The sequence below is a fragment of the Gymnogyps californianus genome, unplaced genomic scaffold, assembly GCF_018139145.2.
Source record: "Gymnogyps californianus isolate 813 unplaced genomic scaffold, ASM1813914v2 HiC_scaffold_51, whole genome shotgun sequence".
Classification (NCBI taxonomy): Eukaryota; Metazoa; Chordata; class Aves; order Accipitriformes; family Cathartidae; genus Gymnogyps; species Gymnogyps californianus.
The window spans coordinates 275,078-414,848 of NW_026114411.1; the positions used below are offsets into that span (position 1 = coordinate 275,078).

Consider the following 139,771-nt stretch of genomic DNA (forward strand, 5'->3'; position numbering starts at 1 on the left):
ACTTTGAAACAGACTCAGCAGTATTGTGGAGTTAAGTTACCCTTTAACGAACGGTCTCATTAGAATACTTAGAATCACACCCACAAACCTAGAAGCCCCTTCCTCACAGAAGCCCCTTCCTCTCTGAGCATGCATGGTAGAAAAAGGAAACTCTGTACCTTTAAATGAAACCGAGGACTACCGGGACCAATAAGAATCTTGAAAGATTACATGTAAACAGTATTGTCCTGATAACAAATGGTCAAACAGTATAAAAATGTCCACCGTGTGTTAACCGGGTGTGCTAGCTTTGTGGAATTACCACCTAGCACCCATCTTTGTGCAGACATGAAATAAATATCTCGGCTCTGTGTGTGAGATTGGATTATTGCACACCGGGTAAAAGAACCCCGATTTTGGGACAACAGTTTTGGCGACCCAGATGGGACGGCCATAAGGCCTTGCCTGGATCGTCTTGCCATCCCCGACAGCGGACCGGACGGGACAGAGCTCCAGCGCGCACCAACCTGTTGATCGGGGACTCCTCTGGATTCTCTCCAAAGTCGGGGCGACAAGCAACTCAAAGGTGCAACGCCGACCAGAGATATTTGTATCAGGGTGAAAGGGGGATGAATCTTTGGATTGGTGAGTATAAAATTTAATTACAAATTCAATTGCTCCCGCAGAAGGTTAAGGGTAAAGTCGCACATAGACGCTCGACAAAGGTTGACCGGGGGGGCCAGAGCCGAGCGCGCATAAAGTCGCCAGTGGGGCGCATAGTCACACATAGACGTTCGGCAAGGATTGCCTTAATTGACCAGTGGGGTCAGAACTGAGTGCGCATACTGACCAAGGGGGTCAGAGGGGTAATTACTGACCAAGGGAGTCAAAGCCGGCAAATAGGTAATTCGGTTAAAATGGGATCAAGCCAATCCACGATTCCTCCCTGTAGCCCTTTGGGGTGTATTTTGAAAAATTGGAATAAGTTTGGGGGAGATCCAATGACTAAAGATAAAATGAAAAGATACTGTAATCAATGGTGGCTGAATTATAAATTGGGTTATGATGAGGTCTGGCCAGAAAATGGATCGGTAAACTATAATACTATATTACTATTGATGTTGTTTTGCCATCGGATGGGGAAATGGGACGAAGTACCTTATGTTGATGCCTTTATGATTTTGTACAGAAAACCTGATATTCGGGAAAAATGTAAGCTAAAGACTGACCCAGTGATGTATACAGCTTCTGAGAAAAAAAAGGAGAGTGGTTGTTGCATAGGCTGTGATGATAGAAAGATTGCAGGGGGAGAAGAGCAGGAGGATGTGCAACTGTTAGTCCCGACAGCCCCACCTCCATACAAAAATAGTGCCGGACAATCACCAATCGATCCTAATTTACAATCGGGCAATGAGAATTTTAGCCCCATTTCCAGTTGGACTAGGGGGCACGCTCAACCAGTTGTACAGGCTCCCCTGAGACAGGCTGTGGGGTTAGAGGACAACCCGTATTTGTACATGTCCCTTTTACAACATCAGATTTGTTGAATTGGAAACAGTCAGTAGGATCGTACCATGATAATGTGGAAGGAATGCATTGGCTGTTAGAAACAATTATGTTAACCTATAACCCGAATTGGGGAGATATACAAGCTATATTGAATACTTTCTTTACGACTGAAGAAAGATGAATGGTGTTGGAAAAGGCAAAAGAGGAAGGGGAAAGAAAGAATGCAAATGGGAATGTAGATGACTACATGCCCAAAATAGATCCTGATTGGGATCCTAATAGAGGAGTGGGAAGAACAATGTTAAAGCAATATCAGCAATTGATTTTATATGGGGTACACCATGGGGTTCCAAAACCTAAAAATGTGTCTAAGTTGTATGAGGTTAGACAGGAATTAGAAGAGAACCCCTCAGCTTTCTATGAAAGATTGTGTGAGATGGCCCGTAAATGGACTGATCTGGACCCAGAAGAGGAAGCTAATAGAAAAATGTTTAATGTTATTTATAGGGCAATCTGCCCCAGATATCAGAAAAAAGTTACAGCGGGTAGACGGCACCCGAGGAATGTCCATATCTCAATTGATAGAAATAGCATACAAGGTATATAATAATAGGGATGAAAAGGAAAAAAGAGAAAGACTCAAAGACAGACAAAGAGGAATAAGACTACAAGCCTCGTTATTGGCAGCAGCAATTACTGAAGGCACTAACAAGAATAAGGGACGAGGTCAGAACAGAGGTAAAGGAAGAGGCGGATGGACCGGAAGAGGACGGGGACGAAGAACTAGTTCCTTAAATCGTACCCCATTAGGCCCTGATCAGTGTGCCTATTGCAAAAAGGAAGGGCATTGGAAAAATGAATGTCCACAAAGGGAACAAATCGGTGACCCTAGGAAAGGGGGGTCAGAGCCGGACACCAACCTGATTATGCTAGAAACCTCTGATACTGAATGAAGGGGACCAGGGGAGAATATTAAAATTTCCCCAGCCGATCCCCTGGTTCCAGTAAAGCTGGGGAATGAGATTATAGATTTTTTAGTAGATAGTGGGGCCACTCACTCAGTAGTTACTAGTTGTAAGGGACCATTGAGTAAAACACAGGTGTCAGTTGTTGGGGCCACGGGAAAGCAAACTTTGAGGCCGTTTTTAAAACCTATGGAATGTAGAATCAGAAATACTAAATTAACTCATGAATTCTTATATATGCCAGAATGTCCCCTCCCGTTGTTGGGATGTGACTTGTTATGCAAACTTAGAGCCCAACTGACTTTCTCTGATAAGTCTATCCAGTTGCATGTACCTGAAGAGACAGCATGGAAGGCCCAGCTGTGTTTGTTCTCTGACGAATCAATACGACTATGAGAACCGGAGGAAATTGGGAAAACTAAAAGACACCAATACATACTAAGGCAGATGGACGAGTTGAAAACAAGGTGGCTATTCCTGAAGAAATTTTAGACGCAGTAATACCAACAGTATGGGATTCGAATAAACCTGGACGAGTGAAAAATGTTACTCCGGTAAGGGTTGAACTAAAACCAGGAGTCCAGCCGGTAAGGAAAAAACAATACCCTTTGAAATTAGAAGCCAAAAAGGGCCTAGAACCATTAATTAATTCTTTTGTACAGTATGGACTGCTACGAGAATGCCAATCAGAGTATAATACTCCAATTTTACCAGTTAGAAAACCTCGAACTCAGGAGTATCGGTTGGTGCAGGATTTAAGAGAGGTTAATAAAATTATGGCTGACGTGCATCCGGTAGTACCTAACCCATATACTTTATTATCTATGATACCTGAGACTTGTATATATTTTACAGTATTGGATTTAAAAGATGCTTTCTTCTGCATCCCTGTGGAAAGAGAAAGTCAGAAGATATTTGCTTTTGAGTGGGAAAACCCTACTACTGGGAGGAAAACACAACTTTGCTGGACAGTGTTACCACAAGGATTCAAGAATAGTCCAACCTTATTTGGTAATGTACTTGCTAAAGAGTTGGAAAAATGGCAAGGTAAGAACCCTTCCATTACTTTGCTTCAATATATAGATGACATTTTACTTGGGGCAGAGACTGAAGAAGGATGCAAGTCCTTGACTATAGATTTACTGAATTTTTTAGGATTATCTGGATACCGGCTATCAAAGAAGAAAGCACAATTAGTGCAAACTGCAGTAACGTACCTGGGATTTGAGATATCTCAAGGGACTAGAAAACTAGGGATGGAAAGAAAAGAAGCTATTTGTCAGATAGCTCCACCGAAATCCAAAAGAGAACTATGAGGGTTCTTAGGAATGGCCGGCTGGTGTAGACTGGATACCAAATTTCAGTTTACTTGCTAAACCATTATATGCGGCCATTAAAGGACCTGGGGAAATCCTGGAATGGACTCCAGAATGCCATGCAGGATTTGATGCTATAAAGGAGGAATTGATGAGAGCTCCAGCTTTAGGTTTGCCCAATCTGAGCAAACCCTTTGCTTTGTACGTGCATGAGAGAAAACAAGTGGCACTAGGAGTTCTGACCCAAACTTTGGGAAATTGGAAAAGACCCGTGGCATATTTTTCTAAACAGCTAGATGAAGTAAGCAAAGGATGGCCTGCGTGCCTGAGGGCAGTAGCAGCAGTAGTGTTGCTGGTGAAAGAAGCCCGAAAGCTGACTTTAGGGCAGCCAGCCACAGTATTGGTACCACACGCAGTGATGGCTGTGCTTGAACAAAAGGGACATCATTGGATCTCTCCTAGCAGATGAGCCCAGTATCAGGCGACATTAATTGAACAAGATGATGTTACCCTCAAAGTGACCACAACTTTAAACCCGGCTACCCTATTACCAGCAAATGAAGAAGGAATACTAGAACATGATTGTTGACATGTTATAGAACAAGTGTATTCCAGCCAACCCGATCTGAAAGATGAACCTTTAACTAACCCCGAACTCGAACTTTACACAGATGGGAGCAGTTTTATGATAAACGGGGAACGAAGGGCTGGATACGCAGTGGTAACTCCATGGGAGGAAATCGAGGCCCAAACGTTGCCGCCCAATACTTCCGCCCAAAAGGCTGAAATTGTAGCACTGACCCGTGCCTTACAGCTGTCAGGAGGGAAAAGAGTAAATATATATATGGACTCTAAATATGCGTTCAAAGTAGTTCATGCTCATGGAGCCATTTGAAAAGTACGTTTGTAGGAAACTATACTCGGTGTCATCGTACTGTCGATGTATTAGCCCCTGTTGTAAAAGGAGAAGTTTCCTCTTGGCCAGTCCCAGAAGGTCAAAGATGGTTCTGGATTTGCGGAAAGAGGGAAAAAAAGCTTCTCCCCAAAAGATGGTCGGGGATTTGTACCCTGGGAGCAGTGGTCCCAAATATAACAGTGGTGGATCAAAACGATTCAGGCTGGGTGCGAACTTATTTACGAAGACATAAGCGAGGCCATAATCCTTTAATAGACAGACCAACAGCATTTCATTCATTTGCCAGATGGTTTTTACCTTGGTTAGGAGTTAGCGAATTAGAAAAAGCAATAGTAAATATTTCAGTGGTCATTGAAAAGATAGGAAATGAAACAATGGATGCAATATCTGCTTTACAGGAAGAAGTTAACCAGTTAGCAGAAATTACTTTACAGGATAGGATGGCATTAGATATGCTGTTAACTTCCAAAGGTGGGGTGTGTACAGTCCTAAACACCAGTTGTTGTGTCTATGTTGATCAAAATAAAAGAATTACAACCAATTTAAAAGAAATCTGGAAACAAACGAGAATATTACATGAGATTCAAAAGGATAACACCTCCCTGGGGTTCGAAGAAACCTGGAGATGGCTAACTTCCTGGTTTCCAGACTTAAGTCTGTGGGTTAAAAAATTGATTATCACAGGATTATCATAGGATTGCTAACTTTCGTTTGTATTTACATAGTTGCCCAACGTATTGGGAAAATGTTGTTTTTTACTGGGAAGGCAAATATATGAAAGGATTGTGTGAGACTGATAGAGGAAAAACATAAAAAAGTCTCTCCTCTATAAGTCTCAAAGGGGGGGAAATGTAATGCATAAGCTGTCACACACATAAAGTAATCTTATCTTGTATGTATATAGAGGATTACAAAAGGATGGCTGATCACTTCAGAATGTTCTGAAGGCCGTATATCTGGTGCATCTTGAAGGAGGATGCAAACAGACAGTAGTTAATCAGCTTTACTTAGATAACTTTGAAACAGACTCAGCAGTATTGTGGAGTTAAGTTACCCTTTAACGAACGGTCTCATTAGAATACTTAGAATCACACCCACAAACCTAGAAGCCCCTTCCTCACAGAAGCCCCTTCCTCTCTGAGCATGCATGGTAGAAAAAGGAAACTCTGTACCTTTAAATGAAACCGAGGACTACCGGGACCAATAAGAATCTTGAAAGATTACATGTAAACAGTATTGTCCTGATAACGAATGGTCAAACAGTATAAAAATGTCCACCGTGTGTTAACCGGGTGTGCTAGCTTTGTGGAATTACCACCTAGCACCCACCTTTGTGCAAACATGAAATAAATATCTTGGCTCTGTGTGTGAGATGATTGGATTATTGCACACCGGGTAAAAGAATCCCGATTTTGGGACAACACACTGAACAGCAACAGAAAATGGTATGATGTCAGGTTAGTATCGACCTGCCCCTGATTTTAGCATACAACTAGAAGTGAAAAGTGCTTTAAACCCTCACCAGTCCCTGAAAGTAACTCCAACTGATGTTCCCTGTTCAGGATCATTAGTTGCTTTGTTCAGTTTCTTACAAGGCTTTGGATGAAGATGGTTTAATCTTTAGCAACAAAACATACAGTTCATCACATTTATAAAAGTCCACTATGTTTAACAATACTGCTATTTATTTAAAACTTCTTGTCTGTGTATGGGCATTGTATGTTCGAGTATCCAATTTGTATCCAGATATAGAAAATAAGCATGCATTTCTACTAGGGTAATAATATTCGCTTATTGTTTCTTTACTTTTCTACGAATCCTCTCTCCATCTTTACAGAGCATACAGTCCTCTTTGGGGACTACATCTATGCCTAAATTTAAATAATTAAACTAAATTAAATATAACCATCAGAGTTTGTAAAAAATAAAATTATACACATATATCTATTTCCCAAAACATTAAATCACCTCAATTTTTTCTTGTTCAGATAAGCCATTTTCTTCAAATGACTCACCTTTGGACTAAGGCCAAGTATGAGAACTTCAGCCCCTCAAGTTAAAAGCACTGACAACAGATTTAGAATTTCTCACTATAGTGCACTACACCGGTGCTATAATAAAATTACTAATATTTAATCTCATGAGAACAATTGATCATTCCTGTCTAATACCCAATAATGTATCTTTATCATAATTAATATGAATGCCTATCTGTAACTGATGTCCTCCATCATGAACTCTTCAAGGCACCTGTTTTATGCATGAATTATCATAACTTTTTTTAATGTGAAAATGTTTACTGTGAATTGCTCAATACATTTATTAATGCAGCGGGGAAATAGATGGGTGTGGGAAATTTATAGCAACTGTTGCTCCCACGGTGAATCTACCTTACTTGTAACGTTAGTTTCAGTGTAAGATACTATTTCACTTATGGTTTTAGCCATCAAAAAAAAAGCCTATCCAAAGTCTGCTGAAACTATAGCTAGCTAGACCACAGCTCCTGAAGACATTTTACATAGACAAGATACAAATATCTATACAAATTAAGATAATACCAGGAGTTATCCCAGGGATTTAAAAGTACTATAAATATAAAGACAGTATTTAGATTACAGCTTCAACAGAGTCCCCAGCAACATTAATTCCCAGAGTTGGTATCCCAGTTACCATATAATTACAGATTAAGTGCACAAAATACAAAATATAGTTACATAATGAGTCTTTCAAGTGAGACTATGCAAGTGATCCCACTGAAAGTTTAAACAAATTCTTTGCTAACGATTTCAAAGTAGACACCAAGCCCAACCTTCTCTCATTCAAATCTCTATTTTTACATTTGAACAGCAACATTAGTAAATACTGCAACAACATGCAGCTAAACTGAAAAAACAATTGGTGAGACAGCCACCTCTATGTTTGTCCCTTTCAAGAGTTCAATGGTCTGAACAATGTATACATAGTTTTTCAGAGTAACAAAGTTTTATTGCTGCTTTTCCCTATTCTTACTACTGTTGTTTGTTACTACTTGTTGTTTGTGTGTTTCCACTTTTCCAAGAGCTAGATTGAAAGGCCTCCAGGCTTCTTCTCATTAAGTGCTCAGGTAGTGACTTGAACAGTGGATTTTAAGGTGATTTGAATTGGTACTTCTGGACATCATTGCAATATAAATATTAAATAATAATTTCTGGAAGTAATAACTGCCTGAAAGACATAATGAGACAATAAGTAATCTTTTCTCTAACAAGTGTATATTGAAGTTTGGTTGTTTACTTTGGATACTCCAGAATTTAAATTTGCCCATGGTCCATTCAAAATGTCTTATTGTAACATTTTCTGAATTGATCTGACTCATAACTGGATTAAACCACATTTATGCTGGTGAAATCAACAAAAAAATGGTATAATTCAGTGGCAATTAAGGCCTAGAAGTATATTGTTATGATTTCCTAAATGCATAATGCCTATCTACTATATTTAAAGAGAAGCTAAGTAAACAACCTCTGTTCAATTTAACTTTGATACAATCCCAAATTTACCCTGGTTAAATATTGCATTATGCCATACAAAGAGGCTTTCTCTATATTTGGTTGCATTATTTTTCAAATAGTAAAATCAAATAGAGCAATGAACATAAATGTATTGTGTGACTAAGTTTTGGAGTATTATGCAAGTCCTAATAGAAAACCTTTGTAACACCACAATCTATTTTGTATATGCTGTGTTCCAGAAATGGTTAGGAAAGTTTTAGAGCTATTTTTAAACATCTTATTGTGACTTTTTGTTTGTTTCTCTAACTTGGTTACCATGGGTGAGCTCCTGAATTCTGACCGAGGAACACTTGGCACAGTGTTTCACATGGAGGAGAAAAGACAAAAAGGTGATGTTAAGGCACCTTTACTCTTCCCTGATTTGGACTGCTTTGCTCCTGGACAATCTCCTTAACACTGACTTTAGGCTATGCTGCAGCCTCTTAGCCTAAGAGTCTGTTTTGACAGCTGATGTCCCCACATAAATCTTGCACTGGTCAAAACAAATGGAAAGGAATGAAAACTGCAGCCATGCCATGTGAGGACATGGACATCTGTGGCTCATAACCATCAATCCTTTTCTCACAAGCTCCTGCAGAGCTGCTTCTGGCCACACTACAGACAAAGAGTTAAACGTGAAGTTGTCAGAAAAAGCCAACTATGAAGTTGCCTAAAATAAGCTATTTGCTCAGTATTTTGCCTACGCGCTCATGATGATTTTGAACTGCCTTTGGTAAGGTTCTTGGATCTAAAAAGGGTAACAATGAATGCTGCTGAGGATATTTGTGTCCAAAATTTGTGTTCATTTGTGACATTTTTTACACATTAAACTATAGCTTAATTATTAAACATGTAGTAAGTAGTAGAGTGCTTGACTGCCATTTAATCATTGTTTAATAAAACCTTTTGGTTAACCCCACGACGAGGACTCATCTCAATAATTCTCCTGTAACACAAGGTCAGTAATTAGTGCTGCATACTGTAGGAAAACTATCACTCTTCTCTCTCCACTGGTAGGAAAGAAGAATTTCTGTGGCAAGTTTGTTTAAAATTAATAATGGTGGATTTTTTTAAGCTGATGAAAACCTATGAGAATGAGTTCTGGAGTAACAAGTTGGTGAATAGGTGATGTGTAAATAGACACTGTAAATGTTATCACAAATATCATTCCAGAATTATTCTATATAGGCACATCTATGATAATGATACCCATCATGCTAACCATTAAATAAATCCAGATTTCTGTAACTGTAGGATGAATTGCATTTCTTTTACATTTTATGGCTTCCTCATCTCTATTCTGACCATTAATTTTTCTTACAAGGGGCTAACGCTGACAATCCAAATCTCTTAGTAGTTTTTAGCAACACTGTTGTATATATGTGCACACTTAAAAAATTCCTTACTTTTTCCTTGTCATCTTATTTTCTGTGAATAATCTCAGTCATGTAAAAACAAGGACTAACAATACGTGAATTTCTGGCTTCAGTGTTGGCTCAATGATATTTAAGGTTGAATTTCTTATGGACTGCCATGTTTGGAACCACAAGTTAAATTCCTTTGAAGCAAGGAGATCCAGACAGTCCAGTGAGATGAACTATCCTGTCTCTAGGCCTGTTAGACTAATAGATTGTACTTTAAGTAAAGAGTTTTTGATTTGTGGAAAAGCTACCATGAAACATTTTTAGGAGAGTTCAAAAAACAATCCTTTTGATTGTCCTCCATCTGTAAAATAGGGTTCACGATAAAAGATAACTTTAGTTTGGGGAAAATAATGACTTTTTCAGAATCTGTTAAAACAGTTGTAGATTTTATTCATCATATAAGAAATTAAATTTTAAGTGTAATTAAAGGAGAATCAGTTTGTCTTCCCCGTTTCTCTTCTTTATGAAGTCTTCAGTTCACTTTGTTCAGTTATTTTTTCCCTTTCTTCTCCCCACCTGACAAATATAAATGACATAGTTCTAAGTGTTAAGAAATGTTCTCCTTTTTTTAGTATTTTATCCCTTCTCCTTTGAACAAATAGAATATAAAACCATTATAGACATTTTTCATTTTCCTGTGGGAAGAATGGTTTCAGAGTGGCTTTTTAAAATCTAAAATAGACATTTTCAGTTATATCTGTCCTAAGTTCTAAGACATGAGAGTTGCAAACAATGAAACTAAAGTATATTTTTAATGTTTTAATTCACAGGTTTAATCTACTAGTTTTCTCCATCAAAAGGATGTTTTAATACAAGCCTTACATGGCAGATATGAGTAATATGCTAAATCAGTAAGGAAATATTGACTTTCCAGGCCACAAAGGTGAAAAAGATGTGTATTAACTTATTTCCATGCCTGCAAACAAGCAAAAGCTCTCAACAGAGAAAGTGGCTTTACCAAGTGCTTCTGAGAAGAGCGCTTTAGTCTAGAGCTGTAATTACTCTTTATTATGATTTCTATAAATAAAATATTTTAAATAATTTACTTTGTTAAACTAAGTTTGAGAAAATGCATAGATTCTAATTAACCATGCTATTAGCAACATAGCAGAGTTTACAACTGAGTATCATGACAGCATCAACTCAAGACATTTTTCATGAACATATTTCAAAGTGTTATGATTAGACAGTGTACATTCACATTAAACAGACACACAACTTTGGCAAGAAAGCCCCCCTTTGAATTTGCACAGAAAAGATTTAAGCAAGAAAAAAATAGCCTTGTTCTTTACTGTTGGTGAGACAAATCCACTTAAATCTAAATGCAGGTGGCACAGAAACCTATCAATTAATGGAAAAACGTTCAGTGTAAAATACAGTTGCTGTTATGAGGCCCTTAGGGCACTGCTTTCCAACCTTCATATAGTGATCTGTCTTTATCTGAAGTTAAAATTTATTGTATTATTTCCTCTTCCTCCTATACCCATTTCATTTGCTGTAAAAGTAGGAGAGAAGTGTTTCAGTTAAAAGTTTATCTCACTTCTGTGCATTCTGAGAGTGCAGTTATGATGCTGTGGCTATTATACTGTGTGATACAAGTGAGACAAGGTTTGCAGAAGAGGTGCTATCTTTAATTAGACTAACTGATAGAACTGGAGAAAACAAACTTTTGGACTTGACTGACATCCATTAATCAGATCTAACAAGTAGCAAAACCCAAACTAAATACAAGCGGGACATGATTGTTCTTAGTATAATAAAATTATTTTAACCAATTAAACCTTCCCCAGCCCCTTCCCCATGTGCACTGTAGGGACCTTATCTCCTCCCACAGTATGTAAGGGTTTTGTTTGGGCAGGACCAGGACAGTTAGCAGATCCTCTGGGGTTAACCAGCCAAGTGGCTTCTGCTAAATTTGTATCCCAGTGCTTCCATGCCCCATTGCCCAATGCTCTCAACATAGTCTTTAACAGTCCGTTATATCTCTCAATCTTTCCAGAGGCTTGTGGGTGATAGGGGATGTGATACACCCACTCAATGCCGTGTTTCTTGGCCCAGGAGTTTATGAAGTTATTCTGGAAACGAGTCCCATTGTCTGATTCAATTCTTTCTGGGGTACCATATCACCACAAAATTTGCCTTTCAAGGCCTAAGATGGTGTTTCAGGCAGTGGCATGGTTTACAGGGTATGTCTCTAGCCAGCCAGTGGTTGCTTCCACCATGGTGAGTATGTAGTGCTTGCCTTGGCGTGTTCATGGCAGTGGTCCAATATAGTCAATTTGCCAGGCCTCGCCATATTGAAAACCCAGCCACCGCCCTCTATTCCAGGGAGATTTTACTCGTGTGGCTCGCTTGATTGCAGCACATGTTTCACATTCATGAGTGACCTGTGTGATGGCCTCCATGGTCAGGTCCACCCCTCGATCACGAGCCCATCTGTATGTTGCATCTCCCTAGATGTCCCGATGTTTCGTGGACCCATCGAGCTACAAATAGCTCACCCTTACGCTCCCAGTCCAGGTCCACCTGAGCTACTTCGATTTTGGCAGCCTTGTCTACCTGTTCATTGTTCTGATGTTCTTCAGTGGCGCAGCTTTTGGGCATGTGAGCATCTACATGATGTACCTTTAGAGCCATGTTTTCTACCCGGGCAGCGATGTCCTGCCATAATGCAGCAGCCCAGATGGGTTTACCCCTGTGCTGCCAAGTGGTCTTCTTTCACTGCTGTAGCCACCCCCATAGGGCATTAGCCACCATCCAGGAGTCAGCAGAGAGATAGAGTACTGGCTGCTTTTCTCGTTCAGCAATCTCTAGGGCTAGTTGGATGGCTTTCACTTCTGCAAACTGACTTGACTCACCTTCTCCTTCAGTGGCCTCAACGACTTGTCGTGTGGGACTCCACACAGCAGCTTTCCACTTCCGATGGTTTCCTACCATACGACAGGATCCATCAGTAAACAAAGCATAACGCCTTTCATCTTCTGATAACTCATTATATGGTGGTGGTGCCTCTTGGGCATGAGCCACCTCCTCAGGCAATGCTCCAAAATCTCTGCCTTCTGGCCAGTCCATGATCTCTTCCAGGATTCCTGGGCGGTTGGGCTTCCCCAGTCGAGCTCGTTGCGTGATCAACCCTACCCACTTACTCCATGTAGCGCTGGTTGCGTGATGTGTAGAGGGCTGTTTCCTTTGAACATCCAGTGTAGCATGGGCAATCGTGGTGCCAAGAGGAGATATGCTTCTGTACCAACAACTTCTGAAGCGGCTCGAACCCCCTCATATGCTGCTAGTATCTCTTTTTCAGTTGGGGTGTAGTGGGCTTCTGATCCTCGATACCCCCGGCTCCAAAACCCTAATGGTCGACCTCGGGTTTCTCCTGGTGTTTTCTGCCAGAGGCTCCAGGTGAGACCATGCTCCCCAGCTGCAGTGTAGAGTACATTTTGCACAGCTGGTCCTGTCCGGACAGGCCCAAGAGCTGCCTCACGAGCTATCTCCTGTTTGATCTGCTCAAAGGCTTGCTGTTGCTCAAGGCCCCACTCAAAATAGTTCTTCTTTCGGGTTACTCGATAGAGAGGGCTCACAAGCTGAGTATAACCCGGAATATGCATTCTCCAGAACCCCACAAGGCCTAGGAAAGCTTGTGTTTCCTTCTTGTTAGCTGGTGGAGACATAGTTGCTATCTTGTTGACCACATCCATAGGCACATAACGGCGTCCATCCTGCCATTTTATTCCCAAGAACTGAGTCTCCTGTGCAGGTCCCTTGACCTTGCTTTTCTTTATGGTGAAACCAGCTTTCAGAAGAATCTGAATCACTCTTTTTCCCTTCTCAAACACTTCTTCTGCCTTGTTGCCCCACACGATGATGTCATCGATGTATTGCAAATGTTCAGGGGCATCACCTTGTTCCAGTGCAGTTTGGATTAGTCCATGACAAATGGTAGGGCTGTGCTTCCACCCCTGGGGCAGTCGATTCCAGGTGTATTGAACACCTCTCCAAGTGAAAGCAAACTGTGGCCTGCACTCTGCTGCCAAAGGAATTGAGAAAAACGCATTGGCAATGTCAATTGTAGCATACCACTTGGCTGCCTTTGACTGCAGTTCATATTGGAGCTCTAGCATGTCTGGTACAGCAGCACTCAGTGGTGGTGTCACTTCGTTCAGACCACGATAGTCTACTGTTAACCTCCACCCTCCGTCAGACTTTTGCACTGGCCATATGGGACTATTGAAAGGTGAGTGAGTCTTGCTGATCACTCTCCTTGGCTCTCCAGTTGATGAATCAGCTCATGGATGGGAGCCAGGGAGTCTCAGTTCATGTGATATTGCCACGGGTTCACTGTCCTGGTAGCAATTGGCACCTGCTGTTCTTCAACTCGCAGCAATCCCACAACGAAGGGATCCTCCGAGAGGCCAGGCAGGGTAGATAGCTGTTTGATCTTCTCTGTGTTCACAGTGGCTACACCAAAAGCCCATGGGTACCCCTTTGGGTCCTTGAAGTACCCTCTCCTGAGGTAGTCTATGCCAAGGATACAAGGGGCCTCTGGGCCGGTCACAATGGGGTGCTTTTGCCCCTTGTCCCCTGTTAAGCTCACCTCAGCCTCCAATACAGACAATTCTTGGCATCCCCCTGTCACTCCAGAGATCCAGATGGGTTCCGTGCCCCTATACCCTGATGGCACCAGCGTACACTGTGCACCAGTGTCTACCAAAGCCTTATACTTTGGTGGGTCTGATGTGCCAGGCCATCGAATCCACACAGTCCGGTATACCCGGTCATGCCTTTTCCTCCTCCTGGCCGAAGGCAGGGACCCTCTCTTCCTGTTCCTGGTCAGAGTATTCACTGTCTGACCCTTGCAGTGCCAGACCAGAAGTCCCCTCACCAGGATCAAGGGAGGTGATTTCAGTCCTTCTTTGTCTGGGAGATCGCCGATTGCCTTCTTGTGTCTCTACAGCAACTATGCTGACAGCCTTCTTGGGCGGCCCCTTCTTAACAGCAGTCTTCCCTCTCAGTTCAAGTACACGGGCTTCCAGCTGAAAGGTGGGTTCACCATCCCACTTCCTCATGTCCTCCCCCTGGTCACGCAGGAAGAACCAGAGTGCACCATGTGGCATGCGTCTGGGGCTCCCTTTCCCTCTGACCGGGGCAGGAGGGGACTGACTTCTTGGGGCGCCCCTGACAGCCAAGGCGCTGTCCTGTAGGGATGAGGAGGGACAGAGATTTTCTTCAAAAGTTTTGGAGCCAAGAAGACACTCTCTCCACAGTTGGTGTATCCATATCTGGGCAATACATCGCTGCCAAGCTGTTAGAATAGGACGCTGGGGCACTTTGAATCACCTTCCTCCCCATGGCCCGTGTGCACAGGACATCCTCTGGATCTTTGGAGACCTCATCATCGTCTAGATCACTGTAGATGACTTCCAGCACCGCTAATTCTCTCAGGTACTGGATGCCTTCATCTGCAGTAGTCCACTTTCCTGGGGAGTTCACAAGATCTTCCTTGAATGGATATCTTGCCCTCACACTTGAGAGGAGCCGTCTCCAGAGACTGCAAATTGCTGCCTCTTTTCCAATTCCTCCCTCAATTCCCCGGTTTCTAGCAAGAGATCCCAACTGTTGGGCTTCCTTACCTTCCAATTGCTGACTGTCGGCCCCTCTATCCCAGCATCGGAGCAGCCAGGCAGCAATCCGCTCACCTGGCTGGCGGCTATAATCTTTCCGCATGTCTCGAAGCTCTGATGAGGTCAGGGCCGGGTAGTTTCTGCTTCCTGTCTGATTTCTCTCATTCCTTCCTCCCATTTCTTTGTCGAAGGACCGGCTTCTTGATCAAACCTTTCCTCTTCTTCCTCCTCCCTTACTAATCGAGGGTATGGACCCGTTGTTCTCCTTGTCCACTGTTTCTTTTTCACTACTGGGGCAATTACTGTAGTTGTTGTTGTTGTTTGGGTGCCTATCTCAACCATGGTGTCCTCAGATGCAGTTTGGGTCCCTGCCTCAACCACAGTCCTCTGATAGTACTGAACTGTGGCTCGATAGGCACAGGCCAGGCCCCAGTACAGTGCTAGAAGCTGCTGGTTTTCATTGGGGTAGGCAAGGCACCCTTCTATCAGGTGGCGCATCAGTTTGCCAGGGTTGCTTGCCTGTTCAGGTGTAAAGTCCCAGGCTATGGGAGGTGATAACCGTCCTAGGAATCTGCCCAAGTCCTTCCACACACCCTGCCACCCAGGGACCGGCCGCCTCAGGGCACATTTCAGTATTGCCTCACCCAAAAGTTGTCTCCTCTTACTCCGGGACGAGACCATATTCCACAAACCCCATAATATGCCAACAGTGTTAACTAGTAGTATTGAACAGCTCACATAAGGGGAACAAGGACCTCAGGAGCCTCTTGCATAATAAAACCACCCACATCAGTCCCAGGTAGGAAGAAGGAGGTGTATTCCCTCATCCTCTCCACCAGATAGCTCCCCCAGCACAGCAAGGCCATCAATGCCAGGGCAAAGCACAGAGCCATTGTTTGTACTAACATGTTCCCAAGCTCAGCAGAATAAAGAGATAAGCAGAGCAGCCAACAAACTCCATGACCTGCACAGGAGCTTGCCACTTAATAACTACTATAGCTATAGCACGCTTAATACAAAACTGCCGTTGTCTCGAGCCCCACGTTGGGCACCAAAAAGGACTGTGGTGGGTTGACCCTGGCTGGCTGCCAGGTGCCCACCAAAGCCGCTCTATCACTCCCCCTCCTCAGCAGGATGGGGGGGGAGAAAATAAGATGAAATAGAACTCATGGGTCAAGATAAAGGCAGTTTAATAAAGCAAAAGCAAAGGTCGTGCGCGAAAGCAAAGGAAAACAAAAGATTTTATTCTCTACTTCCCATCAGCAGGCGATGTCCAGCCACTTCCCGGGAAGCAGGGCCTCATTATCCGTAGCGGTTGCTCCGGAAGACAAATGCCTTAATGATGAATGCTCCTCTTCCTCCTACTTTCTCTTAGCTTTTATTGCTGAGCAGATGTCATATGGTATGGAATACCCCTTTGGTCAGTTTGGGTCAGCTGTCCTGGCTGTGTCCCCTCCCAAGATCTTGCCCACCCCCAGCCTACTGGTGAGGGGGGCAATGTTGGAGAGGCAGCCTTGATGCTGTGGGAGCAGTGCTCAGCAGTAGCCAAAACCCTGGTGTGTTATCCACACCTTTCTAGCTACCAATACAGAGCACAGCACTATGAGGGCTGCTATGGGGAAAATTAACTCCATCCCAGCCAGACCCAATACATGAGTCCACAATTTGTTTATCCACCATTAAGAATTTAGTTCCCAGGATTATTTTTTAAATATGACTTGTAGGTCCCCTGTGAGGATCTGGACTGTGCAAGAGACGGAATATTTTATTTATGACAAAAATATTCTCCTATCCTTTTCTGTGTTTTGTCCTTGATCAGTTATCTGTGTGAGTTCATGAATAATGGTTGATTAGTTTCATGCACGCAATTCTTATGAGGGTATGTGATGTGTTTAGTGCAATATATCACATTTAAAAAAGTGTATGAACAAGACCCATGGAAATTAATAGTTCTTTGGGGCACTGACATCAATTATGTTAAGTACATTGGTATTCATGAATTTTGCATTTGCTGTGCCAGCAAGGTTTGTTTCTGATGGGTGTTTGTTAGTACAGGGGAAATTTGCTTTTGGATTGTGAGTTTAATACTGGAAGCGTTGTTTGAAAAGAGAGGTGGAAAAGGGCTCAAGGAAGAACTCTTCAAGGATGTGTTTTAGTAGATGCTGTAATTATTTAAGAATTTTCTGTGTGCATACCAGCATTGAATAGTATGTAATAGACAGGAACATACTGTCAGTGATGGGTTTCCTTTCTGCGTTGTTAGATTCATAGATGGTATTCAGGTGGCTAATTCAAATACACAGCCTGATTCTTGCAGGGCAGTTCTAGAGACTTTTTTTCTAGTGTGTTTTGCATGGTGGCTGATTTTGTGAAGAGTGTGTTGATTTGTGGTTTCCTATACAGGGTAATTTGTATTGTCACTTTTTGTCAGCCATGTTATCTAGAAAGATGATGTTCATACTCTAGTACGGGAAGGGCAGTAAATATTGAATTAGCAATGGAAATCAGTGGAGAAGTTCAGGTGATAAAGATGTGTATCTTAGATACAGAGTAGATTTGGTGGCACAGTTCTCTCAAACACCTTCCCACAAGTAGTTCATGAACAGGCTGGCATACTGGTATGAGGGAGAAATTTTAAAACATTTTCAAACATTGGTTGCCCCATCCTACTGATTTGCACAATTCTTTATGAGTAGCAGCCACCTCCATCTGAAAACCACTGATTTAGATGTATCAGCATTTTATTAAAGGAGAGAAACAATTGTACTCTTTTTTAGTTCTTTTTCTACCTTCAATAAAAACCATCTTGAATTAATCCACTGTACAACCAAGAGGCCTTTGGGAGAGAAATCCTCAAAGATGTGAATATACATAAATTACTTTTTAAGACATTCACATGTTGAATGACACTGTCCTTGTCAGGGTGTTCAGCATTTTAAATCTGCATAGACATTTTCTCATGCTAACTCTGAAGAAACAGGAAATTGCCAGGGTATGGTTGTGTTCTTTTCCATGACATATCTATATTTACTATATGAGCTAATTTGCCTGCAGTTCAGTTGTGTATTTATGTTTCAATACAACTATTAATAAATAGAGTTCTGGATATATATACACACATCAATCTGCTAAAGCTTAAATCTGAAATATGATATATGATACATATGTGTATATAAATCATATATGACAATGTGGCATATATATATGCACAAATATTTAAGTGATGAGCATTCATCCTTATAGTGTAAAACCCCTATAGCATAAGTTTAATTACTCTTTAATTTTAAGGCAAACAATTGTCAATAAAAATGTATGGACATGAAAGCTAGGTGAATCACATGTAACTTTGGAAAAAAATGAATGATGTCCCAGAAAGTTAGGTAATTTAACATGCATGCTGCTGCCACAGAGATTTAAAATATAAGGATCTGCTTTTTAAAATGCAGAGGTATTATTTTTCACATGAGTAAGCTTGCTACCTTCACTGGGATTGTGAGTAGAAATAGAGTTGTACACCTGACTAGATCTGTGACCTAAGGGCGTCTTTACACGGAGTCAGAAATATTGAAACACCTTAATTTCATGTGATACAGTTTTAATACGTACTAGCTGTTGAGATAATGTAAAGCCTATGTACCTATTTGAAGATTATGAAATGAGACACGTAATGTTTTACTAAGCTACTGCCTTCCTACCCTTCCCAAGCAGAGAGTATCCTGGAAGGATTAGGAAGGTAAGAAAGCCCCTATTTGCCGCTGAATTCTGCTTCCTCATTACAACATTGGAGACTCATGGCACAGCACTGCAAGCTCTTTTCATCTTCTTGTCCCACAGAAATCAGATACAGAGCTTCAGAGAGCACTTATGAACCATCTGCACCCTCGTGACAAACACTCCCCTCATACAGTGCAACATGGAAGGAGCTCAGACCTTGTTGAAATGAGGACCATATCTATCTCTGGCTGCCGTAGACAACTCTACATACTTGTCCTGCTGCTCTATTGCCATGCCAAATAAAATACCATAATCCACTGCAGGAAAATAAAAAGTAGATATCCAGCAATTCTCCTTTCATCTGTGTATGTTAGGAAAAGCTTGACTGGATTTTGTCATGGAAAGACATATTGAAGTGTCGTGGTTTAACCCTAGCCAGCAACTAAGCACCACACAGCCGCTTGCTCACTCCCCCCTCGGTGGGATGGGGGAGAGAATCGGAAAAGTGAGAAAACTCGTGGGTTGAGATAAAGACAGTTTAATAGGGAAAGTAAAAGCCGCGCGTGCAAGCAAAGCAAAGCAAAGCAAGGAATTCATTCACCACTTCCCATGGGCAGGCAGGTGTTCAGCCATCTCCAGGAAAGCAGGGCTCCATAAAGTGTAACGGTTACTTGGGAAGACAAAATGCCATCACTCCAAACGTCCCCCCTTCCTCCTTCTTCCCCCAGCTTTATATGACATCATATGGTCTGGAATATCCCTTTGGTCAGTTGGGGTCAGCTGTCCCGGCTGTGTCCCCTCCCAACTTCTTGTGCACCCTCAGCCTACTCGCTGGCGGGGTGGTGTGAGAAGCAGAAAAGGCCTTGACTCTGTGTAAGCACTGCTCAGCAATAACTAAAACATCCCTGTATTATCAACACTGTTTCCAGCACAAATCCAAAACATAGCCCCATACTAGCTGCTATGAAGAAAATTAACTCTATCCCAGCCAAAACCAGCACACAAAGTCAATTTGCTGTAGACAGTGTTGACGCTAGTGTACACAGTGAGGACTCTGAAGCTGACACACACTGTTGTGGAGAAGGCTCACATGAAAGCCAGGACCACTTTGCCTGAGTGCCTAATCAAGAGCCTGAGTGTTGGTTGGATACATCCAAGGGTACCAGGACAGGTATTCAATTTGTCCATCTTATGGACTACTCAGGCTGGCAATCTTGAAAAAGGAACATCAGCCAGTAAATCTCCTTGTTTTGCATGGTTAATATGCCGTTAATGTGAAAAGTTGCACAAGACGTAGCTTTCTTCTAGTTCTCAGGTGAGGGAATATGACTTGCAATGTTGCTGTGGGCATTTTAAATTTCTCTACTCCTAACAACCAGCTGCACCCCTGCATATCTCTCTTATTTCCCTAACTGCTCATTTCAGTTGCCTCCATTTGTACATTCCAGGCAGTGAACATGCCAGAAGTTTCAAGAGCTAGTTAAAAATAATGATATCTCAGCAAATATAATAGTATACTCACTCTCAGATGTTCAGTGGAAAACACTCCTTTCTTTCCCTTGCTCTCCTCCCCCACTACATGCATTTTCTCTTTTCTCACCTCCCCCTCAACTGCTTGAGCTTAGAAGGGTGACCTCCTGAAAATCTCAGTATTGCAGCAAACAAGTCAAAGCTGTCTGCCATCATCTGTCAGCAATAATAAAAGAGGCACAAACCACTGTTAGCTACCGAAATTTTGAATAACCAAGCTTCACTGGAAACTTGGAGCATTTCTTTAGGGAATAAAAATTGAATCTAAAATGCCAAAACTATTATTTTACAGCTGTCTTGTCCCTCATTCCAACATGGAAAGCTATGCCTTCCCAGCCATATGTGGTTACACTTCCAGAGATTAGACTGCTTCTGTTACACCATGTATAGGAAACATCCTCATTGTCACTCACTATTCAATATGGAAAGCATTTTACTTTTGATGGATTACAATCATCAACATGATGCTATACAAAATTAGTAAGGACAGTTGAGGTATTTTAAGGATGGAAGACTGTTGGACATACTAGTTTCAGAAAGCAAATGATTAGGCCTGCTAAACAATTACCAAATGTACAGGTATATGGACAGTATATGGACAGTAAGAATGAAGAGATTAACCTGAAACAAAGCAAAGATTGCATTTTTATTTTGTGCACTGCTCCATGATTTTTATTTTTCTCACTTATTACATACAATGCTCTTAACTTCATCACCTTTTTTTTCATCACCCTTCCTTCTCCTTTTCTTTCGTCTAAGTCTTCTTACCACCCTTTCTGCCACAACACCTCCCCTCCCCCTGACATGCAAACTGTTCTTTTCCTATGAATTCTTTCTTCCTATAATGATTGCATGAAGAAGGAAATCACTTGGAGCGCAGTGCTGCATTCTGTCTCCTATTTATGGGATTGGTGGGATGACTCACACAACTGGAGTGCTGCAACGGGGTAGCCCTGTATGTTAGGGAGTGTTTTGACTGTCTAGAGCTTGACGATGGTGATGAAAGGGTCGAGTGTTTATGGGTAAGAACCAGGGGAAAGGCCAACAAGGCAGATATCATGGTGGGAGTCTGTTATAGACCACCCAACCAGGATGAAGAGGCAGATGAAATATTCTATAAGCAGCTGGGAGAAGTCTCACGATCGCTAGCCCTTGTTCTCGTGGGGGACTTCAACTTACCAGATGTCTGCTGGAAATACAATACAGCAGAGAGGAAACAGTCTAGGAGGTTCCTGGGGTGTGTGGAAGATGATAACTTCCTGACGCAGTTGGTGAGGGAGCCATCTAGGGAAGGTGCCCTGCTGGACCTGTTGTTTGCGAACAGAGGAGGACTTGTGGGTGATGTGATGGTTGGAGGCCGTCTTGGGCACAGTGATCATGAAATGATAGAGTTTTTGATTCTCGGAGAAGTAAGGAGAGGGGTTAACAGAACTGCTACCTTGGACTTCCAGAGGGCAGACTTTGGCCTGTTTAGGGGCCTGGTTGACAGAGTCCCTTGGGAGGCAGTCCTGAAGGGCAAAGGAGTCCAGGAAGGCTGGACATTCTTCAAGAAGGAAATCTTAAAGGCACAGGAGCAGGCTGTCCCTATGTGCTGAAAGACAAGACGGCGGGGAAGAAGACTGGCCTGGCTGAACAGAGAGCTTTGGCTGGAACTCAGGGAAAAAAAGAGAGTTTATGACCTTTGGAAGAAGGGGCAGGCCACTCAGGAGGACCATAAAGATGTCATGAGGTTATGCAGGGAGAAAATTAGAAGGGCCAAAGCCCAACTAGAACTTAATCTGGCTACTGCCATAAAAGACAATAAAAAATGTTTCTATAAATACATTAGCAACAAAAGGAGGGCTAAGGAGAATCTCCATCCTTTATTGGATGCGGGGGGGAAACATAGTGACAAAGGATAAGGAAAAGGCTGAGGTACTTAATGCCTTCTTTGCCTCAGTCTTTAACAGTAAAACCAGTTGTTCTCGGGGTACCCAGCCCCCTGAGCTGGAAGACAGGGACGGGGAGCAGAATGAAGCCCCCATAATGCAAGGGGAAATGGTTAGCAACCTGCTACACCACTTTTAGACATACACAAGTCTATGGGGCCAGATGGGATCCACCCAAGGGTACTGAGGGAGCTGGTGGAAGTGCTCACCAAGCCACTTTCCATCATTTATCAGCAGTCCTGGCTCACCGGGGAGGTCCCAGTTGACTGGAGGTTAGCCAATGTGATGCCCATCTACAAGAAGGGCTGGAAGGAGGATCCGGGGAACTACAGGCCTGTCAGTCTGACCTTGGTGCCGGGGAAGGTTATGGAGCAGATCATCTTGAGTGCCATCACATGGCATGTACAGGACAACCAGGTGATCAGGCCCATGGGTTGATGAAAGGCAGGTCCTGCTTGACTAACCTGATTGCCTTCTATGACAAGATGACCTGCTTAGTGGATGAGGGAAAGGCTGTGGGTGTTGTCTACCTGGACTTTAGTAAAGCCTTTGACACTGTTTCCCACAGCATTCTCCTGGAGAAACTGGCTGCTCATGGCTTGGACGGGTGTACTCTTCTCTGGGTAAAAAACTGGCTGGATGGCCGGGCCCAAAGTGTTGTGGTGAATGGAGTTAAATCCAGTTGGCAGCCAGTCACAAGTGGTGTTCCCCAGGGCTCAGTATTGGGGCCAGTTCTGTTTAATATCTTTATCAATCAATGATCTGGATGAGGGGATCGAGTGCACCCTCAGGAAGTTTGCAGAGGACACCAAGTTGGGCGGGAGTGTTGATCTGCTTGAGGGTAGGAAGGCTCTACAGAGGGATCTGGACAGGCTGGATTGATGGGCCGAGGCCAAGTGTATGAGATTCAACAAGGCTAGGTGCCGGGTCCTGCACTTGGGTCACAACAATCCCATGCAATGCTACAGGCTTGGGGAAGAGTGGCTGGAAAGCTGCCTGGTGGAAAAGGACCTGGGGGTGTTGGTCGACAGCTGCCTGAACATGAGCCGGCAGTGTGCCCAGGTGGCCAAGAAGGCCAAGAGCATCCTGGCTTGTATCAGAAATAGTGTGGCCAGCAGGACTAGGGAAGTGATTGTCCCCCTGTACTCGGCACTGGTGAGGCCGCACCTCGAATACTGTGTTCAGTTTTGGGCCCCTCACTACAAGAAAGACATTGAGGTGCTGGAGTGTGTCCAAAGAAGGGCAACGAAGCTGGTGAAGGGTCTAGAGAACAAGTCCTATGAGGAGCGGCTGAGGGAGCTGGGGGTGTTTAGCCTGGAGAAAAGGAGGCTGAGGGGCGACCTTATCGCTCTCTACAACTACCTGAAAGGAGGTTGTAGCGAGGTGGGTGTCGGTCTCTTCTCCCAAGTAACAAGTGATAGGACGAGAAGAAACGGCCTCAGGTTGCGCCAGGGGAGGTTTAGATTGGATTTTAGGAAAAATTTCTTCACCGAAAGGGTTGTCAAGCATTGGAACAGGCTGCCCAGGGAAGTGGTGGAGTCACCATCCCTGGAGGTATTTAAAAGATGTGTTGTCGTGGTGCTTAGGGACATGGTTTAGTGGTGGACTTGGCAGTGTTAGGTTTATGGTTGGACTTGATGATCTTAAAGGTCTTTTCCAACCTAAATGATTCTATGATTCTATGATAAATACTGATGGGAGCACAGATCCAATCCTACAAACATGTTCAAGAGAGTTTTTCCACAGCTCGTGTTCTTAACATACAAGTTTCAAGCAAACCCATCTACAATTAGGTCATTTTTTCTCCCCTCCCTCCTCAAGGCCATGCTATGTAGTCCTGGGCACAGCCACTGTTATACTCAGAAATCGGTGGCTAGAGCTGAGATGAAGCACTCTGAGACCAGGTCAGGCCAACAGAGCCTTTTAAGGAGACACTGGAGGGACACACAGACAAAACTCCTTCCATGGCACGTACTGAATTTAAATCTGACGTGACCAAACCTTTCATATTCTCCACCACATGCTGAGTGCACATCCAGCCATATGACAGGGGACAATTGCTTTTGGTCCCACAAAGGGTACACAAAGTAGTCACATGGCAGGATATGTCCCCCCACACACGCACGCCAGGCAACCAGGAGGGTACGCCGTCATATCATGTTAACAGATACCCATCCACCACGTTCTGGGGCGAGGAGGGGAGCAGTCTAGGCACTTGCTCGCCCTGACAGCTCTGTCACCGCACTGAAGTGCTGCTGAGGTTTGAGCGAAGTGTATGGGAAGGAGCCGGATGAAGGCCAGATCCTATGGGCATCCCCACACCACTCAAACACATGCATGTGCTGCGACTTACTCCATTACACCAGCAAGAACCTGGTCTCTGAGAGGCCACTCTGTTGCTCCATCCTCAGCAGACCCTAAAAAATACAGAGACTGCAGGTGGCAATATTGTAAGGAAGAAAGAAATGAGTCTGTTGGGAAAGGTGGTGAAGAAGAAGGAATAGGGGAGAACTACCTCTGCTGCAAGAGAAGCTAGGGAAAGTTTGTGGCTGGATTTTTGCGGGAGATCAGATAAAGTCTCCATTGGGTTCTGGATTTCTTTGCCAAAGATATATTTTAAACATAAGGTGTCCTGGTTTTGGCTAGGACAGAGTTAATTTTCTTCCTAGTAGCTGGTATAGTGCTGTGTTTTGGATTTAGTAGGAAAATAATGTTGGTAACACACTGATGTTTTTAGTTGTTGCTAAGTAGTGTTTATACCCAGTCAAGGATTTTTCAGCTTCTCATGCCCAGCCAGCAAGAAGGCTGGAGGGGCACAAGAAGCTGGGAGGGGACACCGCCAGGACAGCTGACCCAAACTGGCCAAAGAGCTATTCCATACCATATGACATCATGCCCAGTATATAAACAGGGGGAGCTGGCTGGGAGGGGGGATCGCGGCTCGGGAACTAACTGGGCATCGGTCAATGAGTGGTGAGCAATTGCATTGTGCACCACTTGCTTTGTATAGTTTAATTCTTTTAGTATTACTATTGTCATATTATTATTATCATTATCATTGTTTTTCATTCCTTTCTGTCCTATTAAACTGTCTTTATCTCAACCCACAAGGTTTTTTTTTTCCTGATTCTCTCCCCCATCCCAGGGGTGGGGGGGCAGTGAGCGAGCGGCTGCATGGTGCTTAGCTGCTGGCTGGGGTTAAACCACGACAGTCCTTTTTGGCGCCCAACGTGGGGCAGTATGGGTTGAGATAACGACAAATCTGACTGGAATGTGTTAGAACAAATTTGTTATAAACATACATTATATTAGTTCAATAGTCGCTGGTCACAATGTTGATGTATTTGCTCTCAAAGTTGGTGCACTTGTTCTTAAAGGTGCGTTATGTAAGACCTTACTTGCAGTATATGCTCCCTGTTGTGCTGTTTATCACCCGTGGGAACTGGGCCAGAGTTATCATGGTGTTCTACTTTGTAACACTGGCTTATGATACGATAGAATTGCTGGTCGTGAAACTAATCTGGTATTTGTACTCAGCATTGCCGTCACCTCCGTACTTCGGGAGCCATCTATCAGAAACTATTAATAATTACACCTTGTACCTTTTCTCATCGGAGAGCCAAGCCACGGGGGAGACACATTTCTTCAGCTTCCCCTTCTCCTCCAGGCACATTACAGTAGCTCTTGAGAATTTTGAATATCCTTGGGATGTTCAAACCAGCACGTTCCTATTGCTATGTCTCCTGAATGTGTTCCAGGTCTTGTTTAAGGTTAAACAACTGTTTAAGAATACCTTTCGGAAATATGCCCCGAGGCTTAATAGCCATGGGTGGCATGGCATGTGGGAGAAAATGGGCAGGTATCTAGAGAACTTCTCACCTCCAATGGTTTGGAACTTCACTCCCGAACAACTACAGGACCCTGATGAAGTGACAGAATATCTGAAAGGAAAATGCTGTGGCGATTCCAAAGAGGCACAACTTATCGCACTGTGCTGGGCCCTGGCCAGGATCTACCAAACACTGCTCGATACTGTGCAGCACCCTCAGGGGGAAGGGAGGGAAAACAGACCGACAGATACTGCAGCTACTCCAACCCCTGCAACAGACACAGCAGCTACTGCAACCCCAGCGACAGGCAAGGTGGCTACTCCAGCCCCCACAACAGACACGGTGGCTACTCCGACCCCTGTGACAGACACTGTGGCTACTCCAACCCCTGCGACAGTCACTGCGGCTACTCCAACCCCTGCGACAGGCGCTGCAGCTACTCCAACCCCTGCGACAGGCGCTGCGGCTGAACCAGAGAACCAACCTGTGCCAGTATCAGTTGCCCCTATACAGAAGAAGAAATATACAAAAAAATCAGTTCGTTTAGCAAAGGATGAAGGTGAACCAGGGTCATCACGAGAACAGGAGGAAGAGGCAGAACCAGAAGTAATCACCCAATCTCTATCCCTGAGTGAGCTGCGGGATATGTGAAAAGATTTCAGCCGTCGTCCAGGTGAGCACATTATCACCTGGCTGCTCCGATGCTGGGACAATGGGGCTAGTAGCCTGGAATTAGAGGGTAAGGAAGCCAAGCAGCTGGGATCACTTGCTAGGGAAGGTGGCATTGATAAGGCGATTGGAAAAGGGACACAAGCCCTCAGCCTCTGGAGGCGACTCCTGTCAAGTGTGAAGGAAAGGTATCCCTTCAAGGAAGATGTTATATGTCAACCAGGCAAGTGGACCACCATGGAGAGAGGTATCCAGTACCTGAGGGAATTAGCTGTGCTAGAGATGATTTATTATGACCCGGACAGTTTACAATTACCCAGAGATCCAGATGAAGTTCAATGCACACGACCCATGTGGCGGAAGTTTGTACGGAGCGCACCATCATCGTATGCCAACCCATTGGCAGTACTAACTTGGAAAGACGAAGAGGCACCGACAGTGGATGAAATGGCTCGCCAACTCCGGCAATATGAAGAAAATCTCTCTTCATCCCTACGAGCCTGTGTCTCGGCTGTGGAAAAACTGTCCAAAAAGTCCGAAGAACTGATTGAACTGATCGAAAAGTTCTTCTCCCCACCTGTACAGACCAATATCTCAGCTATTAGGAGTGAGCGTTCCTCTGATCAAGAGAGAGAATATAGAAGGTATACACCACGGGGTACCCTGTGGTTTTACCTGTGTGACCACGGAAAGGACATGAGGAAGTGGGATGGAAAACCTACCTCGACCCTAGATGCATGGGTACGTGAATTGAAAGGAAAAACAATCACAAAAGGGGATTCTTCCAGGAAAGATGCCGCTCCGGTTGCCAGACAAAGTAGAAGGGCTTCTGACCCTCTTGAAGGGACCTCTAAGTCATTTTTACAAGAAGTGAGTAACAAATACTCTGACCAGGATTAGAGGGGCCCTGCCTCCAGCCAGGTGGAGGAAAGGGACAACCGGGTTTACTGGACTGTGTGGATTCGATGGCCTGGCACATCACACCCACAGGAGTATAAGGCTCTAGTGGACACCGGTGCACAGTGTACTCTAATGCCATCAAGTTATAAAGGGGTAGAACCCATTTGTATTTCTGGAATGACAGGGGGATCCCAACAGCTAACTGTATTGGAGGCTGAAATAAGCCTAACTGGGAATGAGTGGCAGAAACACCCCATTGTGACTGGCCCAGAGGCCCCATGCATCCTTGGCATAGACTATCTCAGGAGAGGGTATTTCAAGGACCCAAAGGGGTACTGGTGGGCCTTTGGTATAGCTGCCTTGGAGACAGAGGGAATTGAACAGTTGTCCACCTTGCCCGGACTCTCTGAGGACCCTTCGGTTGTGGGGTTGCTGAGGGTCGAAGAGCAACAGGTGCCAGTCGCTACCACAAGGGTGCACCGGCGGCAATATCGCACCAACCGAGACTCCCTGATTCCCATCCATACGCTGATTCATTGACTGGAGAGCCAAGGAGTGATCAGCAGGACTCGCTCACCCTTTAACAGCCCCATATGGCCAGTGCGAAAGTCTAATGGAGAATGGAGACTAACAGTAGACTATCGTGGCCTGAATGAAGTCACACCACCGCTGAGTGCTGCCGTGCCAGACATGCTAGAACTTCAATATGAACTGGAGTCAAAAGCAGCCAAGTGGTACGCCACAAGTGATATTGCTAATGCATTTTTCTCAATCCCTCTGGCAGCAGAGTGCCGGCCACAGTTTGCTTTCACTTGGAGGGGCGTCCAGTACACCTGGAATCGACTGTTCCAGGGGTGGAAACACAGCCCCACCATTTGCCATGGACTGATCCAGACTGCACTGGAACAGGATGAAGCTCCAGAACACCTGCAATACATTGATGACATCATCGTATGGGGCAACACAGCAGAAGAAGTTTTTGAGAAAGGGGAGAAAATAACCCAAATCCTTCTGAAGGCTGGTTTTGCCATAAAACAGAGTAAGGTGAAGGGACCCGCACAGGAGATCCAGTTTTTAGGAATAAAATGGCAAGACGGACGTCGTCACATCCCAATGGATGTGATCAACAAAATAGCAGCTATGTCTCCACCAACTAGTAAACAGGAAACGCAAGCTTTCTTAGGGTTGTGGGTTTTTGGAGAATGCATATTCCAAATTAGAGTCTGATTGTAAGCCCTCTCTATCAAGTGACCCGGAAGAAGAACGATTTTAAATGGGGCCCTGAGCAACAACAAGCCTTTGAACAGATTAAACGGGAGATAGTTCATGCAGTAGCCCTTGGGCCAGTCCGGGCAGGACCAGATGTTAAAAATGTGCTCTACACCACAGCCGGGGAGAATGGCCCTACCTGGAGTCTCTGGCAGAAAGCACCCGGGGAGACCCGAGGTCGACCCCTAGGGTTTTGGAGTCGGGGATATCGAGGATCTGAGGCCCGCTATACTCCAACTGAAAAGGAGATATTGGCAGCATATGAAGGAGTTCGAGCTGCTTCAGAAGTGGTTGGTACTGAAACACAGCTCCTCTTAGCACCCCGACTGCCGGTGCTGGGCTGGATGTTCAAAGGGAAGGTCCCTTCTACACATCATGCAACTGATGCTACATGGAGTAAGTGGGTTGCACTGATCACACAATGGAGTCGAGTAGGAAACCCCAGTCGCCCAGGAATTCTGGAAGTGATCACAGACTGGCCAGAAGGCAAAGATTTTGGAATATCACCAGAGGAGGAGGTGACGCGTGCTGAAGAGGCCCCACTGTATAATAAACTGCCAGAAAATGAGAGGCAATATGCCCTGTTCACTGATGGGTCCTGTCGCATTGTAGGAAAGCATCGGAGGTGGAAGGCGGCTGTATGGAGTCCTATAGGACAAGTTGCAGAAACCGCAGAAGGAGAAGGTGAATCGAGTCAGTTTGCAGAGGTGAAAGCCATCCAGCTGGCTTTAGGCATTGCTGAACGAGAAAAATGGCCAATACTTTATCTCTCTACTGACTCATGGATGGTGGCAAATGCTCTGTGGGGGTGGTTGCAGCAATGGAAGCGGAGTAACTGGCAACGCAGAGGGAAACCCATCTGGGCTGCCCCATTGTGGCAAGATATTGCTGCCCGGCTAGAGAACCTGGTTGTGAAAGTATGTCATGTAGATGCCCACGTACCCAAGAGTCGGGCCACTGAAGAACATCAAAACAATCAACAGGTAGACAAGGCTGCTAGGATTGAAGTAGCTCAGGTGGATCTGGATTGGCAGCATAAGGGTGAATTATTTTTAGCTCGGTGGGCCCATGACACCTCAGGCCATCAGGGAAGAGATGCAACATATAGATGGGCTCGTGATCGAGGGGTGGACCTGACCATGGACACTATTGCACAGGTTATCCATGAATGTGAAACATGTGCTGCAATTAAGCAAGCCAAGCAGTTAAAGCCTCTTTGGTATGGGGGACGATGGCTGAAATACAAATATGGGGAGGCCTGGCAGATTGACTATATCACACTCCCACAAACCCGCCAAGGCAAGCGCCATGTGCTTACAATGGTGGAAGCAACCACCGGATGGCTGGAAACATATCCCGTGCCCCATGCCACCGCCCGGAACACTATCCTGGGCCTTGAGAAGCAAGTCTTATGGCGACACGGCACCCCAGAAAGAATTGAGTCGGACAATGGGACTCATTTCTGGAACAACCTCATAGACACCTGGGCCAAAGAGCATGGCATTGAGTGGGTGTATCACATCCCCTATCATGCACCAGCCTCTGGGAAAATCGAGCGATACAATGGACTGTTAAAGACTACATTGAGAGCAATGGGTGGTGGGACCTTCAAACATTGGGATACGCATCTAGCAAAGGCCACCTGGTTAGTCAACACTAGAGGATCTGTCAATCGAGCTGGCCCTGCCCAATCAGAACTTTTACATGCTGTAGAAGGGGATAAAGTCCCTGTAGTGCACATAAAAAATATGCTAGGGAAGACAGTCTGGGTTACTCCTGCCTCAGGCAAAGGCAAACCCATTCGTGGGATTGCTTTTGCTCAAGGACCTGGGTGCACTTGGTGGGTGATGCGGAAGGATGGGGAAGTCCGATGTGTGCCTCAAGGGGATTTGATTTTAGGTGAGAATAGCCAGTGAATTAAATTGTATTATGTTAATTGCTATATAACCCTGCCACTGTATGTTATCATTACTATAGTTGTTATATGCTATATCAACAGTATTACAGTAAGAATTATCTAAATTAATGAAGAATGAACTTTGATAAAACCAAGTGAAGTGCAGTAGTGATGGAACCAGGACTGACTTCAGCATGCAACAATCCGACACCACACACCATCCTCCTGCTGCGCCCAATGTCATCTGCCCGCTGCACTGCACCAAAGCCGGATCCTGCTCTGCCGACTGAGCAGACTTTGCACCATCCCTCCTGCCCAGACAGACTGTTATGACAGATGGAGCCCAAAGTCATGGACTGAATGAACTCAACAAACATTTTAAATGGACATTGTAAAGGCTTATACATTAAGGGAATGATATCTGTGTGTATATGTATTAAAAGGCAGCAAAAGTGGTGGTGATTAATTGAAAATGCATTGGAAAGTGTGGGACCTGGACATGATGTAGATGGTATAGAATAAGGGGTGGATATTGTCCTGGTTTCGGCTAGGACAGAGTTAATTTTCTTCCTAGTAGCTGGTATAGTGCTGTGTTTTGGATTTAGTAGGAAAATAATGTTGATAACACACTGATGTTTTTAGTTGTTGCTAAGTAGTGTTTATACCCAGTCAAGGATTTTTCAGCTTCTCGTGCCCAGCCAGCAAGAAGGCTGGAGGGGCACAAGAAGTTGGGAGGGGACACAGCCAGGACAGCTGACCCAAACTGGCCAAAGAGCTATTCCATACCATATGACATCATGCCCAGTATATAAACTGGGGGAGTTGGCTGGGAGGGGGATCACGGCTCGGGAACTAACTGGGCATCGGTCAACGAGTGGTGAGCAATTGCATTGTGCACCACTTGCTTTGTATAGTTTAATTCTTTTAGTATTACTATTGTCATATTATTATCATCATTATCATTGTTTTTCATTCCTTTCTGTCCTATTAAACTGTCTTTATCTCAGCTCACGAGGGTTTTTTTTCCTGATTCTCTCCCCCATCCCACTGGGTGGGGGGAAGTGAGTGAGCGGCTGCATGGTGCTTAGCTGCCGGCTGGGGTTAAACCACGACATAAGGTTTGTCTGTGACTTTTTCTTTCCCTGAGACCATTCATTATTTTGGCCCACCTTCATCTAGTACTGCTTGTGCGTAAAGCAATCCTTCATATAGACAGGTCATAAACATCAGGAAAGAGTTTATAATAGAAATTCTGAGACCAATCTAAGTGCCCAATGCCAGGAACTGCTCTGTGGCGCTGCATGCACCCAGCCCTTTGTAAGAAACCTGACCCATTAAAACTTGTTTATGGAATATCTACCTGTTCTGGCTCTCAGTGGTATCTAGGACATCAGCAGAGCTGTTGATCAGGACAAACTACTGCTTCTAATGCCATGAAGCAGAAGATTTCAGCGTGGCAGCACTGTGTATTTAAGTACCGGGACATCTGCTCTTTCATGGAACAAGTTATTTTAATTAGGAAAGTATTCATAATGTCGTGGGAGCTATTAAAAATAAAAGACATATCAGTAGTATAACTTTCAAACAGCCTCACAACTGACATGTGACTGTATCTATATGATCAAGGTAGCATTTCCAAACAGAGGCACTTTTACACTTTACCATCAGAGTTGTTGTTTTTTTACTAAGTATACATACAGTATAAAATCTAAATGTTTTACAGTTCCAGGCAATTTAATGTAACTTAGTTTTTGGGTGGCCTGCTGTTATCAAAATCTCTCTCAATCTTGTTTTCAGAGAGAAAGGATAATCTTGTTAATTTGCTGATCTAGGATTTAGAAGCTCTGAACTCTGCATCCCAGTCTGCTACGGACCATTCATAGCAGGAACACCGTAATCCCTCTAGCTTTGGATCGTATGCAACCTGGGACAGGGAACCTCCCCTATTTAGTATTTGCAGCATGGCAGCACTCAGTACGCCACTGTAATACAAATAATAGATACTGTAGTGTGAGAGGAACCTATCAAAGTTGTTGAACTCTTCTTGGTCATGTGCCAATATCTGCTGAAACACTGCAGGAAACATGACTGACAGAAGCAGCTTGGTTACCCAGCACGGGGTTAGGCTGCAGCAGCAAGCCAAGTCCAGCCACTGCTTCTGTCAGTGGGGCTGTCTGGTGGCTGCTGTGATGTGACTAGAAGAGTGTGACTGGCCTCGGGGGACAGAAATAGCCATACCTTCAGCTTCTTGGATCTGATGAATGAGTCCTCCAGAACTGCTAGCCGACACCAGAGCTGCTGTGCTGCTCCCCTCCTTGCTGCTGAAGGCCCCAGGCAAACCACAAACTGCTTACACCTAGCAGGGAAACAAGAAGAGATAAATCAAACGAAAAGGCAGTTCAGCTTGATAAACTGGATAAGTTTCCACACTTGCAGGATCGTGGCATCTAAACATGATGATAATAGCTTACCAGCAGAACGGCAAAAAAATTATCATACGTGTTTTCTTTAGCCATTCAGAACTCTCAGGGCTGGCACAGCCTTTTTGTGGACTTTGGCATGCCACCTGCCTTACAAAAGCCTGCAATGCTGCACTTCATTGCTCAGGGGTGGTGAAGGGCACAACATAGTTGTGTTTTGTTGTTTTCTTCCCTGTAAGCCAGTCTCAGGCCTATGAGAAACAAATATTTTGCCAATTTAGCCTGCCAATAAGAACAGGTGGTTGCACAGCTTCCTCTAAAAGGTACAAAAAGCCACACAGCCAAGGAGGCAAGAAGGGAATAAATAAAATTCTGTGGGGACAAACTCAAGGACAGAAGCAGCTCAGGTGAATAGTTTTGTTGTCAGCACAATACAGCTCCAGGGCCTCATTACTGAAGGTACAAATGAAGGCAAATCCAAACACGGGAACCACATTTCAGTGGGATACAAGCTGCAGCGTGGGCAGAGCGAGCGAGCTCTCATTTGTGATCAGTCTTAATATCATTTATCGGTTTGTTTCTGCAAAGTGAACTTAAACATGAGTGCCAATATAAGGAAATGGTTCTCCGAAGTGCCGATCTGAGGCATTTGCATCATGTGCTAAGAATAGGTCCTACCTTCTCCCATCCCCCTGCCCTGTAAGCTTTTCCTCTTCACTAAAGCACATCCATATTTGCTTTTCACACGATTCTCTTTCCACTCCCTCCTGCTTTACCACTATCTACCTTCAGTCTCCTCTACTTCTGCTTTCAGATACAGAGACTTAGAATTAAGTCAGTCAAATTATTAAATATTCTGCACATAAATTTTAAGTGTCAGGCGAACCAGATCAACCATCCATTTCTCTGACCCAACAGTCTGCAGGCTTGTTTTGTTAGATTCCCCATCTCCAGATGGTAGTTGTTTGCCCACTTTGCAGAATACAACTGAAGATTAGCACAGTATATTATTGTATATTCAGAACAGCTTTTCTTTCAGTTTTCCAGTTTCAGATCATTGTTTTCTCTGTGTAACCCAATTAGGGTAAACATCCTTAACTCTGCTATTTCTTTATGTAGACATTTGTAAGTATGCTATCCCTGGTTTACCCTAGATGCTGGGTCCAAAAGTTCTGCTAAATTTCTCTGTGAGGGAAATTTGGATGACAGCCATCTCTGCCAGGATGTAAATAACATCATACGCTCTCATTTAGCCTACTTGTTTTCCAACTGCAGAGAACTTTCTGAGTTTTCAGGAGATGGAACATCAGGCTCTGTAGCTGGTCTGCTCAGATGCAGAGGAGCCTTTTTGTCTTTGCAGCTGTGGAGATTTATAAAGAATCAGTTTTCCCATGTTTCTCTTCCCAGAAGACTTCTTTAAAGCATTATGACCAAGACAAGCGAGACACCTCCTCTGCTTTAGTCCAACTCCTACGGAGTTGGGACATTTGTCAGACAGACATGTCCCACCTGACAAAGCAATCTGTAGCTAATGTGCAACCACACAGAAAACACGGGAGTAACAAACACGATGGCCCTTTAACCCCAGGTGTAAGGACATTAGTAAAATAACAAGAAGCTGAATGAGGACAAGAGGATGGCACAAGATCTTAGCCTCATACCATTGTCTCCATGTACACACACTATCAAAGTTTGATACTCAATAACATGTTTTTTTTCAGTAAGTGGAAGGATCCAAGGAAAGCAGACAGGCTCTACAGCATAAACATCCCAAGAACAGAGTACATCTTTCCCTTTCCCAATACAGGGACTAGTTGTGGTTAATAACCATGTAACTTGTCAGTAAAATAACAGGAGCACTGTATGAAGGTTATTATCAACAATTCTTTCTCCTTCCCCTGCCCCCAAGTTTGCTAGCCACCAAAACCTCTTTTTTCTTTCTTTTCTGGAAAAGGTAGGCCCATCACTTTGAGTTTTATCCCTTGCTAGTATATTAAGGGTTTTGCTGGGTAGAGGACAGTATAGCTTAGTTGTGAGATATCTCTTAGCATGGAAAAGCCCTATGAACTTAAACTGATCTTTCTTTGCTTGAAATTAGGGAAGATAAAGCATGCCCAAGTATTAACTGTCACTTTAGATATGTAGAATTAGAAAACTGATCCTGTGTCATAAAAGCAATGCCAAGATTAAAAGGAAATAAATAAAACAAATGCAAATATTTAAGGTCCTACATTCTGACATAAGTAATTAAAGTGCCCTGATCTTCAAAATTGATGATTATCCAGTTCGTCCTTAAATTCTAAGACACCATATATTATTTAGCTATGATTTATCTATTGTTCTTATTTATTTCTTTTAAATAAACAGGATAGGTATAATCTCACTGTAGATAGCAGACTTGCTCAAGAGTGAAATTTAATATTAATTGCAGAATTGAATAAATTTTAATTAAACAAAAAGAAATGTATTAGTTAACAAAAAAAATTCTTTTTAAAATGTATCAGTGCTAATCACAGAAAAAAATTAATATTTCTAGATGTTAATATTTCTAGAAGCATGGGAAAGGAATCAATGCTACATAATCCTTAGGATCCTTATTTCATTATGATGTCATATTTTTAATATGCTCTATAGAGGCACCTGGCTGTAAAGCCAAACATTTTGCTCTTCTTGTTGGAGCTTGTTTTGAGCTCTGAAGCTCACCCAGGTGGAAAATAGGATACCTTATGATTTTCTCTTGCTCACAACTCCACTAAGATCACTTCAGAACTTTCACTCCAGAGCATGGCAATGTCACGCTTGGCTTTGCTGAGCACGTGAATAACCAGCCACAACAGTCTGGAATCATTTCTGCTTCATAAAGAAAACATGAATGATTCGTGTTTACAACATGTGGGGAAAAAACACAGTTACGTGCTAAAAGCTTAAATATCTAAGAAGTTGCTGCAGCTGATGGCAGCCTAAGTTTAACACTGACTGTAGGTCGATGACATAAACCATGCCAAATACAGTCTGTTTACAATTTCAGACACGCTTGAAGCACTGGTAGGAATTTCTTTTTCGAAATTTGCCTAGCAGACAAGGCCCAAGAGTCAGGAAGTGGCAGAGCTGTTGTTCTTAGCCCAGGAGGCTGCAGAAAAAAATAGTTGCTGAGTCAGACAGAATTTCCCCTGAGAACTCTGGCTGCAGCCCAGCCTTTAGAAGATCTGCCAGTTCACCTAAGGGTAAAATCAAAGCTTTAAAAAAGCCTATACAGCTTACAAAGAGGGAATCTCATTATTAGGAAAGCTTTTTGATATTTTAAGTTAGATCTGTGGCAAAGAAATCTCTGGAGTCTTGGAAAATCTGTACACGCAATTTGTATAATATCTTTCCGAACTCAGCCACCACTGATGTAGTCAAGAGCTCTGAGCCACTTGGCTGAATGCTGCTGTACCTGCTCCTGTTACCATGGAAATGGACATTGGCAAAAATAGGATAAGAGCTTTAAAGTAATTACCAATATAATTAGCACTTTCACCTTTTTGGAGATTGGCTCCTCCCAAAACCCCCAAATAGTGAAACCATCCAATTCAGACTCATCAATACAGCAATTAGTGTCTAAAGAGGCATCAGTTAACATGATCAATGTGGGAATGACACAAGAAAGGAAGGCATTGTTGGAGCTGGGAAACAGTGGATTCCTGTGACGACTTTTGCTTATTACTAATAAGAAACTCTTCTCCTTTGCTATGAGTCACTGTTCCAGTTTCACCCTTAATTAATTCAGAGTCAAGAGAAAGGGCACTAACATGAAGAGAAGCTCCCAGCCAAAGGAACTGAAGAGGGGGAGGGGAAAGAATTCATTATAGCAACAAATCTCAAGATAAGAGAGGAAGAAACCTCAACAGACATGCTGTACAGCAGCCATACTGGGAAATCTAAGTACCAGTGTTTTTCTTATTACACTGCAATTGTCTGAATGAAACACATCAGACAATGAAATGCTCGTGAGAGCAGCACTACCCAGCCATTACACACACCACCAATCTTTCATCCAGGCAGGAAGTGCATCAGTTAGTACACTGTGATCTGTATCAGTTTCTGCAATATTTCAAAAGCCATCAAAGGTCTCTTGCCTTTCCCAGTAACATCCCTTTTACCTACAGAGAAGTCAGAAGGGAATTTTAGTTTCTGATATATAATTTCATGCTGCTTCACTAAAAACACAATAGCCTGCTTGTATTCAGGTTGGATGCAGAACTTGCCTTCAGTGACCAGTGAAGTGACTGTTTGCATAATTATTACTGCTTCTAACAACATTAACATTTGGCTGGATACAGCCTGAAATGTTTTTGCTATGGTTATTTAGCAGAAAGAAGATGCACTTTCAGAAGAAACTGATTAATGTTCTGAAGAAAGTTAGGGCAAGATAGTAGGCATACTTTTGTAGTAGAGTTCTTGCTTTACTAGTGAATTTTGACAATCTCTAAACACATGTTGTAATTTAAAAAAAAAGATACTAATTTCCTTTGTTCATCTCATACTATTCTTTCAGAGTCTCATGAGACTGTGGGCTGCCTATGGGCAGGGCTGGGCAACAGAGCCAAGCTCCAGGTAGAGCCATCCGAAATGCTGCTGTGTCCCTAGGGATGTCTTTTGTGCAAGTCCTACTTGCTAGTGCATCCACTCCCCCTCACCTGTTCCCTTTGGAATGTCTTGTTACTTAAGTGTTGTCATACAGCCTAGTCACTGCACAGCAGAGCAAATAAAGCTTCTTTGTACCTCCTGCCCCCATCAAAAGGTAGCAAGATTCAACAGTACTAGGTGGTCTTTCACTTTGTTAGCTAAATACTGGTTTTTGCTTTAAGCCATGTATTGTACAGCTGTTTCTCATGCATCTGGATTTTCAGGATGCTTTAAGATGACAAGTAGTTTTCTCTTACTTATTCAGTGCAGGAATTTTTCTTAAAGACACTGAAATCCAAAGTTGTTGTTATTCTTCATAGAAATACTGTTGAGACAAAAGATTATATCATTCAGATGCATTTGCCATAGTCTGTCTCCCTGCCTACTGCTGTTAAGTGTTTTCAAATGAATATGTGAGGTTTAGGCTAAGTTCTTCCATTAAGGGCAAAACATTGCTGTGGGTGGAACACTTCTCTGCTTTCACCATGATGACATAGACCTAACTGGCTGAACAGCTTCCTTCCAATAGAGAGCCCTTGAGATACATGCACATGTGAGAAACACATTTTATCATGGCTCGTTTCAGAGAAGACCAAGGTTTTTTCCCCACAGAGGTAGGTGTGTTGGGTTTGTATGGTGGGGGTTGTGTAGCAGGGGAGGGGCTACAGGGGTGGCTCCTGTGAGAAGCTGCTAGAAGCTTCCCTGGCTCCAACTCGGACCCGCCTCTGGCCAAGGCCGAGCCAATCAGCAACAGTGGTAGTGCTTCTGTGATAGCATATTTAAGAAGGGGAAAAGACTGCTGAGGAAGGAGCTACAGTGGAGAGAGGAGTGGGATGTGAGAGAAACAACCATGCAGACACTGAGGTCAGTGAAGAAGGAGAGGGAGGAGGTGTGCTGGAGCAGAGATTCCCCTGCAGCCCGTGGTGAGAGGGCAGGCTGTCCCCCTGCAGCCCATGGAGGGTTAACGGTGGAGCAGAGATTCCCCTGCAGCCCGTGGAGGACCCCCACGCCGGAGCAGGTGGCTGGGCCTGAAGAAGGCCGTGACTCTGTGGGAAAGCCCATGCTGGAGCAGTTTGTGGAGGACTGCAGTGCGTGGAAAGGACTTGCGCTGGAGAAGCTCGTGGAGGGCTGACCCCTGTGAGAGGGACCCCACGCTGGAGCAGGGGAAGTGTGTGAGGAGTCCTCCCCCTGAGGAGGAAGGAGCGGCAGAGACAATGTGTGATGAACTGACCCAAACCCCCATTCCCTGTCCCCCTGCACCACTGTGGGGGAGGAGGTAGAGAAAATAAGGAGTAAAGTTGAGCCTGGGAAGAAGGGAGGGGTGGGGGGAAGGTGTTTTTAAGACTTGGTTTTATTTCTCATTATCCTACTCTGATTTGACTGGTAATAAATTAAGTTAATTTTTTTCCCCAAGTCGAGTCTGTTTTGCCCGTGACGGTAATTGCTGAGTGATCTCCCTGTCCTTATCTTGACCCACGAGCCTTTCATTATATTTTCTCTCCCCTGTCCAGCTGAGGAGGGGAGTGATAGAGTGGCTTTGGTGGGCACCTGGTGTCCAGCCAGGGTCAACCCACCACATTTCCTTAGCTGAGAAAGAGTACCTATATGTCTTTCAGGCTTTTGTTTTACTGCTCTTTCCACAGTGAGAGATTTCAGGTCTAATTGAGAACCTAGAAGTACTACTAATACATATCAATTAAATAATATGATGGCTAAAGTACATCTAGCCCTTACATAAAACATGGTATTTTCTCTTTTTGAAGTTAACCACAAAGTTACCTTAGCAGACATTTAAATATTTGATGATCCTCACAGTTCATTTATTCTGTTAATGCAAGCGGACTAGACAGCTCACTTAACAAGCTTGCTCTTGTACACCAAATTTATGTTTTACCTAAGCAATAGTATCATCCTCCTTAAGTTTTCCCCTAAAAAAAAAAACCTGACCCACTGCATTGCAACCCAGACATCATGTTATCTTTCTATTCAGACTGAACAGATCATTTAGGAATACCTCTTCCCTTTTTGTCTTCATGGCAGACAGGTTCCTAGGTACAGCTCTACTGAAAACTTATCACACTCGATAGCAGGTGGTACAACAGGAGTGCTAAAATTAAACCAATTTGTGATTTATGCAATTTCTATCAGAACTCAAGCAAATGCAGTGTCACCTCTAGGGAATGAGAGAGATGAAAGACAGCCATCTTAAGTTTCATCCATGCTTCTACCAAGTACTATGTCACTGAAAAAATGTGGTTCGGTTCTTGAGAGCCATCTTAGACCAGAAGTTCCTCCTCCAGGTTAAGGGGTACTGCCTGAAGTCTCTGTTGTGGTTTAACCCCAGCTGACAACTAAGCACCACCCAGCTGCTCACTCACTCCCCCCACCCAGTGGGATGGGGGAGAGAATCAGAAGAGTAAAAGCAAGAAAACTTGTGGGTTGAGATAAAGACAGTTTAATAGGGAAAGCAAAAGCTGTGCGCGCGCGCAAGCAAAGCAAAACAAGGAATTCATTCACTACTTCCCATGGGCAGGCAGGTGTTCAGCCATCTCCAGGAAAGCAGGGCTCCATCATGCATAACGGTGACTTGGGAAGACAAACGCCATCACTCCAAATGTCCCCCCTTCCTCCTTCCCCCAGCTTTATATGCTGAGCATGACATCATATGGTCTGGAATATCCCTTTGGTCAGTTGGGGTCAGCTGTCCTGGCTGTGTCCCCTCCCAACTTCTTGTGCACCCCCAGCCTCCTCACTGGCTGGGCAGTGTGAGAAGCAGAAAAGGCCTTGACTTTGTGTAAGCACTGCTCGGCAATAACGAAAACATCCCTGTGTTATCAGCACTGTTTCCAGCACAAATCCAAAACATAGCCTCATACTAGCTGCTATGAAGAAAATTAACTCTACCCCAGCCAAAACCAACACAGTCTCCAGCAGAGTAAAAGTGCATACAGTGCAAAAAGTGCATACAACAACCTGAAGGAAAAAAAGATGGCAATTTACCAGTAAATCAGAAGACCTTCAGTTGTGGTTTTTGTCTATATGCAGATTCACGCTTGCTCAATCTTTCCTTTGCTCACTAAGTTCCATAAGAAATGGTGGAGGGGCCTATGGCTGGGCTTACCCAGGGTTTACCATGCCTGACAGGAAAAAGAATGAGCATGTCCCTGTAGGAAGAGATAAGGCATAAGCATACTTGGGCATAAGCACATTCATAATGTGAATATGTATACAGACAACATATCTACAACACCTTTCAACTTCTGATGATTTTCCTTTCCTGTACAGAATGTGAGCTTATTTGTATAAAAATAAAAATTCATTCTAAGGGGCAAATGCTATTAATGCATTATATTCATAAATATTTTACAGATAGCTGATTTAAACCCTGTAATCTTATGGGTCTTAATTCTAAATTTTCAATAGGATAAAATTCTCTTACTTCTGGACTAGTCTTGAAATATAAAAATATACTTTTTAAAAATTATCAAGGTGACTAAAATGCATTCCTCTCAGTGCTTCCTCTCAAAGCACAACGTCCCATATCTGTGTGCTTTGCGACATTTCTCATTAATGTTTTAGGCCAAAACTCTTTCATGTTTAGAGTATAGAATCAATTAGTCCTTGTAAAAACCTTCTATTAATGACTATATTTATAACATATTATACAGTATATGGTTGTATAAATCTGACAAATTTTGGTTGTAACTTATTTTGGATATTGAGCCATGAATGGTTCTTAACAAATAAAGAGTTTAATAAAAGAATAAGGAAAAAACCAAATTGATCAATTCTTTGCCAAGCGCTTCTCCTAGGTTTAAAGCATAAATCTCAGCTAATGTGTGTGGTAGGTTGACCTTGGCTGGACACCAGGTGCCCACCAAAGCCGCTTTATCACTCCCCCTCCTCAGCAGGACAGGGGGAAGAAAATAAGATGAAAAACTCATGGGTCAAGATAAAGGCAGTTTAACAGAGAAAAGCAAAGGCCATGCAAGGAAGCAAAGGAAAACAAAAAGAAATTATTCTCTACTTCCCATCAGCAGGCGATGTCCGGCCACTTCCTGGGAAGCAGGGCTTCAGTACGCTTAGCGGTTGCTCTGGAAGATAAATGCCTTAATAACAAATGCCCCCCACTCCTCCTTCTCCTTTCGCTTAGTTTAGGTCATATGGTATGGAATATCCCTTTGGTCAGTTTGGGTCAGCTGTCCTGGCTCTGTCCCCTCCCAAGATCTTGCCCACCCCCAGCCTACTGGTGAGGGGGGCAATGTTGGAGAGGCAGCCTTGATGCTGTGGGAGCAGTGCTCAGCAGTAGCCAAAACCCTGGTGTGTTATCCACACCTTTCTAGCTACCAATACAGAGCACAGCACTATGAGGGCTGCTGTGGGGAAAGTTAACTCCGTCCCAGCCAGACTCAATACAATGTGTTGACTAAATTTCTGAAGAGAGCAACACTTTAATGGAGAGGAGAGGGAGGGGGAGAGGATTCGTTTTTGGCCTGATAGTGAGCCCAATCAGAAAGTATTAGCTCTGCAAAAAGCACCTGTTAAAGCCTAACTGAAATCTGGAAATCCAAAGGGGACAACTCAATGAAGCAACTAATTTTGGCTACTTAAAAATCCTGTTTGTAACAATAACTTGGGAATATTACTCAGTTTCTACTTTCTACAGAGTAAAGTACTGCCTTCTTCAACCAGAAATCAAAGGATAAGGTTATCCTCTGTCATGTGGAAAAACATTTGTCTGCTCAGTTTTCTTATAAAAGCTTGTAAATCTCACACTTATTCATTTAAAGGAAATCATTTCAGGTTAAAATTTTTTCTTAATTTATAAGTATGTTGTCTATTTGCTTTTGCTTTCTATAAGTGGCTTTGAAGGCTAGAACTCCTCAGCAGTGAGTTACATTGGGTAGTTTTACACCTCTGCCCTGCATAAACATGCAACAAACTTTTTTGTTAAGATAAGATTCATGGAATCATTGAGCTTTAAAGGGAAAAAGGCCCATGAAATCAATCTGATTTGTATATCACCAGCCATTCCATTTCACCCAGTTACTCTGAATGAAGTCTAATACATTGTGTTTGGTGAAAGCATATCTCCTAGTGTTGTCCCAAAAATCAGGATTCTTTCACCCGGTGTGCAAAAAAGCCGATTAACACACAGAGCCGAGATATTTGTTTATTTCATGTCTGCGCAGAGATGGGTGCTAGGTGGTAACTCCACAAAGCTAGCACACCCGGTTAACACATGGTAAAGCATTTTATACCTTTCGAGCAACAGTTATCAGTATTTTTACAGTTTTGCTTAGTTACTCTCGTTCCTATTGGTTCTCGCAAGCCTCATCTCCGCTTAAAGTCGCAGCGTCCTCCTTTTTTACTGCGCATGTTCTGTGAGGAAGGGGCTTCTGTTGGTAGGGGGCTCTCCCTACCCGAGGGCGGGTTTTCTAGTATGTTAGTTAGGATAGTTCACTCACAGTTCCAGTAGCTCTTTGGTTGCCCCTGTGCTGATCTTGGTATGTCTTTACCCGGCTGACTTATGGTGTCATCTTGTTTCTCTTCTCAAGGTCGCGCCTCGTTAACTAAATAGCATCCTTTGTTTTTGTTTCTCACATATCTCCAACACTAGAAGAGCTTTCACTTGATTTGAAGACATTAAGAGCTGACAACTCTACCAATTTTCTGAGCAGTTTGGTCCAATATTTAGTCTCCTTCACTGTTAAAAATGATGTTATTTTCTCTTTGAAATGACTGGCCTCAGCTTCCAGCTGACATTCTCCTACTAGAATGAAGAACCTTTTAATATGTAATGGCAATACCTAGAGACTATAATTAAGTCATCACAGAATTATTTTTTTTTCCTAAGCTGAAAAGATAAAGCTTTTAAAAGTCTGGTTTTGAAAGTTTTCTCCAGCTCTCAGGTAAGCTGTGTGACTCCCTTCTGCTCTTTCTCCAGTTTCCATACTGGATCAAACAGCACGTTGATCTGATACAGTATCCTATCTCTAACAGTGGCTAAAAGCAAATGCCTAAGAGAAGTATGAATAGGGCCACCATATATGATATTTCCTCTGATCTCCACCCTCTACTTTGCAGGGACTTCCTAAGGAAGAAAATGGTTTTATATATTTAAATACTTTCCATGGATTTCTCTTCCAAGACTGGAACTTGTTGAGTCTTATTTTGAACCCATGTAAACCTATCAATCAATCACCTCTACAATATCCTTGGCAAGGAGTTCCACAGCTTAACTCTATTCTACCTACAGAACCACCTGTGTTTGTTTGGAATAACAAGTCCTACTAGCCTCAGTTAAAAATGCGGTCACCAAAACTGCATGCAATTGCTGTGCCCATTTTACTGCTGCCATATACAGAAATAGCATCAGTAACCTGCTCTTATGCAATATTCTTGCACTCATCCATTATGAGATTGCTTAAGCATTTTTGCTATAGTCTCATAACAATTCAGATTGAACTGACTACTATAACCAGCCTCAAGATACTTTCAGAAGTCAGTACTTTCTAGAATACAGTCCACCAAGCTGTAGTTTTAACCTATCTACATTTTTGTTACTACAGGCATGTTATATATTACTTTGCCCATGCTACAGAATTTTTTAGGCTGAACGCCCAAAGCTTTCAACCAATCCAGATGTCGTGGTTTAACCCCAGCCAGTGACTAAGCACCATGCAGCCCCTCGCTCACTCCCCCCACCCAGTGGGATGGGGGAGAGAATCGGAAGAGTAAAAGCGAGAAAACTCATGGGTTGAGATAAAGACAGTTTAATAGGGAAAGCAAAAGCCACGCACACAAGCAAAGCAAAACAAGGAATTCATTCACTACTTCCCATGGGCAGGCAGGTGTTCAGCCATCTCCAGGAAAGCAGGGCTCCATCACGCGTAATGGTTACTTGGGAAGACAAATGCCATCACTCCAAACGTCCCCCCTTCCTCCTCCTTCCCCCAGCTTTTTATTACTGAGCATGACATCATATGGTCTGGAATATCCCTTTGGCCAGTTGGGGTCAGCTGTCCCGGCTGTGTCCCCTCCCAACTTCTTGGGCACCCCCAGCCTCCTCGCTGGTGGGGTGGGGTGAGAAGCAGAAAAGGCCTTGACTCTGTGTAAGCACTGCTCAGCAATAACTAAAACATCCCTGTGTTATCAACACTGTTTCCAGCACAAATCCAAAACATAGCCTCATACTAGCTGCTATGAAGAAAATTAACTCTGCCCCAGTCAAAACCAGCACACCGGAGAATTTTGTGTGACTGCTTTTTTTGGTTACTTGCAAATTTTATCACCAGTGATTTTATATTACTGGCCTCTACTGATCCCTGAAGAACCCTGTTCAATGGTAATTCTATACCAAGAAGTACTAAGAACAGTTAGCTGTTCTTAAACCATTTTACATATTCTCTATTGATACAATATAGTGTTATTTCAAATGAAAATATACAGCAATAAGTCAAATACCCCTTACATAAATCTCTCTACAATCACCTTCATCAGGCTTGTAACGGCCATAAGTGATTGTATCAGACTTGTCTGACAAAGCTTGTTTTTCATAAAACCACTTGCACTGTATTAATTACACTCATTGTTTAATTCTTCAGCAACAGAACCATATTTATTCTTTCCCACTGTTTTGCTGAAGACAGATTTCAAGCTATGTGACCAATAGTCACCTATTCGCTCTTTTTGAACACTGGAACTCATTAGCACTGTTCTAGTACGATGGCATATGCCCCATATCCCAAGATAACAGCACTGGGAAAAAATCCCCCCCGCCAATTCTTGTAAATTCATAGAGTGCAAGTTATTCAATCCTACTCATGTAAAAATATTTATTTTTAGTAGGTGGTGCTTAATATCCTCCTCAGTTAATAATGGATTGGAAAGTACCCCATTGTTCTCATATGATATGATTACATCATATTGCTTCTTTCTAAATGCAGAAGAGAAACAGTAATTAAAATTTGTCTTTTTTGTCATTTGCAATATTAGCATTTCTATCTACTAAAGGGTCTGTAACATAAATGGGATTTATTAGTTATTAATACATTAAATTATACATCTTGTTGGCTATAATTCTTTCATCCATTTTTTTTCTTGATGGTCTTAGCTTTCTTTATCATTTTTAACACTTTACAGTTCCTCATTTTAGAACTATTTCCTACTCCTGACTCCCCAGTTCTGTTTTGTTTATTTTTAATTGCTGTTTTTACTGGTGGACAAATTGGTTCTTAGTCAGAATTGTTCTCTTTTTAAGTTGCGAAATTGTGGGATTTTGGCCAATTAAATTTTAAAGACATACCACTTCTCATTCACAATTTTTCTTCCAATTAATTTTACTCATTGGCTCTCTTACCACTGATATCTTTAGCCTTTTTAATCCATCAGGAATATAGTGCAAGCAAGTATTGGTTGAGTCTATCCCTCTGTTAATCAATATTGAACAAAATTAGGTCATAATTATTGGTTTCTATGCAACCACTAACTTTTAATTCATTTAATTTATTCATCTTTATCCTAATTAGGTCTAAAATAGATTGATTGTTGTTTGGTACCATGTCTTTTGTACAATGGCTAATGATGATTAGCTATACAGGATTTCCAGCATAGGCCCCACAAACTGAACTTCCCCCATAACATTGCAATTTTTCCTTCCACCATGGGAAACTATTATTTAAAATATATTCATGAAGAAAATAATGGTGAAACAAAAAAAATAATCTCCAGATGTCAGGAAGAAGCACAAGTATTCAAGCAACAAGCTGGTGCATAATCTCATGTTCTTTGGCATGCAGATAAAAAGATAAGAAATCTATTCAGAGACAAACATGTCATTTCTAATTCATAAAACAATGAAAAGCATTCACAGTAGCCTTTCATAAATCGGTATGCATTAAGCTACTGTTTTTCCTGCTACCTTCCTCTGACAGTCATCTCAACCCTTCTACAACTGTTGTCAAAACACCCTGCTCCAACTTCATCCTTCCACCTACTGCTTTCCTTCCTTTCCCTTTGACATGTGCTACCACATAACCTCCTGATGTCTAGCCTCTCTAATCCCTCCCAGTAACTGTTTCAGTCCTCAACACCCCCAGACATGTAACTCCCACTCAGCACATCCCCAGCTGCCAGCTCTGTCCTTACCACTCACTATGCAACCAGCTCTACGCTTTTGGAAAACCCCTTCAGGAGTCTCCATTTAACTCAACTACCCTCCACTACCTGGGGGGTACTGAAGGTATTTGTAAATTGTTTCATTTTTCAGAGGGGAAGCTGAGATCTTGACCTTACTGCAACAAGAACTGAATCGCAATTTTACTTCTCCCATATCAAATGACTACAGCCATTAGAATCAGTTGCTGCCTGATTATCTGTTAAAACAGGATGTCGTGGTTTAACCCCAGCCAGCAGCCAAGCACCACGCAGCCGCTCCCTCACTCCCCCTCCCCTGCTCCCAGGGGGATGGGGAAAATCGGGAAATAAGGTAAAACTCATGGGTTGAGATAAGAACGGTTTAATAACTAAAGTAAAATATAATAATAACAATAATAATAATAATAGTAATGAAAAGGAATATAACAAAAAAAAAGAAGAGAAAAAAAAGAAGAGAAAAAAAAGAAAAAAAACCAGTGATGCACAATGCAATTGCTCACCACCTGCTGACCAGTGCCCAAACAGCAATCCACGCCTCCCGGCCAACTCCCCCTGTTTATATACTGGGCATGACATTCCATGGTATGGAATACCCCTTTGGCTAGTTCGGGTCAGCTGCCCCGGCTGTGTCCCCTCCCAGCTTCTTGCACACCTGCTTGCTGGCAGAGCATGGGAAACTGAAAAGTCCTTGGCTTAGGATAAGCGCTACTTAGCAACAACTAAAACATCAGAGTGTTATCAACATCATTCTCACACTAAATCCAAAACACAGCACTGTACCAGCTACTAAGAAGAAAATTAACTCTACCCCAGCCGAAACCAGGACACAGGGTTTAACAAAATTGTTAAACAAGATCAGCAATTGACTGACCCTGATTACTGATTAAAATGAGGAAGTTTTTTTCTGCAATGTTGTTATATTAATAACATACAATAGAGAGCTATTTGTATAGGAAAACCAACTGTAGTAGTACTAGAAGTTCAAGTGACAGAGTCAATACTCCACTCACCTGATCTCTACAAACATGGACTCCCTAAGTCTTAATGCTCTCTTTATTAAGTCAGCATAATAACTGATAGCCACCACAGCTCAGAGAGCAAAATTTAAACTTTTTCTTCAGACTGCTTTTACCATTCAGGTTTGACCACATGGCTTGCAAGCAATCCAGAGACAATCTACATGCTGGACCTATATCAGACAACTAGCAGCAGGGGCTGCTGAGGCCATTACCTAGCCATCTTGTGACCCAGTTGCATGGCCAACCCATTCTATCTTTTGCAGTGAAGCAGCAGAATAAGAAAGCCATTACCTGTTAACCACTTCCTGAGTGGTTAACACCACCCTCTCCTGAGTCTCCCATTTTTACCCTTTCCCTTTTATTTGAAGTTTTTGTCCTGAAGCAAGCCAAAGTCCAATTTGAATTTCTGACACAGGAAAAAAATTAATCTGAAATACTTCAGTATCTTAGTTATTACATACTGTATAACACACACCCTCTAAAGAACAGGAAAATAAACAATTAAATTATCATCATTAGCATCAGTACTGTCCTAAATCTAACTTCTAAATGTTATCACCATATATTTTTGTTTATAATTACTGCATTTGCAATTATCTACCTTGATCTGAGACTGCTGGTTTATGCAGAGAAAGGTCATCCTCATGTGGAAATCTGCCTAGCAGCTGTAAAAAGAAATACTGCATTTTGCTTCTTAATAAAGCTTCCATTGCTTAGATTTGCAGATTCATTTTTGGAAAGTATCACTTAGTAGATTTTTTTTTTTTTTTTACAACATTTTAGTTCATCAGAGTTCTCATTAAAGTGTGAAAGGGAAAAACCTTTGACAAGATAGGATCACAAGAATTTAAACACATGTTTAAAAAGAAAGCAAAATACATCCAAATCCAGTCAGAATGTAATGGAAATTAATCCAGGCAAAATTCACAGGTTTTATGATAATCTTGCATCCATCAGTTTCCTTAGTTTTCCTTTATAGCTGTTTTGAATACCATTCAAGAGGTTCTCTTATATGTGATTTTCATGTATCACATTTTCATGTCCCAGCAGAACTGGAGTCTAAAACTGTAACTGACTATGAGAATTAGGATTTACTTAATTATGTGCTCTGGTAAGACTACACAGTTAATATGTTTTGGCTACAAACTTTTATGTTTCCTCACATCCATAACTAGTGTGGTTCAAAAATAAGTCCTGTCAAATTTTCCATTTGAGAAACCAATCAAGTTCCTTTTTTTTCCCTCCAGTTTAAATGCTTTAAAAGAAAAACACAAAAATAGTTTCAACTGAACATTCACAATTGGGTTTTTTTCCTCTGAAACACATAGATTTGACCCAAAGTGAATGCTTTCAGTTTTCTTTTGCTAGAAAAAGAGGAATAAGTCTTTTGAGTTGACCAGGCACATTTTCTTACTTTGTGGTTGAACAAACAAACAAAAAAAACCAACCATGTTTACAGCTATGGTTCAAATGTCTAAAATATATTAGCTAGTAACCAAAATTAAATTTTTTTCATATATATGTTGTAATACCAAAACCAAAGTAAGGTATGATATCTAAAGACATGAAAAGTGCACTTGGATTAGCAGTTTTATTTGGGTGGTGTAGAATTGGCTTGTGAGACTCATTTTTCCTGATCTTGCAGAAAAACTGCAAAATAATTCCTTGATTACTTTCACACTCCCACAGCTGAAATCATTAAATCTATGAAGCTTTTTTGTAGCAATTTTGCATGCCACACTGGAAAGGAATAGGAAAATCTTGTATTGACTTTTACCATTCCTACCAAGGACATCTTCTTCCCTTCCTTCCTTATGTGTATCTCAAAATACTTCAAAAACCAACTGAAACCATTATAATTGCTCAAGTATAACTTTTTAGTGCCAGTGTTGATATAATTTGGAAAACAAAGACCTGATTTGTGATCATCAACAAAAAAAAAAAAGTGGTGGGAGAACTGCCAAGGTCATAGATTTTGGCTGATTTTCCTCAATGAAGGGAAGAAAATGGTAGCTCAAATGGTAGGGTTTTTTCTTTTTAGTTATACTATATAAGTTTCTAAATGATACAAGAATTTAACATGCATCAGAATGAAATCTAAAAGTATCAGACAAGTATCTCTGCTGTAAAGCTGTCTGGGGCAGATTCTCAGTCTTTAAATTTGTCAGGAAGCTAGACTGAACCCAAACCATGATTAAATCAAACACACTTCCTCTCCATCAAAAACATTCATGAGCCATCAATACAATAGAAGAATATAGAATAAAAAAGAATCTGTTTCTTTTATTGCTGGTAGTGTCCTTTTTTTCCCCTCCAGTTTTAAAATTCATTCACAAGACATAGTTTAAGTGCATCTATTAAAAGATAAACAAGGCATCAACTCCCCATACTGATTAGTATTATCTCATAAAAATTCAAAGAAATTACCATCCAAATTTCTCAGCTTCTGCACCTCTCAGAATTTTTTCCTGTGTTCAATGTTGTAGTCCTATGCAATTTAAAAATCACATTTTTACTTATGCAATTTAAAAAATCATCAAAAATTGACCCAATTTCCCTAGAATGATACATAGTTAAGATGTGAAATACACTGACATTTCCAGCTTATTCCATACTTATATGCCATTACAAAGGAACCATAATCTTACTGAACACATAATCCCTTACTCAATAGGAAAGCTCTCTGGCTTGGTTTACGCTCCAAGAAATTCTGAAGCATATCCATCCCATCCAAAGATCCTCCAGGTTTCAAAATGAGGTTTCTGTATTTCATTCCAGCCTGATAAAAGGTAAAGCAGAATATGTTAGTATTTCTTATCTTACAAACTGCCTCTTTTCTGTATTTGATGTGTATTTAAAAATCTACGCATGATTAAACATCTTCTCTCCTTCCAGATTTTCTTAATATCAAATCAGAATATACCACAAGTATAATTTAGATCTGCTGGAAGAACTCAAGACAGCAAAAGTTTAACCCATTCTCTAAGAAATCCTTTTTCTTGTGGTTTTACACTGTTTTGGAAGTTACAATCACAACTTGTCTGGAAGACATTCTATAATGCATAACAAACACACAGTCTTCAGTGATGGATTATCCCCGTGACTGACTAGCAGGAAAAGGGAACCTAACATCCATTTGCTCTTAATTGATGATTTCTCTTTCTTTAATCTCTGTTTGGAGAACAGAGATGATAGTTCAGAGATAGATATAGCACTGAGGAATAACATGGCACATATACACATATTATATGCATAGTAGTATATATAATATATACAAACACATCTAACTCCCCTATTAAAGTATCTTAAGGTAATGGAGACTTAATTCAGGCTTTGTTTTCAGGAAGAAACATTATTACTTTAGAAGGAATGGATTCCTTTAAAAAGAATGAACCAAACTTCTGAGACAATATTAAGTAATGAGGACTTTCTTAACAAGAGGTCATATTTTAAAGAACATATCTGGAGAATTTTGGGCCTCTGAGACATGACTATCATGACTATTTTGCATGCAGATGTCCTAGATACTTTTAATATTGAAGAAAACAATGTTCTTCCTTTTAGACACTGTATATACACATATATACTTCCCCCACACGTCAAAGCTATGAGATTACAGAACTACACCGCTTCCTGATAGCTGTACTGCAAAAACAAGCAAAGGTTTCTTTAGCTGATGGACTTCCATGACTTAATTGCATTACCAATTGCATTGTCTGAATTAACAGCTGGAAAAAACTAAAATGGAAAAAAAAAATAATAGAAAAAAAATCACTGAAGCATTGCTTATATTTCTCTATTTGTGTCAGTTTCCTGAATATTAGCAGCAAATGAAGATATTGTTCCTTTTAGTTTAAAAGTGTTATTTGAGTAGACTTGAGTCTTTGATGATGTCTGTCCAGAGTCAGTACATTGCTCAGTTCTAGGGAGACCAGAGATAATTTCAGATAATGGGCAAGAATTGAGGAGTGTGACAACTAACGAAGTTAGAGTTAAGTGTTTGCTGAAGAATTTTTATAGATACAGTCTCTGAAACTAGTTTCTATAACTGTTGCTCAAAACAGGAAGAGAGGTTTTATTCTAACAGGAAGAGGTAAGCCAAATTTCTAAAAGCCCTAGTCATGATAGCATAACCATTTTCCTTTCCTGCTGTTCTGAATACTAGTCTAAATCTAGATATAATGAAATATGAGTAACTACAAAATTCATACTGGTGTCTAGTATTTGTTTATAAAAGATTGTTTGTCCTATCCTGTGGAACTCTATTACACTTACATGGAATGCAAATAAGAAAAAAAAGTTGAAAGAGAACCCATTTGAGAAGATAGCATTGCTCTGAGGAGGGAGGGCAAATCTCCACAGAGTTACCCCTGGAGTTATATCAGCATCCAAGCAAAGTGTGTGTCTGCACACATGTGCAAGAGCACAAGTGAGACACACACATGAATAATCACTTTTCTTCCTCACTTCTTAGCTTGGATAGCAAGGTTCACATTAAAAGAGGCACTAGTTGCCTTTTAGCTGAAACATAGCAAATATCCACTTGCTCCTAGCATAATTAAATTATTCTCAAAGCCTCTCATACACAAATTCTGCTGGATGCAGAAGAGGCTGAAGAATTACACAAGGGAAAAAAGCCCAGTAAATCTAGAACCTGTTAATGATTTGAACTTCAAAAGCCACTTGGGAAAAAAACTAAAGAGGAAAAAAATTGCAAGTTATGCTGTGCTGTGAAAAAGGAAGCTCAAAATAAATTCAGTTTTCTAAATAATAACTACATAAAAATACCACACACTTGAGGTATTATTAATGGAAACAGAGCACTATTATACAGCTTTCACAGCAGAAGAATATGCATCTGCTCTTGCAATGGAGGAGTATGTTTTTTCAGTCTAAAATTAAAGAGGAAGGCATTAGTCAATGCGACACAATGTCTTAAGTGTCATAAAATAATATTAAATATATGACCCTATATAAGAATTGTATTAAAATCCAAGTGCTCTTGGAAATGTTAAGATGATTTTCTAAAGTAATTAAGTTATTTATACACCTTTTTTTTTGTTGTTGATCTGAACTTGACAGGTACAGTAAAAGTACTTGAGATGTTACACCTATGGATCATGACTGTAATAAATATGGTTTCAGAGACAAAGTGCAACAAAAATCTTTAGTAAGAAGTATTCATCATCTACCTTTGGATTCATTATTCCTTCTTGCTTAAAGCAGCTATAAAAAATGTCCATGGAAAACACTTCACTCCACAGGTATCCATAGTACTGACCATCATAAACACCTGCCAGATGTCCAAAAGTAGCTGGCATGTTTGTTCCTTAAAAAGTAGATTAACATTAATTTATTTAAATCAAATGCAGTTATTTCTTTGATGTATACAGTACTTCAACTTTAAGAAGAAATTAATAAGGAATTTGCATCAACTACTTTGAAACTTCTAACATAAAGGGTCTGAGTATGCCTCTAAAAGTATCGGCCATATTCTGTTGACTACAAAGGAAACTCAATTTCCCATTTTAGGCTAGTTGCACATCCAATACCGATGTGACAGAACATCTAATGTGGTATTCTCATCTAGTCACTCTAAAATATAACCTCCAAAAGGTTAAGTTTTATATTTACTTTAATCTTCCTTTAGAAGAGATCATTAAGATCACCCCAAGTTTCAAAGTAATTATTTCAGCTTCATAAAGTAGATTATTTTACAAACAACAACTCTTTTTTTTTGTATGCCAAGCATTATTGGGAAAGAAAGGCATGTTTAATCAAAGCATTTGGACATGCTGTAGAAAAGTTTCATACTGACATACCTGGGGTCGCAGGAATTCCTAGAATCTCCATACAGTATTTGGCATATTCACCTGCTGGGTCAACAGATGGTTTTATATGGAGTGCCTGGTCAATCTTGCTCAAAACAATCTGATGGAGGGTTAAAAGGCCTAATTGGATAAGAACATTCAAATAACTAGCATCAAAGTAGATGGAGTTTCTTTAGCACTTTTCATTCAAAGATCTCAACATGCATCCTAAATTATTAGAATTTTAACTATGGAAAAAACTTGGAGTTATGTCATTTCCATCTGAATTGCTTCAGTTACAAAAAATTGAGAGGTATATTTTTAATAAAGGAATTGCCATTATAAGCTCCATCTTTTTCAAATGTTATTTTCCTCACAGATCAAAAACAAATTAAAGCAGATACTTTAAAAGCAAATTTCAGTATTTAAAATTATATTCTCAGCTGTCTTCACTTCCAGTATACCACTTCATTCAGGGCTTGAACAGATGATGGATGGTAAGTATATCAACCCTAAGACACTTCAAAGAACAGTAAGAACTGCTGCTGCTTTAGGCTCTGCTTTTTTGAAGAAGCTACAAGATATGAACCTTTACTCAGACAAAATGCTTATGCAACTACAATGTCTGTACAAGCCAGAAGGACAGGCACTTCTTGTTCAGGATAGGGAAGCAGTATGAAATAAACAGCAGTGGATTAATGACAAATTGTACCATAAATGGGTAAGAGCATGATGTTGGGGGAGACCTGATTACAGGGACAGAGGGGTGAGAGTGACAGAATAACAATGAGATGATAGGGAATGACATAAGATTACAGTATTGGTTTGGAGATACATGTAAAGTGGTACAAGATGTGGAAAGAGAAGAGAACTGGGACCTTAATTTGGGAAGGCAGTGTATCTGCTGGGAAGGTGGAGAACATGGACTTAGAGTTCTGGATTGAGAAGTTAAGAGGCTGTTTGAGCAATGCAGGGCTACAACACTTCTGTCTGGGATATGTTATGCACGTTTAGTAAATTTGCCAACAGCTTTCATGTCTGTCAAGTGTTATGTGCAAATCAAATATAGACAATACATCTGATACTGTATTCATGCACAGTGCCTGCCTTGGGCTGCCAGGAAAAAAACCAACCAAACAGAAAACCAAGGACCTTCCCCCACCCCCCAATCTTAAATGAGCAAAGTTGGTGGGTAAAAAAGTCACATGGAGAGAAATGTAAAGGTATTTTAGTCCTGTGGGTAGCCTGGAAAACCAGAGCTGCTACTGTTCCTACAAATAGTGGTACCTGTCATCATAGCCTTTACTAATGGTGGTACCCATGCAAATAAATCCAGGAATTATTAATCCAATGAACTTAACTTTTTTAAGCTCTCACTTAATTCTTGATGGCACTGACAGTGATAATGTACACACAGAAGAAATGTAATGGGCTTGTTATGTTTTACAGAGGATATTGTCTTTAATGTTTCTCACCAATTTTTTAAATGATTATTTTTATACATATACTGGGGGGGGAGGGGGGAGAGAGATACCCTGTATTAGCAAGTCTAGAGGCAGCAAGTTTCTCAAGGAGAGTGTCTGCAACATGGCTCTCATCTTTATAATGTCTTGACAGTTGTTGTAGTGGTTCTTTTTCCCACATCCAGTTCTCAAACATTTGTGAAGGTACCTCTACAAGGTCTGTTTCCACATTAGTTCCACTAAACCTAGCAAAATCAGTCTAAAAGGAAAAACTATTGTTTTAAATGAAAATAGAAGCTGGGATTTCTAGCAGAAACTTTCAGGTGCCAAAATTTCAGTGTTAATCACAACAAAAGGAATAATTTCAACAGGTCAACAATAAAAAACAAACACTTTAAAGACAGGAGGGCAAAAATTCAGATACAAGACTATTACCAAGCAACAAAATAGATTACTCAGTAGTTATTTACTGCATTCTCTACTGGTGGGAAACAATACTTCAATTTTCTTAATATTATTGATTTTACCTTTTAGGTTATGACAGCAATACGAATGTTTCAGTGCTGTCTTATGACAAGGATATAATTTTTAAATTGTTATAAAATTTTGTTATATTACCCCAAAGTAAAAAATAAACTCCAATTATACACTTATAAAATTGTTTATTGTATTACGGTCTACTGCACTGATTCAAAGATTTTACTTGACCAACTTATCCTATTAAGCTTTGTCCTAACTGTCTTCATTCAAAAGGCATATGGTTAACATATAGCACAATTTTTGGAGACAGTAATACACAGCCTGAAATAAATGAATCCAAGCAGCTTTAGCCATGAAAGGTCTCCAAATCTGATACTCAGTCACTGATAGAAGAATCTTCCTTCTGAAAGCCAAGCACATTAGAGCTTTTTATTTTATTTTTCTTTAGTATCAATCACTTCATGTTTAAAAAGCCCCACAGATACTAATTTTGAAGAAAAGTTTCGTGCAGTTAAAAATCTTCATAAAAATATATTACAAAACCAAAATATTTCTAAAAGAAAGCCACTTTTGAAAGACAGATGTTCAAATACCAACAGAAATTATTTGGTCTCACTCTAAACTTGTCTTGTAGTAACTCTACCTCCTCTTGCAAACCCAGTTTTTTTATTCTTCCCTTCTCAGCAACATTCTAACAAAACATTTCAAATGCTAAAAGAAAAAAAGAATTCTCAATTTCCAAAATGCCCTCTCTAAGAGCTGTAGATATTCTTGGGTTCCATCCTCCATTGGGGAATGGATGCCCACAGGAGGACTGGCTTTTGAACTTACTTTCTTGCAGGGTTACCAAAACAAAAAAGCGCATATATAATACAGGACATACACTGAACTGACAGCTGTGTCACATGCATATATCTCCCTCTCCTGTCTTCAGAAGAACAGCAGAAAAGTAGAAAAACATTTGCCTTCATTTACATTTGTGGGTTACTCAAATCCATGGTTGTAACAGGCTGGCCCTTTTTACTGTACTTGCTGAATAGCAGCTATGAAGAAAAGCTAGGAAGCATCATCTGGGAAGAAAAGGTGATAGAAGTGGCTAGAGTAAAAGGCAGGAGGAGTGCAAGAGTTTGTTGGCCTCCAGATATCCTCATTTACCCATACATAACTGCACCACACTAACAAAAAAAATATTAAGACATTTGGTTCAGGTACTTCAATAGCTCTCCTTCCCTAACACTATAAACAGATCCCCTCCCTGCCCCGATATCTCACTTTCCAGCAGACCCCCAGTACATTACAAGGAGTATCAGTCTCCAAAAGCTGACCTTTACCAGCTGCTCACAGATTCCCACCCAGTCAGATCCCTGCATACCCTTTAAATGTCAAGTTTTAACATGCTTAAACAAATCATCATATGAAACGAGATAGTGCTTTGTACACACAAATCCCAGAGGGCAGGATATTCTTATGTGAGACTGGCAAGTTATTTGCAGGTGTGTATATTAGTCCATTAAATGATTTACATAAAATACAACAACAGTAAGCATGGTAGCTATGCACACAGAAACCACCTCTGCAGTGAGACACACAACTGGAAAGCAGGCCTCCCCAACCTGTGTGCAATTTCACATTAAGTAGAGAAGTACATAAGCACTGGAGTTGTTGGCTGGGCTGCCCAGAAGGGGCTCTGCAACACCCAGGCACATCCTCATTGGTTACCAAAATTTTGCGGTCAATTTTGTACCAATGCTGAATGTGTCTCATTTATAAACATCTTCTAGGTAGTTGAAAAGAAAGAACAGGTTTTATTTCTCAATTTCTGAGCTCAGAAACAACTGTCTTAGGGTGAAGGTGATCAAATCATCATTATATTTCTACCTTCAAAATGATGCAAAAATATCTAAGCAAGTCTAGCTACTTGTTCTGAAGTTTGCTTGAACATTTGTTTAATTCTAGATTTAATATATGGAATTCTATGTCTCTGTTTCTTTATTCTGCAGTCCTAGTCTCTGGGATCAAGGTCAATAATTAAAATCTAATGTGTGTCATATTTCTCTGATTTTATGATTTGGTACTTGTTTATAAAGAAGATCACAGCAGCACTACACAAAGTCTGGATTTGTGGATAATGATGAGAATTTTTTGGTGAATGAATACTGAGACTTGTGTGTCTCTCCCTGAAACAAAATTTTCATTAGGCCAACAATAAATTTATCATCTGGCAGAATCAATTTTACATGTAAGTAAAAATGAAGCCAGGAATTTTATAACTTTATTGACATATTGATGCAAAATCAGCAGACTAGCTTCAGTTCTTTCTGGTCACAGGGAGAACTCAGACTGTCACATAGGAGAGCAGAAAATACAATAGCTCAGGCAAGACCTGTTTTATGCTTTTGATATCGAGTGATCTCTCTCAAGAGTACTAAATGCCAAAATGCTGGAGGTGAGGGCATAACTATCTGGATTCACAAATCATTTGCATTCCTGGGGACAGCAGCCTTTTTTTGTTGTTTGTTTCTAATATCTAGCATGCTACTAAGAGCAATAAAAAGCCCTCTGACAGCTGTAACAGAAGCTACCGCTGAGCACCTTCTTTACCTTACACCTATTCACTCATCACAGGTACCTGCATGACCAAATTCATGGAAGTAAGTCTTTACTTCATCATGTCACAGCAACAATGGGCAATCTGATGCTGGTTTTGTGAAGTTGGTTACCAGAGCAGCTACAGACATCATTCTGCTGCCATCAGAGAGAAGACAGCCAAGTTGGAGACCAAAGCATGCTGCATGCCCATACTTTCCCTCTGCAAGGAGCTGCAAGGCTCAGAAATAGAAAGGCTAAAAGGAAAAAAAAAAGGAATACTCTAATCTCTATAAAAAGACACTGCTTTTATTACAGTAACAGTTAAGGACAGAGTATTGTGAAAAGTCTCACTGAGTTATTTAGGCATCGTGAGGGATCTCCCAGCCCCTCCATCAGGCATATTTGAAAAATGGAACTGTCATGTTCCTGAAAATCTCCTGGGCCCAAACCCAGCAAAGATTTTAGGCAGAAGGGGGGAATTCACAAACACTAATTTTAAGCCCTTAAAGCCAGTGAATATTGGCTCCTTCTAAAGCTAAGAAAGAGAAAGATTCTTTTGGGAAAAAGGAGGAGAAAACTAAGTTAGTGTTCTTCATCCTTCTCTTGATGACTATACATCTCTCCATACACTTTACGAGACATCAATGTTAAAAAGCTTCTAGTCTTAACATTAGCCTTTGTGAAGTTTATCTGCATCACAGACATGCTTAAGTCAAGGACGATCCACATTCAAAAAGACCAGTCAGGTCTTTAAGGATAAGCAACTGTATAAACCCTCACAGGCACAGGAATCAAGGGTGCTCTGTGGTCATCTCTGAACTTCAGTCTGGTCAGGATGCTCTATGTCATCCTGTGTTTCTCTGATGAACAACTTCCGCAACAGAAGTGCTAATTTTGAATATACTATACACAGGAAATTTTGGAACTTTCCAGAAGTTTTAGAATGGTCATGGTTGATTATTTTATATACCTATACTTGTTTTGGACAACCACGCTACCCTATTCCATGAAGAAATCTTCAGGCAGAATAAAAACCAAAACCTACTGTCGTGGTTTAACCCCGGCCGGCAACTAAGCACCATGCAGCCGCTTGCTCACTCCCCCCACAGTGGGATGGGGGAAGAGAATCAGAAGAGTAAAAGCAAGAAAACTCGTGGGTTGAGATAAAGACAGTTTAATAGGGAAAGCAAAAGCCGCGCACACAAGCAAAGCAAAACAAGGAATTCATTCACTGCTTCCCATGGGCAGGCAGGTGTTCAGCCATCTCCAGGAAAGCAGGGCTCCATCACGCGTAATGGTTACTTGGGAAGACAAACGCCATCACTCCAAACGTCCCCCCCTTCCTTCTTCTTCCCCCAGCTTTATATGCTGAGCATGACATCATATGGTATGGAATATCCCTTTGGTCAGTTGGGGTCAGCTGTCCTGGCTGTGTCCCCTCCCAACTTCTTGTGTACCCCCAGCCTACTTGCTGGTGGGGTGGTGTGAGAAGCAGAAAAGGCCTTGACTCTGTGTAAGCACTGCTCAGCAATAGCTAAAACATCCCTGTGTTATCAACCCTGTTTCCAGCACAAATCCAAAACATAGCCTCATACTAGCTGCTATGAAGAAAATCAACTCTACCCCAGCCAAAACCAGCACATTCTCCACCCCTTATTCCATACCATTTATGTCATGCTCAGGTCCCACACTATCCAATACAACCTCATTACCCACCCCCCCCTTCCCATCCTTTGATATAATACAGAGATATCATTCCCCTAGTCTATGGACCACCCCTGTGAAATGTCTGTGAAATGTCCACAAAATGTCCATTGAGTTCATTTAGTCCATGACTTTGGGCTCCATCTGTTATGGTGGTCAGTTGGGACAGGAGAGGTGGTGTGTTGCGTGGAGTCACTGGACACCAAAGCCAGCTCAGGTTGGGTCGCTGCTGCACTTGCACTGCTTCTTGTAAGGCTTGTCCTCCGTTGGTTCAGGTGGTTCCTGCTATAGTAATTCCCATAACATGCAACTCAAATCCTGGGTTACAACAATTTAAAGGTATTTCCATTACAATCTCCACCCCTGGTCCCTTTGGGCCAGGTTATAGGGTTTAACATTGCAATGAACTCCTCCCCTTGCCCCTGCTCTGGCTTGGACTTATCCACAGACTGCAGTCCCTTAGGGGTGTACCTGCTCCAAGTGGAGCCTTATCTATGAGCCACAGTCTCTTCAGGGGTATACCTGCTGTGTCATAGACTTATCCACAGCCACAGTCACTTTGAGGTGCACCTGTTCCAGCGTGGCCTAATCCATGGGCCACAATCCCTTCAGAGATACACCTGCTCCAGCGTGGCCTTACCCACAGCCACAATCCCTTCAGAAGTAAACCTGCTCCAACGTGGCCTTATCCATGGCTGCAGTCCCTCCAGGGGTGTACCTGCTCTGTCATGGGCTTATCCATGGCCACACGCTTTGAGGTGCTCCAGCATGACCTCATGCACAGCCACAGATGCTTCAAGGTGTACCTTCTCCAGCGTGGACTTAACCTTGGGCCACAATCCCTTCAGAGGTATACCTGCTACGGCACAGACATAACCACAGCCACAGATGCTTCAAGATTTACCTGCTCTGGAGTGGACTTATCCACGGCCACAGATGCTTCGGGGTGTCCTGCTCCCGCGTGGACTCATCCACAGGTGACAGTCCCTTCGACTCGAGCTCACACTGGAGTTCCAGCCTCTCCAGTACAGCAGCACAGAAACAGCAGCGATGCCCTGGCCATCTGCCAGCCCAGGCGCACGGCCATTGCTGTTATCAAAATGTTCCCAGGCACAGCAGAGTAAGATGAGAAGCACTACAGCACTACAGCAAGCAGCGAAAGCAAAAAGCAGCCACTAACGAGCACTAGACTCTAACATACAGTGAGGCAAGCACGCCCCATGGCAAGCACAGGAGCCTGCTGACTAATAGCTAAACAGCAATAACAGCTATAAATTTGATCTAGCACATTCCAATCAAACCTGTCGTTATCTCAACTCTTTGAGCCCCACGTTGGGCGCCAAAAAGGACTGTCGTGGTTTAACCCCAGCCAGCAGCCAAGCACCACGCAGCCGCTCCCTCACTCCCCCTCCCCTGCTCCCAGGGGGATGGGGAAAATCGGGAAATAAGGTAAAACTCATGGGTTGAGATAAGAACGGTTTAATAACTAAAGTAAAATATAATAATAACAATAATAATAATGAAATATAATAATAATAATAATAGTAATGAAAAGGAATATAACAAAAAAAGGAAGGGGAAAAAAAAAGAAAAAACTCAGTGATGCACAATGCAATTGCTCACCACCTGCTGACCGATGCCAGAGCAGCGATCCACCCCTCCCAGCCAACTCCCCCCTGTTTATATACTGGGCATGACATTCCATGGTATGGAATATCCCTTTGGCTAGTTCGGGTCAGCTGCCCCGGCTCTGCTCCCTCCCAGCTTCTTGCACACCTGCTTGCTGGCAGAGCATGGGAAACTGAAAAGTCCTTGGCTTAAGATAAGCGCTCCTTAGCAACAACTAAAACATCAGGGTGTTATCATCAACATCATTCTCACACTAAATCCAAAACACAGCACTGTACCAGCTACTAAGAAGAGAGTTAACTCTGTCCCAGCCGAAACCAGGACACCTACTTAGAATATCGTGAACAAAAACTGCAGCAGCTGTTTACATCAGACTGAGTTTCTTGAGGGCATGTGGGTGGAGAAGATTGGCAACATTCTTAAGCATGCCTCTGCTAGCCAACATGTGCAGATGTTAGGAGTAATAAAATTTAAAATTATAGTTTCACTACCAAATCTACCTTTATTCCAAGTTTCAGACCCCAAAATAAAAGTTTTCTAAAGAATAAGATCTGGAGCATATTCAACAACATAAACCTATGCAGGAACTTTTTCCCCTAATGTGTGGGGAAAAGAGACAGACTAGATTATTTTCAATTGTTTTTTTTAAATTTAATACAAAAACCTCACACATCTTTCACCATCAACAGTTCTTAAATAAAGCATAATTTAGGAAGAATCCTAAACAGTTGTTAACTTATAAAAGTTTAGTCCTCATTAAAGGGAGCAAAAACATTCAGGATGTCACTGAGATCTAGCAGATTTAGTCATCTTTTAGTGGATTGACTGTATTATAAATAACATGGGAGTGTGAGGGGCCTCATTCTCCTCACTGCGTTTTAACCTGGCCCTTGTGTAGGATCATGAAACTGAATTCATATATCTGGACTATTAAATCCTCAGTGAGGCCATGAAAAACCTAATTTAATCAAAATGTTTCACTGGCTTGTTTAAACTAATAAAATTATTTCAGCAAAACATTTCTTTTTGTGGAAATCCTTTTTTTTATGTGCTCCTGGCACCTGACTTTTCAACTAAGTTTCTAACAGGAGAAGGTGTTAGAAATTTAGCAAAAATTAACAAGAAATTTGTGATTTAGAAATAGCAAGACTCTATCAGTCTGGCACTATTGGCAATTTCACATCTGTTCTACAGCAAAAAGTGCTGCTACTTTCATAGTTATTATGAAGTTGATATATGCTCAGATCTTAGTGCAGGTCGCATCTCTGGAAAACTAATACTAAAACATGCTTACATGGTGCAGTTAAGCCAAGAAAAATCTCTAAAATTAAATGGAGATTTAAGCAACAATTTTAACTGTTATGAAAGCCAAATATTGCTGCAAAGGAAAATGAAGTAGGAAAGCATCAAATGAAAAAGATTTTTAAAAAAAGATTAAAAGAAAGTAATACTAGCGAATAATAGCAATCAGTTTTCACTAGCTACTATTAGAAATTCCTGTAAATTAAAAATAGATAGATATACAGATATGGTAGATTAGCCCTAAATGTATCTGTGTATACTATACTGGGGAATGGGAAAAATCATAGCAAATAAAAAATACGCATCAAAACATTTGATTAATAGCAACAGAGCAGGGGAGGGGAAAAAAATATCAACATAAGGCACTATCTGCCAACACACAACAGAAGGTCCTCAAAGTGGGGCTATTAAATACCTACACAAACATGTAAACAACAATACCCAGCTAGAGGAGAACACTTGAAAATGTGCCTAGAAAACACAGCAATAGAAGACAATGGTATTGGAAGGCACTTTAATAAGGTGCTGCAAATATTATTCTGGTTCCTGGCCAACACTGCAAAAAGCACAATGACTCCAAGAAATAGGGCTCCAATGTATTATCAGCATCACAAGAAGGTTAAAAATCAGTGGGGTTGAAAGGGAAGATTCACATTTGGAGCATGGACAAATGTATATATTTTAATTGTTCACATTAGATGATAGCTTCCTTGTATTATCTTTCAATTACACTTCAGGAAAATTATTACTAAATGTCACTAGATGCATTTGAACAAAAACAAATGTTCTTCCTGTTTGACCTACAAAATAAACAGTACAAATGAAGAATACAAGACACCTGTAGGTACTCAATTAGAAGGGAAGCTAAACAGAAACACAAAGGGATAGAAACTAGTTCAACAGCAAATGTATGTTTTGACTTAGTTTTATTTTGTTTGAGGCTTAAGCAGCATACAAGGAGGAGTATACAATGTAGCTGTCTATAATTGGCAGATCAAAAGAGGTAATTTCGGAGGTCACTCCCAGTTATATGTTCTCAACAACTTTTATAACTTAAAACTCAGCTTTAAAATTCTCAACAACTTCAATAAAGCACAACTTTGGACACAAATTCAAATGCAGTATAAGCCAACCTAAATACATTGTTATATTGCCTCTTTTCTTCCTCTCCACTTGATGATGCTCTGGGCAAACCAGTTCAGGGAGCTTAGCCAGCAGAAAACAATTAATTTTATTTTTCCTGATGGGTTTCCTTCTGCTGGTTTAGCTTCCTTGTACCAGCTCATTGAAAAATTAGACAAGTGTCAAAGCTATTGCAATGGAGAGAGAAGGAAACACACCTAGACATGAGAGGCAAAGAGTGGGAGCACCAAGTTACATTGGCTTAAGTCTCTGTGGAACCATAGTCTCAGTTTGTATAGCTGTGTGTCACTGGAAAGATTTGACTGGTACGGACACAGGAGAAAAACACAGTGATGGGGATCTTGAAAAGCACTGTGCATACTAACTTCTTTAGATAAAAGTTTTTCACTGCTGGAATTTTATCTACATTTCCACAAGTTATGTAGATATTGTGATTTACCTGCAAATAAACAACCTTCTGAAATACATCTTCTCTCATGCTCATCTCCACATCAAAATTAGAAAGCTTTTTGTCAGCTTCTGTACTTGCTAAGTGTACTTCTTTGTCAGGTGAGACATGCTGGGGAAAATCCAACATGCTTCTTTCCACTGTTAAAAAAGGCAATGAACACTTACACAGAAGGCTAGAAACACTTTAAGGATAAGGAATCTTTCCCCCCGCTTCTGATATTTATAGAAGACATAAGAAACAAGTGCCCAAAGCAACCTGACACTTCAGATCAGGCGTGAAACAAATAAAGCGATTACAGATAATGTAAAAATGAATGGGTGAAGGGACAAAACTGCATACCATTATAACAAATAGACATTTTACAAAAACTATCCATTACCCAAGCCTAATTATCTCAGCTTCATACTTCTACGAAGTCAACTGAAAGATGTATAAATATGATATATGATTTTTGAAAGATGAACCATTTGTAAGTGAAGACTGACATTGTTTCATAGCTGGCACAGATGTTTCCATGTTAGTATTTAAATTGAAAAGCTCTGAATCTTTCAAACAGGCCCATCTGTCCTGAAGTTATTTCTACATTGGTATGAGAGAAGTGTCAAATCCCCATCTTCTCTTCTGTGTTTAAGGAGAAACAATAAGGCAACCACAAAAGATGCTGTCTACATATTCTGAACTTCTAGAGATCAGGAGCTGAGTAATACTACTTTTTTAGAATATACTTTTGAGATTAAGTAAATCCTTAGCTATTAAAGGAATATTGCATCTTTATAATGACATTGAATAAAGTGCTAAAATAGAAATGAGTCATCACGACCAGCTGAATTAACTTAATTCAAAACCAATTATAATTTTACTCCCCTCCCCAAAAGCACATTTTAGAGTAACAATATCTTCAGATGATTTAAAGCTTTGTAATTTTATGTAATCTGAAGTTGTTTTATCAAACCCTGAGGTATTCTCAGCCCTTTAGAAACCTTTGGAATGCAAATATGGGCATACGGTTCTTCTTGAAGTCCATAGGAAACTTTCCCCCCCCTCCTGTCCTCATGCCAAGATAGTTCAAAATGATGAAGTGAGTTTTGGCAGCTTCCAAGTGAAACGTAAGGCCTGTTGTCATCTGTGTCTTTTCAGATAATGAGTTCCAGTTACTGGGGTAGCTCTCACGTACATGTGAGAGGGACACACAGGACTTACAAATCCAAGGCTCTAATGGAAGTATTGCTCTGGTAATACAACCTTATCATATGCCATGGGCTGTTTCACAGGTAAGTCATGGTAATTTCACATACAGCTTTGAAGATAAGCATTAAAAGATTAAATATGACCCACTACTGCAATGGCATGTAGAGAAAAAAGTACATCTTGGAAGATGCAAGTTTTGGTGGCTATGCTGAGAAGCTGATGGCCACTATTTTCTGAATCAAAAATAGATTTTCCTTCTAATTTAATTTAAAGCAGAGAGTTTATGCCTTGGTGAAAAAGCTTACAATAATTGTACCAAATACATTGGTACAATTAAAACTGAATCTGACAGGAAGCTGTTCAGATGAAGATTACTCAGTCTTTCTGCTAGCATCAATTCCAGTCAATTCACTGGATGTGCCCAAAGTGTAATTCTAAGTAATGTGAAAGACACATTGTGGTGGGTTGACCCTGGCTGGATGCCAGGTGCCCACCAAAGCTGCTCTATCACTCCCCTCCTCAGCTGGACAGGGGAGAGAAAATATAACGAAAGGCTCGTGGGTCGAGATAAGGACAGGGAGATCACTCACCAATTACCGTCACGGGCAAAACAGACTCGACTCGGGGAAAAAAAAATTAATTTAATTTATTACCAGTCAAATCAGAGCAGGATAATGAGAAATAAAACCAAAGCTTAAAAACACCTTCCCCCCACCCCTCCCTTCTTCCCGGGCTTAACTTCACTCCTGATTTTCTCTACTTCCTCCCCCACAGTGGTGCAGGGGGACAGGGAATGGGAGTTGTGGTCAGTTCATCCCACATTGTCTCTGCCGCTCCTTCCTCCTCAGGGGGAGGACTCCTCACACTCTTCCCCTGCTCCAGCGTGGGGTCCCTCCCACAGGGGACAGTCCTCCACAAACTTCTCCAATGTGAGTCCTTCCCATGGACTGCAGTTCTTCACGAACTGCTCCAGCATGGGTCCCTTCCACGGGGTGCAGGTGGATATCTGCTCCACCGTGGACCTCCATGGGCTGCAGGGGGACAGCCTGCCTCACCATGGTCTTCACCAGGGGCTGCAGGGGAATCTCTGCTCTGGCGCCTGGAGCACCTCCTCCCCCTCCTTCTTCCCTGACCTTGGTGTCTGCGGAGTTGTTCCTCTCACATATTCTCACTCCTCTCTCTTCCGGCTGCAATTGCTGCTGTGCAGTAACTTTTTCCCCTTCTTAAATATGTTATCCCAGAGGCGCTACCACCATCACTGATTGGCTCGGCCTTGGCCAGCGGCAGGTCTGTCTTGGAGCCGGCTGGCATTGGTGCTATCGGACATAGGGGAAGCTTCTAGCAGCTTCTCACAGAAGCAACTCCTGTAGCCCCCCCACTACCAAAACCTTGCCATGCAAACCCAATACACACATACTAATATTACAGTACAATCATTTGAGCTGCAGCCTGCTCTCTTTTGCTAGGCGAAGATTTTGCTCCAAGCCAAGGTGGCTGTATTCAGCACTTCTGTTGCTATTGCAGATTTTTTAGAGGATTTAAGAGAACTTGATATTTTATTACACCGACTACTTTTTGAGTCATGCAGCTACCATGTGATAGGTTTTTCAAAATAAAGCCACCACAGACACATTTTTATTATTCCCATCTCCTCTGTGATAATTATTAACAAATTAACTGAATGACCTGTGTTTGACCATTAAACTCCATCCGTATATAGGCATACCTTGATAATTCATTCAGAACAATCTAGATGTGACTGCATGTCCAATACCTCCCCTTGGATTCCTCAAGGCTTTGCAGGCCATAATATAAAAATGAGCAAGTAGTCTTCTTTCAAAAAAGCATTCAAAAATTCCCCCATTCTCAACCATCACCTTTTCTCTACTAAGAGCATATCAACCTCTCCATTGTTCCATTTGACTTGCTTGTCTCAGTCAGATTCTACAGTGTCTGAAGAAAGGTGCTGCTTATCAGGCTTGAATGTAATATGCATACCACAGACGCTGTAGTCTATACTGTTGCACATTGCCCCCTAGTGGTTGTACACAGTTGGAAAAGAAAATGTGTGTAGAGCATCACATGCAAAAAGAAAACAGGTGACCACTGCAGTTCTCTGCATGTGTCAAAAATATCGACAGCACAGGTTGGCTAGTCCTTATTTTTGTCTCTAGAATGAAGCAACAGAACTTTGTAGCTGATCATGTTACATATTGCTGAGATGTCCCAAACAATTACTATGACCAGAGGACCTCTACACATTCTATACAAGAATAGCACGGATCAGAATTGTAAGCAACAACTATCTTTCCTCAATGTTTCTTCATGTGCAGATGGAATGCCCTATAGAAAGAATCACAGAAAACATACACTAACCTGTATATTCCACTTCTATATCTGCCAAGGCCCATACAGTATTTTCATGTGTTACTTCTCCAATATCAGGCATCCCAACACTGTCATATACATGCTTTGTCTTCCCGATTAGTTCTTCTGTTCTTGTTTGAATTTGCTCTCATGACAGGTCCCATCTCAAAAGGTTTTGGCCTGATGCTATGTATGAAGAAGCCTTGAGCTGGCTAGCAATTTCTGCTCCTAATGTCATTCTCAACACATGCAGTGGCCCAATGGACCTGAAAGTATAAAAATGATCTTTGCATAGCAAGATTCTAGTTCAAGAGGTAGTTTATAGTTAACATTAAAAAAAAGGCAACAGACCTTTAATAATTACAGAATATTTTTAGAAGCAAGAACAAAGTCCCTTTTAGAGCCATAGCTTGTCCAGCAGGACCACACACAGCTGTTACCCTTATCAATTAAGTCTAATTTTAAATAAATCAGAGGTCAGTCTTCTATCTTTTCCATCTAGAGGATGACCAAGTGCCATCTAATATATTTGCAGACAGAGATAAAACCTTTGGTATTGACAAAAATAGACAGATTAAGTTACCATTCAATCTTCTAAGAAAAACAGAATTACAGTTACTGAAACGCTACAGAAACAGACAGTATTTGCATTTTTAAAATAAGGAATAAAACTCACATAGTGATTTGTAGATTATGAAGACCAAGAACTGCAAGGATGCACACAACAAAAAAAAAAGTACTTTGGTCGCGTTCATTATAACAATTTATATTTATGCAGGATGTCTGCCACATAATCGGCCATGGGGGGAAAACTTCTAGTTGTTACTCACTTGAAAATTTAGTCCTTTAATTGTTGTAGATTTTATACAGACAGTTTCACTCTATTGCCAGAAGAGGTACATAAGTTTACTGTAATTTATGTACTATTAATCCTGATTATATAAATCAACTATATTTCAGCTTTAGCTAGCAGAAAAGTTTACATACGTAAGTGATATTAGTTGTGCTGTGCAAGCAATGGCTGCCTTTTCAATAATTTCTTTGACAATATTAAAAAAAAAGTAACTTATATTTGGATTCATTGCTCCAAGTTAAGAAGATACTGGCTTCAGAAATACAGGCTTCCACCCTCCCACTGCAACAAACCAACACTCAACTTGGTTGTATGAAGGAGAAGGATACAGACTCAGGCAACTGACTGAATGTATTGGGTCTGGCTGAGATGGAGTTAACTTTCCCCACAGCAGCCCTCATAGTGCTGTGCTCTGTATTGGTAGCTAGAAAGGTGTGGATAACACACCAGGGTTTTGGCTACTGCTGAGCACTGCTCCCACAGCATCAAGGCTGCCTCTCCAACATTGCCCCCCTCACCAGTAGGCTGGGGGTGGGCAAGATCTTGGGAGGGGACAGAGCCAGGACAGCTGACCCAAACTGACCAAAGGGGTATTCCATACCATATGACATCTGCTCAGCAATAAAAGCTGGGGGGGGCATTCGTTATTTATGTTTGTCTTCCAGAGCAACCACTATGTGTACTGAAGCCCTGCTTCCCGGGAAGTGGCCGGACATCGCCTGCTGATGGGAAGTAGAGAATAAAATCTTTTGTTTTCCTTTGCTTTCGTGCGCGACCTTTGCTTTTGCTTTATTAAACTGTCCTTATCTCGACCCACGAGCCTTTCGTTATATTTTCTCTCCCCTGTCCAGTTGAGGAGGGGGAGTGATAGAGCGGCTTTGGTGGGCACCTGGCATCCAGCCAGGGTCAACCCACCACACTGAAGTGGGGCTAATAGAAACCTACATAGTCAACAAGATGTCCATCTGGAGAATACAGTAACAGCTCAGTTATATATGAAGTAGTGGCTGAGGGAGATGATAATTTGATAGTAATTAAAAGACAGCTTGCATTGAAGGAGTAAAACTTGCTGCAGTGTTTAGTATCATAGGAGTATCATAGTAAGTCTCTGCCAGCTAGAGATCCTCCTATCTGCCTCCCCATTTCAGTCACATAATTTAAGAAAAAAACCAAAAAACAAAAACCAAAAACCATACGTTGTTATGGTAATAATGACAACTTACAATTTTCAACCATAACTAAAGAAATATAAGAACACGCACAGAGAACTCACTACTAAAAGGGATGTTTACTTAACACTTTTATATTAAATACCTTTTTCTGTTAATGTTAGCCACTGTACCTGTATTATTTTTTTTGCAAAACCAGTCTGGTATGTGCATAAGTGCTCAGATAGGTTTTGGCATACAATGCAGGAAGCAACAAAAAAGGATAGGCAATTTTAGCCTGAAGGAAAAACAAAGCAGAAGAGTGAAATGCCAACAATCTGAGAAGAGACACATGCAGGGCTTCTGTTTGAAGGCAAAACTTTTAATAAAAAGTCTCACTGGTCTGTAAGAGGAATTCTCTAGAAATAGCCTAGTCAAAATTATTTTATGCAAGACAAAAATGAAAAACAACATTCCTATCTACGCTTTATCTTGAGAATTTTTTTTCCTTGTTACCACAGTTTCTTCAAATCCTCCCATACCAGTGTAGACAAGATGTTTACTTTTCCTTTCTACTGGCATACAGAAACATCAATGTCCAGCATATTGATGATTTAACTCTGAAAATGAAGCCTGAATAAAGAATATTCCTTCCACCTCTGTTCTATCTCTCCAATACCAACTCAAATCTGACATTAATAGCTTCTCCACTGGACTACTGAAAATTTGAATCTCATTTAGAAGTTAATGATAAATGAAGCTGCTGTCATGAAAGAAAAATGGTATTAGCATTCTCAGAATGCATTAGTTTCCCATCCCAAAAATCTACTGAATTCTACCCTGAATCTACAAATCCATTAAAGAATAGTACTTCATTAAGTCATGAACAGCTTCCCACTGGACTGCACTATGTCTAGTCTTTCACACATTGCTAGTGCAGCTCTCTTACAACCTCATGGGAGCTAAAGAAGAACCTCCTCAAAAGCAGGTTCAAGGCTCTGAACTGACTCATGCTGCTGACTCCTATTGAGCCTGCTGTCAACCAGCACCCCCAGATCCCTTTCTGCAGGGCTGCTCTCCAGCCACTCCTCTCCCAGTTTATACTTGTGCCTGGCATTACTCCATCCCAGGTGCAGAATCCAGCATTTGGACTTGTTAAATTTCATGCCATTGATGATTGCCCAGTGCTCCAATCTATCCAGATCCCTCTGCAAGGCCTCTTGTCCCTCGAGAGAGTCACCAGCACCTCCCAGTTTGGTATCATCAGCAAACTTGCTAATGGTGCATTCAACTCCTGCATCCAGATCATTGATAAATATATCGAACAGAACTGGCCCTAGAATTGAGCCCTGCGGAACACCGCTGGTGACCGGTCGCCAGCCAGATGCAGCCCCATTCACCACAACCCTTTGAGCCCTGCCCTTCAGCCAGTTCTTCACCCAGTGCACCGTGTACCTGCTCATCCCACAGTTGGACAACTTGGCCAGAAGGATGCTGTGAGGGACAGTATCAAAAGCCTTCCTAAAATCCAGAAAAACTACATCCACCGCCTTCCCTTCAAAGGCAGTACAAACTCAAGAAAGACCTGTAAGTCTTCCTAATTGACCAAATGAAGGTGGGTTTTCAAAAACCGTAACATAACATTTCACATAAAAACAATCATTACGTACAATCATCTTCAAATAACCATTTACACATGTTGTTGCCTCACTACCAGTCAATCATATTGTACTCGGGGCCAATGTAACTCACAGCAGATATTAATGAAAAACAACACGCAAGTAAAAATATATGCACAGGTGAAATCTTGGCCATTTCTTTCATGGCTTAGTATTTCATATTCTTTGTCTACATAAAATTGTAAACAAATAAATTCCCCAAACTTCATGTATCATACTGCAATAAAATTGATAATTTACTAACTTTGTCTTATTTGCTCAATAAGGAAACAATGCCAAATGTAAAATTAAAGATTAAATAGACTATAAAGAAACAAGAAAGGAGAGCATAGCTAAAATAGTATGGCTGTTTCAAAAATGCTCTGCAACTACACATCATGTTATTAGAAAGAAAATATTACAGTGAATTTGTATTGGGTTTGCGTGGCAAGGTTTTGGTGGCGGGGGGGCTACAGGGGTGGCTTCTGTGAGAAGCTGCTAGAAGCTTCCCCTATGTCCAATAAAGTTAATGCCAGCGGGTTCCAAGACGGACCCGCCGCTGGCCAAGGCCGAGCCAATCAGCAACAGTGGTAGCGCCTCTGTGATAACATATTTAAGAAGGGGGAAAAATTGCTGTGTAACAGCAGCTGGGAGAGAGGAGTGAGAAGATGTGAGAGAAACAACTCCGCAGACACCAAGGTCAGGGAAGAAGGAGGGGGAGGAGGTGCTCCAGGCAGCCGGAGCAGAGAGAGATTCCCCTGCAGCCCCTGGTGAAGACCATGGTGAGGCAGGCTGTCCCCCTGCAGCCCATGGAGGTCCACGGTGGAGCAGATATCCATCTGCAGCTCATGGAGGACCCCACGCCAGAGCAGGTGGATGCCTGAAGGACGCTGTGACCCCATGGGAAGCCTGCGCTGGAGCAGGCTCCTGGCAGGACCTGTGGCCCCGTGGACCCATGGAGAGAGGAGCCCACGCTGAAGCAGGTTTGCTGGCACGACTTGTGACTCTGTGGGGGACCCACACTGGAGCAGTCTGTTCCTGAAGGACTGCACCCCATGGATGGGACCCATGCTGGAGCAGTTCGTGAAGAACTGTAGCCCGTGGGAAGGACTCACATTGGAGAAGTTCACGAAGGACTGTCTCCCGTGGGAGGGACCCCACGCTGGAGCAGGGGAAGAGTGTGAGGAGTCCTCCCCCTGAGGAGGAAGGAGCAACAGAAACAATGTGCGATGAACTGACCGCAACCCCCATTCCCTGTCCCCCTGTGCCGCTCAGGGGGAGGAGGTAGAGAAAATCGGGAGTGAAGCTGGGCCTGGGAAGAAGGGAGGGGTGGGGGGAAGGTGTTTTAAGATTTGGTTTTATTTCTCATTATCCTGCTCTGATTTGACTAGTAATAAATTAAACTAATTTTTCCCCAAGTCGAGTCTGTTTTGCCCGTGACGGTAATTGGTGAGTGATCTCCCTGTCCTTATCTCGACCCATGAGCCTTTCGTTTTATTTTGTCTCCCCTGTCCAGCTGAGGAGGGGGAGTGATAGAGCGGCTTTGGTGGGCACCTGGCATCTAGCCAGGGTCAACCCACCACAGAATTGTATCACCGAGGGAAACTTTAACTTCCCAAATATAAACTGGAAAATAAATTCTATTAATAATGGTAGGAACCAGATGCAATACCAAACAGCATTCTTTAAAGAGTAACTGAACCAACAAGATGCAATTATTATTTTAGGCTTGCTTTTGGTAAACAGCAGCAACATTATAAAAGCACCAATCATTGCTTGGACTGAGCAATCAGAAGTTGATTCAGTTTAAATTAGACAGAAGGATAAACAAATGTAGGTCTGTAAGTAAGGTTATGTATATATTGCAATTATCCCATGTAGCCATAGGTAGGCTGTTGCTAATGCCTGAACTGACTAGTTCAAACTGTTTCAGATATTACACTCAATTTTCTGCAGGGCAGTGTAGAATGGCAGACTTATCTAAACAAGCCTGGGTTAAGGATAAGGTCCATGTTCAGCAGCAGTATTGCCTTAAGATATTCCTCTTCTTTCCTGTTCCTCCCTCTGCTGCTCATTTCTGTCCCTGTACATCACTCCATCAATGACAGCAGCATAACTACTGGCAGGGTCATACTTTGAAAAGAGTCAGGGCAGCATACAGGTGAAAAAATGAAGCAGACAAAAAAAAAAATGGGGGGGAGAGGGGCAGCTTGTTTCCAGCTTATCAGTTCCATCATCTATTTGATGTGTGACTTCAAAACAGTTGTACTGGCATAAACGAAGGATCAAAAGAGTGCCAATAGCCACCTAAGCCTGCACTACTGCTAGAAGATACATATTAAATGCATGGGTTTAGTCTAACAAAAGAGTCTCAAGACAATCGCTGTCATTAAGCATACCAGTTAAATGCCCCAAAGTGAAAAGAGCTATTGATGCTAAGAGGCAATACTGACATAAGAACAAATTAGAATAAATTGGTCAGGAATACATGTAAGCTAGAAATTTAAGAGACATTTGTAACCATCAGGGCAGTGAGATTCTGAAACAGCTGCCCAATAAGCATCATGGAAGTGAAAACACCTCTATTTTTTTATAACATGGAGCTTGACCAGTTGTCATGGTTTAACCCCAGCCGGCAACTAAGCACCACACAGCCGCTTGCTCACTCCCCCCACAGTGGGATGGGGAAGAGAATCGGAAGAGTAAAAGCGAGAAAACTCATGGGTTGAGATAAAGACAGTTTAATAGGGAAAGCAAAAGCCACGCACGCAAGCAAAGCAAAACAAGGAATTCATTCACTACTTCCCATCGGCAGGCAGGTGTTCAGCCATCTCCAGGAAAGCAGGGCTCCATCACGCGTAATGGTTACTTGGGAAGACAAACGCCATCACTCCAAATGTGTCCCCCCCTTCCTTCTTCTTCCCCCAGCTTTATATGCTGAGCATGACATCATATGGTCTGGAATATCCCTTTGGCCAGTTGGGGTCAGCTGTCCCGGCTGTGTCCCCTCCCAACTTCTTGTGCACCCCCAGCCTCCTCGCTGGTGGGGTGGTGTGAGAAGCAGAAAAGGCCTGGACTCTGTGTAAGCACTGCTCAGCAGTAACAAAAACATCCCTGTGTTATCAATCAGCACTGTTTCCAGCACAAATCCAAAACATAGCCCCATACTAGCTGCTATGAAGAAAATTAACTCTACCCCAGCCAAAACCAGCACACAGGGCAACACTATTTCAATTGAGCTGAAGGAATGAGACCACAGCCCCAAAATATAAGTCATCACTTTTTCCTGCTGGACAAACACATTTGAAGTCCTCGTTACACTTTGCTTCTCAGTCCTTTCACCCATTTGGCTCTTGACAGAGTCTGGAACAGTGAATACATGCCTTGAATTCTTGGGCCATTTTCCTTAGAAAAGTACTTGGCTCTGTGTCAGGACTGTGTTTGGCACAGACAGATCTCACTATTGCAAGAGGATAGCATGTTTATTACTTCCTAATTTAAAGCTCCATAACTGCCATTAGAAACTTTTTTTCTTAAGCTGCATTTGAAGGAACAGAAGATAATCTAGCATCTTTTAACACTAAACCATTAATTTTGTCACTACACCTTTCAGGGAAAAAAGGATTCTCTGCAACTTAGTTCACTGTAAGCTCTACAGTGATCATACTCCTATAATAGATATACTTTTAGCTCTTCAGATCAACGTGAGCGAGTCAAAAAAGCTGCAAGTCATACAAACATTTTTAAATCTTTATTGATACATATATTACCCTCAGTGCTGCTTTTACGATCTTACTATCTGGCAACAAATGCTTACTGGTTTCCCTGATACAATTAACATCAACAGTAAAGTAATTGAAAAAGGCGCTCTGTGGCAACTAACAGAAAATCCAGACCTTAAGTAGGAACTCATACATGCGCATAACATGTTACACTGTACTTGCATCCTCTCCCTTCCCCCCTGACCCCCTCCAACAGTCTTTAAACAAAAGGAATTTGGAAACTGGTGTGATTGACTTTCATAAGAGGAGGTGATTTCCACACAGTAGTCTGGAGTGGACCACATAGAAGTGTCAGGTTACTGTTTCTGCAGTGTCTGATCTCTTCTCTCCTCACTCCTAAAATTATGGTAGTCGCGGATGGAGTGACGCACTTCACTCGTAAGAGAGAAGTAGAGAAGTAGCAATATGTTTATTGATATAAAACAGCGATTTAACAAAGTTTGATAATAAATGTGACTGGTTTAACAAGACGTGATGGCAAGGTACACTTGATTATTTACTGCATAGAGGACAGGGTCAGACAAAACTGTCAGGGAGACCCTCCCGTTGAGTCATGAGGTTCAGAAAGGACCCCCTTGTGTTCTAAACTCCTTCTCAGAGGGGAGTTTAGGTGCAGCTGGATCCAGACTTAGTCCCAGACTTGGTCAATGGTTTATTATAATCCTTTATAAAGGATTATATGTGCACAATCAATCCTTTATACCACTTAGTTAGGATTTCAAAGTTTAGCATGCTATTAATCACTTACCGAGAATCTGTTGCAGCAAGGACTCTCTCAGCCTCAAGGAGTAACCTTGAGATGCGTCCCTACTCAAGGGGAGATCCTGGCATGCAGCCTGCTGCTGTGCGGGAGAGCTCAACAGGCCCTGGTCTGTCCACTATTTATGGAGTAAGATGATTGACTCATAGGCATATTTACATACCGACTACAGATGTTAGTTTCTTCCAAATTTGGCTTGAGTCAGACATCGACCAGCACTGTGGTTAGGTGGGCACATTGTTCAAATTAGCCCTTGGCTATTGTGTTGTTATCTGTCTCCCCTGAATCCACTTTGAGCCGGATGCAGCCATCACAACCAGATGCATCCATTATGACCGCCACTGGTGGTTATCACTTGAACAGGGTTATGGGAAATACAGGTCAGGGTCGGGGGGGGGGGGGGGGGGGGGGGGGGGGGGGGGGAGAAGCACACTGTCACAGGTACCCATGGTTCTAGGGAAAAAAGAAGGGAAAAAAAAAAAAAAAAACAACAAACAAACCAAACCCCAAACTTACTAAACTAGGTTTCAAATCCATTCTGTGAACTGAATCCATTCTGTGTCACAGCAAACCCCCATCACAGCACACCTTGCTTGGAGGATCTGAGAAAGGAAGTTGAGAGACTTTTCAACACTCACATGCAGACAATAAGTGTACTACACAATTTAATGCAGGAGGTGCTCATTAGGGTTATCTTATTGTTTGGTTCTACCATCAGGCGAACCATGCAATACACAGTGGAAAAAATATTGGTTTTAAGGCCCTACAGAGCTCTCAGGTGCTGCTGCATAAGCATATGTCTATCATGCCAGCAATATAAACAGCAGGTAAAGTGCATGCTATTTAACGCAAACACCACACACTGCCAGGATAGTTCAGTACTTGAATGCAACCAGCTAATGCATAAAAACCAGCTTGTTGACTCTGACTAAAAAAGAAGTGGTGCTGCAGGACAGAGAAAACTATTAAGGAAGGTTTGTAAACACAAAAGGTTTCTTTGATTTACACCCACAGTTAATCAGTTCAGCCTGTACCATGGTAACACCCTTTGGTTTCCCATTGATCTTAAGTCTCATACAGTCAAAACTATGAGAAATGTTCTTTGCCATCACTAGTTGGTTGGAAAACTCTATGCCTTCATGGTAGATGATGACCTAATCTTGCTTACGTGCACCACTTCAAGTCACTGTTCTTCTTGGGAAGACAGTACATTATAGCATGTCATGATTGCTTCAATGCTTGCAAAATCCCCCCCCAAAACTGCTGCTGCAGTACGCAGAGGAGGTTGTGCAGTCCATGGAGCACAGAGAAAGAGAAAAATTTTCCAAGTGTCCTGTCCGGCCCTTGCCATTGCTGAGGTGTTGGACCTGATAGTTTAATGAAAGTATACACACACACTACAGTGATAAGTATGATATAAGAAAGTGACTATAAAAGTTCTTCCTGTTTCTTTGCCTTCCAATGCCATTCCCTGCTCCTCCTGCCTCTTTTCCCCAGCCCCAGTTTCTTGCTGGTTTACTTCCTTGTCAAGAGAAAAGCCAGTGTTCAGAGCTTTTCCAGAGTCCGTGTATGTATATTTTCCTATTCAAAACCTGATTTTGAAGTTTTTGAAAGAAAGACTCCAGAATTCTTGAATCCTAGCGAATTATTTTAGGACACAAATTAAATAAGTCACACTGCTTTTATTCAGATTTTTTCCATTACTAAGAGTACCTATACACAGGCTACTGTGCTAATTTAATTAGTCTACATTTTAGCCTTTTTCCATGCATTTTGTTGAAATAAATGTTAATCTTTGAATCTTTTGGATTCTAATAGGAAAGGTATTTAACTGGAAATAGCCTCCTTCCCAAAAGGTGCCTATTTTAACCAAAAGAATCAAACTCTCAGTATCGTTTTATTCAACATAAGACATGCTTCTTGAAACTTGCTAAGAACTATCATTTTTATCTCACATTAAGATGCCTGTGACCATTTGCTTAACTTTTTAAAGTTAGAGGTCACTATTTGGCATTCAAGATCACTCTCTTTTGTGAAATAATTATTTTGGCACACTCAAATGATGACTGACAAAAAAAAAATCACAATTAACAAACTGCAGTGATCATTTCCAGCTGTACTTACAACAAGCAATAAAAAAATAAAATATTTAAATCAATACCCAATACTTTATTATTACTTAAGAAGGAGGTATCTTTAGTTTCCAAATGCAAATTGCAAAAAAAGATAGACCTTTTAATTTTTTTCTAAAGAAAAAAACCTTCCATCCTTCAAACACTTCCTTTCCTTTTTTTTGTTTGAAAAATCTGTAGGACAAACATGGACAGTCAACACAAAACATGGAGAAGAGTGAAAATGACTATAGAAAAAGAATGTAAATGTATATTGGGAAGAAAAAATGGTTGTGCACCTTATTTGACAACAGTAAATTGATCAATTCACGTACAACAGCAGGAGCTTTATGAAAAGAAAAGATTCTGAATCTTATTTTCTAACTGCTAGTACCCCTCAATCCTAATTCAACCTGAACAAAGGCTGTGAAATGAGACAAAAATGGTACATTTTATGCAGTAAGCACATAATTATCATTTCTCAAAAGTCCACAAGAGGTAACCATCTTCTTCATTTTACACTCAAATTCAGCTCCATTCTCATCACCACAAGGTATTTACATTGTGACCTTTCAACTATTTCCATATTCTCTATTAAATCTGGTCCTTTGCTTATGTTCTTCTGTCCTCTCAATTTCTCCAGTGATGCTAGTTTCAGGTTCTCATTTGTCTAGTTCATCTAGTACTGCCTACAAGCCTTCTTCCACACTGGTTTTCTAGGTCCATTTAGACCTAGTATTCATTACAGATAAAACAATTACCACCTTATTTTAAAACCAATAATATATTTGTACTCATCTCACCCCTCATATAATGTTAAGTAGTGACACACCTTTTTATAAAGCTATTAAAAACACATTGCCCTGTCTTGCTTCACACATATCTTGCTGAAAAGCCCCACTGCTATAGCCTTAGCCTCACTCTATTGTTTTCCTGCCCATTTCTCCTGCAGTACGTCTGATACTCAGTGCAAGAATTATAAGGCAGAGACCTCGCCCCACCCGCACTGTCCACCTGGAAGCTGTACACAACGGTGGTTATTTCAGGGAAGGCAGACTGCGGGAAACACGCCAAGAGCTAAGGAAATAAACCCCACAGGATGTAAATTTTCCTGCCCTATCGTTTGCCTGGCCCCTCGGAGCACGCCCCGCACACCTGCAGCCCACCGCCCGGCCCGCCCCGCCAGCGAGTGGGCGTTTCTCTCCTCAGACTCGCTCGGCAGCTCCCCTCTCAGCCCGGACGCACGGGGGTCAGCCGGACCCCACCACCGCGCCAGGACGCCCGGCCACAGCCCAGGCCCATCTCTCCAAGGGATGAGGATCTCCCTGTCAGCCGCAGGCGGCTCACAGCTTCCAAACAGGCAGCTCCCGCACCAGAAACCGCCCGCCGCGGCTGGCCATGAGGCGAGGCGAGACGAGGCGAGACGAGGCGCGGCGCGGCGCGGCACTCCCCTTCCCCTCCCCCCCTCCCTCCGAGCCGCGCACGCGCACAGGTCCAGCATAAGGAGGACGACGCGAGGGGAGGTAGAGTCTGAAGAGAGAGTAGTTTCGCTTTAGCTGTTGTGGGTACAGCCTGCCGACCTGCGCTTCCGCCTCCTCATGTCCTTCCTGCCGCGAGCACGCGCAGCCACCGCACTTGCTCTCCCATCCTCTTCCCCTCCCGCTATTCTTTCTTCTGCTGCCGCGGCGGCGCGCGCACTCGCCCTCGCGCCCCTTTTCTCTTCTACCCAGCGGCGGTACTGACAGGGACGGTGTTTGTCGTGGGGTTCGCTGTGTCTCGCACGGTAAGGGCAATGTCTTGTCTCTGTAGGAAGTCCCCCTTTGCGGGAGTGGGGAGGTTGTGCGCCTTCTTCCCAGAGCCTCTCGTCCCCGGAGCTCGGGGATGGTGGGGCGGGTCGGGCCCCGTCTGGGCGCTCGCTGGGCCCGAGGCGGCGGGAGGGGCTGGACGGCGCGGCCGCTGTCCCCGCGGTGCCGAGGGGTCCCGCGGGCGGCGGGGCAGACCTGCTCTCCGGGCCTGAGCGAGCGGCCCCGCGCCTGGGCCTGCAGCGGGACCGGGAGGTGGACGTGGGGGGGTTGTGGCGGGCGGATCGTGGCTCCCGACTATGCCCGTGGGGGCCCGCCCGAGCCAGCGGGGCGCTGTGCTGCCCGTCTGGTGGGGCCTCTCGGTGAGGAGTGGGGCACGGTGGCGGCCGCTTCCTCGACCCTTCTGTGCGGGGAGCCCAAATACGGCGGGCACCGCCGCTGTGCACCTCCGGCGGCCACCCCTCTGCTGGGGAGCCGCCTTTCCACTGTCCCCGCGGTGGCGGTTGCTCGGCGTGGGTTTGGCTGCACATCGATTTGCTCGGGGGTTGTAGAGGGGAAAATAACTTAGCGAGGGTTGGCCCTGGTCTTGCCATTCATTTTATGCTCTTTTTTAACCTGCTTTCCCCGACGACTGGATAAGGTTGTGCCCTTTTAAATCAAAATGGTTTAAGGAAAAATAACTCAGAAAATTGGAACTAAAATTTTCCTCAAAGTTATGTAACTCCCAGTTGATGCTGAATGCAAATCAGACTGAACCAGTAGTGTCAGTAATCACAAGCGTGCATTGAGGTCGCAGTGTTCCAGTTTTTTGTCCAAAGTGAATATAAACCATTCAGCAGCACAATGTCAGAAAATAGAATAGCTTTTATTAAAGCATGTTTCATTATGTCATATTTATCAATGTAGCTTTTTAATCAGTCATTTCTTCAGCATGTGTTCCTGCTTCAAAGTGCATGTGTCTTAGAAATAAAATCCAAACTATGTCCTTCAGAAAAAAAGTTAAAATTAATTAAAGCTAAATTATCCTCAATGAACTCTCCCATAGGAATCTGAGGAAATCTGTGCCCTTTTGCTGATAGTTAAATTAAATGATTACAGGAGTTGTCTATAATCCATACGATTTAACGACTTGTTTCAAGGCATCACTTTGTTGGGCTTTCTGGTGAAGGATAAGTTTTTGTGTATTGTGTGTACTTCTTACTGAGGTCAGTGGGAGGTTTGAATACTCAAGGAATTCACAGGTGGGCCCAAAGCATGTGTCCAGTCATTCTAAAGCTTTTCTTCATCTTTTTTAAATAAGATATCCTATCATTTTTAAGACATAGGAGAAACTCATCAATTTCAAAATGTCATCAGTCAAACGCTTGGTTCATGTAGTCATCCATTTCTTGAGAGAGCAGAGTCAGATGGATACTTTCACTCCAGATGAACAAGAAAGCTTGGAAGGTAAGTGATAAAGGTGCTAATGCATAGGTAGGTATTAAATATATATGTTAAATTGCTTGATGTATATTATAGAAAGTAACTGGAGCGACCCAACTGAAACTGCCACCACATATTATCTGTGAATAAGGTCATGATCTTAATATTTCTGAGATTATTAATTTTAAAACATCTCTCATTTCATAACTTTAGAACATTTTTAAAATTTGTACTACCTTAATTTTGAGCAACAGGTACTTTGAATCACATCAAGTTAGGCAGTGCCATAATGCAGACTATGGGATGATTTGTGTATGTGTCCACAACTTTTTGCCAGCTGATTCTTTTTAACTTTACTTCTATGTTTGGTTTCTTTTTGCATTTTGTGTGTGATGGTAGCTGTGCTGGACACAGAGGAAGTAAAACAATTACCATATATCGGTTTTGGTATATGGGAAGAACTCCTGTTTTATACTTGCAAGAATTCAGTGTAATTTATGAGGGAAGGCTAAGAGGTCCTAAGAATAAGGAAAATAAAGTAAATGATTTGCATTGCTTTTTCACTTGAATAGTGATTCCAAAGAGCACATGGTAGTGAATATTTTCAGTATGGTGTAGTTCCTATTAACGGAAAGATGGGCTTCTGTGTATATTACTCTGTTGACAGACATTTGTTAAGTCTTTGTAACTTCATAGTATCTATCTTTCTACTTCATATTGCTTTAATTCCTTTTCCCTAATTCCTGGAGACTTCATGGGAGGTGGTATCACAATGTGGAATTAAGCAAGAGAAGAACAAAAAGAATCTTAATTCTGCAATGAGCTTTTCATAAAATCTATTTAAGACCTGTGCACTGTTTCAATCAGTCTTTGGTTGTATGACTCAACTAGATGTCCTGGTTTTGGCTGGGATAGAGTTAATTTTCTTCTTAGTAGCTGGTTTAGTGCTATGTTTTGGATTTAGGATGAGAATAATGTTGATAACACACTGATGTTTTAGTTGTTGCTAAGTAGAGCTTCCACTAAGTCAAGGACTTTTCAGCTTCTCATACTGCCCTGCCAGCAAGGAGGCTGGGGGTGCACAAGAAGCTGGGAGGGGACACAGCCGGGACAGCTGACCCCAACTGGCCAAAGGGATATTCCATACCATATGATGTCATGCTGAACAATAAAACTGGTGGGAGTCGGCCGGGGGGTGGCAGCCCGTTGCTCAGGGACTGGCTGGGCGTCGGTCAGCGGGTGGTGAGCAATTGCATTGTGCATCACTGGTTTTGTATATTCTCTTATCATTATTATTATTTTCCCTTCCCTTTCTGTCCTATTAAACTGTCTTTATCTCAACCCACGAGTTTTACCTTTTTTTCTGATTCTCTCCCCCATCCCACTGGGGGGGAATGAGTGAATGGCTGTGTGGTGTTTAGCTGCCTGCCGGGTTAAATCACGACAGTCCTTTTTGGCACCCAATGTGGTGCACGAAGGCTTGAGATAACAACAGATCTGACCAGAGTGTGTTAAAACAAATTTGTTATAAGCATTCATTATATTAGTTCAATAGTTGCTGGTCACAATGTTGATTTATTTGTTCTCAGAGTTGCGTTATGTAATACCTTACTTGCAGTATATGCTCCCTGTTGTGCTGTTTATCATCTCTGGGGGCTGGATTAAGGTTATCATTTTGTTGTACTGTGTAACACTGGCTCATGATATGATTGCTGGTCGTGAGACTAATCTGGTATCTGTACTCAGCATTGCCGTGATCTCTGTACTTTGGGAACAATCTCTCGGAAACTATTAATAATTACACTCTTTACCTTTTCTCCTCGGAGTGCCAATCTATGGGGGAGACAAGGGGGGGACACTTCCCCTGCTCCTTCACCTTCCCCTTCTCCTCCAGGCTAGTTACAGTAGTGTTTGAGAATTTTGAATATCCTTGGGATGTTCAAACCAGCATGTTCATCTTGCTATGTCTCCTGAATGTGTTCCAGGTCTTGTTTAAGTTTAAACAACTATTTAAGAATACCACCCAGAGATCTGCCCCAAGGCGGGAGAGTTATGAGTGGCAGGGTGCGTGGGGTAGCATGGGCAAGTACCTAGGATGGTGGGCACCTCCAATGTTTTGGAACTTCACCCTCGAACAGGTGCAGAATCCTGAAAAACTAGTAGAACATTTGGAAAGAGTATGCTGTCACCCCGACAATTCCAGGGAGACACAAATCACTGCAATGTGCTGGGGCCTGGCCCATGCCTACCGAGCCCTGTTTAACACTGTTCAGTACCCTCAAGGGGAAGAGAAGGTCTCTGGATCTGACAACAAAACAACAGGCACTGCAGTTACTCCAACCCTGGCGACAGGCACTGCAGCTGAACCAGAGAACCAACCCGTGCTGGTATCAGTCGCCCCTATACACAAGAAGAAATATTGGATGCGAAAGTCAGCTCGTTTAGTAAGGGAAGAAACTACTACTAAGAAGGAGCAGGAGGAAGAAGTGGACGAGGCAGGCTACTCCAAAGCAGGGCCATCATGAGGAGGAGGAAGAGGCAGAACTCATAAATGAGGCGGTAACCACCCGATCCCTGTCCCTGAGTGAGCTGCGAGATATGCAAAAAGACTTCAGCCGTTGTCCAGGCGAGCACATTGTCACCTGGCTGCTCCGATGCTGGGATAACAGGGCTGGTAGCTTGGAATTAGAGGGTAGGGAAGCCAAGCAGTTGGGATCCCTTTCTAGGGAAGGTGGCATTGACAAGGTGATTGGAAAAGGGACACAAGCCCTCAGCCTCTGGAGGCGACTTCTATCGGGCGTGAGGGAAAGGTACCCCTTCAAGGAAGATGTTGTATGTCACCCAGACAAGTGGACCACCATGGAGAGAGGTATCCAGTACCTGAGGGAATTAGCCGTGCGGGAGGTGATTTATGATGACCTGGACAACAAGCAGTTATCCAAAGATCCAGATGAAGTCAAGTGCATGCGACCCATGTGGTGGAAGTTCGTATGGAGCATACCACTGTCGTATGCCAACTCATTGGTAGTAATGACATCGAAAGATGAAGAGGCACCGACGGTGGATGAATTGGCTGGCCAACTCTGGCAATATGAAGAAAGTCTCACTTCCTCCCTATGGGCCTGCGTCTCTGCTGTGGAAAAACTGTCCTGGGAGTTCCAGCAATTCAAAGAGGATACGTCCTACTACCCACCTGTACGGGCCCATATCTCGACTATTAAGAGTAAGCGTTCCTCTGCTCAAGAGAGAAGATACACTGGGTACACACCACAGGCCACCCTGTGGTTTTACCTGTGTGACCACGGAGAGGACATGAGGAAGGGGGGGTGGAAAATCTATCTCGACCCTAGAGGCATGGGTACATGAGTTGCAAGGAAAAACAAACACAAATGGCAGTTCTTGCAGGAAAATTGCTGCTCCAGTCTCCAGTGGGCGGTTCCCCAGACAGAGTAGAAGGGCTGATCTTACTTCCGATCTTAATAAAGGGACTTCTGATTTGTATTTACAAGAAGCGAGTAACGAATACTATGACCAGGATTAGAGGGGCCCTGCCTCCAGCCAGGTGGAGGAGAGGGACAACCGGGTTTACTGGACTGTGTGGATCCGATGGCCTGGCACATCAGACCCACAGGAGTATAAGGCTCTAGTGGACACCGGTGCACAGTGTACTCTAATGCTATAAAGGGGCAGAACCCATTTGTATTTCTGGGGTGACAGGGGGATCCCAACAGCTAACTGTATTGGAGGCTGAAATAAGCCTAACTGGGAATGAGTGGCAAAAACACCCCATTGTGACTGGCCCAGAGGCCCCATGCATCCTTGGCATAGACTATCTCAGGAGAGGGTATTTCAAGGACCCAAAGGGGTATCGGTGGGCCTTTGGTATAGCTGCCTTGGAGACAGAGGGAATTGAACAGTTGTCCACCTTGCCCGGACTCTCTGAGGACCCTTCGGTTGTGGGGTTGCTGAGGGTTGAAGAACAACAGGTGCCAGTCGCTACCACAAGGGTGCACTGGAGGCAATATCGCACCAACCGAGACTCCCTGATTCCCATCCATAAGCTGATTCATTGACTGGAGAGCCAAGGAGTGATCAGCAGGACTCGCTCACCCTTTAACAGCCCCATATGGCCAGTGCGAAAGTCGAATGGAGACTAACAGTAGGCTATTGTGGCCTGAATGAAGTCACGCCGCTGCTGAGTGCTGCCGTGCCAGACATGCTAGAACTTCAATATGAACTGGAGTCAAAGGCAGCCAAGTGGTACGCCACAAGTGATATTGCCAATGCATTTTTCTCAGTTCCTTTGGCAGCAGAGTGCCGGCCACAGTTTGCTTTCACTTGGAGGGGCGTCCAGTACACCTGGAATCGACTGCCCCAGGGGTGGAAACACAGCCCCACCATTTGCCATGGACTGATCCAGACTGCACTGGAAAAAGGTGGAGCTCCAGAACACCTGCAGTACATTGATGACATCATCATATGGGGCAACACAGCAGAAGAAGTTTTTGAGAAAGGGGAGAAAATAATCCAAATCCTTCTGAAGGCCGGTTTTGCCATAAAACAGAGTAAGGTGAAGGGACCCGCACAGGAGATCCAGTTTTTAGGAATAAAATGGCAAGATGGACGTCGTCACATCCCAATGGATGTGATCAACAAAATAGCAGCTATGTCTCCACCGACTAGTAAACAGGAAACACAAGCTTTCTTAGGGGTTGTGGGTTTTTGGAGAATGCATATTCCAAATTAGAGTCTGATTGTAAGCCCTCTCTATCAAGTGACCTGGAAGAAGAACTATTTCAAATGGGGCCCTGAGCAACAACAAGCCTTTGAACAGATTAAACGGGAGATAGTTCATGCAGTAGCCCTTGGGCCAGTCCGGGCAGGACCAGATGTTAAAAATGTGCTCTGCACCGCAGCCGGGGAGAATGGCCCTACCTGGAGTCTCTGGCAGAAAGCACCCGGGGAGACCCGAGGTCGACCTCTAGGGTTTTGGAGTCGGGGATATCGAGGATCTGAGGCCTGCTATACTCCAACTGAAAAGGAGATATTAGCAGCATATGAAGGAGTTCGAGCTGCTTCAGAAGTGGTTGGTACTGAAACACAGCTCCTCTTAGCACCCTGACTGCCAGTGCTAGGCTGGATGTTCAAAGGGAAGGTCCCTTCTACACATCATGCAACTGATGCTACGTGGAGTAAGTGGGTTGCACTGATCACACAATGAAGTCAAATAGGACACCCCAGTCGCCCAGGAATTCTGGAAGTGATCACGGACTGGCCAGAAGGCAAAGATTTTGGAATATCACCAGAGGAGGAGGTGACGCGTGCTGAAGAGGCCCCACTGTATAATAAACTGCCAGAAAATGAGAGGCAATATGCCCTGTTCACTGATGGGTCCTGTCGCATTGTAGGAAAGCATCGGAGGTGGAAGGCGGCTGTATGGAGTCCTATAGGACAAGTTGCAGAAACCGCAGAAGGAGAAGGTGAATCGAGTCAGTTTGCAGAGGTGAAAGCCATCCAGCTGGCTTTAGGCATTGCTGAACGAGAAAAATGGCCAATACTTTATCTCTCTACTGACTCATGGATGGTGGCAAATGCTCTGTGGGGGTGGTTGCAGCAATGGAAGCGGAGTAACTGGCAACGCAGAGGGAAACCCATCTGGGCTGCCCCATTGTGGCAAGATATTGCTGCCCGGCTAGAGAACCTGGTTGTGAAAGTACGTCATGTAGATGCCCATGTACCTAAGAGCCGGGCCACTGAAGAACATGAAAACAATCAACAGGTAGACAAGGCTGCTAGGATTGAAGTGGCTCAGGTAGATCTGGATTGGCAGCATAAGGGTGAATTATTTATGGCTTGGTGGGCCCATGACACCTCCGGCCATCAGGGAAGAGATGCAACATATAGATGGGCTCGTGATCGAGGGGTGGACCTGACCATGGACACTATCGCACAGGTCATCCATGAATGTGAAACATGTGCTGCAATTAAGCAAGCCAAGCAGTTAAAGCCTCTTTGGTATGGGGGACGATGGCTGAAATACAAATATGGAGAGGCCTGGCAGATTGACTATATCACACTCCCACAAACCCGCCAAGGCAAGCGCCATGTGCTTCCAATGGTGGAAGCAACCACCGGCTGGCTGGAAACATATCCCGTGCCCCATGCCACTGCCCGGAACACTATCCTGGGCCTTGAAAAGCAAATCTTATGGCGACACGGTACCCCAGAAAGAATTGAGTCAGACAATGGGACTCATTTCCGGAACAATCTCATAGACACCTGGGCCAAAGAGCATGGCATTGAGTGGGTGTATCACATCCCCTATCATGCACCAGCCTCTGGGAAAATCGAGCGATACAATGGACTGTTAAAGACTACATTGAGAGCAATGGGTGGTGGGACCTTCAAACATTGGGATATACATCTAGCAAAGGCCACCTGGTTAGTCAACACTAGAGGATCTGTCAATCGAGCTGGCCCTGCCCAATCAGAACTTTTACATGCTGTAGAAGGGGATAAAGTCCCTGTAGTGCACATGAAAAATATGCTAGGGAAGACAGTCTGGGTTACTCCTGCCTCAGGCAAAGGCAAACCCATTCGTGGGATTGCTTTTGCTCAAGGGCCTGGGTGCACTTGGTGGGTGATGCGGAAGGACGGGGAAGTCCGATGTGTGCCTCAAGGGGATATGATTTTTAGGTGAGAACAGCCAATAGATTAAATTGTATGATATTAATTGCTATATAATACTGTATGTCATCACTACTATGGTTGCTATGTGCTGTATCAATGGTATTACAGTAAGAATCACCCAGATTAGTGAAGAATGAATTCTGATGAAACTGAGTGAAGTGCAGTGATGCTAGAACCAGACAAGCGCAGCGGTGATGGAACCAGAAGTGGTTTCAGCATGCAACAGTCCAGCGCCACACACCATCTCTCCTGTCCTGAAGGACTACTCTGACAGATGGAGCCCAACGTCATGGACTAAATGAACTCAACAGACGTTTTATAGGCATGGCCCATAGACTAAGGGAATGATATCTGTGTGTATATATCAAAAGGTGGGAAAGGTGGTGGTGATTAATTGGGATGTATCGGAAAGTATGGGACCTGGGTATGACATAGATGGTATAGAGTAAGGGGTGGTTATTGTCCAGGTTTTGGCTGGGATAGAGTTAATTTTCTTCTTAGTAGCTGGTACAGTGCTGTGTTTTGAATTTAGGATGAGAATAATGTTGATAACATGTTGCTGGTTTAGTTATTGCTGAGCAGTGCTTTCACTAAGTCAAGGACTTTTCAGCTTCTCATACTGCCCTGCCAGCAAGAAGGCTGGGGATGCACAAGAAGTTGGGAGGGGACGCAGCCAGGACAGCTGGCCCAAACTGGCCAAAGGGATATTCCATACCATATGATGTCATGCTGAACAATAAAACTGGGGGGAGTTGGCCAGGGCGTGGCAGCTCACTGCTTGGGGACTGGCTGGGCGTCAGTCAGCGGGTGGTGAGCAATTGCATTGTGCATCACTTGTTTTGTATATTCTCTTATCATTATTATTATTTTCCCTTCCTTTTCTGTCCTATTAAACTGTCTTTATCTCAACCCACGGGTTTTACCTTTTTTTCTGATTCTCTCCCCCATCCCACTGGGGGGGAATGAGTGAATGGCTGTGTGGTGTTTAGCTGCCTGCCGGGTTAAATCACAACACCAGAGGAGGAATTTGGAGGTAAGAGGGGGAAGTCTAGGACCAGCAGTGCAATAAACAACATCCAGGCATATGTTCATTGAGTTACCTGAAATCTGAGGTGTGAGGAGTGGACTTTCCACAGGTGCAAAGCAAGTCCTGCTTCTCAGAGGCATAAACTTAAAAAGATAAAGCTGGAACGTTCTTCTTTCCAGTGTCTATTTGTTTTACAGTGCAGTTGTTCACTAATGTAAGGCAGAAAGAAACATTTGTACCATGATATTCAAAGGATATTTCCAAAAGAATAAAACCCAAAAGATTTGGTTTTACATCAGAATCTGGAGCATTTTGTAGATTTGAGAAGTGGTAGTCATCTATGAATTTAACCTGTATCAAGTTATGATGGTGTTCAGCCAATGAAAGAAAGCAATGTTTTTTGTTGTTTTTTTTTTTTAAATTATATAATGAGAAATGAAGATATTCCTTTTGGTTTTATAGTAAAACTGATAGACATTGGGTTGTGACTGTGAAGGTTTACCTGATTACATGTCTTAGAGCAGCCTTAGCCAATGTCTATATGAAGGTATCAACAATTTTAATATTCTATTTTCTGAACAAAAAATATAAAATTTCAGTTGTGCTTAAATGCTAGTGTAAAAATTCTATTTTAATACAGATATGAAATCCTAATTTTAGAGCTGTACCCTGCCAAAAGTATGGTACCATATGCTATGTGTTAGAGGATCAGAGGCGGGCATTCTGAATAATTGACTCATTTTAGTTGTGCAAAATATCTTTAGTGCATGTGGAATAGCAATAGCCCAAGTCCCACCCATTGAAGTGGTTAATGTTAGGTGGAGACATAAGGGATTAAAGAATTTGACTGATGTTTTTCATTGGTACCTTATGTACCTTCTTGGTGTCTATGAAAAGATAAAAAAAATCACTGTATGATTAAATGTATGTGCCAAGAAGTAATTTAAACAGTTCCCATTCCCCAGAAAACAACAAAAAGCTGGAACATTACAAATAAAATTTAGACTTTATCAAAATAGAAGTCTAGCATGTATTCAAACTCCATTTGTATTGATAACCTGCATTCTGCATGTTTGAATTATAAAATTATGTCAATGATAGTGTAAACTTCCTCTAGGAATTTTGTACTTGATGAATAAAAATGTCTTAATTTGAGAAAACAGAATAATCGGAAGGTAGACTGGAGAAATATATTCCCAACAACCTAGGATCTAGAGCAGTGATATAGATCTCTGGTGGTTAACACTCAACCCTATTGTATGAACTAGCAACTTCACTTCTTTCAAGTTATATTTTAGATAGTGTGTTTAAATAGTAGTTATTTCCCTTTCCTGTTTACAGTTTCTAGGTTTTTTTTCTTGTCTATAGCACGTATTTCTGTGGGATTAAAGCAGAAACTCCCTACAATGTGCACAAGGCTGTGTGTTTGGGGTTTTTTTTGGTTTTTTTTTTTCTTACTTCTGAGATCAGTATACCACAATGAATTTCTGTAAGGCAGTGTTTCCAAAACTGTGGGATGCACCCCTTAAGGTGAGGGATGCATGTAATACTTGAGATGGGGGAAGGTTATGTGTAAGATGAAGTAAGATGATATCGAGTACTAAAGGGGCCTCAGCAGCCCAATTAATATTCATTATTCAGTGATCAACAGCCTGCATGTGTGCTGTGACACCTTGATGTTGCTTGCAGCTTGTGCAAAAGATCCTGGAGCTGTGTGGCACTGGGGATGCTGAGCTGGGCTCCAGCATAGCCCAAGTGCTCTTGTTGCCAGGTAGTAGGTGTTTGTGTGAGCTCCGGCTATTCAGCAGGGAGGTAGGTATCTGTACTGGTTTGCAAGGTGGTCAGTACAAGCTTCAGCAACTGCCTAGGCCTCTGAAAAGTGTGTGTGACGATGGAGGTAACAGGGAGAACAGATAGCTTTGGCCTCTGAAATCAGACACAGGAAAAATCTTAGATTAATAGCTCATGTGGTGCAGCAAGTCTTTCCCAACTTACTGATGACTTCGAGCTTGTGGCAGTTGACAGTGCCTCACTTCGGTAATGGGATAGTGAGATGCTGGTAGTCGAGTTTCGAGACACTTTTCAGATAAAACCAAATCTTCACCTATTTGACTTTACTGGGGTCGGGTTTTTACTTCACGTTAAAACAGGGTAGTTATTGATCTTGTCACAACTTAATACATCTTCTGATTTGGAAAAGTTTCAGCTTTGGCTATGTTTATTTTTACACAGGTTTCTATTGTTGGCTTGCATGTTAAGCAGTGGTTATTATTCTAACCTATGGATTCATCCCATAAGAGCTCCTAATTTTGTTGTGCCTGTGATAGATTATAGGGATTATAAATTCAGTTTTTCAGTTAAAGGAGAAATGTGGAAATTCACTGTAACAACTGATTATTTCATGGAAGTGCTTACTGGTAATAATACTATACTCAGGATTATTTTGTTTAAGCATAATTTGCACTGCTGCACTTTGCAAAAATCTTCTGTATGATAGAGAGTTGGTGTCACAGACTTAATGCCTTGAGAAAGATAAAGGAGGGGGTTCTATTTTAAATTTATGCAAAACTAAAAATGAGGTGAGGCATTCAGGAAAGGGAATGCCTTCAGGTGAAAATAAGTTTGAGGGAAAAAATTGGTAAGTATACTATAGGCAGTGGCTTCCTACTAAGTCATATAAGGAAAAACAAGATATGTAATTCCACTGATTTTATGATAAGCCTGGTAAGAAGTATTATTAATATATAATTCAGAATTCAGTATAATCAGTGCTCACTTTGCTATAATTAAGTTTTTCTACATAGCAGGAAACAAAGGCATTTAACCCAAATCCTTCAGCACTGAGTAATTTAGAACCTGGCAAATTGATACATTTTTAGCATTTATAGGAGCAAGTTGTATGCATATTTAGTCATGTATTCAATTAGTGTTACATGTTATCAACATTAAATTTGTATCATACTTTTTCTGAATAATTTCTATTGTATGTTATCAGAGTTTTTAAAAAAAATTACCTCTTCCAAGTTTACTTTTTCCTCCTTTCTCCCAGCTGTGATGTAGAAAGTAGGCTCCTCAAACTGGCCTTACTGTTGTTGACTTTAAGTAATTTTACTTTTCTAATTTTGGGTCAGTGTTCAGGTTCATTATAATGCAAATAAGAATTAAAATTATTTTTATATTTATTATATTAACATTGGACTGAAATTCAATTTAAATTCTAAGACTCAGTTTTTACTGATACTTAATTTGAATTCAGCTACTCCTGGTTATCTCTAGTTTGGGTTAAAAAAAGTCATCCATAAAATAAAATATAACATAAAACTAATTTTTCTGTTCAAACTAGGCTTTACGAAGATTCTTCTTTGTTCCTCCTCAGTTTTCAGTCTAAAACATTTAGATGATATACCTTAATAAAAACATTCTACTAGATTCTCAAAATGAAAGGGAAAATATTGATATAATTTGAGATATTATAATTAACAATACATGTATATAGAGGATTGTATATAGTAATTGCCATTTATCTTCTTTTGTCTAAAAATATGTGAGCACATTTAAAACTTCATTTTGGTATTTGGTTCTACTTTTTTCAGAATTGCTTATTGTGAGTGTACTTGCATTATTGCAGGATTGGGAGGGCCATTTAATCCTTACACAACAGAACATGTGAAAGGATACTGCAGATGTATTTTCTTATAGGATAAAGGCTTGTGATTAATGAAGCATTTTATTAATAAACAGTATCTTCAAATGAATATATTTCATTCAAAAAAGATAAGAGTAATAAGTATCTTGCATTTATTCTTTACAATAAAGATGAGCCATTTTCTTCCAACTGTTATGCCACACAAATATATGGCAGTTTGGTTGTGGTGTTTTGGGGTGAGGTGTGTGACACATGCATAGTTGTATTATGAATTGTGGTGCTTTTGTTATATACTCATATTTTTATGTAAAGAAAAAAAAAGACATCAAATGATTGAAAGAATTGAAATAAAAGTTTTAAATTGGTTTAAGAATAATGGCTGAACTATGTATAGATTCTGTATAGCTTATACTGTTTTCCAGGCAGTCAGTTCTGTGGGGATCAGGTAGCCTCTCTCTTATTTTATGATGTGTTCCAAAGAGCTGCTTTTACTAGCTGAATAAGGAAGTGAATCACAGCTTTATAAATAATTAATGAAATTACACTTCTAAGAAACTGGTGACTTCCCCCCCGTAAGTTGCAATTCAGTGTCTGGAGACTGTTTTTAAGATTAACCCAGAAGATACTCATCTTGCGCCTTCACAGCATTTGATAGAAATGTTCACAAATTCTTTTCACAAGGTAAGAATTTAATTTATATTTTAGAGTTACTTTGCCAATATGTGCTAAGATTTCATATTGTATACACAACCTTAAAGTGCTGTATAGGTCAAAATTATGAGGAAACTTAAGGAAAACATGAAAAAAGTGACATTTCCATAAAAGCTAGCAGAATGAGAATCTTTTGGGGCAGTGGGAGGAATTAATTTCAGCTAGACAAGGACAATTCCATATAGAAAATTACTAAACAGTGGATGTCTCATTCTCACTTGAAGCATTTTATCCTTCAGTTAAGCATTTTGCAATTCCCAGAGATAAATGTCTGCAAAGTGCTTGAGATCATCCGCAGTTTTCTGATGCTTCTCACTCCCTTCTGGAAATAATTTAGTCATTCAGTTTTAAAAACATCCCCATGAAGATTAACCTTAAAATGGGAACTTTAAAAATGTGTACCAATAATGCATTCTATCTGGGAGTCCCCAGTACAGGAAGCACAGGAGGAACCACCAGGATGGCAAATAGGAGAGTCAGAAGTAAAAAAAACCAAGATTGTAGAGACATGTTAACTCTCTTCCCCTTGACTTGCTTAAAATGTGTGGTGAGCCATAAGGTTTCTTTAGTAGTAGAAAGCAAGCTATCTTTCTCTTCTAAGGATGTTTTAGTGATGTTTTAGTTCTTTCATGCTTCCTGTGCACTACAGAAAATCTGGTTGCTTGTTGATACAATGCTGCCCAGGATGAAATAACTTTTTAGTATAATCAGGGCTTATATTTTAATGAAAAAAAATCTTGGTTTGTTTACATACAGAATGACATGCTGCCTCTCTCAGATTCTTTACCAGAGGATGTTGAAAAGGCTGACCAACTGAAGGATGAAGGTTTGTAATAAACATCTTATGCTTTTATTAAGACTTTTGGGTTATCATGGATAGTGATAGTATAGCAGCTGGGCAACACACCCCACACAAAAACTTCAACTTATTCTCTGGCGATTGTTATGTTGTAAGAGGGCTAAGTGATTTCCTCCATCTGGGGTTTAAGAAAATATAGTCTATTCTCTCCCTTGTTCAGGAGGTTGCTTAAAAGCTAAGGGATAATACATGAAGTCCTGGGCAACATTCCTGAGTAGTAGAAGCTTTAAAGAATGAACAGTTATTATTCAGTATATTATAGATGTCCATGGGATTTCTATACAGGTTTATACTTTATGTTGAAACGGTTGTGTGATGTCAAGGATTATATGCTAGTTGAATATTAAAACATTGGTAACTGAAGCCAACGGAAAAATTCCTGTCAGCTTACTACGATTAGTATTTCACATGTGTGAAATAACTTGTGCTCTATAAAAATTGCAGACAAGCCAGTCGTTTGTTTTCCCTTTGATAGATGTTATTGCTGTTAATGTGAGGAAAAGCAGCTGTACCATAGAAGCCTTCACTAATGCTACCCAAGAAGGAATCCATTTTATTTCCCCTAAAAAAAAAAAAGTAGCATGTAGCACCGATAACTGATATGAATTGGTATCAGGTGGATTGATGCTTTATAAATCACATTTTTTATGACCTGTTGGATTTTCAGATATTTGAATTTTATAGAAAAAATAAGTAAGTTTCTAATTGCAAGACAGATGTAGTCCTCTCAAAAATTTCAGGATAATCATGTGGAAAAAGTCCTACTGTATTTGAGAACAAGTTCCATGTCTGTCTTACCTTAAAACTAGTCATCTATAGTCATGAATGCAGTCCATTACTGGCTCTGAAAGTAAGTTTTACTAATTGTTGAAGTTGCTCATTAGCTCTTTAATCCTGAGGATAAGAGCTCAAACAAGGTTAGGTCACACGTGAAAATTAGTTTGTAAGTTAAAACATACCTGCCGCGTATGCTGGCTTTTCATTTTGCTGTCTGTTACTGCCAGCTCATGGAAAGTGAAGAATACCTGCAGCACTCAGTATTGGTTATTGGACTGTAGGGATATTCAACGCTTTCCAGGTGTAGGTATTATAGCAATGCATGTTTTAAATCATAGAATCACTTAGGTTGGAAAAGACCCTTAAGATCATCAAGTCCAACCTTAAACCTAACACTGCCAAGTCCACCACTAAACCATGTCCCTAAGTGCCACATCTACACGTCTTTTAAATACCTCCAGGGATGGTGACTCCACCACTTCCCTGGGCAGCCTGTTCCAATGCTTGACAACCCTTTCGGTGAAGAAATTTTTCCTAAAATCCAATCTAAACCTCCCCTGGCACAACTTGAGGCCGTTTCCTCTCGTCCTATCACTTGGTACTTGGGAGAAGAGACCGACACCCACCTCGCTACAACCTCCTTTCAGGTAGTTGTAGAGAGCGATAAGGTCTCCCCTCAGCCTCCTTTTCTCCAGGCTAAACACCCCCAGCTCCCTCAGCTGCTCCTCATAGGACTTGTTCTCTAGACCCTTCACCAGCTTCGTTGCCCTTCTTTGGACACTCTCCAGCACCTCAATGTCTTTCTTGTAGTGAGGGGCCCAAAACTGAACACAGTATTCGAGGTGCGGCCTCACCAGTGCCGAGTACAGGGGGACAATCGCTTCCCTAGTCCTGCTGGCCACACTATTTCTGATACAAGCCAGGATGCTCTTGGCCTTCTTGGCCACCTGGGCACACTGCCGGCTCATGTTCAGGTGGCTGTCGACCTAACACCCCCAGGTCCTTTTCTGCTGGGCAGCTTTCCAGCCACTCTTCCCCAAGCCTGTAGCATTGCATGGGGTTGTTGTGACCCAAGTGCAGGACCCAGCACCTAGCCTTGTTGAATCTCATACACTTGGCCTCGGCCCATCGATCCAGCCTGTCCAGATCCCTCTGTAGAGCCTTTCTACCCTCAAGCAGATCAACACTCCCGCCCAACTTGGTGTCCTCTGAAAACTTCCTGAGGGTACACTCGATCCCCTCATCCAGATCATTGATAAAGATATTAAACAGAACTGGCCCCAATACTGAGCCCTGGGGAACACCACTTGTGACCGGCCACCAACTGGATTTAACTCCATTCACCACCACTCCTTGGGCCCGGCCATCCAGCCAGTTCTTAACCCAGAGAAGAGTATACCCATCCAAGCCATGAGCAGCCAGTTTCTCCAGGAGAATGCTGTGGCAAACAGTGTCAAAGGCTTTACTAAAGTCCAGGTAGACAACACCCACAGCCTTTCCCTCATCCACTAAGCAGGTCACCTTGTCATAGAAGGAGATCAGGTTAGTCAAGCAGGACCTGCCTTTCATCAACCCATGCTGACTGGGCCTGATCACCTGGTTGTCCTGCCAGTGCCATGTGATGGCGCTCAAGATGATCTGCTCCATAACCTTCCCCGGCACCGAGGACAGACTTGCAGGCCTGTAGTTCCCCGGATCCTCCTTCCGGCCCTTCTTGTAGATGGGAGTCACATTGGCTAACCTCCAGTCAACTGGGACCTCCCCGGTGAGCCAGGACTGCTGATAAATGATGGAAAGTGGCTTGGTGAGCGCTTCCGCCAGCTCCCTCAGTACCCTTGGGTGGATCCCAGGGGGCTGGGTACCCCAAGAACAACTGGTCTTACTGTTAAAGACTGAGGCAAAGAAGGCATTAAGTACCTCAGCCTTTTCCTCATCCTTTGTCACTATGTTTCCCCCCGCATCCAATAAAGGATGGAGATTCTCCTTAGCCCTCCTTTTGTTGCTAATGTATTTATAGAAACATTTTTTATTGTCTTTTATGGCAGTAGCCAGATTAAGTTTTAGCTGGGCTTTGGCCCTTCTAATTTTCTCCCTGCATAACCTCATGACATCTTTATGGTCCTCCTGAGTGGCCTGCCCCTTCTTCCAAAGGTCATAAACTCTCTTTTTTTTTTCCCTGAGTTCCAGCCAAAGCTCTCTGTTCAGCCAGGCCAGTCGTCTTCCCCGCCGTCTTGTCTTTCAGCACATAGGGACAGCCTGCTCCTGTGCCTTTAAGATTTCCTTCTTGAAGAATGTCCAGCCTTCCTGGACTCCTTTGCCCTTCAGGACTGCCTCCCAAGGGACTCTGTCAACCAGGCCCCTAAACAGGCCAAAGTCTGCCCTCTGGAAGTCCAAGGTAGCAGTTCTGTTAACCCCTCTCCTTACTTCTCCGAGAATCAAAAACTCGATCATTTCATGATCACTGTGCCCAAGACGGCCTCCAACCATCACATCACCCACAAGTCCTCCTCTGTTCGCAAACAACAGGTCCAGCAGGGCACCTTCCCTAGATGGCTCCCTCACCAACTGCGTCAGGAAGTTATCATCTTCCACACACCCCAGGAACCTCCTAGACTGTTTCCTCTCTGCTGTATTGTATTTCCAGCAGACATCTGGTAAGTTGAAGTCCCCCACGAGAACAAGGGCTAGCGATCGTGAGACTTCTCCCAGCTGCTTATAGAATATTTCATCTGCCTCTTCATCCTGGTTGGGTGGTCTATAACAGACTCCCACCATGATATCTGCCTTGTTGGCCTTTCCCCTGATTCTTACCCATAAACACTCGACCCTTTCATCACCATCATCAAGCTCTAGACAGTCAAAATGCTCCCTAACTGTGGTGGGTTGACCTTGTGTCCTGGTTTCGTCTGGGACAGAGTTAACTCTTCTTAGTAGCTGGTACAGTGCTGGGTTTTGGATTTAGTGTGAGAATAATGTTGATAACACACTGATGTTTTGTTTTAGTTGTTGCTAAGTAGCGCTTATCTTAAGCCAAGGACTTTTCAGTTTCCCATGCTCTGCCAGCAAGCAGGTGTGCAAGAAGCTGGGAGGGAGCAGAGCCGGGGCAGCTGACCTGAACTAGCCAAAGGGATATTCCATACCATGGAACGTCATGCCCAGTATATAAACAGGGGGGAGTTGGCCGGGAGGGGCGGATCGTGGCTCTGGTATCAGTCAGCAGGTGGTGAGCAATTGCATTGTGCATCACTTGTATTTTCTTAGGTGTTATTTCTCTCTTTTTGTTATATTTGTTTTCATTAATATTATTATATTTTATTCTTATTATTTTTATTATTTTATTTTACTTTAGTTATTAAACTGTTCTTATGTTAACCAACGAGTTTTACTTTTTTTTTTTTTTCCGATTCTCCTCCCCATCCCACTTGGAGGGGGGAGGTGTGAGCAAGCAGCTGCATGGTGCTTAGTTGCTGGCTGGGGTTAAACCATGACACCTTGGCTGGATGCCAGGTGCCCACCAAGCTGCTCTATCACTCCCCTTCCTCAGCTGGACAGGGGAGAGAAAATATAACAAAAGGCTCGTGGGTTGAGATAAGGGCAGGGAGATCACTCACCAAATCACGTGGAATTAAATTAATTTATTGCTAATCAAATCAGAATTGGATAATGAGAAATAAAACCAAATCTTAAAACACCTTCCCCCCACCTCTCCCTTCTTCCCAGGCTCAACTTCATTCCCCAATTCTCTACCTCCTCCCCCTGAGCGGTGCAGGGGGATAGGGAATGGGGGGGTTGCAGTCACGTTGTTTCTGCCGCTCCTTCCTCCTCAGGGGGAGGACTCCTCACAGTCTTCCCATGTGCCAGCTTGGGGTCCCTCCCATGGGAGACAGTCCTCCATGAACTGCTCCAGCATTGGTCCTTTCCATGGGGTGCAGTCCTTCAGGAACAGACTGCTCCAGCGTGGGTCCCCCACGGGGTCACAAGTCCTGCCAGCAAACCTGCTCCAGTGTGGGCTCCTTGGTCCACAGGTCCTGCCAGGAGCCTGCTCCAGCACGGGCTTCCCATGGGGTCACAGCCTCCTTCGGGTGTGTCCACCTGCTCCAGCATGGGGTCCTCCACAGGCTGCAGGTGGATATCTGCTCCACCGTGGACCTCCATGGGCTGCAGGGGGACAGCCTGCCTCACCATGGTCTTCACCAGGGGCTGCAGGGGAATCTCTCTGCTCTGGTGCCTGGAGCACCTCTTCCTCCTCCTCCTTCCCTGACCTTGGTGCCTGCAGGGTTGTTCCTCTCAGACATTCTCACTCCTCTCTCCAGGTGCAGTTGCACAGCAGTTTTTCCCCCTTCTTAAATATGTTGTCGCAGAGGCATTATCACTGTTGCCAATTGGCTCGGCCTTGGCCAGCAGCGGGTCCATCTTGGAGCCGGCTGGCACTAGCTCTATTGGACATAGGGGAAGCTTCTAGCAGCTTCTCACAGAAGCCACCCTTGTAGCCCCCCCCCCCCGCTACCAAAACCTTGCCACCATCCCAATACACTAACATACAGGGCTACCCCACCATCTCCTGGAGAGTTTATAGCCATCCATTGCCCCACTCCAGTTGCGTGAGTCATCCCACCATGTTTCCATGATTGCGGCTGTATCTGTCAGCCCTCAGGGATTTGTGAAATGGACTAAGAAAATGAAATTAACGTGTGCTCTGTGTTTGTGTGGTGCTACTGAAGCAATTCCAAGTCTCTACTGGAAAAATTGAAGGGGTCTAAACTTCAACAAAAGCCATTTAAAGTGTCAGCTATCAGGGACATTAGTAAGCAGTTTGGAACTGCTTGAAATGCTTTTGGTTAATTTCCCATAATAAAATTAAAACTTCTTGTCCTGCTTTCTAGTGCTGCTTTGTCATATTAATCATTCTGATTTTCACACATGTATATCAATCACCAGTATCATGTTTTTCAGTTATGAGTACTTTTCTGCCCGGGGTTAGGGAGATAAATTAAATAACTTGAAGTCCATTTGATTCATATCTTCTATAATACTGTAATTCTGTAACTCTGTCATTTCCTTGTTTCTATCTGTATGTCCTTACTTATGGAATAACTTCCCTCGCCGTTTTGGCTACCAGCCTGCTCCTCCTCTGCTCTCAAACCAGCCCTGGTACCTGTAGAAATTGGCTAATGAATGGTGAAACAAAATCAGATAGTTGAGTTTTCTTTTTTGGTCGTTATAAAACCAGGAAGTGATATACCCTCTGGACTAGTAAATACTTGAATTTACTTGCCTATCATTTGACACTTTGGCTTTATGTAAGCTATGTAGAGCACAGATTGAGTGTGGGTTTGTATAGCGTAACTATGGCTGAATCCTAAAAAGAGCTGGGTATCACCACAGTATAAATTATAACAATAGGTAGTATTTTTTTTATAAAGGACACACATTCAAAAGTATAACCATTTGTTTCTTTTTTTTGTCTTAAGAATTTTTGTCTGGAGTTAAAATAAAATATTACAGTTGCTTTTCCTATTGTCCCAAATTGTTTAATCTCAGCAGAAATAGTCGATGTAGCTATTTTTCCTTTAGCCAATTTTGAGCTGGAGAGAGAGCGAGCAAGAATGGTACCCATTGATATTCGCTCCAACGTAGCCCTGTATCCCATGTCATCTTTGGTTCAAAGCAGTATCAGAAATTCTAACTTTGATAGTCATTGATAGCAGTTTTGTTTTAGAGAAATGTTAAGTGCTGTGATCTTGTTGAGTGTAGCTAACTTGCAAGTCTTTTAACTGACAATAGGATTTAGTGTGCAGACCTTTACCTTAGATCAAAGGAAAGGTGTGTAGATGGTGGGCCTGTAAAAATGAGGCAGATATGGTTACATTCTGTGTATATTTTGAAGGTATACATGCAATTACAGTTTCAGTTTGTCTTCTCACTGGCAGGGATTGCTGGCTATAATTACAGTCTAGTATATCACTATTGTGAAGAGGTGATTTTTGTACTGCATTGATGATACTTTGTTACTTAAATCTCATTTTGTTTATTAAGCTCTCCATGTTCGCAAATAAGTGCAAGTATAGTTGTTTTCATTTAGTACTGGCACCTAGAACTCCTTGCTCCACAGCCTATTGCTTTCTAGCAGAGATAAAATGCTGCACTGACTGAAATTTTCTAGCCTTTGCTTATGCAGTTTTATATATCTGTAGTAACCTGTTGACCTATCCCTTCTCTTGCTTATTTTGGGAGAGGGTTGAAATATTTTGCTAAAATACAAGGAAGTCAGTGAAAGTCTATAATTTTCCTGACAATTTCTTGACGTTGCTGGGGAACCAAGGCTTCTGTAGGATCTAGCAGGCCAAGGATCCATAGTGGTGGGACCAGGGACAACCTTAAGCTTGGGCACTCTGAACTAGGACTTTTTCTCTACTATTCTGTCACGAGGAAAGAAAGAAACTACCAGGACTGCCCTGTGTTGGGGAGGAAAGAATGTGTAAGATATTTTTTGTTTTGAAAGACCTTACTCCAGAATTTTTTTTCTATAGAAAGTTATATTTTTCTAGTTTTTTCACTGTACTAGGCTTAAAAAATATGAAATATGAAACTTCATTATAGAGCAGAAGTTCTGAGCTATGAAGGTGAGAAATTTTACCTCTGAATCATTTTAGATTGCCTGTGCTATATGTGCTTTTCATTATCTTAATGAATGAATTATGTGACAGCATCACAGAAGTCGGGCTTATGCGCTTGGTTTTGCTTTTGTTTGATTTTTCCATGTTATATGGGTAGTTACAGGCAAGTTGTTGGGAGATGTGAGAAGATGAGACCAAAAAGGAATTAACACATAGCCTATTGGATTATGAGGCTTGCAAAGATATTTAAGACTGATGAATCTATATTAGAGTGGAACTGCAATTACAATTACACTTCTCAACAAAGTGATCTATGCTTAACAGCAGAAACTATCTGGGAAGTGTGAAATAGCAAGATGAGAAGGGGAAGGTTTGTGTGGTGGACTTCAATGTACATAATAAACTTTACAGACATAGTAGATATTTTTATTTGCATTATTCCGTGCCAATTCCATTTAAAAGAATGTATCTCAAAAAAGTACAGTCATAACTGCCTTATATAGATGCTATAATGTGGCTGCTCTATTTCTTTCAAACATAGCACTGTATCTTTTAACTACTTAAGAGCTTTTTATAATTTATTTCAGGTAAAAATTATATGAAAGAAGAAAATTATGGTGCTGCAGTCGATTGTTATACTAGGGCTATAGAACTAGGTCCAAAAAATGCAGTCTGCAACAGGTAAAAACAAAATGATATACGCTTTTCATTCCCAAACTTCATGAACATTATTTTAAAGATAAATTGTGAAGTAGATCAAAACAATGTGAGGCTAGAAAAACCCGCTATTCAGAAATTTATCATGTTAAATTTGTAACAGATTTAAAGGAAAAGTGAGCTAATTCAGCATATCTGTATCAGTTAAAGGTGTAATATGGGCTTTAAAATCACTTGTAACACCTTGAGATCAGGTTTTTGTGAGTTATGATGTCTATATTAAATTATAACTTAGGCTGTGGTTTCCAGTCCGTTGAGAGTAGTAAGAGCCTTTTTTCCGGTGTTCTAGTGACTCAGCTGCCATCTCTATCTCCCCTAGTATTGACTTCTCTGAAAAAAATATCATCAACGTGGGTATACCATTTTGGAGATTTCAAGCATTGTATAAATACTCAGCATTTTTATGCATGCCCTTTGAAAAATAACAAGACTGTTGTAGTTTCATCGTATAATCAATTCTTCACCATAGTACTGACATGGGACCAGAGGAAGTCTGGAAGGGCATGTTATCCCAGTAGCAGCAGTATGCTCTTTCAGTATACTGCCTTGAAGACCAGCATAAGAACAAAGGCAATATAGTCTATGAGCCCTACTGGAACTGGCCTGCCTCTAGAGCCCCTCTGCTCTACACTTTTCAGTGCCTCTGTTACCGGAAGGATTTACTAACTTAAGTGCAGTCAATCTGGCCTTGTGGCACTGTACCCAGTGGATTTTTCCATTTTTGGAGCTGTGCTTCCATTACTTTAGAGTTTAGTTTGTGATAAATACAAGTGAATGATTCATTGTTTCGTGGCAAGCATAAAGAGAAAGGTAATGCACAGTTTACTAATATTTTACATCTTTAAGACAGTAGTTCAAAGTGTAAATCATCTTTTTTCCTTGAGAAAACTGACCACGTGTGATTTTAGGTATCAAATGGTAATATAAGTCCTGATTTAAAAGCCTTCTAAAATCACTGAATGGGCTTAAGCACCAAATCTGTAATTGGCAAAAGAGTGGAAATACTTCACTGTGTGCTACATCATCACATATTACATTTGTGAGGACCCAAATGAATCTTAATGTCAGTGAGCATGGTATTGTACAAAGTTATTTAAAAGAAGACAGGCAGTTGCTTGGAATTTTGAGGGTGATGTGGTATCTGACTAAAAATAAGCCTTATCTTACTTAAGTTAGCATGGAAGCAATGGAGAATTATTGCCTTCGACAGTATTGCTTTTTACTCGCAGCAGTGAAAAAAAAGAGAGCTGAGATGCCCTTGAAGTTTTAACTGGCCATATAAATTTTTTGTAAATGTGGAAAAAACATTTTCTGTTCAAACACATGTGAGACTAAGCATTGTCCCCAATTTTTATCCATACATCTTCACTGGCATCTGCGGAGTTGGACAACTGTTAAGTAGCCTGAATATTTAAAAGATACAAGTAGTCCCATTCAGAATTTTAATCAAATTCAGAAAAAACATGCAATTTGGAGGTTATCACAGGAGAAAGGATTGAATACAGTGATGATTGTAGTATCTAACATTCCTAATAAAAATGAAAAATGCTTTATACAATGGAAATATTGTCATTTCTGCTATAGTTTTTTAATCACGGAAGAACAAATTAGAGTGTTTTGAGGCCTTTTAAGCAGGTAAAATTTTGAGTACTAATCTGTTCCAATGTCCTTTTTAATTTGGGCAAGTCTTTAGTTTTATTGTATAAATGTCCACAACATTTAGTATTTCTCTGGTATAGAGATGCAATTTTAATTTAGTAATTCAGAGATTATTGAGAAACGTTATCCCGATTTACCTGCAAGCATGAGTTGCCTGCTAAAAAATTGAGCAGGGAAAAATCACAGCATTCCTTTGAGTGGCAGTAAAACTATACTTCTTACTGGAAAAGCGCAATTGTATAAAATACTTCTATTTAAACTACTACTTGAGAGTTTCACTTCTTGTAATAGGTTTTGTGATGTATTTTGTGCATATGCTGGATCTAAAACAGTTCCTTAGAATTATTTATCCTTTATGCCTTCAAAGGTGAGTGTGTGTTCTCCGAAGTCCTAGTCTAGCAATGCACTTAAGCACATACTTATTTCAGAACATTTGCTTGTCCTGCTTAATTGAGGAAAGCTGAGGCATTGCCTAAATAGTGAATGAAAAGTCAGTAAGATTAAACAACTCTAAAGTTAGTCATGGACATGTGAATATCTAAGCTGTTTTTTGTTTGGGTTTTTTTTGCTGTTATTGGTGGGGGTTTTTTTACAAAGCTCTGTCCCTTCCCTCCCCTCTTCCTCTTAGGGCTGCTGCTCAAAGTAAGCTCAACAACTACAGTGAAGCAATAAAGGATTGTGAGAGCGCCATAGCAATAGATCCAAAGTACAGCAAAGCATATGGGAGAATGGGGTAAGCTAATACAAATCTGAGTAAACGCTGAAGACCCAAGTGTAAATCACCATAGATTTTCTGAAATAAGTGGAACTATGTCATTTTACTTAGCTGATATTCTTGTTCTGAAAGTGTAGCAATTTTCTGAAGATGACCCTATCAGGCTGTCAGCTTTAAGTTTTATATAGGTAGTTGATCTCAGCATTTTCATATCAGATTTTGTAAGTGTCGTGGTTTAACCCGGCAGGCAGCTAAACACCACACAGCTGCTCGCTCACTCCCCCCTCAGTGGGATGGGGGGGGGGAAGTAAAATTCGTGGGTTGAGATAAAGACAGTTTAATAGGACAGAAAAGGAAGGGAAAATAATAATAATAAATGATAAAAGAATTAGAATATACAAAACAAGTGATGCACAATGCAATTGCTCACCACTCGCTGATCGATGCCCAGCCAGTTCCTGAGCAGCAGCCCCCAGCCAGCTTTCCCCCTAGTTTATATACTGAGCATGACATCATATGGTATGGAATATTCCTTTGGCCAGTTTGGGTCACCTGTCCTGGCTGTGTCTCCTCCCAGCTTCTTGTGCCCCCCAGCCTCCTCGCTGGTGGGATGGTGTGAGAAGCTGAAAAGTCCTTGACTTAGTGTAAACACTACTTAGCAACAACTAAAACATCAGTGTGTTATCAACATTATTCTCATCCTAAATCCAAAACACAGCACTATACCAGCTACTAGGAAGAAAATTAACTCTATCCCAGACGAAACCAGGACAATATCCACCCCTCATTCTATACCATCTACGTCATGCCCAGGTCCCACACTCTCCAGTACATCCCAATTAATCACCACCACCTTTCCTGTCTCTTGATATATAGACACAGATATCATTCCCTTAGTCTATGGGCCATCCCTCTAAAATGTCTAGCCGAAACCAGGACAGTCAGTTTGCTTTTTTTTTTTTCTTGCAGTTTATCTGCAAGAAAAAAACTAACTTTGCAAATTTAGTTTAGGAATCACGCTGTGTTTTTCTACCTCCTACCTAGTTATGAGTAATAAAAATTCTGCAGTTGGAACAGTGAATCTGTTAATGATGCTGTTAGAGAACAGGATCCTAAAAGTATTGAGGCTTCACACTAGCAGAAATAGAGACTAAATTTTTCTGTTCAATAACTCTTAGGAAGCAGATATTTTAGCAAGACTAAGCTATGTCCCTTTAGTAGTTTTTCTCAGTCATGTCTGAGAGATTAACAGTATTGCCCCTTTAGGCAGTGGGTCTGATTAAGTGCTGTCTGAAAAAAAATAATGTCAGGAATGTTCTCCTGAATGGGATATCTACTTGAGTGAAGGGCTGTTCTTCCGAGATGTATAGCTTTGCATTTTCAATAATCAAACATATTGTGGGTGTGGGCTGAATGCTGCTTAAGGCTTTTGAGGTTATAACTATACTAGTAAATTAAAAAATACTTGGGATTGTTCTTTGGGGTCAGCTGGCACAAAATGGCCCATGTCCATATTATTAAAATCTAGTTTGCAGTATGGAGTGACCACATCCAAGCTGCCTATTGCTAAATTGCCTTGGCCTGTGTTAAATTCTGAACCATGCCCCAAAATTGTATGGGATAATGCTTGTTGGCCTGGGACAAAACCATGCCAGGGGGCATTTATTTAAGATCAAAGATGATGGAATTCTATCACTTGAAAACTTTCCCTGATACAGTTTATTTTACTAGTACAAATGTAGCCTGACTGGCTTTTGAGATGGTTAATTCACTTTGAAATTTTAGGGACTGTTGAATTGGTTTTGTCCTATTTAACTCTCTTTAGATCGTTTCTTCATATAGCACAACCCGAGATCCCTCGATTTCAGTGAGATGGAGGGAAGCTACAGGTTGATTTAATTGAAAATTGGATGTTATTTTAGAGTTTTGAGTGTAAGACTAGTGTGCCTTTTGATACACAATGTGTGATCATTCTCGGGCAATCAAACTTCTCTTTTTTTTTTTTATTGTCTGGTTGTTTTGATAGAGGATATATTTTGAGCTACAGGCTGTTGCTTAACTCAGCAGATGGATATAATAATACATAGGCTGAATGAGGAAACAGTGGTTTTTTAGTAATAACTGAAAAAAACAAGTGCAGAAACCACCTTCTCAACAAAAAATCCTTATGAGAAAGATATGTTTTCTGACTGCATTATGCAGGCATATCAGTTTTTCAGAGTATTTGACAGAAATTCTGTGTATATCACAAAAAGAAGCAGAAGTGCCACAGAAATATGCAGAGATGGGAGCCATGTAGACAGTTAAAGAGATGCTTCCAGCATGACCCTGAGAGAGCACTTGTCTGGGTAGGAGGTGGACCTGGAATTGTGAGCAAAGAAACTGTCACCCGCTGTTCTGATTTGTACTGTGTTCCAAGAAGCAAATTTTTACATACTCTCTCTGTAAAAAAAAACACAATTGCATCACAGAAATACCTGATTGCATTTCTTGTCTGGTCAGAAACTATTTTGGCAAATTAATGGCCCAATAGGGAGAATGTTGTTTATGGGAGTAACTGTATTAAGGGAAAAAACATTAATATTGCATGGGTTCCTCCAGGAGCGTTACTGGAATCTCCTGGAGTTTCATACTGTTATTGAGTTCATCGTCACTGAGAGTAATGAATGTGACTGATGTATCTAACACACTGAGCTCTCTTGCCTGGGATAAAAGACTAAGGTCTGTTAGTGGGCATTAGCACAGGCTTATCAACCCAGTCTGTGTAGCTCAGCACATACTAAAGGGAGACTGGAGTACTAAATAGCTGAATGTGGGTTATACAGATCTTTCACAAAATGTGGAAAAGATCAGTTTAGTTTTGTGGTCAGCATAAATTGAAAATACAGTAGAAGATAGAATTGAAACTGCAACCAGATGGACTTCTGGAATAGCTCAAAGAAAGATGATGTTTTAAATGTAGTAGCTAATAAAATTTGAAAACAAATACTGTTTCAAAAGCAGTAGATAATCTGTCCTGTGCTCTCCTGAGCTGCTGGAGAAGAATCTTTTTCAAAACATTAAGCAGGCTTCCCTGATACAAGGGTTTCTTATAGAGTCTTACAGATGTTACTACTATCCTGTATAACCCATTTGTCAAGCTGTTGAAGTAGAAGATCCAAGAGGAGAATCTTGCACTGATCCTAAGACAAAAATCTGTTATGCTGAAACTTGTGGTTCCAGTATTTGGTTTCTTGAAGCTGCAGTATCTTCACCCTACTTACCCATGCACCCTTGTGAATAATCTCTTGGATCAAAAGGACTGGAGGAAACATTTAGAGGAATTCCTGAGCTTATGCGAAGTCATGGATGCTGGATCCAGCTTGTGCTCTCAAACACAGACTAAATCACTTGATGATGCCAAAGAGTTTTTAATGAAACTTGCATATATATGGAACAGACAGTGCAAGATGAGTTCTTCAGGGTTCATCTGTTCTGCAAAAATAAGGGCTTACACTAAGCAGTAGTAGCACAATAGCAAAACTTGCTTTAACTTAGTGCTCAAGCTAAAAATTAGTTATGAGATACTGTTCTACTTAGAACAGAAAATGTATCATTACCTTTTGATGGTCATTTATGTTCTACCTGGGATTTCTTTATTTCACATTAGGTTGGCTCTGGCCTCAGTGAATAAATATGAAGAAGCAGTTACAAGTTACCAAAAAGCACTGGATCTTGATTCAGAAAATGACTCTTATAAGTTAAATTTGAAAATAGCAGAACAGAAACTAAGAGACATGTCCAGTCCTGTAAGTTAGCTCTGCATCTATTTATTTACAATAGTTTTAACTGGGATTTTTTAGGTAAACTTATCTTCAATTGTAATTTTTTTGTAGACTGGAACTGGACTGAGTTTTGACATGGCAAGCTTGATAAACAATCCTGCCTTCATTAGTATGGTGAGTATATTTCAAGCTTTACATTATATTGTTTTTAAAGCTGAAGTTTTAAGAACAACTCTTGTTTAATAACACAAGTGATTTTAATGCTTATAATGGCAATGGTTTCATTATACTGAATTTAAAATTTTCTAAGTCATTTTACACTCAAACCAAGAAGTGAAGCATAAATCTCCTATAATGCCTTTCTTATTTCCAATTGATTTTATCCTACTTATGAACAACAACGTGCATAGATTAGCTATGCTGTTTTTATAGATGGCATGAATAGCAAAACACTTGTCAACAGCATGGTGAAAATATCTTTTCTATTCTCCGCATAGCAGTTAACAATGAATACAAAGAAATCGCCTCTTAAGTGAATAGCAAACACACAGTGCTTTCCTTTACTTCCAGTACAATGGCAAATTGTGGTTTTTTCCCTCAGTAGTTTTTCTCCATGCATGGCTTTCTTAGCCAAATTTTATGAATTAACTTTGAAGAATAGAATTTGGAGAAAAAAATGTAAAAAATACTTATTTCCTTTGAGAACTCAGTTAAAACTCTGCTACCCCTCTGGTAGCTTCATTAGGACAGGACATTTTAACCAGTGCTTCAGCATGGAAATGCACTGCATGCAAGAGAGATCAATACATCTGGTCTGATACTGTGGTCCAAATAATAGAGATGGTAGGCGAGGAAGAAGTGAATGAGTTCTCCAATGGCATTAGTGATTAAATAGCACTAGAACCCCATGTACCACTTCAATGGCCACGTGACTTATTCAGACAGTCTGCATCTGTTTAGAGACAAAGATGTACTCTTCAATATGGAGCTAACTATAGGGAAAGGATTTTTGCATTTCCAGAAGATGCATGGTCAAGTGGATAGAACACAGGGCATTCAGCCAGGAATGAATGAATTATTTTCCTGTGGTGTGGTTTTTTTGCTTTGTTTTGTTTTTAAGGAAAAAAATTGACTCGCTGTCTGACCTTGAGAAAGTTATTTCTCCATTTTAGGCCCCTAACCTAGATCAGACTTGTTACTGATGAAAGAGAGAAAAAAATCCTATACTTCCCATAGAATTGACCCAAATTTGGCATTTTATATCCAACTGTAGACTAGAGAAAACAGTTGATTTACTTTTGAGAGGTTGTATGGAAATATATCAATCGATAAAATTAATACTGTATATGTCTGGTTTTTGTAGTGCCTTTAATAAGATAGTGAATGAGCAGATACTGCGTTGTGCCTATTGGTCTTGTATTCATACAGACACTGATTTCTGTAGGAATTACGTTACTAACTTTAAACCATCACCTGGTTTATTCGATAGTATCTGTCCCTATATACCCTTACACTATGGAAAACACTATAATTTTTGAGGTACCTTATGAATGAGAAAATTAAATAACCTCATGCTTACTACAAAGTAAGAAGATATGCAAGTTACCACAGAAGATATATGTTACCACAAAACCATGGTACAAAGTAAGTCCACATTGGTTTGTTCTGCAATATTTTGTGGCTGTAATCTTAACAGTTTATACCCGCTAGTAATAATAGTTGCAAAAATGATTTATCCAGGCTGGAAATCAACAAAATACAGACCTTTCTCCAAAAAGCCCAATAGAAAACCTTTGTCTTTGAAAGTCTTAAGTTAACTTTTTTTTTTTTAAGTTTTCTGGTACTGGGGTTTTATGTTTAATATCTTGTTCTCATATTTTTCATGTCTGAATCTGTAACCAGTATTTGTTATCTAACATGTAACAAATTGTCTCAGCTTCATATCCTTGAAATACTTTCCTGTAATGATTCTTTTTGCTGGGGATTGTACATCTCTGTGCACATAAACTTAGCTTAATTTTGTAATAAAACATAGAATACACCTTGTGGGTTTTTCTTTTTTTTTTTCTCCACATTTTCCTCAGTGATACCTAAGTAGCAAATGTTTTATAATTTCAGCTATATATTGTCTATTCTAGGCAGCAAGCTTAATGCAGAATCCTCAAGTTCAACAACTGTAAGTATTAAAATGGAGTACCATTGAAACAGATGTCTTTAGGGGTTTGAATTAATAAGACAAAAGGTGGATAGCACTGTATTCCTGAAAATGTAATTTTATTTTTGCTTACTGTAAATAGAACTACTGCGGTTTCTTCCTCTTGCAGCTTATTTCCTCCCAGTGATTCAACAAAGAACTAGTTTATTGCTGTTGTGGTTTAACCCCAGTCAGCAGCCAAGCACCACGCAGCTGCTCCCTCACTCCCCGTCCCCCCCGCTCCCGGTGGGATGGGGAGGAGAATTGGGAAAGAAGGCAGAACTCATGGGTTGAGATAAGAACAGTTTAATAACTGAAGTAAAATATAATACTAACAATAATAATAATGAAAGATAATAATAATGAAAAGGAATATAACAAAAAAAAGGAGGGGGGGGGGAAGGAAAAAAAACCCAGTGATGCTAATGCAGTTGCTCACCACCTGCTGACCGATGCCTGAGCCGCGATCTGCGCCTCCTGGCCAGCTCCCCCCTGTTTATATACTGGGCATGACGTTCCATGGTATGGAATATCCCTTTGGCTAGTTCAGGTCAGCTGCCCTGGCTGTGCTCCCTCCCAGCTCCTTGCACACCTGCTTGCTGGCAGAGCATGGGAAACTGAAAAGTCCTTGGCTTAAGATAAGTGCTACTTAGCAACAACTAAAACATCAGAGTGTTATCAACATTATTCTCACACTAAATCCAAAACCCAGCACTGTACCAGCTACTAAGAAGAGAGTTAACTCTGTCCCAGCCGAAACCAGGACAATATCCACCCCTTATTCTATACCATTTACATCATGCCCAGATCCCACACTTTCTGATACATTTCCAATTAATCACCATCACTTTTCCTGTCTTTTAATATATACACACACAGATATCATTCCCACAGTCTATGGGTCATCTCTATCAAATGGCTGTTGAGTTCATTCAGTCCATGACTTTGGGCTCCATCTGTCATAACAGTCTGTCTGGGCAGGAGGGATGGTGTGAAGTCCACTCAGTTGGCAGAACAGAATTGGGCTTTGGTGTGATGTGGTGGGTGGGTGACATTGGGCGCAGCAGGAGGATGGTGTGTGGTGTTGGATTGTTGCATGCTGAAGTCAGTCCTGGTTCCATCACTACTGCACTTCACTCAGTTTTGTCAAAGTTCATTCTTCATTAATCTAAGTAATTCTTACTGTAATACTGTTGATATAGCATATAACAACTATAGTAATGATGACATACAGTGGCAGGATTATATAGCAATTAATATCATACAGTTTGATCTATTGGCTGTTCTCACCTAAAATCAAATCCCCTTGAGGCACACATCGGACTTCCCCATCTGTCGTGGTTTAACCCCAGCCAGCAACTAAGCACCACGCAGCCGCTTCCCCCTCCCCTCCCAGTGGGGTGAGGAGGAGGAAAGCAAAGGAAAAAAAGTAAAACTCGTGGGTTGAGATAAGAACAGTTTAATAACTAAAGTAAAATATAATACTAACAATAGTAATAATGAAATATAATAATAATAGTAATGAAAAGGAATGCAACAAAAGAAGGGGGGGGGAAGAAAAAAACCAGTGATGCACAATGCAATTGCTCACCACCCGCTGACCGATGCTCAGTTAGTTCCCGAACCGTGATCCACGCCTCCCGGCCAGCTCCCCCCTGTTTATATACTGGGCATGACGTTCCATGGTATGGAATACCTCTTTGGCTAGTTCGGGTCAGCTGCCCCGGCTCTGCTCCCTCCCAGCTTCTTGCACACCTGCTTGCTGGCAGAGCATGGGAAACTGAAAAGCCCTTGGCTTAAGATAAGCGCTACTTAGCAACAACTAAAACATCAGAGTGTTATCAACATCATTCTCACACTAAATCCAAAACACAGCACTGTACCAGCTACTAAAAAGAAAGTTAACTCTGTCCCAGCCGAAACCAGGACAATATCCACCCCTTATTCTATACCATTTACGTTATGCCCAGATCCCACACTTTCCAATACATTTCCAATTAATCACCATCACCTTTCCTGTCTTTTAGTATATACATATAGATATCATTCCCGCGATCTATGGGCCATCTCTATCAAATGTGTGTTGAGTTCATTCAGTCCATGACTTTGGGCTCCATCTATCATAACAGTCTGTCTGGGCAGGAGGGATGGTGCAAAGTCCGCTCAGTCGGCAGAGCAGGATTGGGCTTCGGTGTGGTGTGGCAGGCAGGTGACATTGGGCGCAGCAGGAGGATGGTGTGTGGTGTTGGATTGTTGCATGCTGAAGTCAGTCCTGCTTCCATCACTACTGCACTTCACTCAGTTTTATCAAAGTTCATTCTTTATTAATCTAAGTAATTCTTACTGTAATACCATTAATATAGCACATAATAATTATAATAATGATGACATACAGTGGCAGGATTATATAGCAATTAATATCATACAATTTAATCTATTGGCTGTTCTCACCTAAAATCAAATCCCCTTGAGGCACACATCGGACTTCCCCATCCTTCCACGTCACCCACCAAGTGCACCCAGGCCCTTGAGCAAAAGCAATCCCACAAATGGGTTTGCCTTTGCCTGAGGCAGGAGTAACCCAGACTGTCTTCCCTAGCATATTTTTTATGTGCACTACAGGGACTTTATCCCCTTCTACAGTATGTAAAAGTTCTGATTGGGCAGGGCCAGCTCGATTGACAGATCCTCTAGAGTTGACTAACCAGGTGGCCTTTGCTAGATGTGTATCCCAATGTTTGAAGGTCCCACCACCCATTGCTCTCAATGTAGTCTTTAACAGTCCATTGTATCGCTCGATTTTCCCGGAGGCTGGTGCATGATAGGGGATGTGATACACCCACTCAATGCCATGCTCTTTGGCCCAGGTGTCTATGAGATTGTTCCGGAAATGAGTCCCGTTGTCTGACTCAATTCTTTCTGGGGTACCGTGTCGCCATAAGATTTGCTTCTCAAGGCCCAGGATAGTGTTCCGGGCGGTGGCATGGGGCACGGGATATGTTTCCAGCCAGCCGGTGGTTGCTTCCACCATTGTAAGCACATGGCGCTTGCCTTGGCGGGTTTGTGGGAGTGTGATATAGTCAATCTGCCAGGCCTCCCCATATTTATATTTCAGCCATCGTCCTCCATACCAAAGAGGCTTTAACCGCTTGGCTTGCTTAATTGCAGCGCATGTTTCACATTCATGGATGACATGTGTGATAGTGTCCATGGTCAGGTCCACCCCTCGATCACGAGCCCATCTATATGTTGCATCTCTTCCCTGATGGCCTGAGGTGTCGTGGGCCCACCGAGCCATAAATAATTCACCCTTATGCTGCCAATCCAGATCTACCTGAGCTACTTCAATCCTAGCAGCCTTGTCTACCTGTTGGTTGTTTTGATGTTCCTCAGTGGCCCGGCTCTTAGGTACATGAGCATCTACGTGACGTACTTTCACAACCAGGTTCTCTAGCCGGGCAGCAATATCTTGCCACAATGGGGCAGCCCAGATGGGTTTCCCTCTGCGTTGCCAGTTACTCCGCTTCCATTGCTGCAACCACCCCCACAGAGCATTTGCCACCATCCATGAGTCAGTAGAGAGATAAAGTATTGGCCATTTTTCTCGTTCAGCAATGCCTAAAGCCAGCTGGATGGCTTTCACCTCTGCAAACTGACTCGATTCACCTTCTCCTTCTGCGGTTTCTGCAACTTGTCCTATAGGACTCCATACAGCCGCCTTCCACCTCCGATGCTTTCCTACAATGCGACAGGACCCATCAGTGAACAGGGCATATTGCCTCTCATTTTCTGGCAGTTTATTATACAGTGGGGCCTCTTCAGCACGCGTCACCTCCTCCTCTGGTGATATTCCAAAATCTTTGCCTTCTGGCCAGTCTGTGATCACTTCCAGAATTCCTGGGCGACTGGGGTTTCCTACTCGACTCCATTGTGTGATCAGTGCAACCCCCTTACTCCATGTAGCATCAGTTGCATGATGTGTACAAGGGACCTTCCCTTTGAACATCCAGCCTAGCACCGGCAGTCGGGGTGCTAAGAGAAGCTGTGTTTCAGTACCAACCACTTCTGAAGCAGCTCGAACTCCTTCATATGCTGCTAATATCTCCTTTTCAGTTGGAGTATAGCAGGCCTCAGATCCTCGATATCCCCGACTCCAAAACCCTAGAGGTCGACCTCGGGTCTCCCCAGGTGCTTTCTGCCAGAGACTCCAGGTAGGGCCATTCTCCCCGGCTGCGGTGTAGAGCACACTTTTAACATCTGGTCCTGCCCGGACTGGCCCAAGGGCTACTGCATGAACTATCTCCCGTTTAATCTGTTCAAAGGCTTGTTGTTGCTCAGGGCCCCATTTAAAATCGTTCTTCTTCCGGGTCACTTGATAGAGAGGGCTTACAATCATACTATAATTTGGAATATGCATTCTCCAAAAACCTACAACCCCTAAGAAAGCTTGTGTTTCCTGTTTACTAGTTGGTGGAGACATAGCTGCTATTTTGTTGATCACATCCATTGGGATGTGACGACGTCCGTCTTGCCATTTTATTCCTAAAAACTGGATCTCCTGTGCAGGTCCCTTCACCTTACTCTGTTTTATGGCAAAACTGGCTTTCAGAAGGATTTGGATTATTTTCTCTCCTTTCTCAAAAACTTCTTCTGCTGTGTTGCCCCATACGATGATGTCATCAATGTACTGCAGGTGTTCTGGAGCTCCACCTTTTTCCAGTGCATTCTGGATCAGTCCATGGCAAATGGTGGGGCTGTGTTTCCACCCCTGGGGCAGTCGATTCCAGGTGTACTGGACGCCCCTCCAAGTGAAAGCAAACTGTGGCCGGCACTCTGCTGCCAAAGGAACTGAGAAAAATGCATTAGTGATATCACTTGTGGCGTACCACTTGGCTGCCTTTGACTCCAGTTCATATTGAAGTTCTAGCATGTCTGGCACAGCAGCACTCAGCAGCGGCGTGACTTTATTCAGGCCACGATAGTCCACTGTTAGTCTCCATTCTCCATTAGACTTTCGCACTGGCCATATGGGGCTGTTAAAGGGTGAGCGAGTCCTGCTGATCACTCCTTGGCTCTCCAGTCGACGAATCAGCGTATGGATGGGAATCAGGGAGTCTCGGTTGGTGCGATATTGCCTCCAGTGCACCCTTGTGGTAGCGACTGGCACCTGTTGTTTTTTGACCCTCAGCAACCCCACAACCGAAGGGTCCTCAGAGAGTCCGGGCAAGGTGGACAACTGTTCAATTGCCTCCATCTCCAATGCAGCTATACCAAAAGCCCACCGATACCCCTTTGGGTCTTTAAAATACCCTCTCCTGAGATAATCTATGCCAAGGATGCATGGGGCCTCTGGGCCAGTCACAATGGGGTGAGTCACGCCTGGCTGGAGGCAGGGCACCTCTAGTCCCGGTCATAGGATTCTCCACTCACTTTTTGTAAAAATGGATTAGAATTCCTTCTCATAGGATCAGGAGTAAGATCAGCCATTCCACTCTGTCGGCCACGCTGCTCGCAGTGCTCACTGGAGGCTGAAGCAACCATTTTCCTGGAAGAACCCTCATGTGTGATTGTTTTCCCTCACAATTCCCGTACCCGTGCATCTAGGACCGAGGTAGGTTTTCCATCCCACTTCTTCATGTCCTCTCTGTGGTCATGCAGGTAAGACCACAGTGTTTACCCTGTGGTGTGTACCTTCTGTCTCCTCTCTCTTGAGCAGAGGGATGCTTATTCCTAATAGCTGAGATATTGGTCCATGCAGGTGGGAGGCAAAACTTATTCTCAAATCGCTGGAACTCTTGGGACAGTTTCTCGGCTATTATGTCTGGCAGTTTCTCCACAGCCGCGACGAGGGAGGAAGAGAGACTTTCTTCATATTGCCAGAGTCAGCCAGCCAATTCATCTACTGTTGGTCCCTCTTCATCTTTCTGGTCCATTACTGCCAATGCATTGGCATACGACGATGGTGTGCTTCGTACAAACTTCCGCCACATGGGTCGTGCACATTGGACTTCATCTGGATCTGTGGGTAACCGCCCATCGTCTGGGTCATAATAAACCATCTCCCGCACGGCTAATTCCCTCAGGTACTGGATACCTCTCTCCATGGTGGTCCACTTGCCTGGGTGACATATAACATCTTCCTTGAAGGGGTACCTTTCCTTCACACTTGACAGAAGTCGCCTCCAGAGGCTGAGGGCTTGTGTCTTTTTCCCAATCGCCTTGTCAATGCCCCCTTCCCTAGAAAGGGATCCCAACTGCTTGGCTTCCCTACCCTCTAATTCCAAGCTACTTGCCCCATTATCCCAGCATTGGAGCAGCCAGGTGATAATGTTGCTCGCCTGGATGATGGCTGAAGTCTTTTTGCATATCTCGCAGCTCACTCGGGGATAGTGACCGGGTGATTACCTCTGGTTCTGCCTCTTCCTCCTGTTCTCGTGATGACCCTGCTTCACCTTCATCCTTCACTAAGTGAACTGATTTTTCCATATATTTCTTTTTCTGTACAGGGGCGACTGATACTGGCATGGGTTGGTTCTCTAGTTCAGCTGCATCACCCATCGCCAAGGTCTGAGTAACCATAGTGCCTGTTGCTGGGGTCTGAGTAGCCGCAGCTGTGGGAGCTGATCTCTGGGTGGTATTTTTAAATAGTTGTTTAACCCTAGGCAAGATCTGAATCACATTCAGGAACAGGCTGGTTCCTAGCAATAGGACCATGCTGAGTTCAACATCCCAAGGATATTCAAAATTTACAAACTCCTTCAATGCTATTGTAATTAACCTGGCAGAGAAAGGGAAGATGTGGGAAGATGTCTCCCCAATAGGTTGGCTCCCCGAGGAGAAAAGGTAGAAAGTGCAATTATTAATATTCTCTAGGAGATAGCACCCGAAGTACAGAGATCTCTCCTCCATAGATTGGCTCCCAGAGGAGAAAAGGTAGAAGGTGTAATTATTATTAATAGTCTCCCATAGGCGGCTGCCGAAGTACAGAGGTGACAACAATGCCGAGTACAAACACCCGATTAGTTTCACGGCCTGCACTTCTATCATATCATAAACCAGTGTTACAAACAACAACAACATGATAACTCTAGCCGGGTTCCCACAGATGATAAACAGCACAACAGGGAGCATATACTGCAAGTAGGGCATTACATAATGCAACTTCAAGAACCACAACACCAACTTTGAGAGCAAACGAACCCACATTGTAACCAGTAACTATCAAACCAATACAATGAATACTTATAACAAGTTTGTTTTAACACACTCTGATCAGATCTGTCGTTATCTCACCCAACGTGGGGCACAAAGGGTTGCCAAAAAGGCTGTCGTGGTTTAACCCCAGTCAGCAACTCAGCACCACGCAGCCGCTTTCCCCTCCCAGTGGGGTGGGGAGGAGAATCGGGGAAAAAAGGTAGAACTCGTGGGTTGAGATAAAAACAGTTTAATAACTAAAGTAAAATAAAATACACTACTAACTAAGAATAATAATAATAGTAATGAAAAGGAATATAACAAAAAAAAAAAAAACAAACCCAAGAAAAGACAAGTGATGCACAATGCAATTGCTCACCACCTGCTGACTGATGCCCCAGCAGTGACCCACCCCTCCCAGCCAACTCCCCCCTGTTTATATACTGGGCATGACGTTCCATGGTATGGAATACCCCTTTGGCTAGTTCGGGTCAGCTGCCCCGGCTCTGCTCCCTCCCAGCTTCTTGCACACCTGCTTGCTGGCAGAGCATGGGAAACTGAAAAGTCCTTGGCTTAAGATAAGCGCTCCTTAGCAACAACTAAAACATCAGGGTGTTATCATCAACATCATTCTCACACTAAATCCAAAACCCAGCACTGTACCAGCTACTAAGAAGAGAGTTAACTCTGTCCCAGCCGAAACCAGGACAATTGCTTACTGTAAAGGTCCCTTGTTGTGGTTTAACCCCAGCCAGCAACTAAGCACCACACAGCCACTCGCTCACTCCCCCCACCCAGTGGGATGGGGGAGAGAATCAGAAGAGTAAAAGTGAGAAAACTCATGGGTTGAGATAAAGACAGTTTAATAGGGAAAGCAAAAGCTGTGCACACAAGCAAAGCAAAACAAGGAATTCATTCACCACTTCCCATGGGCAGGCAGGTGTTCAGCCATCTCCAGGAAAGCAGGGCTCCATCACGCATAACAGTTACTTGGGAAGACAAATGCCATCACTCCGAACATCCCCCCTTCCTTCTTCTTCCCCCAGCTTTATATGCTGAACATGACATCATATGGTATGGAATATCCCTGTGGGCAGTTGGGGTCAGCTGTCCCGGCTGTGTCCCCTCCCAACTTCTTGTGCACCCCCAGCCTCCTCGCTGGTGGGGTGGGTGGTGTGAGAAGCAGAAAAGGCCTTGACTCTGTGTAAGCACTGCTCAGCAATAACTAAAACATCCCTGTGTTATCAGCACTGTTTCCAGCACAAATCCAAAACATAGCCCCATACTAGCTACTATGAAGAAAATTAACTATCCCAGCCAAAACCAGCAGATCCCTGCATACCCCAATGCCAACACTGTGCTAACTGTTTCAGGAGCCCTGAAAACAGCCCTGTTGGTGGCCCTGCTGCGGGTGTTGGTGGCCTGTCGGATTTGTCCAGCCTGATCCATGCGTAAGTGTTATGAATTGCATAGTTTTAACTGCTACATTTGTAGAAGCATCATTGTGCACCATCTATTTAAAAGGGATAGCGTCAAGCCAATTATACTGTGGCCTGTCCCCATTGTATACCTGATTATTATTAAAACTGTGAACTTGAAGACTTATTTTCCACGATCTTGTTTGTTTGCTTTCTACGTTTCCATCAATTGGAATGACTGAACTGTGTGCTCAGTTTCACTTTCTTGTTCTCATACACTGTTTACTTTCTAAATGCCAGTTATTAAAAATGTTCCTTTAAACCTTTAGGTATTCCTACGTGTGCTTTCAAATTGTGTTGATCAATTTATTACCGGACATCCCAGACACTGTAGAAAAGCTACAGATTTATTTAGCACAGGTTTCAACAAGTTCTAAAGTTGACTCCTGACTGACTGTGCTTTGGCATCCCTCCATTTGGACTAGGAAGGCTTCAGGGAACTCAGTATAATAAGGAGAGGAGTGGCTTTTATAAAAACCAGGACCCAAGTCTTTTATAATATAATAATGATAATCCATCTGGAAGAGTCTGCACAAAAACATGCAATTTGCTTATATGGCAAGACCTCTTAACAGGCATACAATTTTACTCTATTTCAGCATTCTAGCCTGTTTCAAACTATTTTTAAGTTTTGCCCTTTCAGGGCAAAAGTAACTTATAATTCACATCACAGACAGGAATGTGCCCCCACAAAATCAAGGGCTGTTTTCACAAGAATCATGTGCTATGCCTAGATCTATGAAAATGGTGGCTTTCCTTCAACCTGCACTGTGGTTTAAAGGAGTCTTGATAATTTGCTACTTGGGCAAAATGCAGAAGTTACAGAGAATGTCATGCCAGGCTATTCATGAAGTAATATGTTTTACTTGCTTTTTCTAGTAAACCAGGGTTATGCTTATCTTTTACATGGAATTAATCTCACCTATTAATTTTACTCTTAAGCTACAACTGTTATGGAGATGGATCTGTCATTACTTCAGTCATACAGGTGTAATTGTATGCTTGCTTTCTACTAATGACATCTTGTTGGCCATACAAGTTGGCAGCTGCATACTGTATTTCTGGAAAAACTAGAACTTCAACTATAAGAGTAGTTATCTTAAACAACTAGAATGGATCATCTCAAAAAGAAGGGAGCAAATCACTGGAGCAGATTTGTTGCTAAATTTTAGTTTTAGCAAGTAAGATAATACTTTTTCTTCTGTGCTATCAAGTAGAAGTAATAGTCCTAAAGAATGAAAATGAAGACCTGATGATAATCCTGTTTGGAGAGACTTTAACTAGATAAAGTGGTAATACTACAGCTATCTTGCTGTATAGTCTTAATCAAGATATCTTTAGTCTTAACTTTCATATGATGCAGCTTTCAGTTATATTAGGATATCCTGTTTTCTTACAAATGATGCTTGTCAGGTTTTTTTTCCACTTGTTGATTTTACTTAAAACTGTTCAACACAGGGGGCAGCAGTTTGCACAACAGATGCAGCAGTTTGCACAACAGATACAGCAGCAGAATCCAGAGCTCATAGAGCAACTGAGAAATCATGTCTGGAGCAGATCTTTCAGTGGCAGCACTGAAGAGCATTCCTGACTTAAAGGAAGCATGCGAATTGGGATGGTATATAACCCCAAAATGCATACCATAGTTAGTAGCAAAAGCACCACTGTAACTTCTGCTTGAATAGAAGACAGAAAATTCTTTGTGCATGTTTGCAAACAAGAATAAATCTGTTAAACAGATCTGTTGCACATAACTTGGAACATATCGTTTATGTATAGTTACTCCTCTGAAAATGAATACACTAAATAGATTAAGTGGTTTATTAAAATTCCTCCGTACAAGTCATTTTCAGTATGTGCATTAGATTGATCTCCAGGGCTATTGAGTGGGGAGGAGTTTTGTAGTAGGCTGATCTTGCATAACAGCTTAATTCTAAAATCCTAGTGTAAAAGGCACATTATTCTTATGGTGAAAATCGTTATGGCTGTACTCCTTGTCAAATATGCTACTGAAACAATAGGCCCATCTGATGTGCCCTTGTATAATGAGCATAAATCAGTGTTGGAGTATAGAATGTACTTAAAACTAATGCTTGAAAAGTCTGTTTCTTTAAGCCTGTGGAGGGACTGTCATTAGTAACGTGAAATACTTTTCAACTTCATTTGGCAGGAGAGAGGGAGATGATTGCATATGAAGGAGTACCACAAACTGTAGAGAAAGAGAAGACACTAATCCTGAGTAGAATAATACACAGAAACCAAAATAGAACTTGGCTTGGGAAAGGAAAAATTATTAAGAAGTTTTAGGCTTTTCTACCGCCATGTCTACCCTCAAATCATGATGGTAGCCTTGGAAGTCAGCATTATGGCACTATTTTCCTAGGCATGGCAAACTGTATTACATTCCATGTGTATGCAGTATTTAATATAAGCTTAAAATTCTTAACTGTAATAAGCTAAAACTGATCCCATGATTGTACAAATAATTAGTACTGAAAATTTATCAAAAAATAACTCCCTTAGGAAGGATTCTCTTTCTATTCTTGTGTGGTAAATCACTGGCTTAAACAATTACCTGGTCTAGTGGAAGGTATCCCTGCCCATGGCAGGGGGGTTGGAACTAGATGATCTTTAAGGTCCCTTCCAACCCAAACCATTCTATGATTCTATGATTTTTTTTTTTAAGTTTCATTACACATATCTATCTTAAGTGATGGTTATATGGCCAAGTTAAAGATTTTTCCAGTCTACAGCAGTTCTCTTCCTACCCTGGCTTTTCTTGCTCAGCTAATCTTACTCTTTCAGAGACCACTGATTTTCTGTATTTTTATTATGTTACCTTTTTTTATTCTGCTTACTGTTCGCACTGCTTTCTGCTACAAGGTACGCTTGGTTTTACTCCAGGGAGGTTCTCAACACCCCCAATTTCCAATTTGTATATCAAAACTAATTTGATTCCTAAGACAAAGTGACCTCTGCTGGCCAGTTAGACTGGCGAAAGTATGTGGAGCAGTAACAATAGAGACTGCCAAATGGAGAAATACACAGGAACTCCTGGACCTCAGACATTATGTCTGATTCATCTTGTGATCAAAAAAAGACCACCTTGAGTAGAAGCAAATGCAAAATTTGGGGCTAAGTCAGGCACTTGACTGTAACAAATGCTAGTTGTGCATCTATTGTATGAGTCGTCGTCTACTAAAACGGGGAAAAATGCAGCTGGATCCAAGGAGAAATGAAAAGAATTGGAGAAAACACAAAAATAGGAAATCTATATTACCATCTGTTAAATAAAGAGGTAAAGCTTAATAGAGCAACTTAAACAACTGTAAGACATTTCATACTTTATTCAATAGAGCTTGCCTACACACAGCATTAAAATGTGTTTGGTTTTTTTAAAATTCTCTATATAAATTGCTGTAGCTGCCTTTTTGAGGCTGTAGAGCTACTTAAGCTTTACATTAAATATATTTCCAAGTAACAGCTTCTGACTTAACATCTGATGACAGAAGAAAATCCCTAACACGATCTTCTTTCAGAGGTTGTTCCAATTCTGAATCTAATCCATTCAAGAAAACTGCTACTTAAGTTCAGTCACATTTAATAGGACAGAATATCATTTAAAAGAAAGATCGATGGAGGCTATAGGTGGGCTACAACTACTGTACAAACATTGCTTGGAGTAGTGTGTTGTGTCAGGAGAGAAGCATTGCTCCTAGCATATCTCCTATTAAACTTCATGTTTATTCTTAGATCTCTCTTTCATATTTTCAACTGCTCACTACTAACTTTGATAAGGGTAACCAATAAATCCAGAGTGGACTGGACAGCACTGCAAGATCTCTCAACACTCAATTTATCCTTACTGTGTGACAGTGTAGTGGGTTAATCTTGGCTGGCTGCCAGGTACCCACCAAGCCACCCTATCACTCCCCATCCTCAGCAGGACAGGAGGGAGAAAATAAGATGAAAAAGAACTCATGGGTCAAGATAAAGGCAGTTTAATAAAGCAAAAGCAAAGGCCGCTCACGGAAGCAAAGGAAAACAAAAGATTTATTTTCTACTTCCCATCAGCAGGTGATGTCCAGTCACTTCCCAGGAAGCAGGGCTTCAGTACACGTAGCGGTTGCTCTGGAAGACAAACATCATAATAACCAATGCCCCCCTGCTCCTCCTGCTTTCTCTTAGCTTTTATGCTGAGCAGATGTCATATGGTATGGAATATCCCTTTGGTCAGTTGGGGTCAGCTGTCCTGGCTCTGTCCCCTCCCGAGATCTTGCCCACCCCCAGCCTACTGGTGAGGGGGGCAATGTTGGAGAGGCAGCCTTGATGCTGTGGGAGCACTGCTCAGCAGTAGCCAAAACCCTGGTGTGTTATCCACACCTTTCTAGCTACCAATACAGAGCACAGCACTATGAGGGCTGCTGTGGGGAAAATTAACTCCATCCCAGCCAGACCCAATACAATCTCCACCCCTTATTCCATACCATTTATGTCATGCTCAGGTCCCACATAATTTAATACACATATATATATATATATCTTCTAACCATCCCATTGTATCTAATTCTCATTACTGAAATCCCTTCTTACCAACACTTACAACTTACACTGCATACTTAAACCATCTTTATACCCAACATACAGATTTATACATTCTCATTAATTATCATTCCCTGTCCTTTAACACGTAGATATTACTCTCCCATTCCATGGGCTTCTTGCACTCCTCCAGATGTTCACAAACAGGCTATGACTTGGACCCCATCTGTCAAGATGGATGTTCAGGACAGGAGAAGCAGTATGTTTGATTGTTGGGCACCAACACTGGCTTGGTTTGGGTCATCGTTGCACTCGCCCATGTCCTGGTTTCATGCTCAGTATATAAACCGGGGGGAGGTGGCCAGGAGGGGCGGATCGCTGCTCAGGCATCGGTCAGCAGGTGGTGAGCAATTGCATTGTGCATCACTTTTTTTTGTTTTTCCTTGAGGTTTTTTTTGTTGTTATATTCCTTTTCATTACTATTATTATATTTCTTCATTATTACTAGTATTATATTTTACTTTAGTTATTAAACCATTCTTATCTCAAACCACAACTTTTACCTTTTTTCCTGTTTCTTCTCCCCATCCCACTGGGAGCGGGGAGGAGTGAGGGAGCGGCTGCGTGGTGCTTAGTTGCTGGCTGGAGTTAAACCACGACAGCCCAGTTCCTTGAGAAACTCACGCTTTGTTGGTTCCTGCTACATTACTTCCTACAACATACAACTCACATCACAGATTATTGCCTAGCGCTCTCAACATAGTCTTTAACAGTCCATTATATCTCTCAATCTTTCCAGAGGCTTGTGGGTGATAGGGGATGTGATACACCCACTCAATGCCGTGTTTCTTGGCCCAGGAGTTTATGAGGTTATTCCGGAAACGAGTCCCATTGTCTGATTCAATTCTTTCTGGGGTACCATATCACCACAAAATTTGCCTTTCAAGGCCTAAGATGGTGTTTCAGGCAGTGGCATGGTTTACAGGGTATGTCTCTAGCCAGCCAGTAGTTGCTTCCACCATGGTGAGTATGTAGTGCTTGCCTTGGCGTGTTCGTGGCAGTGGTCCAATATAGTCAATTTGCCAGGCCTCGCCATATTGAAAACCCAGCCACCGCCCTCTATTCCAGGGAGATTTTACTCGTGTGGCTCGCTTGATTGCAGCACATGTTTCACATTCATGAGTGACCTGTGTGATGGCCTCCATGGTCAGGTCCACCCCTCGATCACGAGCCCATCTGTATGTTGCATCTCTCCCTAGATGTCCCGATGTTTCGTGGACCCATCGAGCTACAAATAGCTCACCCTTACGCTCCCAGTCCAGGTCCACCTGAGATATACTTCGATTTTGGCAGCCTTGTCTACCTGTTCATTGTTCTGATGTTCTTCAGTGGCGCAGCTTTTGGGCATGTGAGCATCTACATGATGTACCTTTAGAGCCATGTTTTCTACCCGGGCAGCGATGTCCTGCCATAATGCAGCAGCCCAGATGGGTTTACCCCTGTGCTGCCAAGTGGTCTTCTTTCACTGCTGTAGCCAACCCCATAGGGCATTAGCCACCATCCAGGAGTCAGCAGAGAGATAGAGTACTGGCTGCTTTTCTCGTTCAGCAATCTCTAGGGCTAGTTGGATGGCTTTCACTTCTGCAAACTGACTTGACTCACCTTCTCCTTCAGTGGCCTCAACGACTTGTCGTGTGGGACTCCACACAGCAGCTTTCCACTTCCGATGGTTTCCTACCATACGACAGGATCCATCAGTAAACAAAGCATAACGCCTTTCATCTTCTGATAACTCATTATATGGTGGTGGTGCCTCTTGGGCATGAGCCACCTCCTCAGGCAATGCTCCAAAATCTCTGCCTTCTGGCCAGTCCATGATCTCTTCCAGGATTCCTGGGCGGTTGGGTTTCCCCAGTCGAGCTCGTTGCGTGATCAACCCTACCCACTTACTCCATGTAGCGCTGGTTGCGTGGTGTGTGGAGGGGCTGTTTCCTTTGAACATCCAGTGTAGCATGGGCAATCGTGGTGCCAAGAGGAGATATGCTTCTGTGCCAACAACTTCTGAAGCAGCTCGAACCCCCTCATATGCTGCTAGTATCTCTTTTTTCAGTTGGGGTGTAGTGGGCTTCTGATCCTCGATACCCCCGGCTCCAAAACCCTAATGGTCGACCTCGGGTTTCTCCTGGTGTTTTCTGCCAGAGGCTCCAGGTGAGACCATGCTCCCCAGCTGCAGTGTAGAGTACATTTTGCACAGCTGGTCCTGTCCGGACAGGCCCAAGAGCTGCCTCACGAGCTATCTCCTGTTTGATCTGCTCAAAGGCTTGCTGTTGCTCAAGGCCCCACTCAAAATAGTTCTTCTTTCGGGTTACTCGATAGAGAGGGCTCACAAGCTGAGTATAACCCGGAATATGCATTCTCCAGAATCCCACAAGGCCTAGGAAAGCTTGTGTTTCCTTCTTGTTAGCTGGTGGAGACATAGTTGCTATCTTGTTGACCACATCCATAGGCACATGATGGCGTCCATCCTGCCATTTTATTCCCAAGAACTGAGTCTCCTGTGCAGGTCCCTTGACCTTGCTTTTCTTTATGGTGAAACCAGCTTTCAGAAGAATCTGAATCAGTCTTTTTCCCTTCTCAAACACTTCTTCTGCCTTGTTGCCCCACACGATGATGTCATCGATGTATTGTAGATGTTCAGGGGCATCACCTTGTTCCAGTGCAGTTTGGATTAGTCCATGACAAATGGTAGGGCTGTGCTTCCACCCCTGGGGCAGTCGATTCCAGGTGTATTGAACACCTCTCCAAGTGAAAGCAAACTGTGGCCTGCACTCTGCTGCCAAAGGAATTGAGAAAAACGCATTGGCAATGTCAATTGTAGCATACCACTTGGCTGCCTTTGACTGCAGTTCATATTGGAGCTCTAGCATGTCTGGTACAGCAGCACTCAGTGGTGGTGTCACTTCGTTCAGACCACGATAGTCTACTGTTAACCTCCACCCTCCGTCAGACTTTTGCACTGGCCATATGGGACTATTGAAAGGTGAGTGAGTCTTGCTGATCACTCTCCTTGGCTCTCCAGTTGATGAATCAGCTCATGGATGGGAGCCAGGGAGTCTCAGTTCATGTGATATTGCCACGGGTTCACTGTCCTGGTAGCAATTGGCACCTGCTGTTCTTCAACTCGCAGCAATCCCACAACGAAGGGATCCTCCGAGAGGCCAGGCAGGGTAGATAGCTGTTTGATCTTCTCTGTGTTCACAGTGGCTACACCAAAAGCCCATGGGTACCCCTTTGGGTCCTTGAAGTACCCTCTCCTGAGGTAGTCTATGCCAAGGATACAAGGGGCCTCTGGGCCGGTCACAATGGGGTGCTTTTGCCCCTTGTCCCCTGTTAAGCTCACCTCAGCCTCCAATACAGACAATTCTTGGCATCCCCCTGTCACTCCAGAGATCCAGATGGGTTCCGTGCCCCTATACCCTGATGGCACCAGCGTACACTGTGCACCAGTGTCTACCAAAGCCTTATACTTTGGTGGGTCTGATGTGCCAGGCCATCGAATCCACACAGTCCGGTATACCCGGTCATGCCTTTTCCTCCTCCTGGCCGAAGGCAGGGACCCTCTCTTCCTGTTCCTGGTCAGAGTATTCACTGTCTGACCCTTGCAGTGCCAGACCAGAAGTCCCCTCACCAGGATCAAGGGAGGTGATTTCAGTCCTTCTTTGTCTGGGAGATCGCCGATTGCCTTCTTGTGTCTCTACAGCAACTATGCTGACAGCCTTCTTGGGCGGCCCCTTCTTAACAGCAGTCTTCCCTCTCAGTTCAAGTACACGGGCTTCCAGCTGAAAGGTGGGTTCACCATCCCACTTCCTCATGTCCTCCCCCTGGTCACGCAGGAAGAACCAGAGTGCACCATGTGGCATGCGTCTGGGGCTCCCTTTCCCTCTGACCGGGGCAGGAGGGGACTGACTTCTTGGGGCGCCCCTGACAGCCAAGGCGCTGTCCTGTAGGGATGAGGAGGGACAGAGATTTTCTTCAAAAGTTTTGGAGCCAAGAAGACACTCTCTCCACAGTTGGTGTATCCATATCTGGGCAATACATCGCTGCCAAGCTGTTAGAATAGGACGCTGGGGCACTTTGAATCACCTTCCTCCCCATGGCCCGTGTGCACAGGACATCCTCTGGATCTTTGGAGACCTCATCATCGTCTAGATCACTGTAGATGACTTCCAGCACCGCTAATTCTCTCAGGTACTGGATGCCTTCATCTGCAGTAGTCCACTTTCCTGGGGAGTTCACAAGATCTTCCTTGAATGGATATCTTGCCCTCACACTTGAGAGGAGCCGTCTCCAGAGACTGCAAATTGCTGCCTCTTTTCCAATTCCTCCCTCAATTCCCTGGTTTCTAGCAAGGGATCCCAGCTGTTGGGCTTCCTTACCTTCCAATTGCTGACTGTCGGCCCCTCTATCCCAGCATCGGAGCAGCCAGGCAGCAATCCGCTCACCTGGCTGGCGGCTGTAATCTTTCTGCATGTCTCGAAGCTCTGATGAGGTCAGGGGCTGGGTAGTTTCTGCTTCCTGTCTGATTTCTCTCACTCCTTCCTCAAATTTCTTTGCCAAACATGCTGGTTTTGACTGGGATAGAGTTAATTTTGTCCATAGTAGGTAGTATGTGGCTATATTTTGGATTTGTGCTGGAATTACTTACTAATCGATGATAGGGATCCCTTGACCTCCTTGTCCGCTGTTTCTTTTTCACTACTGGGGCAATTACTGTAGTTGTTGTTGTTGTTTGGGTGCCTATCTCAACCATGGTGTCCTCAGATGCAGTTTGGGTCCCTATTTCTACTGTCATGTACTCAGATGCAGTTTGCACCCCAGTCTCAGTCAAGGCATTCTCAGAGGTGGTTTGGGTCCCTGCCTTAACCACAGTCCTCTGATAGTACTGAACTGTGGCTCGATAGGCACAGGCCAGGCCCCAGTACAGTGCTAGAAGCTGCTGGTTTTCATTGGGGTAGGCAAGGCACCCTTCTATCAGGTGGCGCATCAGTTTGCCAGGGTTGCTTGCCTGTTCAGGTGTAAAGTCCCAGGCTATGGGAGGTGATAACCGTCCTAGGAATCTGCCCAAGTCCTTCCACACACCCTGCCACCCAGGGACCGGCCGCCTCAGGGCACATTTCAGTATTGCCTCACCCAAAAGTTGTCTCCTCTTACTCCGGGACGAGACCAGATTCCACAAACCCCATAATATGCCAACAGTGTTAACTAGTAGTATTGAACAGCTCACATAAGGGGAACAAGGACCTCAGGAGCCTCTTGCATAATAAAACCACCCACATCAGTCCCAGGTAGGAAGAAGGAGGTGTATTCCCTCATCCTCTCCACCAGATAGCTCCCCCAGCACAGCAAGGCCATCAATGCCAGGGCAAAGCACAGAGCCATTGTTTGTACTAACATGTTCCCAAGCTCAGCAGAATAAAGAGATAAGCAGAGCAGCCAACAAACTCCGTGACCTGCACAGGAGCTTGCCACTTAATAACTACTATAGCTATAGCACGCTTAATACAAAACTGCCGTTGTCTCGAGCCCCACGTTGGGCACCAAAAAGGACTGTGGTGGGTTGACCCTGGCTGGCTGCCAGGTGCCCACCAAAGCCGCTCTATCACTCCCCCTCCTCAGCAGGACGGGGGGGAAAGAAATTAAGATGAAATAGAACTCATGGGTCAAGATAAAGGCAGTTTAATAAAGCAAAAGGCAGTTTAATAAAGCAAAAGCAAAAGCAAAGGCCATGCATGGAAGCAAAGGAAAACAAAAAGAAATTATTCTCTACTTCCCATCAGCAGGTGATATCCGGCCACTTCCCGGGAAGCAGGGTTCCAGTATGCGTAGTGGTTGCTCCGGAAGACAAATGCCTTAATAACGAATGCCCCCGCCTCCTACTTTCTCTTAGCTTTTATTGCTGAGCAGATGTCATGTGGTATGGAATGTCCCTTTGGTCAGTTGGGGTCAGCTGTCCTGGCTGTGTCCCCTCCCAAGATCTTGCCCACCCCCAGCCTACTGGTGAGGGGGCAATGTTGGAGAGGCAGCCTTGATGCTGTGGGAGCACTGCTCAGCAGTAGCCAAAACCCTGGTGTGTTATCCACACCTTTCTAGCTACCAATACAGAGCACAGCACTATGAGGGCTGCTATGGGGAAAATTAACTCCATCTCAGCCAGACCCAATACTTCTCATGCTGAGAAGAAATACATCGTTATGACTGCCAGGAGCTATAGAACTTAAACTGGACTTTAATGCCCAACTGTCTCAAACTACTTCTGACAAGAACTTACCACACTACAATTTTCTGTAATCGCTATAGCTTTTCCAACAGACCTTTAAGTTTTTGCCTTCAGGACTTACAGTCTCTGTATCTTCAGCAACCCTTCGTTTTGCCTCCCCCCACACTGTTCTTTGATCTCCTCTATACCATTCTTGCTAGCCTTGATAAGGTTTTCTTAACTGCTTAGATGCCATACTGTGGCAGTGATCACCAAGTGGAATTTGATGCACAGATGCAGAACCACATCTCATACAGTGCATTCATTAAGTCTCAATATGCAAAACCAATTCATTCTAAATCTTTCTAAAAATAGTTCTGCTATGCAAACTGCTATTTGGTTCCCTCCCAGTAAGTCTCTGAGACTCTCTATCTCAGTCTCATGAGCCCACGATTCCCGTTCAGGACAAGAACCATTACAGCAGATGCAAACACTTTGTAAGAACAATGCTCCACAATGCTGCAGCTGAACCCTTCGACAAGCAAGGAAAAGACAGAATTTTCACTTCAGCCCCCACTACAGAAGCACCCAAACTACACCTCCTCCAAAAACCCAAGCAACTGCAAAGCACAAACAGCCGAAGTTAACCTCTACCCAGATATCACAAGCTTTTGTATCCACAACAGTTTACTGAACGCAGTAGACAATTCTGGTATTTGGTGTTTTACTAATTGATGCTAAATGACATTTAATTTATTTCAGCGTGACAAATTTTTATATTCTAATATCCTATAAGGGCATTCCACTGATTCACCTTGACTGCTAGCTTGCTAGATCTTAATTAGAACAATTGAAAACAGATACCAGTCTACTAGAAGGAAGCAAGGACAAATCAGATGGGTCCTGTAAGAATAAATATGTATAAACAGATCAAGTCAGAACCAGGTGTGGGCTAAATTTTATATAGGAAATACTCAAAGAGTAGTATGTTTTCAATAAATCCATGTTATCAATTATTTGAGGATTAAGTTGGGGATTTCTCTACTAGGTAGAATTATAAAGTTTTAAGAATAGTTTCTATAAAAGGAAAACTGTAACAACTTTTCCAGCTGAATACATAACAGGAATTTGATCTTTTTAATCAAGCAAAGAAGTACAATCCTACAGTTACATACAACTCACTAACTGCAATGCTTACATCTCATGAAATCATAATACAGAGAGTTTCAAATTCAAATATCCTGAATCTGAACATACCTTTCCCCTGCTGTGTCAATTGTGTTCAGTTCTGCAACGTTGTACATAATAGATGGCTCTAAAGAAACCTTCTCCATAAACATTGGAGAGGTAGTGATATTCTGAATCTGAGTTTCCAGAAACACTTCATCTATCTGAAAAAACAAAAGTGCAAGTTCATGAAAATGTGATTAGTGTTATTAAAAAGAACAGACAGTCCTATTGTTAAAAAAAAAAAAGCCACATGTCTTTAGTTCATGCCTGCAAATCAAATTAATTAATGCAAGAAAAGAACCCTTAATCCCAGTAACAATAGGAGCAAGTGTTAGTCAACAGATAACTTGCCAATCAATAGATGTGGGATAATTTTGCTATGTTCTAGCTATTGCTTATTGGTAACACTTCAGATCACCACTTCCTAAGACTTTCATCAACTCAATTGCAACTCAAGTTTTAATCCAGATTATTAAAAAAATAAAAAAAAAATAGAATAAATGGTAAGGAATTGCAGTGCACATTAATGACATGCCATGCCAGATTACTAGTGAATCAAGCTGTATAAAAAAATTAAAAATAAGTGTGTGTGTTTTTCTTGAACTGAAGTATAATAGTTCATGTACATGCTCTGAGATTTTATTATTATTATGAAACATTGATGTACTGGCTAAAAAGCAAAAACCAGCCACCTCCTCTCACTCAGCTGCATCGTGCCAATGGTTACCAATATCATATGCATCCAACAATTTAACTGGTGCTCTACTGTTACCGTAAAAGTCGGTGAGAAAAACTCTCTAAGACTCAATTTGGAGTTTTAGAAAGCAGGCATTCTTTATTACGGCGCCGGATGCACGGGGAATTGCTTCACCTAACGTGCATACCTGGTTAACACACGGTAAAGCATTTTATACCTTTCGAGCAACAGTTATCAGCATTTTTACAGTTTCGCTGAGTTACCCTCGTTCCTATTGGTTCTCGCAAGTCTCATCTCCGCTTAAAGTTGCAGCGTCCTCAATGAGTGATCCGCATGCGCAGTTGACTCTTCAGGTGGTCTTTGGGGGTCCTCTGGTGGTCTTCGATAGTCTTCCTCACGATGTCCCTTGGTTGAACTCTGCTTCTGCGCAGGCTCAGTTAACTTCTGCATGCTTTGCATTTCTTGCGAATACCCAAAACTGATAAAGACCTACTGAAGCCTACCTAGTTTCTAATTACAAGGACATCCTGACCATACATCCTTCCTCTTATCTACTGAATAGGACAATGCATGCCATAATTGGTAGCCTAATATTTAGCAGACAACACTTAATCACTAAATAGAGTTTTACTATGGTATCACTACCTTCAAAACATCCTATAAGACATATCTGTTAAATGAAGCTAATGCCCGAGGATGGTACAAGGACCAATTCTAGTACAGGAATGAAAGCTACAGACTGTTTAACTTCACAAGCTGAAAAAACCATGAAACTAGAGGTGGTTTTGCCTCATTGCTTCTGTGGAATTGCAGACCAGTAAAGTCACTTTGCAGCTCTAAAATCTCAGGATAGAATAATTACTGAAGGCTCAGTCTACTAGAGATATAAGCCCCTGGAGAAGTGAAAAAGAAAAACAAAGAAGTGCCAATTAAAGAAAAAAAAGGGGGGGGGAGGGGTACCAAATCTACATTTACAAGAGAGTTATTGATAAATTCAGTAGGAACCAGTTTAGGTATTGCGTTATGATAAATCAAAAAAATGTATTTTAAGGGGAAGGTGGAAGGAAGCTTACAGTTTCTTTTTAATCAGTGTAAATAAGTGACTTCATTATGCAAATGGAGTCCTGCTTGTAAATTACAAACTAAAAGTGGGACAAGATAGTCAAAGTTTTTTTATTCTCAAAAGGTGCCATGTTAGAAGAAGAAATACAGAATGGTACCAGCACTATTTGTTGTGCCTTATAAACATGTTACACACAAACCAAATGATAGCATATATATAGTAATGGAAACTGCAAGCTCCATGGGTTATGGACAGACTTTGCACTTGCAGAAGGAGCTGGAAATACCCACAACTAAAACATGTCTCGGTAATCAATACAACTGCCACCTGTCACTTAAATTGATATTGTTTATATCCCATAAATCCATTGCTCAAAATCTCCATTTACCCAAATTTTAGTTGTTTTCAATGCAGCAACCATAGGCAGAAATTTAGAAAAAGCTAATTTGAAAGGGAAAAGAAAAAAACAAGCAGCATAATGAAAAAGCAAGTTAGTTTAGTGTTTTTCCTAAGTTGTTTTAATATCACATGGTTTAAAAAAAAAAAAAATCCTTTAGTACTTCACAAGAATGCAGTTTATTTTAATACAATGCACACCTTAAAGTGAAATCAGACTGCAGAAGCATCATACTAACTCATCAACTGCTACATGCAGTTAAAAGTTGGAAAGCACATTTATAGAAGGACCCCCACAAACAAGAGTTTGTGATAATCAACTTTTAGTTTCAACAATGGGTATTAAAGAAAGAGCTAACCATTTAAATGATTAGCTGCACATATAAAGATCATAAAACATCAGTTCATGATATGCAGAACAAACATTATTTTAAAGACATAATGGAAAAGCAATGTCAACAACAAGCACAGAGACAGATAGGCAATTAAAAAAGCATACATGTTTATAAAACAATAAATAAAAATTACCACAAAATTGAGGTCACTAATGGGAAAATTAAAAAAAAAAAAAAAGCACATTAGAGAAATTAGGGTTAAATGTTAAAGAAAACATAGGCTAACTTTCAAACAAAATGCATTTTGCATTTTTTTGCACCATCTAAACAAGATAACATTAGTAAGACAGAAATGTAAATAAAAATGGATGCAAATAAAGATGACCACTACATTTCTAATAAGTTATAGCTAGTATTGTTACATGGTTTACTAGCTTTGCTTCAGAACCAATCCAAAGTAGAGCCTAAAGCACACAAGTCACAGATAAGATGTGGTAGAACAAATTGACCCAAAAAAAGAGTTAGTTTTTGAGCAAGTTTAAAGTTTGTCCTGAATTTAAATCCATGCAATGGGTTGTATATGAAATGGAAAAAAACAGTCCTTGTCATTTCACAGATTATTTTTATTTTGAGACCTTATATATGTGGATACTTCAAATAATGTGGTAATGTGTTCTAACAAAGCTACAATGCTGCAGCTCATAACAAAATTTGGCATAACGTAATCAGGAAAAACTCTTTTTTGAATATCCATCATTCCCAAAACCCAACTTTAATTGCAAACTTTATTTTCTTAAGTGTCTGCATGTTTGTCTCCCTATGCATGTTTGCAGGAACAGAGCCTTTTACAGAGCCTTTTCCAAGGCACACCAAAGTCAGTGAGAGACTTTCTATAGACCGGGGCAGGTAATTCAATCCCAGGATTGCAGCAGATTAGGGTGACAGGGCATGCATTCTATGCACGAATTTCAGTAATCAACTTGATTTGGATGCTACTGCAATATGAGCAGCAAGCAAAAAGATTGAGGTTCAGCAGCATTCCTTGTCTTAGAAAAAATGAAATTATGGATTGCAATTTCTAGTAGAAAATAATTTTAGTGACACACTTTATGAATAGATAGCATCACATCTGTAACATTAATGGTAACAGTTTAACTGGTTAGTCAACCTTTAAGTTATTTAGTTACTAAAGGTCTTAACACATACAATTTTTTTTCTCCTCTGCTCCCAAGGATAACAGTCTTTCTTGATATTCAGGATAAAGGTCTTGGTGCTTCTGACACCAATGTAGTATCACATACAACATCTAACCAAAGACTTATTTCTAGTTTTGTTTTTGGGGTTTTTTTTTTAATTTTATTCGACTTCTGTGGTCACAACACATAGCAAAACTTTATATAGTACCATTCAGATTTCATTTCTGAAAGTATATCAGTTTGCTAGGCAAATGAAAATCCCTCAGTTAATATCATCCACAATCTTTAAAAAAAAAAAAAAAAAAGAAATTTCAATCATATGGATACTACGGTAATGGGAGTGTCCTGGTTTCGGCTGGGATAGTATTATATTTTACTTTAGTAAAATCTAACAATAATAATAATAAAATATAATAATAATAATAATAATGAAAAGGAATATAACAAAAAAAAAAGAAGAGGGGAAAAAAAAAGAAAAAAAAAAGAAAAAAAAAAAAACCAGTGATGCACAATGCAATTGCTCACCACCCACTGACCAATGCCCGAGCAGCGATCCGCCCCTCCCGGCCAACTCCCCCCAGTTCATATACTGGGCATGACGTTCCACAGTATGGAACAGCCCTTTGGCTAGTTCGGGTCAGCTGCCCCGGCTCTGCTCCCTCCCAGCTTCTTGCACACCTGCTTGCTGGCAGAGCATGGGAAACTGAAAAGTCCTTGGCTTAAGATAAGCGCTACTTAGCAACAACTAAAACATCAGAGTGTTATCAACATCATTCTCACACTAAATCCAAAACCCAGCACTGTACCAGCTACTAAGAAGAAAATTAACTCTGTCCCAGACGAAACCAGGACATATTTGTACTCAGCATCGCTGTTATCTCCGTACTTTGGGAGCTATCTAGCGGAAACTGTTAATAATTACACCCTTTACCTTTTCTCCTCGGGGAGCCAATCTATGGGGGAGACACCTTCCTTCACCTTCCCCTCCTCCTCCAGGCTAATTACAGTAGTGTTTGAGCATTACAAAAATTTTGAATATCTTTGGAATGTTGAAACTAACATGGTCCTATTGCTAGGCACTAGCTTGTTCCTGAATGTGGTTCAGGTCTTGTTCAGGGTTAAACAACTATTTAAGAGGATCACCCAGAGATCTGCCCCAAGGCGGGAGAGTTATGAGTGGCAGGGTGTGTGGGGTAGCATGGGCAAATGCCTAGGACGGTGGGCACCTCCAGTGTTTTGGAACTTCACCCTTGAACAAGTGCAGAATCCTGAAAAACTAGTAGAACATTTGGAAAGAGTATGCTGTCACCCCGACAATTCCAGGGAGACACAAATCACTGCAATGTGCTGGGGCCTGGCCCATGCCTACCGAGCCCTGTTTAACACTGTTCAGTACCCTCAAGGGGAAGTGAAGGTCTCTGGATCTGACAACAAAATGACAGGCACTGCAGTTACTCCAACCCCGGCGACAGGCACATTGTGCATCACTTGTCTTTTCTTGGATTTTCTTTTTTTCTTGTTATATTCCTTTTCATTACAAGTATTATTATTATAATACTAACAATAATAATAATAAAATATATTTTATTTTACTTTAGTTATTAAACAGTTCTTATTTCAACCCACGAGTTTTACTTTTTTTTCGATTCTCCTCCCCATCCCACTGGGAGGGGGGAGGAGTGAGCGAGCGGCTGCATGGTGCTTAGTTGCTGGCTGGGGTTAAACCACAACACTTGCCAATACCAATTACTAGCTCCGGTTCTTATAATGCTACATAGAGGCAGTCTGTGAAGGCCCTAGAAGAGGCTTACATAGAAGTTGCAGTAAACCCTACTCAGAGCACACAAGCACTTTAATGAGAAGCAACAGGTTCTATTATGGGAATCCCATTTGCTATGATTACAGAGCTGCATGAGACATAGCAGTCAAATATTTTTCTCTCTCTCTTTTTATATCCAGAAGGCAACAGGATTCTTCCCAAGAGTCAAATGTGAGAATAGCTTAAGAGTTTGCCAGATCAAAGCCTAAAAGTACATTGGCAATTTCACACCCATACTTCTAAATGTCATCCTTCTAAGAGAAACAATTTCAAAAGAGAACAAACCAGAATTTTTTTCTAGATAAAAATCTGAGAAGAATAAGAAGATATCTTACAGTACCCACAAAAAACATCGTACTAAACTCTGTTAGTATAAGCTGTGGTTTATAGTAGTGCATTATGTTAGAAATTCACCCACAGGTGCAAATTTATTTCAACTTCCAATCCTTATTACATTCAGAGTTAGGCTACAGACAAAGAACATCAGGCAGCACACATTTATGCGTTATGTCACATTATAAATCAAGCCACAGATTATTTTAAAAATGATTGCACATCTCATCATTGCATAACAATGATGTTCAAAAAGAAAAGTAATAAACACATTACTGTTAAATGAATCCTAAACCTTGCATGCTACAGTTATAATAATCCATTCTTACCCAAAATTTTGAGGCAAATTCAGCATTTCTCCTAGCATCAAAGTTTCTGCTCCCTTTACAGTAGGATCATTTTTCATGAGCTGGTTAAATAGGTTACCTGTAGAAACATCAAATTGCTAGTATCTAAATATTTGCCAAGTCTAAAGCTTTGTCTGCATTTAAGTTATGACACTTAATCACTTATTTAGTCGTAATTTATTTTATACATACTTAATTTACAACCAACTTATTTAGGGATAAAATACATATCTATATGCCTGCCTATAAATTATAACTTACTTCCAGGCATTTGTGTCCAATAAATCATTCAGTATACATGCTGAAGGGCCCAATCCCAAAGGCCTTGCTCAAATTAACATTAAACTTTAAGGGAAATTCTGCCTGAGTAAAGCATATTACATAACAGAACTAAATCAGCCCCACTTACTTTCTTCCCCTGCTTGCTTTGCATTTCCACACAATCCTCTTTTCTTGGATCTTTCCTTTGCCTCTTTCTTATATTTGATTTCTAGACTGCAACTATTACTGAGGGACAACCCAGGAACTTCCAATTTATGCCTCTCTATACACCAAGCATAACACAATTCAAAAGCAGTGATTCTTGCAAAATCATTTTCCATAGAACATTCATGTGTTGGTTCTAATTAGCAGGGAGTTTTCTCCAGATAAAGATAGTAATGCCAAACTTGTTTTCTACAATTACACATTTCTCTTTCTTACAGCTGCCTTCCATCTTACAATATCTGCATGCTCCCTACCCCACAATAGCATCTACAGGGATATTGTGTCTTAATTGCTCAGACTTTGAGGTCACGCTTTTGCAATATAATCACCAAGCTCTCAAAGCTGTAGGTCAAGAGTTGTAGAGTGCACCTTGGTATTTGCGTATAGCCATTACCAAACATAAAATATATTGCTGTTTCAGATTACCGTCTATGGGAGGTTGTAAAATGCCTCTAACATCTCGGTGTCTCAGACACTCACATTGCTTAAACCCGGTAATATGTACATAATAATCAGTTAGTAGAAAAGACATACCTGGCAAATATCTTTCTTCACAAGTCACCGGAATATTAGTGAATAAAGTAGGTTTGGTTAGCCTCATCACTGGGTGTGGGGGTGAGAAAAGGTCAATGAAACAAGTTTTTTTTGTGGGGTTTTGTTTTTTGGGTACGAAACCTCAGGAGGGTAGCACCTTTTTGGATCACCTGGCCATTTTCAATGTAACAAATTCCCTGCTACTATGAGATCCAAGAGCACTGGTGATGCCATTGCTCCCTCTTGCTTTATTCCCCTGGCACACTAACATCTACTGCTTTCAATCTTATGTGCTAAAGGTCTTATATCTGTTACAGCGTTAAGTGCTTTGTGGACTTCAGAAGTGTACCAGTTTCATCTTTTTGTGGACTCTTCTAGGCTAAAAGCCTGTTCTGTGATCCTGGTTGCTCTAGAATGGGACACTATGACTAATATGGACCCTTTCAGTCATACGCTCCAGGATATAAGGAATTGCATTATCACCCTAATCTCCAAAACATACGCAAGATAGAGATACCAGTCTAAAAGCCTAGTTTATTTATACAACTGCTTTTTCTTTTAGTC

At 42.1% G+C, this 139,771-nt stretch overlaps 2 protein-coding genes across 2 annotated transcripts; one reads left to right on the forward strand and one right to left on the reverse strand.

Moving 5' to 3' along the window:
- Nucleotides 1-50,907: 50,907 nt before the first annotated feature.
- LOC127028959 (neurolysin, mitochondrial-like) lies at nt 50,908-68,471 on the reverse strand. The gene is given in 8 exon segments (XM_050914637.1): nt 50,908-51,042; nt 53,456-53,592; nt 54,086-54,240; nt 55,608-55,795; nt 57,588-57,607; nt 58,646-58,835; nt 64,823-64,971; nt 68,399-68,471. Coding segments are annotated over 8 exon segments (1,047 nt in total).
- Nucleotides 68,472-80,444: 11,973 nt separating this feature from the next.
- LOC127028960 (small glutamine-rich tetratricopeptide repeat-containing protein beta-like) lies at nt 80,445-121,564 on the forward strand. The gene is made up of 11 exons (XM_050914638.1): nt 80,445-80,484; nt 81,823-81,949; nt 93,866-93,969; nt 94,756-94,825; nt 102,840-102,933; nt 105,257-105,361; nt 108,993-109,131; nt 109,219-109,281; nt 111,246-111,283; nt 119,869-119,946; nt 121,432-121,564. The coding sequence occupies exons 2-11, from the start codon at nt 81,850-81,852 to the stop codon at nt 121,562-121,564; spliced, it is 924 nt and encodes a 307-aa protein (XP_050770595.1). The 5' UTR covers nt 80,445-80,484; nt 81,823-81,849.
- Nucleotides 121,565-139,771: the final 18,207 nt, after the last annotated feature.

Excerpts from the sequence above, each read along its gene's own strand:
- LOC127028960 (XM_050914638.1), top strand. The coding sequence starts at position 81,850 with ATGTCATCAGTCAAACGCTTGGTTCATGTAGTCATCCATTTCTTGAGA. Across the intron at positions 81,950-93,865 it reads TGAACAAGAAAGCTTGGAAG|TTGCAATTCAGTGTCTGGAG; the intron begins GTAAGTGATAAA and ends CCCCCCCGTAAG. Across the intron at positions 105,362-108,992 it reads AAAGCATATGGGAGAATGGG|GTTGGCTCTGGCCTCAGTGA; the intron begins GTAAGCTAATAC and ends ATTTCACATTAG.